This window comes from Hydra vulgaris, chromosome 02, assembly GCF_038396675.1.
Source record: "Hydra vulgaris chromosome 02, alternate assembly HydraT2T_AEP".
NCBI classification, from domain to species: Eukaryota; Metazoa; Cnidaria; class Hydrozoa; order Anthoathecata; family Hydridae; genus Hydra; species Hydra vulgaris.
Window position 1 is genome coordinate 15,493,207 of NC_088921.1, and position 144,179 is coordinate 15,637,385.

The following is a 144,179-nucleotide window of genomic DNA, read 5'->3' on the forward strand; positions in this document are numbered from 1 at the left end:
ACATGTAAAACATTTCTTTAATGAGAATCACATTGTTTATATGTGTGGTTTACGCAATACCTCAAAGTTCTCGATGATAAGACTAATCTCAGTCTTCTACTTTCAAATTTCGATTCAATATGAAAATTGACAGTTGTTTAAATTTATGCATCATCGTAGATTAAACCAATCTTACTTAAGCGGGTAAAACAAAAGAAAATTAGGAAAAAAATCAATTATGCTGCTGATTTAGCGAAATTTCCGAAATTAACTTCATTTTTCCGATGGTCTGTTCCCCCATCATTATCACCAATTTAAAAAATTGATGAAATTGTAAGAATTAATTATTTCTTATTTTTTGTTTCATCAAGTTCTAAACATTTGGAAATGGATATATATAGCAGTGTTACTAAATTTGCATGTTCAATCACAAGCAGATAAAATTGATCATTTTGACAGAAGCGATTCTCCTGCTCATCAAAATCAATCAAACCATCAGTATGACAGTTGTTCGAATGATCTTGAGTAACACATAATTAGATCTGATCCTCTTACTTGTGGAAATTAATCTACTATTGGGAAAGAATGTCGATCAGCTGATCCGGGAATTTGTGGCAATTTTAAAAAGATGACCTCAGTTTTTGAATTAACCGTGGTCCACAAGAGTATAAAAATCATTCTGGACTGTTTGAGTGTTCTCGTAGGTTTTACAATACAGAATCTAAGACACGGTATTGTTCAGAGCACATTTTGTGGGGAAAAGGCAGATGGCGAAAGGTTTTTGCAGCAATGGATTTAATGATTGGCAGAATATTTTTCATCAACGTGAAAATGGATCTCTTCAGAGAGATCATATTCAGATGGATCTCTTCAGAGAATGCATGTTGACATATATTGGGAGAAAACAGAGCTCTGTTGTGTGTGACACCCTTCAATTTCAATTCCAAACGGAGAAAAATTTCTGGAACCTTGAAAGAAATATTGAAACGTCTTAAGTCAGTCATTATATGTCATGGGGTGTCTTAAAATAATACATCGGGAACCAAAAGTTACGCAAATCATTATCAAAAACGCTTTTGGAGGCTCACGCAAATGCCAACAAAGCAGTTCTCAATTCTATTAAAGCAATTTTGACAGCATTAAATGAGATTGCTGAAGATCTCTCTTAAAAAAGTGAAACCAGACACGAAGCTGAGTGTATTGCAAATAAAATGGGAACTTTTAAATTTGTCTTCATGCTCGTATTGTGACGCAATATTTCGATTAGTTTTTGATTGACAATCAAAACTCTTCAGTCAGAACAAATTGATCTCAAAATTTGCGCTTTAATGTTCTCATTGTTAGAAAATATGTTAGACAAAATGAAAGACAATTATGATGAATTTAAAAACAAAGCAAAATCAATCTTGCCAGGTATTGATTATGCGAATGATACAACGCAAGTTTACCTAAAAAGAAAAACTTCTAAAGAACTTCATGCCCCATACTTAAATTGCCCGTCCTTTTAATCAATAACATAATAATTAAAAGGGAGTTAACTATAAAATTTCTAAAAGTGCTTTTAGATGAAAAGTTGTCATGGAAATACCATTGTAAATATAGAAAGTAACATCTCAAAACGTATTTCTATGTTATATTGAACAAAACCGTTTCTTAAAAATCATCTTTAAAGAATATATATTTTTCATTTATACGCAGCTTTCTTTTTTACTATAACGTTGCTGGGGTAGCACTAATCAAACTAAACTCTAAAAAAATTAAAGCAAACAAAAACATGCTTGCAGGATTTAGAGCAAACAGGAATGTCCATTGCGAACCTCTCTTACGTCAGCTTGGAGCTTTAAATATTTATAAGAATAATATTCATCAAGTAATATTATTTATGTTTAAAGCAAAGCGTGGTTTATCTCCAGTAATATTTCAATCTTACTTTAATGAAATCTCTCATAAATATCCTGCTAAATTTTCAGTGAACAACTTTGTCATTTCCATAAACCATCTTAAATTAGGCTCGTTCCAAATTCAATATCGGGGACCTTCTGTTTGGAAAATCTTTCTTCGTATTTTTAATGAAAAACAAGACTTTGTTTTAAACTATAATTGGAAAGTTTTAAGGCTGATTCAAAACGGCATTAACTAAACATGGACTTCGATATACTAGATTTCAAATATCTTTTTTAAAAACAATTTAAAAGTAGCTAATTGTTTTCCTTTTTTTTTTAAAGTTTTTGTTGATAATTGTTATTCAGCCCTAATTACTTATTTATATGGCACAATTTTTAATAAAACTTAAAGCAATTCTTTCTTAATCTCAATTATGTATTATTTTATTTTTTATTTTTTAATTATTCCGCTGGAAAATTGTTAGCAAAAATTTTTATTTTTATTTTATTGCTGAAGTTTTTTAGGTACTGTTTTATTACTTTTTTATCAATTAAAATTTTGCAAACGTTTGAAAACAACAATGTAACGGGGCTTGGTGATAAGGCAAGTCTGTCTTCTTCTTGCTCCGGCCAGGATTTTCTATTATTGTAATTTTTTTTTGTAACTTTTAACAAACGGCAAAATCAAAAAAAAAAAAAAAAAAATTCCTGATATTACCTGCTCGAAATGGTTTTCGTCTCAACGGGTTTATAGTAATTATTGATAGGCTTAAGAAGAGAGAGATTAATGGGCGAAGCAAAGTTTACTTAAAGGTTGCGGAAATGTTTTTTTTTTGGCTAACTTTGAACTTTCGAAAAATGACTATCGACAGGTTTCAAATTTGGTTGATTTTTTTTCTAAGATTTTTATACAGAGTTGAGGCAATATCACACTACGTCAAATTAAAAGTTGCATCAAAAACTCAGTTTTTTTATTCTGAACTTTACGAAACTTTGGTTCATGACAACGTTGCATCTGTTTTTCCGAACGTAGAAATTTTCTCTTTGCATTTTTTTAACACTTATGATTAGAAATTGTTTTGCGGAGCCTCGTTTTCAAAAATAAAACGAAATAAAAATGAGCAGTTTAGACATGCTGAGATTGATGTCTATCAGATAATCTTCGCGAGATTGATTTTGGTGATATAATAAACGATTTTATTGATAAAAGATATAGGAAAAAAGTATTTAAGGGCACATTGAGTAACAGTTTTCCGGGAAATTTTGCTCAAAATTTCCGGAAATTTTAAAAAATTTTTTATAGCAATAAACTTCATAATTATATGGTTTTACAAAATTCATTTCTTTGTTTAAAATGAAACAGAACACAGCGGAAGATTGCATTTGAAAGGAAGTTTACGCCTCCTTCCTTACCTATGTTGTAAAACTTGCCCAGAGGTGGCGGTGAACAACGGATCTCTTGATTCTAAGTCAAGCGCACTAACCGCTGCGCTACGGCTTAAACGCACTTATTTAAAGCGGTGGAATTTATAGCCTCAAAATCATTTGTTTTTTATTTTTTATTGCTAACTTTAATTTTAAATAGTTCAAATTTAGAAAAAAAAATTTCCTTATTTTTTGCCTTTCATTAATCAATAACGTATATAATTTTACAGTTTTCAGTAATTTGAAGGCCAATTTAATAGATATTGTCAAATACGGCAATGAACATCAATATGCATAGTAAATAACAGGATAAAACAGTTTTAGGAAATTTCGAAAACAAATGATCATAGTTGATCATCATAGTTATAATAAAAAAACTTGATACAATGCTAAAAAAAGTGTTTTTCAAAGAGGGCTTTCTAAAATTTGTATGATCTGCTTCACAATATTTTTCCATATAATTGTCCATAAAAACTGCCTAAATAAGACATTTTACCCACTAGTTTTACACAAAATTTTACCCACTAATTATAAAATAACTTATCTTTGAAAATTTCCGGAAATTTTTACCCCTAATAACAAGTGCCAACGTCGTAAATTGTGATATCCTTTATAAATTGTTTTGCAAATGCCCTAATTATAAACATTAAGAATAAATTGTAAAATATATTTAAAAAAAAATATAGTATGTTTAAAAAAATAAATAAATACCAGATTTATCACATAATTTTTTCATTTTTTAGGTGCCCCAAGAAGTCCTTACAGTCTTGTCACAGAACACCGCGGAAGTGCATTTAACCAGGAAGTTCACGCCTCCTTCCTTACCGTGACACGAAAATTTGTCTAGAGCACGTTTCGAAACTGGATCTCCTGCTTATAAAAGCAAGCGCTCTAACCACTGCGCCACGGCCGCACATTAAAGAATGTACGTACTTTATTACTCAATAATCCTACAAAAGTAACCTTTTGAATGCAAAAGTGGGGCCCCAAAAGTTTTTATGCCTAGGGCACTAAAAATTTTAGAATGTTCAAGGTTTATGTGACCGAACTTAAACAATTTTACGGTAAAAGAATGTTCAAGGTTTATGCGACCTAACTTAAACAATTTTACGGTATACAATCATTTCAAAATAAAATTCGAAAATACGCGTTTTCGACATGCTCATTCCTTTTTTACAAAAGACAAAAATCCGCTTTGAACTAAAGACATCCGCTTTATAAGAACCTAAAAGAGGATACTTACTTTTACCGAGCTAAACATGGGGGCGCAGTTATTTACAGAAATGTATTTTGCGCAATTTTTAATTATTTATTTGCGTGAAAAAATATAATGCATTTTGTGTTATATTTTATGTATTATAGTATAAAAATTAAATAATTGATTTGTAAAAACTTATTTTTTATATCTATATTTTATATAAAATTTATTGTCAATAGAAAATTTGTAAATAACAAAAAAAGTAAAAGCAATATTATATCAATAATTATAACTATCAGTAAAAAAAAAATATTATCGGTGCTCGTGGAATATGAAATAATAATAATATTAAAAATTTAAAACTTTAATTTTGAAATAAAATTAAGAACTAAATGAAATTTAAAACTATAAAAGATTTATTATATTAACTATAAAAAAAATCTTAAATTTACAAACATAATATAACTATTATTATATAACATAAACATTTTTATATTTCAGTAATTTTAAAACGAATTAAAAATAAATGTAAAAACATTGTATTACAGTTAAAAAAGCTCTTTATAAAATTTAATCAGCAAAAGTAAAAAAAAATCGTTAACTGCACTCTTCATCTTTTACCACAAACGATCGAAATACTTTCCATATGGTTACGTCCTTTAAGCACAACGTACCACCACCACGAACAAACTGTGTTGGCTAAATAGGTTTCGTAAAAATATGTTACATATATGTTAATATATATATATATATATATATATATATATATATATATATATATATATATATATATATATATATATATATATATATATATATATATATATATATATATATATATATACAGCGACCAAATGTATATATATATATATGCGACCAAATTATTCATACCCTATCATAAAATATGTAGTAGCAATAAAACAAAAACCAAATTGATTAAAATAACTTTAATTGAAATTCAAAAAATGTTTTGTTGTAGCAACTATTAACAATATTAACTAAAATATTTGAAAAATTAAATCTTGCTTTTAAAAAAAGTGAACATTATTTAAAAATTGAGATATTAGGAAGCGTCAAAAGTATTCATACCTCTCAAAGTTTTATTTAGTATATTTGAGTTTTTTGTTTTATTTGTTAATTAATATTTAGTATGAAGTCCTTGGGCATTGGTAACTGCTTGCAAGCGACGAGGAATAATAACAACTGAGTTTTGTAAATAATTTGGAGAAATATTATGTCAAGCTGCCTCCAACGCTAAAAAGAAGTTTTGTTTGTTGATACTGCGCTCATCCCTATTAACTTTGCTAAGGGTTTTGCTTTTCTTTTCCATACATTTGGTCTTTTTTTGGAATTCATTGGCAGAAATAACAGGCTCTCGCTTTACTTCTCGTACAATATGCCTATCTTCTCGAGATGTTGTCTTTGGTGGACGTGCTTTATTTTGCACACTTTTAGTCTTTTTATATTTTTGTATTATTGGTTGTACCGTTGCCTTGCTTTTATTACATTTTTTAGCAATTTTTCTATACCCAAAGCCTTTTTCATGATCATCAACAATCATTTGCCGTACGTCAACACTAATTTCGTTGGTCTTAGGCATTTTGGAAAACTTTTGACATGAAACAGAAGAAGTTATTTAAATATTTAAAATTTTACGTCTGTAGTGTAGACAAACAAAATTAAATAACTTACCAGCAAAAACAATCAAAAAATAAACTTACAGCACTAAATAATTCAATAGGTATGAATACTTATGTCGTATTTAAAATTGCACTTTTTATGTTATATACTAAATATGACCAAACATAATGACTTTACATTTTATATAGATATTTATATATATATATATATATATATATATATATATATATATATATATATAAATATATATATATTTTATATATATATATATATATATATATATATATATATATATAAAGCTATATGTATATATATATATATATAAAGCTATATGTATATATATATATATATATATATAAATATACATATATTTATATATATATATACATATATTTATATAGATATATATATTTATATATGAATATAAATATATATATGAATATAAATATATATATATATATATATATATATATATATATATATATATATATATATATATATAAAGCTATATGTATATATATATATATATATATATATATATATATATATATATATATATAAATATACATATATTTATATATATATATACATATATTTATATATATATATATATATATATATATATATATATATATAAATATATATATATATATATATATATATTTATATATAAATATATATATATATAGATATATATATTTATATATGAATATAAATATATATATATATATATATATATATATATATATATAAAGCTATATGTATATATATATATATAAATATACATATATTTATATATATATATACATATATTTATATATACATATATATATATATATATATATATATATATATATATATATATATATATATATATATATATATATATATATATATATATATAAAGCTTTTTATTACATTTCACGGATATTTACAAATAGTATGAATACTAAATTATTACTGTCTTTAACCGAACCAATTTGAGATTAATTAAAGGAACTTTTTTTAGTGGTATAAAAACTGAAGAATGATGGGATAGGTTTACTTGTTTATGATACCAGACAAATAAACAAATTCATAGATAAACATAATTTGAATATTTTGGATAAAAAGTAAAGAATGTTAGAATTAGAATGATATTGTTTTAATATTGTTTTTAAGCCTTGTTTTATATAATATTTATAGGTTAAATAACCATAAATAAGCGTGAAACATGGAAGCATGAAGAAAAGCATGGCTTTAAAAAAAGCATGACTTTGTTACAAAAACATAAGATGTGATCCAAAAATTGCATAGAATATATTGAGTAGAGTTTCATAATTGATATAATTACGAATTTTGGCTAGTATCCCATTTGATCGAAACAGTATTACTGAATATTTAAGATAAGAGAAAAAGGAATTGATTCAATTTCCATGGCATTTAAAAAAAAAATAATAGCAAAATTATTTGACCACTTAGTCTGAAGTTTAAGTGTTAATAAATTTTAGACTTGTTTTGAAAATTACGAGTTTTACTGGTATTAAGACTTTGTTAGAGCGCCACTATCAAAATAGATTGGATAGAGCACCATAATTAAAGTAGATTGGACAGAGCACTGCCATTAAAGTAAATTAGACAGAGCGCTACCATTAAAGTAGATTAGACAGAGCACCGCCATTAAAGTAGATTGGACAAATCATAACTAATATTATACAAACCAATCGTCTAGACTGTCATTTTATTTCAACAAATGCCAACAAAAGGGACAGCGGCAAAGATAAGTTTTGTCTTCACAATATAATTCTTTTTGAAAAAATGCTTAAATCACTTTGAGCATTATTTCAAAGCTGTTCAAAGCTACCGTTTTCTCCCTTGTTCAAAACTGCTTTCTTCTCCACTGTTCAAAGCTGACTCCTTCTCCCTTACTTTAAAATATAAAAAACTAGAATATAAAATTATTCTTAAATTGCTAAACACTTTAATGTTAGAAAAATCCAATATCCAAAAGAACATCTAAAATGGCTTCACTTCCATTATTTGAATATAAAAAAGAAAATGACTTTACTGAAATCCCATCAAAACAACACCATGGATGTTAAATTATAAAAAGAAATTTTAGGTTCCACAAAAAAATTAGCTGACAAGTAGATTTTAATGTAGTAAAATTATTACAAGATGAAAAAGACTGATGTAGTTCTAGCAATTATAATTTAAATAACTTTAAAAATTAATTGATACTGATTAGTAAACTAAGAAAATAATTAATAAAGTGAAAATAAAGATTCTTCAGATAAAGATATCAAATTATGAATTTTAGAAACAAAGAGACTTTTGATGAAATTAAGAGGTACCCCACAGGTACCCTTGTAGGTACCCTGTAGGTTCCCTGTAGGTACCCTGTAGGCACCCCACAGGTACCCTGAGCATACTAAAAAGAAAAGTGAGTTCATTGAGCATAAAATAAATAGAATTAAAAATAATTTTTCACACAAAATAACAATAAATACATACAGCACGATTAATATCCCCAACACAAACATAGGGGGAATCTTCAGTTTTCCCAACAACATACTTAGAATGATCATCAAAATTGGGAAAAGGAAAATCAAGATCACCCAATTGCACATTTAACTTTATAATATCTTCAACTGTATATTTGATATTGCAAGAAGAATTTAACACATCGCCATGTTGCCAAGTTTCTGTAAGAATATTGCCTTTTAATGACGGAGCAACAAAATCGCGATACAAATCATGATCAAATCCTCCTGATTTTGCAAAGCTTAAAAACTTAACTCCTGCCAAAGATGTCAACTCTACCAAGTTTGTAAATGGTGATTTTTTGATCATGTCACCTTTATTTAAACAAAATAAATTATATAAAAAATATGCAAAAAGGGGTAGTTATATGATTTATATATAATTTTGTGTTCAACACAATGTCTTATAAAAAATATAATGTAAATACTTTTGATTCTTTCAAACGTATTTATGATGTCTTCAAAAATAACACATCCAAAATTTCAAATTAAATTTGACATTTTGAAAAAAAAAACAAAAAATACATAGAAACATAGTTTAGTTTTACCCAGTACAACAGAGAAATTTATTTAAAAATTAATAAATAAACATTGGCATAATAAATTGTATAAAATAACAATAAAAAAATGCTTGCTCGCAACATATTGAATTCAATTTGACAAGCAATAATCCTCAAATTGCACTTAAAATGTTAATGACAGCATTAACATTTCAAGTGCAATAACATATATTAAATATACATAAATAAATATAAGAATTTTATAAATATTTTTATTTTGACAAAAAAAAAAAGATTTATTTGCTATTCCCCTAATATAAAAAAAAAATTAGTCAGAACTGTTTTATTTTTGTTTTAGTAAAACAAATCATTTGTAAATGCAGTTAAGGGGGGGTGATCCATAAAGCACTTCACCCTATATTTGTCAATTCTTAACCCCTTTCCTCCTGTCAAAAATGATCACATATACCTGAACCCACACCCCCACCTAAACTGTGACAGCAGTTTTTACGTCAAAAATATTTAATAAGGTGCATAAACTTAAGTGTAAGTACAAACTTCAACAAACAAAAGATTTTCTTATTTAAATGACTCAAATAAGTATTAATAAAGTTGTATTACTAAAATAACTTTTTAAAATTGCTCTTGGTCTTGCTGAAAAAATGTTTTTGATTCGATAACTTTCATAAATGTTATGAAAAATCACTCAGAAAGAGTGCTAACAGTTACGTTACACTTACCAGTGTAACGTAAGTTAAAAATGGAATTGCCCATATATATATATATATATATATATATATATATATATATATATATATATATATATATATATATAAATATATATATATATATATATATATATATATATATATATATATATATATATATATATATGGTAGTTGTGTAGTGGTAGAGCATTCACCTCATAAGCAAGAAGTTCCAAGTTCAATCCCTACCAAGTTCCTGGTAGTACTGGGCTCAACTTGTTTCTCTGTGCAGCGGCTTAGTTCGCCAGGCTTTTTTTAGAGTTATAGAGTGGAAAGGTTATAATCACAACTAAAGCAGCCTCCTCAGCTGTAGTGGCCTTCATGGCCTTGGCGAAATGAATTGAAATAAAAAATTATATATATATATATATATATATATATATATATATATATATATATATATATATATATATATATATATATATATATATATATATATATATATATATATATATATATATATATATATATATATATATATATATATATATATATATATATATATATATATATATATATATATAAACAATATCCAATTATAAAAATGTCATGTCAAATGTTAAATGTGAAGTGCACATTTTAAAAACTTATATAAAAAAAATTTCATCCATATTATAATATTTTCATCTTTCACAAATTTTGATGAAAAATAGTGCCAGATAAAATATTTAAGAAATAAAAAAAAATTTTTTTTCAGGAAAATTTTTTAACTTTGCATGTAACTTCTTAAATTATTTTTAATGTTGTATATAATTTTTAAATCACAATATATATTCAATTAAAAAAAAAATTTTGACTTCATCATGGAATATGGTTCAAAATTGGGAACAGACAATTTATAGAAACAACTGCCTATTATTAAGTGACTATGACTAATACCAGAAACATACGTACACCATAATGAAGAATATATATATATATATATATATATATATATATATATATATATATATATATATATATATATATATATATATATATATATATATATATATATATATATATTTCTATATATATATATATATATATATATATAGATTTCTGATGAATCTTTGTTGATGAAACACAGTGTTAAATGGAAAAAATTTTTGTTAAGTGATTTTCTACTACTAATATATATATATATATATATATATATATGCTTTCTCTAACAAATTTTATTGTTTTATTTTTTGTAATGTGTATCAAACTCTTTATTAAGTGGTCTGCTGATAAAGTACTCTGATCCAAAAATAATAACTTTTTAAGTTATTATTTTTGGATCTAACTAATAAATTAGAACCACCCACCCTCAATGCCCCATTTCTTATTTTTCCATCAAAAAAATTTAAAAAAATTCTTCTTCTGGGCTTTACATGTTTTTTTCAATTAAGACACACTTCTTGAAAATTGTTAAAAATTTGCGAAACATTCTCTAATTGTTCATATAATATTTTTTGCACAGTTAAATAATATATAACTAAATCTCTAAACCATATATATATATATATATATATATATATATATATATTTATATATTAGGGTGGTCCTTAATTTTCAAAGTTTGATTTTTGTACAGGGCACCCTTGAATTTTGTTTATATGCATGCATAAAAAATTCACAAAAAAAATCAGCTAAATCTGAAAACATTTAAAGGTCCCTACCACATATATAATAGTTAAGTATCATGTGGGGTTCCGTGGCTGCATTTCACTAGTTGTTATGCTGGTGAACTCTTTCACTGCACACTATAACGCCTGCATAATTTATCAATATGATGTTATTTATTTATTGTTAAAATATCCAGAATGCATTTCACCAGCTGTCAGCCATTTGTAATCAGACACTGAAGACACTCACTCAATATAACAATAATATTTAATGAATCTGACCTAGTGGATACTGGATCAAAAGTGAGTGTTTTCTTTGTTTATTTTTGCTTAAATATTAATTTGCCAAATTATATTGATTTAACAATAAATTATTATAAAACCGACAGAATGACCGATCCGCTGTGCTAAATCCATTTTAAATTGTTAATTAATATCAATTGCCTGAGTGCCATAGTATTGAACTTGACTTTTCATTTAAGCACATAATTGTGTATTTTATTTATTGGTTTTAGACCTTGTCAGAGTTTTCATATGTCATTGTTGTTTATTTATATTGCATAACATAAATTTTGTCAGTTAGTTTTCTGAGTTCTATAAGTTTTTGTTAGAAATTACATATAATTTGAATAATTAAATTAGATGGCAACAAATAAAATTTATTATTTTAAGGGAGATGGCCAATGCTTGCTGTAGGACTTCGAAACCAACTACAAGACGAGAAACTGAGTTGTGGCTGATAGGCCAAATGTCTGAAATTCTCAGCTCTACAAAGTTACTGTCAAAGAAGGAAGTCATGGCACTTTTCTTCTATAACAAAGAGGCCACCAAACAGACCGTTCGTGAAGCATCACATTCAACAACTAATGACGTTCTTGAAGTGTGGGCTAAAGCCCGCATCCCGACACGGTTGAAGAAACACGTTGTTGAAAAAGTTGAATGTCTGTTCCATGAATATGACAAACTGAAGAAAAATAAGGAAAATAAAGCAAAGCGCTCAAGCAAAGTCTACTGAAGAAGGAAGAAGAATGGAAGGATGGCTTAGAGAGTCTTTTTGACATTGCTCATGCGGACGCCATGAAGATGATTAGCATGCAGGAGGACAGGGAGTTCCTGTTAGCTTGGCATGAGGCGGGACGACGTGGTTAGATGGGAAGTGTTGACAAAGCCATGGCCAAAAGAGAAAGAGATGTTCACAGTAGAGAAGAAAACTTCAAGAGAAGAAAAAAGAGAGAGAAGAACAGGACAGAGTGGCCAGAGAGGAGAAAGCTATTCTTCAGAATTCCGAAAGCGAACAGGAGTCTGGTAATGATAATGAAGCATTTGGTGAGCCATCATCAAGCACAACTTCAAAGAGAACTAAACGTAAACGTGGCACACACAAAATACTGAATGACAAGTTACTGCAGCACCTCGGTCATGACCCAGCAGAGTTTAATATCAATCGATCGTCCATTCGAAGAGAAAGGATGAATTGTAGGCAGAGAATGGCAGAGAACTTGAAAGCAGAATTCAAGCCAACAGTTCCACTGACAATACACTGGGATGGGAAATTGCTGGAAGATATCAGTAGCAAAAAAATTGTGGACCGGCTCCCAATCCTCGAGTCTGGACTAGAAGTTGACCAACTTCTTTGTGTACCGAAGCTGCCATCTGGAACTGGAGAAGCTGCAGCAACAGCTGTTTATGATGCAACTGTAGCGTGGGGCATAGCTGATAAAGTCAAGTGCCTGTGCTTCGACACTACTTCCGTCAATAGTGGTCCAAGAAATGGTGCTTGCATCCTACTGGAGCAGAAGTTTGACAAAGATTTGCTCTGGTTTGCTTGGCGTCATCACACTTTAGAAATAGTCTTAGAGGCAATGGTTACTCTTTCTCTTGGCCCTTCAAAGGGTCCAGACATCATGATTTTTAAAAGGTTTCAAAGCAGTTGGGAAATCATTGACCGGTCAAACTTTCAGGCATCTAGTTCGAATGACATCGTGCACAGTGCCGTTTCCAGTGTTGCAAATGAAATTATTGCATTTGCTGAAAACCAACTGCAACAGTTTCAGCCTCGTGATGATTATCGCGAACTGCTAGAGCTGACAATAATGTTTCTGGGAGGCGTTCCATCTCAAGGATGCTCATTCAAAGCTCCGGCAGGACTGCATCGAGCCAGATGGATGGCCAAGGCTATTTATTCATTGAAAATATGGATGCTGAGAAGCCAGTTCAAGATGACAAAGAAAGAAGAGAAGGGAATAGCAGACGTGTGTCTTTTCACAGTGACTCTGTATGTCAAGGCCTGGTTTAGAGCGCCGTCAGCGCCATCTTCGCCTCGTGATGATCTCGAGCTTATCAAGGAGATCGACAAATACAAAGCACAGAATCAAACAGTCTCTCAGATCGCAATGAAGAAAATTTTAGGACATTTGTGAACTGATTGCATTGGCTTTCTTTGATGACAAAGTCTCCGATGACACTAAACGTCTGATGGTCAGTGCCCTGCAAGCACCGGGTGCAGAACATTCTTTGAAGAGGATAACTGTTGATCCTACGCTGGTGAGCTCCAAGAACTTGGAAGACTTTGTCACCGAGAGCAGTCGTAGATTCTTCACCATCACTGGTCTACCGTCAACTTTCCTCAACAAAGATGTGAAGCTCTGGTCTGCAGATGCTGACTATCAGTTGTCGAAGAACACTGTCAGTAGTATGAGAGTTGTGAATGACATAGCAGAACATGGAGTTGCCTTAATGGACAAATACAACAAGCTGCACACAAACGATGAGGAGCAGAAACAGTGCCTTCTCTTAATTGTAAAGAAGTACCGGCAGCGATTTCCTGATCGAGCGAAGAACACCCTGGCAATGGACTAACTAGACGGTTTTTGTCACTTTGACAGTCTCAACACAGAAGGACAATAATAATTACAATATGTAACACTGTAACAGTTGTTTATATGTGCTTCAATAAAGCAATGTTGCGCTCTGTGATCATATTTGTCCTAATCATTCATATTGTAAAATACTGAGCATATGAGCCTTCTGTGGGCACTTTTATAGATATAAACTCTGCGGTAGGAACCCCTAAAATGTATTTTTTTCAAATAAAATTTTCAGTACAATTATTTTTTCATAAACGTCAACCATTCAAGGGGGTGCCCCGTCAGAAAACTGAAGAAAATTTTTTTTGTAATGAATAAGGACCACCCTAATATATATATATATATATATATATATATATATATATATATATATATATATATATATATATATATATATATATATATATATATATATATATGTATATATATATACAATGTAAATTTTTGTTACAAAAATTCACATGAGTGAGTCATATGACATCTAAAATCTATTTTATGTGACATAACATATCTAAAAACCTGAACTCAATTATATTAACCTAAATAACTTAACATTATGCTTAAACATAGAGGCATATTGAAACATGGAACATATTGAAACTATAAAAAGGTACAGAATTTATGGAAACCTACAAAAAGTGGATCAGTCATGTGACCTTAGACAACAACAACAACAACAACAACAACAAAAATCAACTTTTTACAAAAATATTTTTAACTAAAGTACAGAATTATAATAAAAAAAAAATTTGAAAATTTATTCAAATTATAACCAAAATCATTCATAAAAGTTCAAAATAATTTAAAAAAATACTCACCATTCAAAGCTTTATTTACATTAGGGAACAAACTTTCCCAAGAAGATGGAAAATTTGAATCATGGATATGTGGATCATTGAATCTCAACTGTAAGCCAATTGTGTCAAACATACTTGCATTGAAGGTAACACACAAAAACATTTGACCATACATGCAACCAGTGCTTGGGTAAGAATAACCTTGGGCTGCAGCATAAGGGTATTTTGGTACGCTTGTTATCATCCAAAACCCTGTTTCTTGATCAAATGCTACAGCTCCCTTAGTGTGACCACAGTCTTTATAAAAAGGTTCTCCTAAAATATTAAACGTTAAAAATGTTAAAAAAAGTAAATCTCTGAAACTACAAGTAACTATGGATACAGGGTGAATCAACCAAACCATTAGGCCCAGGCTCATGATTTACTACAATTCTTGCTATCATTTTAAAATTTAAATACCAAAATTTTCTGGTTGAATTGCACTCTAATTAAAATATTTTAATAACGATTCTTTTAAAAGGATCAATTTCAAGGAGGATTTTTAAGAGGACCTTAAGAGAAAAGAATTTTAGTTAAAATTCAATGTTTACCGTTTGGGTTTTCATCATTGTAAAATATATGTGCTATATCTTCTACAGTGTTGTCATTATTTTTAAATTTTGAGTAGACTTGGTTCAATGTCCTTCCAGCAGCACTGTTTTGATCGCCAATAGAATAAGAAGACAAAGCAAACTTCATGGTTTGTGAATCTAAATACCCATATCCTAGGCCTGAATGAACCAAATCAGGAACGTGGTAAGTCTTGATTCGAGGCAACTTATACAAAATAAACCTTCAAACAAACGAATTGTTAAGAAAAATTTTCTTTTTATACAAATAAAATTCAACCAAAAGCAAAAATGAGTAAAACAACCAGAAAAATAAAAACTAAAGTATTAAAAATCAAATATTTAAGAAAATAACAAATCAACAACATGGCAGAACATAATACTTAACACAATACAAAAAAAACTAAAAACACAAAAATGTCAATTGTAAATTGTTGGCAAACAAAATATTTAAAAAAACTTACATGTCAACAGCATTCCCATTGTCATCAATGCATGACAACTTTCCAGATGCTGTAGTTAGAAAAAAACACAGGAAAGAAAAAATTTGCCACATTTTCATTGAAACAAATCTACTTTCTATCTATAAATAATGTAGCAAATGCCATACTTTATTTAATGTATTTATATTTTCTCTCTCTCTCTCTCTCTCTCTCTCTCTCTCTCTCTCTCTAGATATATATATATACACGTATTTATACATACATACATATATATATATATACAGTATTGGACAAAACATTTGCAACCAACATCGAATAATGCTAAAAAGTGTTCCTAAAAACGAAACAAACTATACTACCACAGCAAACAGGAGTCTGGAGTCATAGCATGCCATGACATGAGCAATCAGCTGACAGGTGACAGCACACAGGCAGAATTTCGTTGACAAGTGCCATTTTGCACCGGACAAAACAAGAGCAACTTTTTTGGTTTGTTTCATTTTCTTAAGTCTGGTCCGTGTCAACGTCACGGAAGTTTTTTAATAATTAAAGGAAGTATCCAGAAGTTTCCAGAAGCATGCAGAAGCTTCCAGAAGTTTCCAGAAGAAGCATCTGGAAGCATCCAGTAGCATCCAGAAATATCCAGAAACATTCAGAAGCATCCAGAAGCTTCCAGAAGCATCGAAAAGAAGCATCTAGAATCTTCCAGAACAGGTTCACACAGGTTCATTTTACTATATAAGAGACATGTAAATCGACATGTAATTCAGTCAGTATATGGAAGTCAATCTGTCAGTATTATCAAGACAGTTTATCGAAGTGAGTTTTATCAAAGTGTTTTATTGAAGAACATCAATACAAGAAGTGAAATACAACAAGTGTTTCATTACATCAATACAGTCCACATCCAACCAAGACGTTGTGTTCCACAGAGCATTATTGTATCATCACAAGGTAAATGTAACACGGTAAGCCTTGAGAAGCATGATTATTTATTTTTATTATTTTTATGACTTCAAGTGCAAAAATGGCTCCCGACAGACTTGGATTGGAACAAAGAAAGAAAATTATTGGCGATTACGTAAGCGGAATGTCACAAAAAAGTATTTGTGATAAATACCGCGTGAAAAAATGGATCGTATCAAGACTATGTTTCAAATATCGTTCTACGGGGAAGTTGGCAGCAGATAACAAAGGTGGAAGACCGCGTTCCACCACTTCTAGAAAGGATTCTATGATCATCAGATCCGTCAAGAAGGATCCCTGGATATCATCAGTCAAGATACAAAAGCAATTAGAGCTGCCTGTATCGGACCGAACAATCAGACGACGTGCTATTGAAGCCGGATTGTTTTCTCGACGCCCTGCAAAGAAACCGCTGATTTCACTAAAAAACCAGAAGAAAAGACTTCCTGTCATGAATCGAAGTTCAACATCATTGGGAGCGATGGCATTTGCCGTGTACGTCAACCGGCCGGAAAACGCCTCGATATACGTTACTGCCATAAGACCGTGAAGCATGGTGGAGGCAATGTAATGGTCTGGGGGGGGGGGGGGTTTTGCTAACGGTCTAGGTCCAATACATCGAAACGATGGAATAATCGACCGTTTCATGTATAAAAATATCCTGAAAGATGTTATGTTACCTCATGTGAATGGAATATGCCAATAAAATGGGTTTTTCAGCAAGACAACGATCCGAAACACACTGCAAAAGTAGTCAAGCTGTGGTTTCAAGACACCCACCTATCGGTGATGGATTGGCCGCCTCAATCTCCGGATCTCAACCCTATCGAGAACCTGTGGGAGATCGTCAACCGCAGAATTAATCGTGAAGGTGTTCGTAATAAGGATCAACTGTTTGAACAAATCCAAAAGGCCTGGGCAGCGATTCCACAAAGTTTCATTGATCACCTGATCGAATCTATGCCTCAAAGATGCAAGGCTGTGATCGACAACAAAGGATTCACCACGAAATATTGATAGCGAAATACAGCTTGGTCAACATTTTGTAGAGTTGCACTTGTTTTGTCCAGAAGGAAATCAACTTTTTTTAATACTTTTGATTAATTTATTAATTTTCGCGTACAAATAATAAACTTTGTGATGAATAAAACTTGAAGAACTTTGTCTCTAAACAGTTACATAGTTATTTCTCTAAATTGAAAAAATGCAGCACTTTTATATAAAGTAACTAAATTAGCATTATTTGGTTGCACTCGTTTTGTCCGATACTGTATATATATATATATATATATATATATATATATATATATATATATATATATATATATATATATATATATATATATATATATATATATATATATATATATATATATATATATATATATATATATATATATATATATATATATATATATATATATATATATATATATATATATATATATATAAAACTATATACTATAATATTCAATACAATATTCATATGCAGATTTGAACAGCATTTTGTGCTGCAGTTGAATGTCAAAAGTAAATTCAAATGATGTTGAATAAATAAATTAAAAATATTTATATAACAACTAAATACTATTTTTTTAAACATGTTATTGATTAAAAATTTGTTAAACATTCATTGAAATTTTAACAACTTATCAAAAAGTTTAGCTCTATTAAATAATTCAGGTATGTACAAGCAACATTAAAAATATATAAATACAAACATACTTATATAGTAAATACACTTATGTTTTCTACTAAAACCTTTGGTTTTAAACAAAAATAGGAAAATAGATCAAAAATTTATAGATATTTAAAAAATCAAAACTTAAAGAAAATATTAGATTGCTTAATTAAATAGTTTGAATTATTTTTTTCTGATTTAAAAAAATTAAAAAAAAAAAAAATTATAATAGAAGTTCTTGTCAAGTCATAAAATTGGACATTTTCAAATGAGTAGCTAGATTTCTTGCAGTGAAATAAGTTGTATCACAGTCATCATCTGGAGTTGGGATAAAAGGAGCTTTTTCATTATGCAGGTTTGCCCAATTTATTTCAGAAAAGCACTGCAAAGTCTTAAGATCAATGGCTTTTGGACGCTGAATAGGATCTTCAGTTAGAATAAAATTTATAGTATCTATACAATCATTTGGCAGTGCCTCGTCTCCTTCAGGCCAAATCATATCATGATCAAGAATATGTTGAAATACTAAGTCAGGGGTATCATCATTAAATGGTGGCACTCCAGTAAGAAACTCATAGAAGCAAACTCCAAGGGCCCACCAATCAACTGGAGCTCCATGAGGTTGACCAAGCAATATTTCTGGAGCAAGGTAATCTGGTGTGCCTATGACTTTATTTTTTCCAAATGATGCAGCAGCACCTCGTATACATGACTTTGGTGTACGAAATGGTGTTTTTTTTGAAGAATGATTTAAAGAGCCACAATCAGGTGTTTTTAAATCCCACAATTCTTGATAGTTATTTCTGCTAAGTATAGGTGAATTACCATCATAAAAACGCAAGTTTTGAACTGGGGTAGTTGCAATAATCGACTTGGTTCTATTGCAAGAAAGTTCAGTAGTGGGTGTTAAGTTATTATAACAAACTTCATTACTAGACTGATAGTATGATTGAGAAACATGAGGGCTCAGGTGACCAGTATCTCCAGAAAAAGAAATACTCATATGACTTGATTCTGTTAACTCTGTAACACCACTTATATTACCAATTGATGAATTTTGTAGTTCATTGGACGAATGATGTAGTTCACTTGCTTTATCACTAAGGTTAGGAAACTGTTTATTACTGTCCAGAAAATGAACATGACCATAATCTGGAAAATGGACATGACATTTTTCATTTGTAAAGTTATTAAATATTTCTGTGTCAAATGGCAAGCTGTGGGATAAAATCCTCACTCTTTTTGGTCGATTCTCTTTCTCATGATCCAAAGAAGAATCCAACTCAATGTAAGTACGTTTACGCTGTAAAGAGTTTAAATCAAGTGAAATAATTTCTGATGTTAAACCTGTAGTTTTGTTGAAGAGAGAACTACCGAACAACATTTTATCTTCTTGAGACACAGTACTTACACTAGGTGTAGACACAGTATCTTCTTGAGACACAGTACTTACACTATTATTTTTAAAGCAACTTTGAGGAGGACTAAAAAAAAATTTTTTTGTTTCAGATTTAATCGATTGAAGAGTACTTAATCTTTTTTTAAATCTTTTATAATTTTTTGTTTTTGGAGCAGAAAATGTAAAGTTACTTGTAAGAGACTGTAACTGACCAGGTGTTCTCCAAAAAACATTTCTTTCTTCAGAACCTATTGTACCAGTTGTGTTAATTAAATCAAGCATGTTTGGCTTTTTGTTCCTAGTTACACAAGATAGACCAAAATCGGTTAGCTTAATATGGCCTTTGCTTGATAGTAACATATTATCAGGTTTAATGTCTCTGTGATATATTGAATGGCAATGTAAATATTCCAAAGCTAATATCACTTCTGCAACATAAATTTTAGCCATTTTGACATCAAAATATCCCAAGTTGTGCAGTAAAGACTTAACATCTCCTCCAATCATATACTCCATCACCAAAAATATTTTATCTTCTGATTGAAATGAATAAAAAAGCTGAACAACATAACAACACTTTGAAGATAAAGCTAAAGCATCACGCTCAGCTACAACCTGGTCCATCATATTTTTGTTTAAAACGTCCTTTTTTTTCATGCACTTAATTGCATACAACTTTTTAGTTTCTTTTTTTTGAGCTAAATATACATGTCCATAAGCTCCTCTGCTGATTGGTTTTAATATTTGAAAATCTTGAACTCCTGGAGCTCGATGAGTTTTGACAGCAGATAAATTATTAAATTCAAATAATCTTTTATGACGCTTTGTAACTTCAGAAAATGCCATTACCTCAACAAAAATTTTACATATATATATATATATATATATATATATATATATATATATATATATATATATATATATATATATATATATATGTATGTATATATATATCATAAGATAATTCTAAACATGATATATAAACAAAATGCCAGAAATGTTTAATATTTCTATTATATTTCCAGAAAGTTTTATATTTCTAATTCATTTATTTGCATAGAACTTTATATTATCATATTTATTCCTATTTATAAAACAATGTGAATTTAGGTTTACATTTATTTGTGTTTTTAAGTGCAGATCTAAATTTTGTAAAGTTAATTTTTCAAGAATTTTATTGGAATAAACAGATTTCAAAAACTTTCAAAATAAAAATTAATTATTATCTTATTTTAAACAAAATAAAATAATATAAAAATTAACTTTAGTTAAATTTTATAATTTTTTAATTTTAATTTTTGAAATATATAAATTTTTTAAATGAATAAATTCTTTTAATTTTTAAAATATAAAAATTTATTTCAGACATTTTTGAAGTATCAGCAGTGCAGACTTGCATTTCTGAAGCATTAGTTAAGTACCACAGAGAAGCATTTCTGGAATATCAGTATTTTTTTAGTATTATACTGTCAATCTCTTACTTTCTACACAGCATAAGGTTACTTAAAAACGTCAGTGATAATGCTGTGTTCAATCCTAAATCCAAAGGTTTAAATACAAAAAAAAAAAATAATAAATAATTAACTTTATTAATTTATTGAACAAAATTTTCAAAATTTCTCTTAAAATTGTAAATAAAAATCTCTTTTTATCTCCTTTAAAATATTTAGTGATACTTTAGAAAGAAAAGAAAAAATTTTGATATACTTTACTTTAATTAAAAATTAAAAAGTAAAAAAAAATTTAAAAAAGAAAACATAAAAAAACTAAAAAAAGTTTTGGAAAAACACCTTTTAGATGTACATTTATATATATATATATATATATATATATATATATATATATATATATATATATATATATATATATATATATATATATATATATATATATATATATATATATATATATATATATATATATATATATATATATATATGTATATATATATATATATATATATATATATATATATATATATATATATATATATATATATATATATATATATATATATATATATATATATATATATATATATATATATATATATATATATATATATATATATATATATATATATATATATATATATATATATATATATATATATATATATATATATATATATATATATATATATATATATATATATATATAGATATATAATACATAATAATAGTCATCTACATATATAACAATAATTAACATATATGGTAATAATTTACATTTTTCTTGTTAAAAATATTCAATAAATAAAAAGTAAAAAAGTTTTATAAATTATCATCTAATTAAAAATTTATATACAAAAGAAAACATAAATATAAATCTATCCATTTGCCATAATATACATTTTTCGGATCAATTGAACATTATTACGTTTTAAAACTTTTATTATTTCGTTTTTCATTGGTTTTAATAACTCAATTTTATTTGAGTAGTTTTGTTGTTTTTGTTTTTTTAAGTAAATGAACTAAGTTTTGATATTCTTTTAAATTCTCATTTTTATGTAAACTCTTCGGTATTAAACTAAAAAACTCTGTTTAATAAACTCTTCAGTAGCTAAAAATATTTAGTAAACTCTTAAAGATAATCCAAATCTAATGCTTGAGGGAAGTTTTGATTGGTTTTTTGTGGCTTCATTTGCAATACTTTCACTGTCATCAATGTTAGTACTGAAATCTTCTGAAGTCATTAAAATTGTATCCTAAAAAAACCGATTGCAACATAAAACCATTTGCATTAATAAAAATTAAATATAAACTTACAAAATCACATACCATTAATAATAAATCATATATCATTTATAAAATAATATAAAACATTTATAAAAAATATAATACCATAAAACATATATAATAACATTGAATATATTTAATTTACTAAAAAATTTATTAAAATTAAATAAAAAACAAACATCTTCCTCATTATCTTGATTCTCTTCATCGACGCCTTTATTTATAAAGTCATTATCTCCACAGTCTTCATCATCTCCGCAGTCTTCATCATCTCCACAGTCTTTTAAAACCTTTTTTACACTTTTTTTACTTTTTATTTCCTTAACACTTTCATTTTCTGCCACACCCCTTTCATTTTCAGTTTCTTCCGAAAACATTTTCTTTTGTAAACGAGACCATTTTGCTTTTAAATCAATCAAACTTTTTTTCTCTGTTTCAAAAAATCAAAACAAAAAAATCACATCTTAAATTTCATTATTGTAATTTTATCAGTAACATTTAACTAGCCTAAAATTATAGTATACTTACCATCTTGGTTTAGAAACCTATTACCACAACTGATGCATATAGTTTGGTTGCGAATTAAGCTGTCCATAGAAAAGATCTATCAAAAAAAAAAACATAGGATAAAGAAAATAAATGTCATTAAAATATTTCTTTTCAAAGTTAAAAACAACAACAACAAAAAAAAAAGAGATTTGTGACACTTTCATTTTAACTTCAATTGAGGAAAATATTTACTATAAAAATGTATTTCAAAAAACAAAAACAATTAGGCTATAATTTTTAGATTAATTTAAATAATAAATACATAATAAAAAAAACTAAATAATAAATACATAATAAAAAACTAAATAATAAATACATAATAAAAAAATAAATAATAAATACATAATAAAAAAATAAATAATAAATATATAATAATAAAACTAAATAATAAGTATCAATAAAAACCAAACTGTCATTTTAGTTGATTTCTCTTTTTTCATTTTATTTTGGTTCTCGGAGTCTATATAACATAACCTGCAATCTACAGACATAAAACCTTACTTTTTTTTTTTATAGGTAAGAATTTTTTTCTCCCACAATCAGCAAATCATATTTATTGGTATAATTTTTCACAAAGCCCAAAAAAATATTCATAATACAATTAAAATAAAATAATATATTTATAGTAGCGCATCAAGGTCTAAAAATCCAAAAGACTTGGCATGGCTATGAACTCTTTTATAAATTACACAAATGTTCTCCGTGCAGCAAACACCAGAGCATATTTAATACTTACGTCAACGTCTTATCATAAAAGACTTACAAAAAATTTTAGATTATTGCTCTCCATTCTAGTCACCACACTGCGCTGAATTAAATGCAATCAAAAAATCAAAAAAAACTTTGGATGAACTTGTTTTACTAAGAAACTAGCAAACTTACATTAAAGTAAACTTGCAAACATAAGTAAAGTTTCAATTGCAAACTTAAGTACATGTCTGGTTATCCTGCTACTGGTAACATGTAACCCAGTACAATCTGTTTGACGTCCTGCTGCCTCGTAGGATACGCATTTTTAGGCAAAGGCTAGGAGATGTCAACTCTGACTTAAAACACCTTGGCTCTTGATTGAGTAAAGGCTAGAGATGGTGTCTCGATAAAAATACTCATCTTGGGCAGATGTTAAATGCATCCGGCTACTGTCTTACAGAAGGCCTCCTAGGCAAAGACTTAAGGGGTAAACAGATTCTATCTGTTGACCAGCCTCGCACCCCTTCTTCATCTATTAGGCTGGTGCAGATGTAATTTTAGTACATTGTTTCAAGTTTAGGATGTTGAATGCTGGATCTTCTTGACTCAATGCACGGGTTTTGCTTGTGTCTCTGTTTTTATGACTAGGCAACTCATTCTATTATCTCCTAATGAGGGTACAGCTCTAAAACTCAGCTTTATGGTTCTGAGGCCGGCTGGTAGTCAGGTTTCCCAAACTCTGTGGTAGCTCTCAGAGAGGCTGATTCCATCAACAGCTGAAAAATATCAAAGTATTAACAGTGCCATGTTGCGCATGGATGGTGTCCCTGTTTGTACTTTTGGTGTGCATTGCGGAGGCCACATTTGGAGCCCTTTGTTACGCTTTAGGGTTTATTAATAAAAATGAGGCAATTGCTTGGGCTATTAAACAGTGTTCTGAGTACTCTCTATGCTTTGAGTCAAGTTCTTCAATCAAATTTAAAAATGAATAAAGTACCAAAAACTATAAAACACAAAAAATCATCATCATCACAAAGTTCCCTAAACCTATCATTCACTAATATTCGTGGTCTTCGAAGTAACTTTTCTTCTGTTGAGTCTTATCTCTTGCAAAGTTTACCAGACCTACTTGCTCTTTGTGAGACTAATTTGAGTTCAGCTGTCTCATCTTGCAATCTTAGTGTTGTTGGTTATCATCCTTTAATTCGTAAAGACTCCAATAGTCACATGCTTGGCCTGGGCATTTACATTATGGGCATACATAAGAATTCACCCATATGTCGTAAAACTAGGTTTGAATCCACAGGCTATTCTTTCATGTGCTTTCGTTTATCACCACTTCACTCTATTGCCTTTCTCTTTGTTCTATATCGCTCTCCTTTATCTCAAGACTGCACTCTTTTTGACGTTATTTCTGATCATATTGACCAAGCCCTCTCTCTGTACCCATCAGCTAATATAGTTATTGTTGGTGACTTTAATGCTCACCACTCTGAATGGCTTGACTCTAGTGTCAGTGACTCTGCAGGCATTAAAGCCCACAACTGTTGCCTTTCTCAATCCCTAACTCAATTAGTCAACTTTCCAACTAGCTTTCCAGACAATCCGAATCAATTACCTTCTCTATTCGACTTATGTCTTGTTTCTGATCCTAGTCAATGCTCAGTTTCTCCATATTCACCCTTAGGTGCTTCTGATCACAGTTTGATCACTCTAAAACTAATATCTCATTCTTCTTCATCACCTGAATCCCCTTATTATCTGTGATTTTCTTTGTGATGGCCCTTGAGTAGAAATCTTTAGTCTTCCTGTTGACAAATGTGCTTCTTACATAACTTTGTGGATTCAGGCTGGCATGGAATCTTTTGTTCCCTCTGGACAATTCCAGGTCAAGCCTCACTCTCCTCCATGGTTTTCCTCACACTGTGCTGCTGCGATTGCCAATCCAAACCATTACTTCTATATTTATCAGCAAAAAAATTCTCCAGAAAACAGACGTCTGTTTATTACTGCTAGAAACAATTGTAAAAAAGTTTTGTCTAACGCCAAATTTTAACGCAATTCTATTCTTTATCTCTATAAATCTCAAATCCGGCCTAGTATAGAATACTGTTGCCATATCTGGGGCGGATCTTTTAATGATGCCCTTTCTCTTTCAGACAAGATGCAAAAACACATTGTAAACATAGTTGGACCTGCTATTGCAGTCAACCTCCAACCATTATCAAGTAATGTTGCTTCTCTTTCTCTTTTCTACAAATACTACAATGGGCATTGCTCTAAAGAGCTAGCGTCTCTTGTGCCATTTAATAAAATTCATTCTCGTGTTACTCGTCATTCAATTAAGTCTCATCCTTTTTCTGTGGCTGTTCCTAAGTGCTCTAAAAACGCTTATTTGTCTAGTTTTTTTCCTCGAACATCAGCTCTTTGGAATTCGCTTTTTTCATTTTGCTTTCCTGATTCATATAATTTGTAATCCTTTAAGTTGTCCGTCAATACGAAGACGAAGATTGTAGAGCAAGATAACTGCTCTACAAACTTCGTCTTTTCTCATCCAGTAACTTCCAACTTTAATTAGTGGTTGCTTGCAGCCTTGTTGGGAGCGAAGATGTTAAAAAAAAAACAACTAAAAATTAAATATTTTAACAGACTTTTAATACTTAATTTGAAACTTGAAATTCGTTGTCTAAATTAAGAGTTAATTTTATGTTATAAATTCTGAACATTAAACTTGTCATGTATTGAATTTCTTTTAAGTTAACAACTGTATATACTCAAGGTCATAAACTTAAGTTACAAAAATTAAAGTGTCAACTTTAATTTGTATAACTTAATGTTAATAAATATTCCTAATGTTAATAAATAAATATTCTTTTTCTCTCAGAGTTGTTAATATTCTGAATAGCTTAAGGTATGATGTTGTAAATGGTAATAAATTTATATTTAATATATCAATTCAATTTATAATACAGCGGATTGGAATAAATATAGAGTCAGTTGATTTTTAATGATTTTTTAAATGTTTTTTATTAAATTTAAAGCAAACAAAAAAGTTAATAATTTAAATTATTTTAAATTTTATTAACAAGTGGTTTTATAAACAAAATAAGAAAAAAATTTTTTGAAAAAAAATTTGATTCGTTGCTGAAAATGACTTTGGCCCAGTCTTCTACAGAGCAGTGAAGTCTTTCTCTACACCACTTTACTCTTTTTAGGCGATATGAGACACGCTAAAGTGGTTTTTGAGCAGCGACATAGCAATCTAAGCCTTTCTTATTTAGGCATCTTTGTACAGTCCGACAAGACCCTAAAATTTCTTACTTCGCAGTAAGAAATTTTAGGGTCTTGTCTAACCTTTTGATAAAGATAACTTTGGTCTCTTGAAGTTAGCTTTAAAGGCCTACCAAGTCTTGGTAAATCTTTGAAATCATTATGTAGCTCATGGTTTTTCAACGTTTGTTTACATTTAAGCAAAACATTGCACATTCAAGCTATTAAATTAATAACTACTCAAGACTGGTTAACCTAGTTCCAATTAAAACCATTCGATAGAGATTCGATAGAGATAACCAAGTTCCAATTAAATACCATTCGATAGAGAAGCAATTAATTAAGACATTTAATACGCTTTTAATCGTATTAATTAGTTGGTTTCAAAGGAAATTGTGAAAAAAACAAAAATTTCATGCAAACAAAGTAGTGACTCTATATTTATTCAACCCACTGTAATAATAATTACAATTAGTACAGTTATATGTGGATTTTTTTTTTTGTTAAAAATATATTTTGATGTTTTTTAGAATATTTTTATTATTATAAACTTTTCTAGCGCAAATAAAATTGAATTTATTGACATAATTTTTTTTTTTAAAGCTTAAAAATAAAAATTAACTCAATTTTGAAAAATGCTTATCGTAACAGTTTTTGTCATTTACTTTTTTTCAGTATTTTATTTCTTAATTTTGTAACTTTTCTAGTATATTTTATTTTATTGTTGTTGGGAACACTGTCAGAGTCCTAATATTACTTTGGACCTGCATGTCCTTTAGAACATGTATTACTATCTAATAAATTTAAATCAATCAACTTGGTTTTAAAAATCATCAGGATAATTTTTAAATTAATTTATCTTTTAAATATTTTTTAAATAACTGGTATTTGTAAATTGTATGATTTTTATACAAATATTGTTATAATTACTGTGATTTTTTACAGAAAAGGTGACCAATGTCCTCCTGTTTAAAGCAAGCGCTAAATTAAATTAGGATTTTTTGGAAACTCCTTTGTAAAAAGAACAACTTGGTCGCCTTATAATATATTTTGAAACTTATTTTTACTTAAACAAAAAAGAATTTTTTTTCTAATTTCATATGTATTTTTATATTTTTCTTATATTTTTCTAATTTCATATGTATTCTTATATTTTTCTTATATTTTTCTAATTTCATATGTGTTCTTATATTTTTCTAATTTCATTTGTATGCCATTTATCGATCTGAGTATTTTTCCTCCTATCGAAATGACGTTTTGATTAATAATTGATTTGGATAAACAACAGTATTTATTAAAAATATTTGACAATTTGTTAAATTTTTTTATAAGAAAATATTGATAATTATCATGGGATTAAAAATTCTTTTTTAATTTTTTATGTATTTCAAGCTTCTTTTCGCTTTATTTCCAATAACAAGTTTACCTCCACTCCTTCTTTGGAAAAGACTCTTCTTGCACAACTTGGAAGATTTAATTTAGTTGTTGCAATAGATAGAAGCTACAAAAAAATATATACATATTTATTAAAATTATTTGGTATTATTAATTTACCGAATACCACCCCATTACTTTTTTATCTCCACTTCTAGCACTGTATGTATATATATATATATGTATATATATATATATATATATATATATATATATATATATATATATATATATATATATATATATGTGTATATATATATATATATATATATATATATATATATATATATATATATATATGTGTATATATATATATATATATATATATATAAACAAATAAATATAAACACAGCTTTCATAATTAAAAAAAATAAATTTGCAATAAATTGCAGATCTTGAACCTTTTTTGGTCAGCATCAGGTCCGCACAAAATTTTTTCGATAACAACAAAGAAATAGGTCAGCATTGCTAAAGGCTGACACTAATTCTGAGGGCTGTATACATGTATTTTAAAATAATCACATATTTAAAAACTTTTACAAAAGTTTCTCTAACATAAAAATATTCCAAGAACAAAAAAATCTTCTGAAATGTTCTAGCAAAAAACTCACCTCCTGAAATGTTCTAGCAAAAACAACATTGGTGACATTAGGATCTTCACCATTCAGAAAAACAAATAATTTTAGTGCTTGGGGCATAGTGTACAAATTTTTGTTAGATTTTTTAAGCAAGTCACTTGTTATATTTCTTTCTTGCAACTTAACATCATTCAAATGCTTCTACAAAAAATGAAAAACAAAAAACAAATATTAAAATAAAATTGAAATTGAATTTAAAAATAAATATTGCTTACTTTCAACTTAAATATTATTTTAAATCTAAAGTAAAAAAATTTACTTGGAGCTGACTGATTGATTGGTCAATTTCTTTTGGTGGTTCTTCAATTGATTTGATGATAACTGGTTTAATGCTTGTTTCTGACGAAAGCTCTAATAATCGACGAGCTAAAACAAGTGATGCATTAATGACTTTAAACTGATGACAATAAAAATAACTGGTGACAATATGACATCAAAAATAACTGATGACAATGCGACAATAAAAATAACCGATGACCATATGACAATAAAAAATAACTAATGACAATAATCAGTTTAAAATTAGTAAAATTGAGTAAGTTCATAAATTAAATAGTATATATTTATATTAATAAATATAATACTATATAAATAGTATATTTAAAAAATTAATCTATTCATAATTATCATTCATACTAATAATATTATTAATTTATATTTTAAATTTGTTATTTTAGACATTATAAGCTTTAAATTTCCTATCAGATGATTCAACAACTAGATAATTACAAAGTCAAAAAAAGAAGAAATATTTTTGTACCTTTACTGTGACGAAGTTTATGTTTTTTAACTTGCAAATCATTAATCATTTGCAACTTTGCTAATTGTTTTGATGTTGATATAAACTTTTCAGACTTTTCAGGGTCTAAAACAGACAAAATAAAGCATTATACATAACTTTAAAAAATCAGCAATTTTCAAAGGAGAAAAAACAAAAACTCATAGCATGAAATAAGACAAAAGCACTTGTTGTTTAAAAGAGTTGATTTAGTATAAATAAAGTTTTTTAAATAAAAAAATAAGTTGTTTTAAATAAAAAAAAGTTGCTTTAAATTAATAAAAAGTTGTTTTGAATAAATAAATAAAAATAATAGTAATAAAAAAATATATATATTATTTGAGGCTTCTGCCCCAATTCAAATACTCTTCAGAGTGAAGAGTCCTATTAGAGTCCTAATTTTTTGATTTAAAATTTTTTATGTTTAAAAATATCATCTTTCTGCTCTTGAAGGTAAATAATAGACGTTGAAGACTTTTAAATACAATTTTTCAAATAAAAATACCCTAAAAATTTCAATTTTTGAAAAGCGTCCATTTCGAGGCTTTTAAAACTCTCTCAATAAAATCATTTTATCGCAGGGTAAAAAGGACTTTAAGATGCCGAACCTAAGGGTGCACATATTTTTTTATTATCATTTTTTTTAGTCATAAACAGTAAAAGTAAAATGTAGCTGGAGTTAAGCTACAAAAAATTATTATAAAATTATTGTAAAACTCTAATGTTTTTTAAATATAACATTTTGAAATTGAAATTTTAAAATGACACCCCTATCACAGAAATAATATGCCCTATTACAGAATTGATACGCCCTATTACAGAGCTAATGTTTAAAACACAATTTTTTTTTGAATTGATCTATGTATCTTTTTAACAAAAGATTTAAACGTTAAATCCGAATTGACTTATAACAAATTAAAATCTTGAGATCTTCTTAAGATCTTCTAAGATCTTCTTAACTATTTTGAAAAAGATTCAATCAATAACTAAAACAACTCATGCATAAAAAGTTTTCATTTAAAAAAAATTACCTTGAAGAGGTATGTAGGATTCTCCAACTGAAACCCAAACATCAACTGGAATTCTAACGTCAAGTCGTTCAATATCATTATTTTCTTCATTCAAAATCTTTAGAAATCAAACATAGTTTTGGAAAAATTGTCTTCAAAGTTGCTTATTATTTTAACTTTAGATTTTTTTTAAACTAAGATATTAGATTGTATTTATCCTTTGTAAAAACTTTGAGCTTATACTGAGTGAACTAGGAAATTCAGAGTTTTAATACCAATTAAATATATAACATTGTAATAAAACCTTTGCATGAATAAAGTAACAAACTTTAAAACCTGAAGAAAGCCTTGCTTAATATAAGTTAGCTCTGGGTAGTATGGCTTCAGAATTTGATTCATATTAGTTACTAATTCACCATTCATAAGAAAGAGAAGACGAGCTGATTGTGAAAGATTTAGCCTGGAAGTGCATTGATCCAATAACTAAAGTTAAATAAACAATGTAGTAAATATATAAAAAAATATAAACATAAAAATATGTAAATATATAAAAATATGTGAATATATATAGTAATATATAAAAATATATGTAGGAATAGCAAACAAAATGTATAAAATATATTAAATATGTATGAAATGTATTATTAACACATAATTAAATATAATAAAATGTTTAATTACAACTTTTTTCTAAAAAAATAATTAAATTTAAAAAAAAAAAAATTTTAATTTTTTCAAATTTTAGCCATCTTTAGAGTAAAGTGAAATCAAATTGATAAAAAAATGTAACAATAACAATAACTAAATTTTTATTGTTAATTAATAAAACAATAATTATTTTATTAATTAACAATAAAAATTGTTAATTAATAAAACAATTATAAATCTAAGAAAATTTTGAGTATTCCTAACAAGTATTATAATATTAAAAAGGGTATAAATCTATTACAAATCTATTAACATGTTTTGTATGAAATATATGAGTTCCCATGCATAAAAAATATGAGTTTTCATGTATGAAATATATGAGTTCTTATTAATGTAATCTAAAACATCTTTCAACATTATACTAAAGCACTTTATATTAGTACCTTCATTGTTTAGTTATATACCAAATCACCTCATGTAAGTAATGCGGGTTGTTGCTATGTGGATGTGATGCTTGTCACGGATACATGACAATGCTTTTCCAAAATTTAACTTGAAAACTTTTTAAAAATTTTTTACAGAGCTCCCCCTTTTTTATCTTCTCCCCCCCCCCCCTTTTTCTATCTTCTCAATAACTCAATTTCTAGCCCAAATAAAAAGTAATAATAGTAATAACTTAGAGTTCATAATTTTGTTGATAATTTATTTCCATAGAAAAAAAAAAAGTTAAAATGTTTAATAAAATTAATGATGATGATACATGATGACGATGGCACATAATGATGATGTTAAGAACAGAATATTATACCCATAATATTACGTTCCTGACATCACTATGATGCTAGTAAAAGTTTTTAATGTTGCTTTTTTGCATTCATTCGGTAGATGGCAAATCCAAAAGAATGCATTAAAAATTTATTTTGTTTGTTTTCGATTTTTTTAAAATTTATATATTAAAGCTTAAACATGGAGTGTTTAAATAAAGAACTTGCAATTTTATTATTTATTTTTTATGTTTGTAAAAGTATTACAGTATTATATACTACCATGTTGCATAGATTTGAAAAAAGTATAAATGCAAAAATTTTTTTTTTTCCTTTTTTCAAAAGAAAACAAAACAAAAAAACTCACTTTAAAGGGGGTTACAAATGGAAAAAACAACAACCTGTTGAATAGGGGGTTACAAATGGAAAAAACAACAACCTGTTGAATAGAATTTCCAATAACTAGAACCCCATCATCATTGCAGCCATTTTTATGAGCAAGAATCCTCACTGCAGGATTACTTGGTATTACTTTATTAACAGTTTTACAAGTACCAGCATCTTGCCGAAGCTCAAGAAGTTTTTCACATAAAAATAATGTTGATTCAAGTTGCGGAGGAGAAAGATCAATTCGATTGTTTAAACATAAAAATGATCCCTTAATTTTTATTTTATTCTTTTTTGCTAAAAATATTAAAAAGAAATTTTTTTAATAAACTCTTTGAATTTAAATAACACTTTTTTTATATTTAAAATTAAGAAACATGAACAGAGAAGAATTAGAGAAACTATTTTCTTAAAATCATTAAAATCAGACTACAAACAAGTATAAATAAGAAAGTTTAATTTTTTTTTAATATATATAAAACTATTACCATTTCCAATAGCACAGGAAAATTCTACAAAACCGTTAATTGCTTCTAACTTCTTGCTTCCACGAACAACAATTCCACAACTCTCGCAAAGCAATATCTTTTTTATAGAACCATCAGGCTTTTGCTTTTTCCAAACAAAACCCTTTCAAATAAAAATACAGTAATTTTGTGCATCAAAGAATTCTATAATCTTAAACACCATTTTATTTTACTATTTTCTTTATTGCAATATTTTTTTAATGTAAAAAACATGTTTTTTTAGGTAAAACTTTAGAAGATCTGTGTTTAAAATTTACACAACAAAAAATGTATAACGTTCTCTTCTGAAATAAAAAATGTCTAATATTGTTTTCTGAAATTGTTTATCACAGAATCAAAATAATTAACAAATAACAGAAACTAAAGCCAAACAAAGTAATAAAAGGTCAACCAATATAAATACTGTTAAAGATCAACTAATAGAAATAATGTTAAAGGTAAACCAATAGAAATAATATTAAAGGTAAAGAAATATTTTGCTAACAAAAGCACCAACACCAAATTTCTTAATAAAATGAATTAAAAAGAATTTTTTCAAGATAGACAGACAACTTAAAAGATTGCAAATTATATGAATCAGGAAAACAAAATGAAGGGAGTAAATTTCAGAAGAACTGATGTTCAAGGAAAAAAACTAGACAAACAAGAATTTTTGGAGCCTTAAGCACAGTCACAGTAAAATAATGAGAATTAATTGAATGATGAGTAACACAAGAATGAATATTTGTAGATGGCACAAGAGATGCTAGCTCTTTAGAGCAGTGCCCATTATAGTATTTATAGAAAAGAGAAAGAGAAGCAACACTACGCCAATGTGACAATGGTTGAAGGCTGCAAGAGCAGGTTCAACTATTTTTACAATGCATTTAACGAATAATAGATACCGCTTTCTAGCAGGATGGAAAACAAGACTCTGCTTAGCATTTGATAAATAGTTTTGAAAGTATATACGATAGTTCTAGAGAACACTTCTGCAATACTATAACAGGTAAGTTGCACAGACCACAAAATGTAGAAGAGTCTAAGCAGGAAATCACTTTAGACACAGATGCTGGAGTAATACGAATATCAAGCAATGAATCAGCCTGTTTGTCGGTATATCAGGTCGAATGTGATTAGTGGAATCAAGAGAAGGTTGATAAAAAGTTCTTAGCCAACAATTCAGCTTTGTCCTTAGGTGAGGTAAATCTGAACCATGCAAGAGAGGAGGAATAACAGATTTGCCATTATTACAGGCACTGTTAAAGATTCTCCAGAAGTCTCTGGAACCTAGTTTTTGAGATGAAATACAAGATTTTGTGGCCTGAGAATGTGAACGCTTTAGCATTAAACAAAACCTTTTTACAATGGTTTTTAGCAATAGTCAACAGACCTGTTTTCTGTAGAATTGTTTTGGTGATGGATATGGAAGTAATCATATGATTGGAAATTGCATCAGCACAGCGTGAGGAAAACCATGGAGGAGTGAGGCTTGACTTGGAATTGTTGAGAGGGAATAAAAGATTCCATGCCAGTCTGAGTCCAAGAAGTTACATAAGAAGCACATTTGTCAACAGAAAAACAAAAAATATTTCTTTCCCAAAGTCAGCTTTAAGGTAGTTGTAATAGCAGGCCTTATTAAGAAGCGTTACACAGCTCACATTTTGCCTGCGAAAAGGCGATTTGCCTATGCGTTCAGCAGTTTTGCGCTACGCAAAAACTTTTATCTTTTATAATATTTAAATTATCTATTGATTCGTTAACGTGACGTTTATTCAGAAGAAATAAAGTCGTAAGTAAAAGCATTTGACCGCAATTGTAAACTAATAGATTTTTTGTTAAAGAAACAGTTTTTTAATAATTTTTTTGTTGTTGTTAAAAATTAGTTAAAAAAAAACAAAGCGTTTTAAGTTTTATCTAAAGGAATTAAATATATAAATTCCTTTTAAATATAAAAATTATTTTTTGTCATAATAGTTTATAAAAATGCACGATTTCTTTTGATGTAAATATTTTAGTTGTTGTTAAAAATTAGTTAAAAAAAATAAAGCGTTTTAAGTTTTATCTTAAGGAATTAAATATATAAATTCCTTTTAAATATAAAAATTATTTTTTGTCATAATAGTTTATAAAAATGCACGATTTCTTTTGATGTAAATATTTTATTAAAAAGATATTTTGTTTATCGTTTTCGTTATGCAGCGAAATCTCGTAACAAGGCCTGTAATAGGTATAATGATAGGGGGATTCTGATGATGAAAAAGAATGAGTATTTAATAAAATAATACCGAATTTTATAAAGTTTTTGCATTAAAAAAATAATAAATACATCATACTCACTGGTTGGATAATTTTGTTTTCACCAAACACCGCAAATGTGCAAACACCTGTTTTATTGGAAGCAGTCACTTCTAAATAAAAACATCATAATGCTAAACTTTATCTTCCTTTTCTTTTTTCTTTTTTTAATGAAATTTTATAATTTATTATTTTTTTATGATTATATAACATTTCTCTAAAATTTTACAAATTTAAGTTTTTATTATTTCTTCTTATTAAATTAGTTTATCATAATTTATAATTAAGAAAAATTTACAAAATAAAAAATAACTTTGCTTAATAAAATTGCTTAAACTAAATGCTAAATAAAAATATTTATATAACTATTAAATAAAATAATTTAACATTGTTAAAATAAATTATAATAAAACAGATTTAACAACAATTTTAATGTTTAATAGATTGTATTATTATTATTATTATAAAAAAATTATTTTAAAAACAAAATTTTTAATTCTGCAATCATCCACGATTACAGAATTAAACTCACTATGCAGAGAAATTTTTAAAAAGCTTGCAAGAAAGATGAGAAACAACAAAAAAAAATGTTGTAAAGCTAGTTGGTGTAACCTATAGAAGTATTGAGTTAATGAAACAAGACACATTCACACATTAAAAAAACTTGTTTGGAACCAAAAAACATCACCTTTATCAAAAAATATTAGTGCAAAAAATCTCCTTTAATAATCTTAACAAGCAATATAGATCTGCACCACCTTAGGAAAAGTGGGATGGAAGGTTCTTACAAATTATAGGAATCATAGATAAATAAAAAAGCATCATGGTAACTGAAGTAATTGATTTAATGACAGTGCAAACTGTAAAATCTAAGTTGTAAAAAGGAAAAGCCCCATAAACAGGACTTTGTTATAAAGCATAAAAAAAAAAAAAAATATGACTCACCAATATTAACTTGATCAGCTGCAAAAGCTTTCATAAATCCTGAAACTTCATCAATCTTAAAAAGTTGATTCGAATTTCCATTAACTAAAATTTTTTTATTAGTAACTATAAGTCGTGCATCTTTGAAAACATTTTTATAATTGTCATTTTTCACTACAGGCATGCACACTGCCATAACTAACTGTGGATTAGCTTTAGAATGAATTGATCTAAAATAATTCCAGTAAAATTTATTTACAAACTTTGTTTATAAACTATTTATATATTTTTATATTAATTTATTTATAAATAATTTATATATTTTCACATTAATTTATTTATAAATATTTATATATTTATGTATAGCTATTACTCACTATGTACTTTTCAAACTTTGAACCTTTTTTGTAAATTCAATGTTTTTTAACAAAAAATAAAAATATTGTTTAAAAAAAAAGTAGATAAAATTACCCATCCATTTCTAAAGTCCATCTTTGAGTAGGGATATCAATCTGACGCTTACAAATAACAAGATCTTCATTTGCAGTAGTCTAAAAAATAAATATTAAGTTTGTATTTTGAGTAAGATCAAATAAACTTTTTACAGACTTGCTTATAATTGACTTGCTTTTGACTTGCTTATAATTGACTTGCTTTTGACTGATTTGCTTATAATTAACTTGCTTTTGACTGATTTGCTTATAATTGACTTGCTTTTGACTTGATTAAAACACTTTTATTACTTAAAAATATGAAGATAAAATTTTGGAGAAAAAGTTTTGAATCAATTTATTGCTCATTTTCTTGGATTATTTCTTAAATAGTTCCCATTAACTATTTACAAAAGTGATGTAAGTGCATATCGGATACTTGTAAGTGCATATCGGATACTTGTAAGTGCATATCGGATACTTGTAAGTGCATATCGGATACTTGTAAGTGCATATCGGATACTTGTAAATGCATATCAGATTCTTATATTGGATACTTGTAAATGCATATTAAATACTTGCAAGTGATATCGGATGCTTTACTGCCTTTAATTATAAAAAATAACTATTTAAAACACCCTTAAAAAAATTTTTTTTAACTTAGAACCTAAATGTGTGGAATTTGCTGCCAAATGAAATCATCACTAATTAGAAATCACTAAAACTGACAATACTTATCATTAGGAATAATAATCAACATATATTTTGTCATATACTTTATAATAATACAAGCAAACACCAAACTTAAAAATTCGTTGACCTAGTATAAATAAAGTTTGCTATGAAAAAAAAGAAGAATTCTTTATTTTTTCACTTTTTTATTTTTATTTTTTTTGTCAGTTATTTAGATGTTCCAAGAAGTCCTAAAAGTCTTATCACAGAGCACAGCAGATTAGGATTTAACCAGAAAGTTCAGACTTCTTTTTTTACCAACAATGCATATATGGGCAGAGCCAACTTCTTACCTCAAACCTCCAATTCTGAAGCCAGAACTCTAACCCATAAAGCCACAATTGCTATACCTATCAAAAGTACCAACCTTTGAAGCTGCGGAATTTGCTTTATAAACAAAGACTTTACTTCCATCAAAAATTTTTATAAAAGAAAAAGCAACCAAAACACAGTAGACCAATAAGAACCAAACTATAAATACTTTTGTAAGATTTTGGATGTTATAATAATTTTGAGCCATTACAAAGATATCAATTTATTTATTTACACATAAAATGTAAATGAATAGACAAATTATGTGGTTAAAGTGGAGGCATCATATTTAGACTAATAGAAAAAAAAAATTATAAAGAGAAAAATGTAAAAATAATAAATAATATTTACATTAAATATTGTACTTTTTAAAATATTATAATGTTACTCTATATGTTATCAGCATTTTAAAAGGTGTTACACTAATATTTATAACTTTTATAGCAACTTTAAATATGCTTAATGTGTTGTATTTTGTTGTATAACTTTTGCTTTTAAATGACTAAATATACTTTTTTTCTTTCTACATCATGCTTTTATACCACTTTTATTTGAATTATTGTTTCTGACTAAAGTTTGTAATTCAGCACAAAAATTTTAATTTACAAAACTAAAAAAAAAAAACATGGGCAAAAACATATAACACGGTCAATAAAAAGGAAGACAATACACTTGTATACTAACTAAATACATTGTATATTAACTTAATTAAAGAACAATATCTGAAGTTTCAGAAAAAAGTTTGTGAGTCAATTCTGAAAATTTATTTCTGCATATAGTAAGAAATGGACTCAAAGTAATCGTACCACTGAAGAGTTTAATAGAAAGAATTAGCTCGGTTTTAATAACCATGTTAATGGAGGAGAATAAAAATAAACAACTGGACAGACCTACATTAGCATTTGAAGATTTATCTATAAAAACAAAGAAAAGAAAAGTTGCAACATTTTCAGCTTCCAATCTGCGTGAGTTATTGTATGCTAGTAGCACACATCTGTGGAAGCATGGATGATGGAAGGATGGTAGAAAAAAAGATGCAAAAAAAGCAAGAAAGCTTTTTAATAACGATACTGAACTATTTTGATAATACATCTGAAGAATCTTTGGTTTGATAATAAGGTGAGCAAATCCCAAATCAGCCCTTGAAATTATTACAATTTAAATCCATCATAAATATATGTGTGTGAGGCAAAAGAGAGGTGTTTGTGTCACCATAAATTATGGATAGCAAAAAATTATTCTGCAGCAGCCAAATTCCAAACATTGGTAGATCAAACTGTACAAAAAGTTACTAAATATTCTTATCAATTTGATAGCTTGATTCTACACTTGAAAGTAGGTTTTGTTTGGTTGACTGGGCAGAACATTTTTACACAATTTTATACTATATTATGTACTAATAATAGAGAAACAGAAGCCTTTTTTTGAAGCAAGTTTATTTTTTATCTGCTTTGTACCACTAGAGTTGAAAAAGTTTTCTGGTGTAGTGGAGAAAATTATTTGGAAAAATTTACATCCATTACTAATGTTGCACTGCAGAATTTCACAATATAGGTGAAGGAGACAACTGATGTGATGAAAGCAGAGCTATCTTGATTAACACTAACTACTCAATACTCATACTCAATACTCATGCTGTGCTTGAGTATTGAGTATGAGTTACAATTATAGATGGAAAGGTAGCCACTGCATTATCTACAGCTATTAATTTAAGTCAGTGTTGTTCCTTTTGTGGTTCAACACGGAGTCAAAGAAAACATCAAAGTCAATTGCAGAGAAAAAAAAAGTTGAAGCTAAAAAAAAAAAGACTTATTCAAGATTCAGAAAATGAAATTATTGATATACCTATGTCTGGTTGCTCTGAATCAACAAGTAATGGTAAGACTGCCTGACATTTATTCAGTAATACGCAATACGCAAGCAATGCAGAACAAACAGCATCAATTATTGTTGGTATGCATTAGATTTTTCAAATATCATAGTGAATTTAGCATTGCCTCAAGCATTGTGTTTCAATAGTATGTTTTTTATGTAGTTGTTGTTGTTCTTTGACCAGTTGTTTTCAATTCTGGACCACTATTCTAGACAATACTTAAAAAAAGGCATTTTATTCTCAATTCATTGAAGTCATTTTATTTTAGTGCTTTTTTATACAATAAACTTCCAATAACGATTCCAATAACAATAAGACAATCAAAATAATATAAAACTTTTAACTGATTATTTGTATAATACTTTTTTTTTTTCTTTTTAACATTTTTTCACAGGACATTGATATAAGATGAAATTATTTTATTTGAAGTTTTACTGTACTGTATATTTTACTTACTGTACTTTATAAGTACTTTAAATAAATAACACCACCCACAACAAAAAAATTTGTTTCTAAATATATCCTTCATAAAAAAGGATTTGTGTAACTAGAAAAAATAAAACAAACAAACAAACAAACAAAAAATAAAATCACCCAAATAATTTTTTAAAATAACAGTAAAAGTAAAAACCTCACATTTTTACTAAATATTTCTCATATAACACAAAAAATAGCAGATTACACCTATTTGCAAAGTTGACATAAAGAACAAGCTGTGCTAACACAATTTTAAGATAATTTATTATTAACACATACTATATTCTGCATATTATATTATAATTAGACAATAGTATAGCAATATTATATTTTCAACTGATTTGGATTTCAAAAACTTAATCTAAAACTTTTGTTTATTTTTAGAAGATTTTATTAGTACATTGGTTGTCCATAGAAATCTTATTTTTTGGAGCTTTTGATTTATTTCAATTTTAGGAAAATTTGCGTCATAAATATTGCGGAATGTTTTAACGAATATGCTATAAGCTAGGTTGCGTTGGAAAATGACCTGTAATATCGCATTTAATGATTCCTTTTTTAAGAGAATGATTAAAAATATTGTTTGTTATGATATTGTGAATTAATGAAGTCATTGATTCAGTAACTCTTGTCGGTTTCATTATTAAACGAAACGCTCCATTTTTTTAATAATGAAACCGACAAGACGTGATACTGTAAACAATTAATTATTAAAAATCAAATAGTTTAATTTCTTTTCCCGCTTACTTTTACATTTTACCATTTTGAAAAATTATCTTCATTTAAAATATCATGATATAGAATATCTATTCCATTAATATAAAAAAAAACCGAATTATTTATTAGTTGAATTTATGAAAAACAAAAATAATGTCAGCGTGAAAAATTAAAACTAACCTGGTTGTTATAAATATTAATAACATAATTTGGATTTTCCTTCAAATGAATGAATTCATCAGCATACACCCATTTGTAAAGACATACGTTATATTGCTTTTCATCTTCCCTAAACAAAAACATTTTTTCTTTTCACCTATTTACTTGACATTTTTTTTTTAATGAAAAAATAGAGGTAAGTTAATAGAGTGAGGTAAAAGTTGTGTAATTGAGATAGTGAGCAAGGTTAAAGTAAATGAAGTAATAAATATTAAAACAACAAATTAAATTTTAATTAAAAAAAATTAGAAAATTACATTTTTTGTAATTCAGCTGTGCTAAAATCTGTTTAGTTTGTGATTATTAGTAAATATTTTGGTTCAAAAATATATAAACTTATAGTTTGGTATTTAACAGTGATTAGACTATTAAGACATAAATACTGAACAGAAGATGAACCTTTGATTGTAAAACATTATGCATATAAAGTGGTTCCACAATACTTTAAACTTAAGTTTAAGAGAAGAAAAAAATTTTTCTCCATATTTTAAACAAACTTAAAATGATAACTTGAACTATAATCTTAAGAAGCTAAAAATAAATTTTTCACTATTATAATAATGATTAAAACAACTGTTTAAAAAAAACAAGCTGTAAAACTGTTGACTAGAAAATTAGACAGATATTATAAATACTGTAAAATATTTACTTATTTTGGAGCTCAACTTTGTTTTCATCTGGTTTCACAGAAGGTTCCTCGATTAAATGCAAACTTGTGTATTTAGACATGTCATTTGGTGCAGATACAATTAAACCTATACAAAAAAATATATTACAAATATTATCTATACATAATATTTATTTCATAAAATCATAAAAAATAATCATAAAAGCATTATACATACTACATTTATATATACATAATATTAATTATTTTACATTAACATGAAGTATAAAAAGAAATATACAACAATAAATAAAAATCTGTAAAAAAATCATAAATATACTATTTGCAATCATCAAGTACAAACTAGTATATATAAAAAAAAACTTTACATTCCCCAGTTATTGTGAATAGCATCACACTAATTGTAGTTAAAAAGTTTTGTTTTCAATACATTATAGCTGTCATAATCGATTGAGCACTTTCTCGAAAGTATGTGTAAAATTTCAAAACATACACACAATTTAAATTTTAAGTATGTGGAAAAATGACATCAAAACACGCACAAAATTTAAATTTTTATACAACATAAAAGAAGAGAATACCATTTTGCTGTCGAAACAATGAAAACTGACGAACTTTGTTAACATCAGAAATTAGACTGGCAAGTGTCATTTCATCTTCATGTGATGGTTTAATCCATACTTCACCACATGAAACATAAACTAAATCATCTTCATTTAAGTTGGACAATGAAAAAATTTCTATGCCCTCAGATGAAAACAATCGTCTTGCTGCAGAAGGTAGATTCAGGACTTCTGTACATCGTTCAAGAAACTATAAAAATTGTATTAAATATTTATCTTTTTATAAATATAAAAAAAATTATATATATATATAAGTAAAAGGATAGCGAGGAAAAAAACCAATAGGATAGTGAGAAAAAACTAATAGGATAGCGAGAAAAAACCAATAGGATTGCGAGAAAAAACCAATGGGATAGCGAGGAAAAAACAAAATAATGTTTAAGATTAATCAGAAGAATAAGATTAAGAAAATTAAGAAATAAAAAAAATATATTATATACATTAGATGTATATATTATTAAGATAGGCCACAGTATCACATAAATTTTTTAAAGAGTCAATTTTACTTGTCTGCATCAAATATTTTTCTTATTACTATAAAAAACATTTTTTGTTTTGAAAGTGTTTACGCAGCATATCTCTAAGTTCATTTTAAGTCTGAATTATTTGAATAATGACATAAACACAAAACTTCCATTACATCAACAATATGCTTATCATAGCTTGTATTTTAACAAATTGTTAAAACTAGATATAACCTATTTAAAATAATATTAATGTTTTTTTTTGTAAGAAAGTTTACAATTTTTAAATAGTTGTTACTGAATAAATTTATAATACTAATTGAAGTATCGTTATAAAAAATGAATTAATTCTACAACTATATTAACTTTTGCATTTGTTTTAAAGTAAAAAATCAATCATCATGTTTAATTGTTAATATCTTTCTATTAGTCATAAAAGTCTTAATTCATTTTAAAAATGGCATCTCTTACACAAAAGAAATATTAATCAACAAAAAACAATTTGGCGGAGTCAATAAAAAAGAAATACACAAAAACATTGAAATTATCAGATAATTTTGTTAGTATAGTAGTGGATACCTGATTAAAGATATTAATAACAATTCTATGCCTACTACTCGTGATGTCTACAATTTTTTAGGTTTATATATTTCTTAAATTTTTTTTGATTTCAATTGGTCTATTAAACACTTTTTTATAAATATGAAAATAATATGCTTTAATTAAATTTCTGCTTTTGTTTGTTAAGGTATCACTTAAAAATGATGAACAATTCATTTCAAGTGTTTTCCAAATATAAAAAAGAATTAATTATTAAAAGCGATATTTCAAAATTAAAGTTAGCTGCTAAATTAACAATAAAAACTGTTAAAGTATTTTGGGATAAAGCTGATATTCTTTGCAAGCAGGAAAAATACATTGTTGAAAGTATTCTAATCCTTTATGATAAAAGCTTGCTATGTCTAAATGTAAAAAATTTTGAAAGAAAGATTTACTTGTTCAAGATTTCAAAAAAATAATAAATGATATTTTTTGATATCATTTCTCCAAATTGGAAATATTATGCTAAAAAAACCAGACCATGTAAAGATGCAGAAGACGATATTGTCTGGTTTGCAGCTCACAAATATTTAGTTAAAACTGAAGATTGGTTTTTTGGGTCTGAGCACTCTGATTTTCAGAGCTCTTTTAAAATTAATCATAAAGTAAATAACTTAAAATCATCTATTGAAATCATGGAAGATGTTGTGTCACAAAATATAAATTTAACTTTACCAAGAAACTTTATTTGTCATCCAATAAAAACAGCAACAGCTGACAGATCTAAATTATCAAATGCACAGCTATTGATGAATATTTCTGCAATCGTGGATCTAGGTTTTTGTTTTGTTTTTGTTTTTAAATTGCTTTTATTTTTGATATAAGAAACTCTAAAATATGTTTTGAGGTGGTGTTAAAGCTAAAGAAGTGGACATTTCAATAAATACGATTAGAAGAGCACATAAGCAAAATAGGCAAATTATGTCAAGAAGTTTCAGAGTTAAAAACAAAAGTTAAATCAGATTATTTAACTCTTCACTGGGATGGATAACTTATGAAGGCTGGTGAAAATCTGGTAAAAAGTTCAATGATTTAACTGTTTTAGTAAATGGTTTTCCAAATCGCTAGGAAGGTAAAATTTTATCTGTTAAACCTAATCAGTTTGGTACAAGAATTTCTATCTGTAGAGGAATTATAGTAGATTTAGAAGAATGGGATCTTAAGAAAAATATTGTTGCCCAAGTTTTTGATACAACAGCTTGTAATACTGTAGTGAGCAACAGAGCGGCAACTCTTCTTGAAACCAAATCTATGAAAACGTTTCTCTGGCTTGCATGTCGCCATCATGTTTTAGAACTGATTCTTGGGTCATTTTGGAATACTTTATTTCAAAAGGAGACAACATCTGATGATAATGTAGAGTTTAAAATTTTTAAAAAGGAATGGTTTAACTCTGAAAAAATTCCTCTCAAAATTTTTAATAGGACCCTTGATCTTGAAAATTTCTTAAAAAAAGCAAACAAAACTCACAATTTTTTAGAGAATGTATTACAATCTAAGCATCGCGCACAAAATGATTATAAAGAAGCTGGAGAATTAGCAATTTTTTTATTAGGTGGAGAGGAACCCAAGAAATGGAAAACATGTGGTACTAGTCATCACGCCAGATGGATGGCGCATTTACTGTATGCACCAAAGATGTTAATCTTTAAAGATAAATTAATGGAATCTGATTTAAGCAACTATTTAAAATATTTTTTATATTCAAAATATTTTTATATGCAAAATATTTTTGACTTTCAGCTCAGCCATTTACATTCAGAGTTATTTGACGACCTAGAAACTCTTAAATCTTTTATGTGGCTGCTGAAAAATCCCAACAAGTTTTAAACAGACACTCTTGGTATCTAGCCGAACAGGCATCTGTATTAAATTTATTTCCAAATAAACTTTCTCTAAATGATAAAGAAAGAATCGTTAAAAAAAAATTGCAAAAAAAATGTTAGATTATGGAAAACCACTTGGTTTCAATTGTGGTAAACCAACTCTTCCATTAATTAAAAAAAATTCTGCAATATTTTCTTAAATTTGAAAAAGTCTTGGTTGATTTTTTTCACAACTTAAAAGATGATGAAAAATGGCTCAAAACTATTTGAGCCATTTTTGGTTGAGAGAGGAATCAAGTTTTGTTCCGATTACCTTCAAACACTTACAAAGGTATACCAGAAAATTAATTAATAATTTAGAAAAAAAATCAACACAAACAAAACAAAACATTTAAAACAGATTGAAATAATGTATTTAAAGATTGAAATATTTCTATTCTTTAGGATGAAGCTGTACAAAATGATGTTTTTAACATGGTCGAAAATCACAGAAAAATTGTTGGCAATATAAATAAGAAGCGGTTATTTGCTGATTTAGTGCAGTTCAATAAATAAACTGCTTTTATAACACTTTTTTTATAGGATAAAATATCCTGCATTAGAAGATAGTTAAGTAATTTAATGAAAAAAATATTGTTTTTATAACAAATATTATTTATAGAAATAAAAACTATTATTGTTCCACTAAGTAAATAAGCACTCAATAATGTTTTTATATAATTTATATCCTTATGTGTTAAGGGTCGTTTTTCTTTGCAGACAAGTGAAATTTTTGTAAAATTTTGTTTTTGGCATACCCTAATATTTATATAAAACAACTTTTTTATGATACTTAAAGTTTTATGCCATTTTCAGCACTCATCAGCCATTTATTTAAATCAAGAAAAAACTATTTAAAATTACAATTAAAAAACCGTTACAAATTTCAAAAAAATTATTTGAAAATCTAATCTAACATATACATATGCTGATAAAACATTCAATCTTTACAATTTACCTAAAATGATTATAACCACTTGTTTAGAAATGCCATCATTTTAAACTACAAATTATCTAACTCAAACATAATAAATAAAGTAAATCTTAGTGACTGCACTTTTAAACCTTATTTCAAACCTTATAATACATTAAAATATTTCCATGCTGATTCAAATCACCTACCAAGTATACTAAAACAAACACCACACTCGGTTGAACTTAGATTGTCTACAAATTCTTCTAACAAAGAAATTCAACATACTATTCCTTTATATTTCTAAATACAAAAATGATAATGAGCTCTCAAAGCAGGTATGGAAGTTAAAAGAAGCTAATTTAGCTCCTATAGTTAAGTGGAAAATTCTCAGGCAATGTAAAGCATATAATAAAGTGAGATTGAAAAAAAGGAGTGTTTCTAAGTGCAGACATAGAAACACTGGCAATTAGAAAAGATGTTTTTCCATACACTCTTAAAAAACTAACGCCAATATAACGAATGATTTAGAAAAAATTAAAGACTATCCGATATCGGAGTTATATTTTTTTGTGTGAGTCATAATTTGTGTATGCTTGATCAATTCCTTACAAATAGTGAAGTCTATCCGTTATATCCATCCGTTATATTTATCCATTATATTATACGCTATATTTTTTTGTTCTTAGGATCTTCTTGTTCCAAACGCTTTTAAAAAATCTCTGAAGTGATAATTATATTAATAAATAAATGCAATAATAAAATTTAATAAACATAAGAATTATATATTTAAAATAAGAAAAATATAAAAGCTTTAAAAGTTACTTATAAAAATTGTAGCAAAATAGTTGTGGCAAAGTCTGATTTGTTTACATTTGTTCAACAAAGTATTTGTGTTGTTATATCAATAACCCATATGTATATATATTATAAATTATAGATACAATTATTATATCTATTACTATAATTTGTAATGAACATACATATGGGTTATATATATATATATATATATATATATATATATATATATATATATATATATATATATATATATATATATATATAATTATACTTTTTAGTTTGTCTAACATTCAAAGCCATTGAAATTATCGGATTTAAATGGCTTGGATGCCCAGTTAATGAAACAAATTTTAATGCATTATTAAACGAACAATCACTTGAGTTTGTAGTCGACATCCAGCAAACATCTTTAACATCCAATCTCCATCTCAATCTTCAGGTTCTCATTCTGATCCTCAATCATCATGCTCCATGTCGTTCAGCTTTCTTAATGAATTACAAAACAACGATATTTTTTCTGAAGATATTTATTGTCGCAAGCAAAGACGCCTCAATGATTCTTTTCCTGTTCCTTTTCCATTAACTCCATCAGTTCAAATCAATTTTGTAACCCCAATTGATGTTACCAATAATCAAACTCAACCATGTTCAACAGCAAATTTATCTTCAAACACCAATCAGTTGACAGACACTTTAAACTCAAAATGAAAAGTTTTTTCATACAAATGTAATTGCTGTATTTTTACAACTTTTAAGTATTGTTTTACAAAGAATCACTTATGAATTCATGGAAACAAAGCTTCTGTTATTTGTGATATATGTTATTCAAAGTTTAAGGCACTCTATTGATTTCAAAAATATACCAAGCAATGTTCAGTACTTTTAGAAAATAGTTTTGATGTTTAAATAATTGAAGAAATAGAACAATGTCAAGTAACTGACGATTACTTAGGAGCATTAGCTTTGCATCTTCAAGGTAAGCACAGTTGTGCTCAAAACATTTTAGATTTAACTTTTCTGCATCTAAAGGAAATGCTGTCAGTGCCAGATATTAATGTTTCTAAACTAAAATTTTGCTGTGAAATTTTATAATTTCAAAATTTTTGTGAGAAGTATTTTGTGATAATATTCAAAATGCCAACAGTTACATCTGTTGAACTGAAGAAACAAGGTTGTATTGTACCATTTTTAAACACATTTTTTTTCTAACTTTAATCTCCTGAGATTGCTAAATTTATTGATTATAAAATTAGTATAGCTATTTACTGTGATAATCTCGGCATCACAAATCCAATTGGTAAAGGACGATCTGCTTCCCAGCTATTAAAGTTCTATTTATTTATTAGTGGCAGCATTATAAATCTTTTAAATCTTTCCAAAATATTTGTAAAAAACCAATTAAATGATTTTATATTATACACTGTTTTATGATGTGTTCTTAGATTGTGACAACTTTTTTTTCCAATAATAATCTCACTGATTATATCTTTTTAAAATTATTATAAATCACATACATTTTGAAGATAATTCTGTGCTTGTTATCTTTTTTATTTTGTAGTCTTTAATGACATCTGGTAGCAATGGTAAGGTTAATATCTTTTCAAAATAGTTATAAATGAAATCATAAATAAAATGATATAAACAAGTATGAGAATTTTTTTAAGAATAATTTGTAATCTTAAGTGCCAACAGCATTTAGTACACGAGGTAAAACTACATGTATCTTTTCTACACAAGTTTATATTCCATAAACTATTAAGGTGTCATTTGCTTATTAGATCTTTTATTTTATATTCTTTAGTGGCATTAACACTTAGTAGCCATGGTAATGTTATATTTTTAAAAAATTATTATAAACAACTATTCAAATTAATATATATTATACATATTTTTAATTTGTGTCATTTAGTGGCTGCAACATTTATTACCGATGACATCAACATCTGGTATCAGTAGTAAAGTCAAAAGTATCTTTTCACTGTAAGTATATAATTGACATATTTTGATGGGGTTGTCTGCCTGTTTTCATTTTTCTTTATTTTTTTTATTTATGAGTGATATCAATTGCAATTGCTACATCAATAGCAATAGTAAAGTTTTATTTTTTCGAAATATTTGTAAATAACCAATTAAATGTTTATGATTTTATGTTATACCCAATTTTATGTGTTTTTTCAATGGTAATCTTATTGATGAAGTCTTTTTAAAATCATTATAAATGACATTTTGAAGATGTTTTTTTGCTTGTTTTCTTTTGTATTTTGCAGTCTTTAATGTCATTGGCATCTGTTAGCAATGATAAGGTTGTATCTTTTCAAAATGATTATAAATGACTTAGTAAAAGAAGATGCCTTTTTAAATTATTGTTCATTTTATTTTGTAACCTTAAGATGCAACAGCATTTAGTAGCATTGGTAAAGCTACATGTATCTTTTCAATACGAGTTTATATTCCATAAATTATTAATTTGCAAATTGTGTCATTTGCTTATTATTCTTTTAATTTTATTTTTTTAGTGGCATTGACACTTATAAGCTATCATAATGTTATATCTTTAAAAAATAATTATAAACAACTGTTCAAACTTATATATATTATACCCTTTTTAATTTGTGTTATTTAGTGACATCAAAACCAAATAACAATGATAAGGTTATAGCTTTTTAAAACACTTATAAATGAACTTATAAATGAACAGTTTAGAAAACACACATGATTTAAATTGGTTATCTTATTTTGTTTTGTAATTTTGAGTGGTGTCAACATCTTGTATCCAATTTTAAGGTTATACAAAACAACAATATATATATATATATATATATATATATATATATATATATATATATATATATATATATAATATATATATATATATATTAGGGTGTTGACTTTTTGGTAAATTTTTGGTATCTCCAGTTTTCTATATAATGAACAGATGAACTTTGGTTTGAAAGTAATTGAAAAGTCATTGGTTTTATTTAATTTTTGATAAAGGTCACCCACCATGACCCTTGATTACACATTGGCTCCCATATATCCGTGAATTTTTTTTTCTTCAAAAGTATACCAAAAAGTCAACACCCTAATATATATATATATATATATATATATATATATATATATATATATATATATATATATATATATATATATATATATATATACACACATACACCCAAAAGAAAATTGTTAAGGTGTATTTATGCATACTTCAAATATCGGTTTCTGATGCCTTGTAATGAGTTTATACAGATAAGTATATAAAGTTTTTTATAAACCATTTTACTACCTAATTAATTTATTACTAATAAATTTTCAGATTTTCTTTGAAATTTTCTTATTTTACAAAACGCTGTCTTAGTTTGCATAATTTTTTCATTAATTTGCACAACTACTTAAGTTAAAAATAAACAACAGTTGCATTATGTTAAAAATTAGCAAGTGTTGGATTATGTTAAAAATAAGCAACCATTGCATTATGCTAAAAATAAGCAACAGCGACAAAATATTGCCAGATATATTGTTCGAATTTCATTTAATTAACAAATAGAATAATAAAACTAGTTAGTTAAATTAATAAAACATATTAATTTTATTTTTTAAATTAATTTTATTGTTGTAAATATTTGAATAGTTAGAAAATTTTTTAACTTGAAAAAAGAACTTAAAAAAGTTTTTCTTTTTTTATTAAAAATAATAATTACAAACTACTTTTGCTCAAATAATACACAACGTACCACAAATAATACACAACATACCACAAACAATACACAACGTACCACAAATAATACACAACGTACCACAAATAATACACAACGTACCACAAATAATACACAACGTACCACAAATAATACACAACGTACCACAAATAATACACAACGTACCACAAATAATACACAACGTACCACAAGTAATACACAACGTACCACAAATAATACACAATGTACCACAAATAATACACAACGTACCACAAATAATACACAACCTACCACAAATAATACACAACGTACCACAAATATAGAAACAATGATTGCATACTGAAAAAAAAAGGTAATTTTAAAAGTTCATCAAATTTATTTTGGTACTGAACGAATGTTTTGCTCTATACTGTGCTATTGACAAATGAAAATTCACACTAGACATTGCTTTAACACATCTTTAAGACACACTTTCAAATAGTCTTGCATCTTAAGATCTATTGACAAGACACACTTTCAAATAGTCTTGCATCTTAAGATCTATTGACAAGACACACTTTCAAATAGTCTTGCATCTTAAGATCTATTGACAAGACACACTTTCAAATAGTCTTGCATCTTAAGATCTATTGACAAGACACACTTTCAAATAGCATCTTAAGATCTATTGACAAGATCATTAACTATATGTAGTTTAGAATTCACTCTTTGTTAATTTAAGATTCTCAAAAACTAAGCAGTTCATACCTCCTTCAAATGATGCCAGATTAGCATTTGCATCTTTGTATTGCTCTGGAACTTTTGGCTTCCCAATATATCTCTGAGAGTCAGAAATAAATTTTTATCAACACTTTCTCTAACTTCAGACAACAGTTCCTCTAGTTAGTTCCTCTGCTAGCTATGGAGAACTGTTCACTAGTTATGGTACTAAATATGTCCTTTCATAAAAGTTTTTTATTTTTTATCAAGTTTTTTATATTTTTAGTTTTCCATATGTTGTTTGTAAAAAGATATGAGCTGGAGTCTAAGAAAGCAAAGTACAGGATTATAAATTACTTAAGTAAAAAATCTTGGAAGATGATGAAAGTCAAAAGATGGCAGAAGGCAAAAACAATGCATTTAAATCCAATAAAAAATCTGCCTAAATGCCTAAAGTAAATTACTGTCAGCTGGCCAAGACATTTATAGTTACCTTTGAGAAATGTGTTTTTTTATAAAGAATTTATTGACCTGTAAAATTAATTGAATTTGTGTTCATATTAAAAAAACATATTGCATTTCCTCTGCTACAAAGATGTTGTTCAAATTCTTATAGTTTTTTCCTTTAGAAAGCGTTAACATGTTTGCCCAGATATTGGATGAGGTTTTAAAGAATTTGTAGACTCTTTTGTATCTAGTGCCAGTTTTAGTCTAGTTGCCTTTTTTTCTGTCTATTTTCTAGTTACTTTTTTTTTCTATTTAGATTTTTTAGAATTCTTTAACATGTGCTTACATGCAACTCCCCTTTTTAACATGGTGTCTTCGTGCAATTCCTTTTTTTACATGGTGTCTACATGTAATTCCCTTTTTGTTAGCAACTTATTTCAAGTAAGATAAAATAATTTAAATTAGTAAATTAAGTAAATTAAGATTTAAATCAAAACTCTGCATGAATCTTGTATAAATGGTAAATTACTAACAAACTTTTTTTTTTAACAATATTTTAATCATGTGACATTTTTTAAGTATTTTATGTTTTATTTTAAGTAGTCTACTATAAATTAAAATATACAGTAAAAAATATATTTTAAAAAAATTGTAAAATGTAAAAAAAACATTTCACAAAATTAAGGGTTGCACAAAACAAAGAATTTAAAAATTGTATATAAGGCAGAAGACATAGTGAAGATTAAAATTTCAAAACATGGTGAAGAAAACATCTCTAAGAGAATGAAAACTTTAATATAAAATGACTTAAATATTGCTATGGAAAAGTTCATAATCTTAAGATAGTTATCTTTCTAGTAATATTGTCAAAACAAAAAATCTCAATCATGTTCTGTAAAACAAATTAACATAAAAAAAACACATCTAGATAGATGTAAAAATTTGTTTCAAACCAGAGTTACTAACTCTGGCAACTTTGGCAAGGCCAAAGCCAAAGCCAAGGCCAAAGACTAACAACTCCGCTTTAAACATTCTATAATTTAATTTTCATTAAATAATTAATATCATGACTGTCTTCACAAAAATGTGAGAAAAAAAAATGTTTTTAAAAATTTGTTTTTGTTTCAACACTCTCTATAGAAAAGATTTAACTGGCCAAAATGACTTGATTTTTTACAGTTACCAATATTATAATCATTGATGGCACTAAGATATACTCATATGATTTAAATTTGACCACTGCCTAATAATAATATCACAACTTTGATAAAATAAAACTAAAAATTTTTTATATAAGCAATACCTTGGTAAAACCAATATTTAAAATTCCTGAAAATCCATTTCTAAAAATATAAAATCACAGTTCAAATAATAAAAACTTATCAAAAAAATTAAAAAAATAAAAAAGGAAAAAATATAACATACCCTTTCTGGAACGACTGATTTGACTTACCCTGTTAAAAGAGAAAAAAATAGATAAAAGAAATATTAAAAAGTATAATAAACAATAAATGCCTTCTAGGGATGTGTATAATTATTGCATATATATTATATATATAAATATTGGAACAAAAAAATCGCTAATCTAAGTGTGCATTAATGTGTGTGTTAGTGTGTATGTGTTTATATATAAGTTGTGTGTAATATACAATATTTCGGCGCCAAATTTTGAAATTGAGGAGCTTTTTTTTTTTTTTAAACAGCAAATAACAATGTCTTGACAATTTGCATTTATGAAGTAAATGATTGGTGGAAATACAAACACATAAAAAATTTAATAGATTTTGATAATTTTGGTATTCAATAGTATACTGAATGGCTGCATCTTGTGAATTTATAATAGTAGTTTAGTGATGACATGTCATTGAAGACCATTTTTTGTTAAACTAAACAATTATGCACCTGCTATGTTACAATGACCTCCTTTTTGTTTTAATTTTATAAAAAGTTTTTTTCGATTTGATAATAGCTTTTACGATAGTACCCAAAATATTACAGTAAAAAAATAAATATATAACCAAAAATGATGTAACTTCTTATCATTTAAATATAAATAATATATATATATATATATATATATATATATAATATATATATATATATATATATATATATATATATATATATGTATATATATTTATATAAATATATATATATATATATAAATACATACACACACATATGTGTGTGTATATATATATATATATATGTGTGTGTGTGTGTGTGTGTGTGTGAGTGTGTATATATATATGTGTATATATATATATGTGTATATATATGTGTGTGTGTGTATATATATATATATATATATATATATATATATATATATATATATATATATATATATATATATATATATATATATATATATATATATAATATACTTACAATTCTGGCTTCAGGACAAAAAACAGATACTGCTTGAGATTTTTCTTCACCGTTCCGCAACAACTGAATTTTTATAGGTTTCACTTAATAAAATATAAAAACTAATAATAATTAATTTTAATATTTTACCTGATACAGAACTTTTGAATAAAATGAAACTATACTATTATTAAGCACACATGATAATATACATACATATAATAATGCATAATAATGCACACATAAATACATATAAATATATATATATATATATATATATATATATATATATATATATATATATATATATATATATATATATATATATATATATATATATATATATATACATATATATATATATATATATATATATATATATATATACATATATATATATATATATATATATATATATATATATATATATATATATATATATATATATATAATACTACGCCTACGCGATTTAAAAAATTCATTTTTTTCTGCTATTTAAATTAAAAGAGAAAAAAAGAATGCTTTAAATAAATACTAGATAAAATAATTTAAAAAAAAGGTTTTTTTCATAAAAGTTGAACAAATGAACAAAAAAAATTATTTGTTGCAATTTATAACATAACGCTTTTATATTTTTGGCAAGCACTTGCCAAGTTTTTGCAGGCATGTGAGCAAGCGCGAAGACTTAATCGCGAAAGCGCTGGCTAAACGAAGAAGACATATTGTGTGTATATATATATACATATATATATATATATATATATATATATATATATATATATATATATATATATATATATATATATATATATATATATATATATATTACTTATAAGTGTACTTTATGTTAAAATTAAATTAAAAACACAGAAATATTAAGTTTAAGATTTTTTACAAACCAGTTCGAGTTGCAACCCTGAACAGATCACTCTTTTTCTCAAAACTCTTCCATCGAAGTTGTGGAACATCATACACAAGGAAACCTTCTAATATATCCTGTATGTACACACATATATTTACATTTACATAGAAACATATATATACAACCCTCAAAATTAGAAAAAATGAGATTGGCATTAAATTGGCGACCTCAAATTGTTAGTTGTCAGCATTAGGTCAGAAAAAAAAATTAGTAAATTTTTAGTAATTTTAGTAAAACAGTTTAAACTAGTACAATTTTTTTTTCTCTGAATTTTGATCACTTTGAGGCTCAAGTGCCTCAATGGTCTTTAAATTTCTTTATTCTTTTTAAGCCCATTCTTAGCACAATTGGGCTATATCTCAAAAATAATGCAATTTTTTTTATCTAGAGTTAGTTCTCAGCTGGAAGAAACAAATCAAAATGTATGGTAATGTAATTAATTAAAATATGTAAATAGTTTTATGTAAAACTTAAAAAAAAAAAATTTTTTTAATTAAAAATATATGTGATTTTAAAAATTTTAAATATAAGTGATTTTTTCTGATTTCTATGCACTTTGCAAAAAATAAGTGCTTATTATATGTGAAAACAAGAAAAATAGAAAACATAGGTTGACCTGCTTGCTGATTTGTCTAGAATGACCCCGTAAATATTTATGAGCTATTATAAGTTATAAAAACTTAACAATAACTGCCAGTTAGAAAAATAACAATAATAAAAATAATATTCATATTATAAATATTTAAATATTTGTAGAAAAATTTCTATATAAAAATTATTTTTGATTTTGCTAAAATGACCCCCAAATAATTGTCAAAGTAATACAAATTTAAAATAATTAAATAATATAAAATTGAAAAATTCTGTAATTTTTCAAAAAACTTTTAAGCAAAGGCAATTTTAAATTTTATATAAAATGTGAGAAATAAATAATGTTAATTTAAGTAAAACTTTTAATTGTAATTTAATTTTAAAATTTTGTGCAAAGCAAATTTATATATAGACTAATTCTAAACAGTACACTAGATGTGTACAATTCAGGACTATATTTAACAAAAGAAAAATATGTTAAATAAATTTAATTTTTATATTAAACTAAGTTTGTCACTAACATTGTTATTATAACTTAAAAATGATTGTGTTAACCAGATTCAGATTTTAATAAAGATCCATGACCTGGAAATTAAAAAACAAACAAACAAGACAAAAAAAATTTTTTCAGAGGTCAAAAGAATGAGGAAGTTTTTAACTCAGGTAAAAAGGATCTTTTGGATTACTCTAGGTGCAATCATTAAAGCTGATACGAAAAGAAGTAATTAAATCTTATAATAAAACTTTTAGTAATTATTAATATTTTAAAAGTTTTAAAAATTCCTCAAAATAGTTAAGTAATTTTTTTTATTTAGTTTAAATTTTTAACTAAAAAAATTTTTTTAATAATCTTTTTTTAAATTCAAACCCCCTTATTCACCCAACACCTCCTTATTCACCTAACACCTACTTATTCAAACCCAACACCTCCTTATTTATCAAACTCCTCCTTATTCACCTAACACCTCATTATTCACCAGCCACCACCTCAGATATTACCTTTCTCAAATTGGTCACCAACAAAAATTTTCAAATCACAAAATATGTAAAACTTAAGCTTGATGACAAATTGGTTTTTGAGAATTAAAAATTATTGTGTTGTTTTTTTTAACAATTATTGTACAAGATAAAAAAAAAATCAACAAGAGGTAATCCACTGTTATTCAGGGTGGTAGCCCTCTAATCAAGAGAGTAGACAATATCAGTTAAGGAATGAATTTAGATTTTCTTAAACAGGACAATTGGCCAATATTGGGTGCTGGCTCACACTCTCAAACAACTAAAGACATTCATAATTGGTGTAGACAGCTTTCTAATGCTTTTTTGGAACTCTTTGAACGCGTGATAAAACTAGAAACTACAAAAACTGAAAATGACGAAAACATTAAAAATCTGAAGACAGAAATAAAGCAGCTGAGTCAAGCAAGTCGATCAGTGACTGGTCGCTTATTGTCAAACAGGGTATATAAAAAAAAAAAGCCTACAGAGCAGCTGATGGTAACAAATGTAGCTATTAATGAGTTAGACGAAAGAAAAAGAAGAGTAAAAAATGTCATTATTTATGGAGTGGCCAAATCAACTAAAGAAAGCATAGAAATGAAATCAAAAGAAGACACGTCAAAAGTAAATGAAATTTTTAAGCTCATAAATCAAGAGAATGTAATAACAAAATTTGTTAGATGGCTGAGATCTAAAACTAATAAACCAGGTCCAACTCTTGTTGAATTAGCTGAGGATATTCTTGGCAACACAATATTAGCATCAGCTAAAAAATTGAGAAGTATTGTCCCACATAAAGATATTTATCTTTATGTGCGACATTACTTCTCCAGATTTGACTGAGGCTCAGAGACTCCAAGATTTTAACCTCAGAACTGAAAGAAATAAAATGAATCAAGCAAGACCGGACAATGACCCCTTTTGGTATGGCATCTGTGGCAATAAAATCATCAAATTCAAAAAGAAATCAGATCAATAATTTTATACATAATTCAGTGTCAGATTGCAATGAAATTAAAAAGCTGTCATGTTTATACCTAAATGCTACCTCTATTGATAACAAGTTAAATGAGTTTAAAGTGGTAATTGAACAATACAAACCAAATGTAATTTCTGTGACTGAGACATGGTTTAAAAGTGATTCAGTTGTAAACATTGAAGGTTACCATCTGTACAGAAAAAACAGATCAGACGGACGAAAAGGCAGTGGTGTTTGTTTATATATAGACAACTCATTAGACTTCTATCAACTAAATGATGCTGTTCTAAATCCCTGTAAACTAGAAAAAGTGTGGGCAGTTGTTTATTTTGATAATGACAAGTATTTACTTGGATGTATCTACAGGCCAAATAATTTTTTGGATATAGCAGATTTTGATGTGGTTTTTGGCCTGGCACGCAAATATATAGACAAAAATAAGTTCAAAGACTTACTTATCATGGGCGACTTCAATTTCCCATCAATCAACTGGTCAAATGGCTGTGTTGATATAATTTCAAATGAGAATGGAAATATAAATTTACAGATATTTTAAATGATAATTTTCTTTATCAGCATATTAACATACCAACTTTCCAGCTGTCAGGTGAACAACTTGGGAGTACCTTAGATTTAATCTTTACAACTCAGTCAGCGAGTGTTAACGAAATAGATTCAAAATGTGTTCTAGGAAATATAACCAGAGGCCATCTTATAATATGTTTCAGTTTCATCTTGTCTGATAAAGCAATCCGTGACAATAAAAGTAAGCAAAGATTTATGTTTGCTAATTCCAATTTTGAACTAATATCTGATCTAATTTCAAATGTTGAACAATCAACAAGCAGTCAAAGATACTATAAAAGCATTAAAGGTAGAAAATGGTATAACCACTCAAAATTCAAAAGATATTGCCGATATCTTAAACAATAATTTTCAAGTTGCATTTGTGAAAGAAGATGATGGTCCACTGCATTCTTTTAATTTAAGAACTACTGAAACATTCATTATGACAAATGAAGATTTTACATATGAAGATGTCTATCTAAGATTAAAAAACTTAAAAGATAACAAATCAAATGGTGTTGATAATTTACATTCAGCTATTTTAAAGAATTGTGCATCAGCCTTTGCTATTCCACTTAGATATATTTTTATTAAATAAATTATTATTATTAGATAAATTTATTTTAAGTTAAGTACTTTAAGTGTGTATTTTAATTTAAAGTATGTGAATTTAAGTGCATGATAAAAATTTTTCTGATCAAATAAAAGTACATACCGCAATATATTCTTCTGATTCATTAACTGGCCAACAAAGATTTTGACGTTCCCACTTTTTACTTAATTTCCCCAATTCTTGAGTTTGTTCATTCTTTATAGCCCATCTATAAAAACACATATTCTGACAATTATCTATAAATGTGAAACTAAAAATATAAAAAAGTATATATATAGGTATATAAATATATATAAAAGATTTTACTGTATATTTTTTTGAAAACTAACCAATTGGTAAACATAAAGTACCCTAAAACAGATTGGCAAAAAATATCCAATAATTATCAATTGGATATATTTGTAAAAATTTTTAAAAAAATTGTATGCATGGTTATATAAAGATTGCAATCGCATGCATCTATATGTACTATAATATATATATAGATGTGTGCGGTTGCATGCCTTTTATGACCAAAGTTTCAATTTTATTTTTGAAAACTTAGCCTTAGCTTCTTCATTGTTTTAAGTTAGCACATTTAAAAAATGCTCTGAATAAACAAATTTAAACTTAAACTAAAATTAAAAATGAACAAACTATAAACTGGAAAGAGATATGAAAACAAAAAAAAAAAAAATCCTAACGAATGATAAAATGAATAAAAAATTAAACTAGAAAAAATAAAATATCTACAAAGCAAATAAAACAAATAAATTGTATGTGTGGTCATATAAGGAGTGCGATTGCACACGTCTCCTGAGAAGGCCTAACATTTTATTTATTAATTTTCATTAAGTTTTGAAATTTGAAATTATATTTTATTATAATTTGATATATAATTATATTATCAGGCCTTGTTAAGCTCGCATTTGCTTAAGCGTTCAACAGTTTTGTGCTACACAAAAACTTTTATCTTTTAGAATATTTTAAATTATCTTTTGATGTCATTAACGTGACGTTTATTCAGAAGAAATAAAGTCGTAGGTAAAAGCATTTAACCGCAATTGTAAACTAATAGATTTTTTGTTAAAGAAACAGTTTGTTTAATAATTTTTTTTGTTGTTGTTAAAAATTAGCTAAAATAAATAAATTGTTTTAAGTTTTATCTTAAGGAATTAAATATATAAATTCCTTTTAAATATAAAATTATTTTTTGTCATAATAGTTTAAAAATTGCATGATTTATTTGATGTAAATATTTTATTAATAAGATATTTTGTTTATTGATAATTCAATAACGTAAAGTTTTAATGATGTTCGTTTAATTTATGAAAATAAATTATGATCCCCAATATGTAATCGGTAACTGATAAATAATAAAAAAAAACTCTTTATTGTTTAAAAATATTATTAAAAAGAGTCCACAAAATAAATAAGAAAAAATTTATTAACAGTTAATAAAATAACCAAACTGTAAAATTATAAGAAAATAATTTTTTCAAAATAAAATTTAGTTTTTATTTGAAAAAAATAATAAAACTGATTTTTCAAATACGAACGATTTTATTTGTAACTTTTGTTATAGTGAGAGAAAAAAAACTGTTTGTATGATTTTTAACGCGTTAACAAAATAACTTTAATTACAATGCGGTACTTGAAAAGACGCGAGTGACGCAATATAACTTCTAACAAAAAAGTTAAGTTACTTAGATATGCGTTACGTGTTTTCGTTACACAGCGAAATCTCGTAACAAGGCCTGTATTATTATAAAATAGGTTGTCCCAAAAAATTTTTTATTAAATTGCTGATGCAGTCCCTCCTAAAAGTTTTTTTATGGTCCCATAATAACACCAAATTTTTTTAAATCTCATTTAAATAATACTTAGGGGTTCCCCAAGGGTCATGAAGTTCTAAAATATCGCAGTAAATTGTGTTCTACATCTCCAATTTGGACAAATTTGGATAAATTTTTAGAGATCAGCCTTTAATCCTATGATAATTTGTTTATCTAATCTAGAAAGTTTTTTATTTGTAGAATCTAGAAATATATAACTTTTGTGTACATAGAAATTTGCTTTCAAGGACAAACAATGTCAAAATCAAGCAAAATCATGAATTTTTAAATTCTATGTTGTATTTTATGATGCTAATAAATTTACATAATATGTATTGTATGTACAATTGTACATTATTTCAATAATAATGATATTTTGTGACACCATTGGTTAACGAGTTCTGTTAATAATAAAAGTGAAGAGCTGGTAAATAATATTAAACGCTAAATCATTCCTAGAATATTTTTTGTTGGTCATGTGACATGTATGCAGTCTGCTGTTGGCAGTAAACATTTTTTTTGAAATGTGAAAAATTTGTCTATTTATTTTTCCAAATCATATGATAACTATAATTATCAACTTGGACAAACTTGTTAAAATCAAACAGAGTAAGTTAAAAAATAGATTTTTCTGTATATTAATAGATTATTACTAGTTTTGTTGATGAAAAGACAATATCAATTTACTAGGGTTGTAAAAATCTCAGGAAGTATCTAGTGACAATCAATATTATTAGCCTATTAGGTCTGTAAAATTTTTATTTTTCTGATCTAGTAAACTCAGTGTTCACAAAAGAAGTCACACATGATAACATTGTATGTTGTCTAATAAGACAATTTATGATACAGTTATATAATAATATATAACATATATATAACAGATAACTGAATAATACTGACCTCGACTTGAAGTAGTGATATAATTTAGCTGATTGGACATCCCTGTGACAAGATAACAGGGGCACGCCTACCTTCTGGTTGTGATGTTATGAGAAACTTTGTATTCTATCACTAGAAGCAAAAATTAACAGCGGCTGAAAGTGCACAGAAAGTATATGATCAAGTGTTGCCACTCTGAATGAAATCTAGACTTCCGATAAGACATAAACCAGATATAGTTCAGAAAATTAAAGATTTGAATAACTAGCATGTTGGATTAATGAAACACAGGTCAAAAAACAATGCAAAAGATCTCCAAAATCAAAAAGAATATAGCAAGAAACTTGACAATTTGTTTGATATTAGTCATGCTAATTCGAATGAAGAAGACTGTCAAATCGCATTTCTCAAATTGCAGCAAGAGTCGAGAATCGGATGCATTGGGCTTGTTGACAAAAAAACTTTTTACCATGAAAAACCATCAGCTGAGTACAGTGCGGGGATTACTCAAGCAAACAGCAGCTTCATCAGTTCAGCAGTTTCTAAATGCAGCTGCAGCTGAAGAATGTGATGATTAAAATGTCAATATAATGGAATCAGCCAAATCACTTCAGTCAGGCTAGTCAAGTGCCAGTTTCTCTGATGAAGAGCAACAAGAATCTGCTGATGAATTCATTTTCAAGTCTAAAACTCTAAGAACAAGTAGCAATAAAAAGTCTAAATTGTCTGTGCTGAATCCAAAAGTATCAGCAGTATTAAAAAGGACAAACACAAGCATTCACACATCAACAATGGTCAAGGCATCTCTGCTCAATGAAATAGGGGGCTCGACATCTTCCACAGTTCTTTTAAAAAGTACCATTCACTGTCAAAACAGCTGTTTTGCCAAGAAACTTCAGAACAGATCAAGGAACACTTTCGAGCCAGCAAATCTGTTGTGCACTGGGATGGCAAGCGTCTGCCTGATATCGCTGGAGTAGACACAGAACGAGTGGATAGATTGCCAGTTTTGATATCTTTTCTCTTGTTGATGGAAGCATCAAACTTCTGGGTGTGCCAAAGATGTCTTTTGGGTCAGGAAAGGCAGCAATGGAGGCAGTTTTGGAACTTTTGAAGTCATGGCAGATAGATTCACTAGTGATCGGAGTGTGCTTTGATACAATGGCCTCAAATACAGGTCAACTTGATGGGGCCAGCACACTTTTGAAGTCAGCCATTGATCGAAACTTGCTATGGTTGGCTTGTCGCCATCAAATATTCGAGGTGTTACTGTCAGATGCATATGGAGTGTATCTTGGTCCATTCACTGGACTGGAAATTTGGATATTTAATAAATTTAAAGAAAACTACTTCACTGTCAACTAAAGCTTCGGTAATCCTCGAGATTGACTACAAAGAATTTCTTCAACTTGCGGCTTCCATGATTGGTTTGAACAATTTTACAGTAGCAGCTGTTCGAATTCGAAAACCTGGTGCCCTTAATAGAGAATGTTGGATGGCAAAGGAAATTTACACAATGAAGATCGAATTGCTCTTTGATGGTAACGAATATCTAATAAAGCTAACAGCTCCAGAATTGCAAGGTATACAACGATTCAACAGATTTGTAGTCTTAATATAACTTCAGTCTTGGTTTTCATGTTGAATGTTTGCTGATGAACCAGTCAATGACATTCTTCTGATTCATAGGCTCCATGAGTATGACAACCTTGATTTGCAGACAGAAGGTCTGAAAATGATGGTCCGGCATTCTTGGTACTTGAGCCAAGAGCTTGCAACACTCTCTGTGTTTTCTCAACATCTATCCTGTGAAGAAAAAGCAAAACTTGTATCAGAAATCAAAGATGATCAAGGATTGCATTTGGTCAAGTCACTTCCTCATTCAATATCGGAATTAACCATTTCTAGAAGTTTCTTCAAAACTGACGCAATTTGACGATAGTTTTCTTGTCTTGCCTGTAAAAGAATGGAATAAAAGCCAATCTTATCAGATCGCATGTGAGATAAAAAAAACTTGGCCTGTGTCAGTGACTGTGCCAAACATGGTGTTGCCCTCATACAAAATTTCAATGCCACTATAACAAAAGATGAACAACAAAAAACAATATCTTCTGCAAGTTGTCGAGAAGCACAGACATGACTTTAAAGTGCAATCGTGACAATTTTTTGGACAAGACTAAAGAATTATGGAAACAAAATTAAAACATTTTACAACTAAGAACTGATGCCAATGTATTTTCTATATTTCAATTTATTAGTAGGTATCATAAAATATACCTAGTACCTAGTCTGACCGAAGAAGTTAAAAATTCATAATTTTTGTTTGATTTTGGCATTATTTGTCCTTGAAAGCAAATTTCCATGTACACAAAAGTTATATATTTCTAGATTCTACATATAAAGAACTTTCTAGATTTGATAAACAAATTATCGTAGGATCAAAGACTGATCTCTAAAAATTTATCCAAACTTGTCCAAATTAGAGACGTAGAACGCACTTAGGACCCCTAAATATTATTTAAATAATCTAAAAAAAATTAGGTGTTATAATGGGACCATAAAGAAACTTTTAGGAGTGACTGTATCAGCAATTTAAAAAAAGAAATTTTCATGAGTGTTTTGGGACACCCTATTATAAAATAACTATTCCTATAATTTATACTATATTTAAAATACCGCATTGAATAAATCATATGCATCATATTTTATCATCTCCATAACCATGTACTAATAAAGTCTAATAATATTTTAATTTAAATTTTGTAATTAAAATCACAACATTTTAAGAATATCAAATAAACATTTGACATTTTCCATACCTTTGTTTAGAAGCAAGAAAATGATGAACAGGAAATCTAGGCAAAACAACAAGAGTGATCTTTTCTCCATCATATCTTTCGCTTATAATCATTGTTTTATTCATCTCCATTTTATCATCTCCATCATAATGGTCAGGAAGTTCATCTGTAGAATTATTTAGATTACTCTTCTGAAGATTGTTTTTTTCCATTACTACTATATTTTGATTGTAGTTATTAATTTCCCAACTTATAACAGGATTTGATTGGTCACTATCACATGAGTTTTGTTCCAATTCAAAACCATTGACTGCAGTTAAAACATAACCCGGATTTTCTAAATAATTTTAAAGTTAAATAATTACTATAAAAGAAACTATTCTATAAAAGATCAGAAGGTTTATTCTTTGTGCTTAAAGGATATATATATAAAATGCAGACCCAAAAATTGGATGTAGCCATCTTTTGTAAATGTCCATTTCATGTGCATATTACTAGATTTTTCAAATAACATAACAGCGGCTCCATCTAACATTTCTGAGTCTTCTTTATCATTTAACAAAAAACGAATACTGTTATCTGAGATTCCTAACAAAAGGTTTGAAAAACTTCTGTTACAAATGTGCCCATCCTGAAAATAAAGTAAGCTTGAGCAATATCTGTAAAGTAATATCTTGAACAATATATAAAGATGGTATTATATGTAGATAGTATAAGAACATTACGCATTCAAGTAAAAAATACTTGTATATATTTATAACGGCAATTTTTGTCTAGTTTTTTTTTCATTACACTCTTTTTTGTCTGAAAAACCTGGATTATAAAAGCTGTGTTTTCATTGGCTGCTCTAGGTTGAACTAAATATTGCTTTGATACTTCTTGTTATGTAACTTATTTGTGTAACTAAAGTATGACTTATTTAAGTTTTTAAAATTTTTTTTATATAATTTTTTATATAAGCCATACTAAAGTATGGCTTATTTTTTTAACTAAAGTATGGCTTATTTTTTTTAACTAAAGTATGGCTTATTTTTTTAACTAAAGTATGGCTTATTTTTTTTAACTAAAGTATGGCTTATTTTTTTTTAACTAAAGTATGGCTTATTTTTTTTTAACTAAAGTATGGCTCATTTTTTTAAACTAAAGTATGGCTTATTTTTTTAACTAAAGCATGGCTTTTTTTTTCATTATTTATAGTTTTTTAATTAGTTTATTTAATCTTTTTAGTATGTTGTATAATTGAAATGCCTATAAAAGAGTGCAGTGAACTGTTGTTTTTATAAACTATGGTTAATAATTAATTTGTATATTATCTGAAGGTATTTAATAATTATTTTGTCTATTATCTGAAAATATTTAAGCTTGATCATTGTAACTGTTTCTTTATTACTATAAAACATTTTATGTATATAAAATATTTATAATATATAGTTTCTTTTAACTATAATTTTTTTTATATGAAAGTATTTTTTGAGGTTCAAAATCTGAAACATAAATTATTTTTATCTAAACAATAAACAAGTTGAAACTCCCAGTAACTTGAACCTCCCATAACTTGAACCTCCCATAACTTGAACCTCTCATAACTTGAACCTCCCATAACTTGAACCTCCTATAACTTGAACCTCCCAGTAACTTGAACCTCCCATAACTTGAACATCCCAGTAACTTGAACCTCCCAGTAACTTGAACCTCCCATAACTTGAACTACTTTTGAATTCCTGCTCAACTTTCAATAATAATTGAAAGCTCGATAAAAAAAACCTTTTCATTGAGTCTTATAGAAAAGAATACAGCAAAATTTAGGAATGGCACTAGCGTGATAAAATTATTGTTATTTTATGTCATAGGCAAATCAAAAATCACTTTGCTGTTTCAATGTAGTACACTTACCTTGCAGATATATATAGATACAGTTTACAAAAGAGTAGAAAGCTTTATCATAGATAACTGCTCATAAATATTGTCATAACTTCAAAGCTGAGACAGATTGACATTAGAACATTTTTTATTAATGCTTTTAGTTTAACTGAATTGTATTTTTTTACACACACATATTATACACACACCTATAGCATCAAGAGATTGAAATTTATTTTCTCTTTAGTAAAGAAGCACTGAGCAACTCTTTATGAAAACTTTATAATTTTATCTTTTTATTTATTGTTTTTCATTGTTCTAAATTTATAATTTTGTTAAACAAACACAAAAAAACTTTTAAATTTTTTAGTTTATTAAATGTAATTAAATTTCATAGTTAATATATAGCAAGGTCAGCTGCAACAATAGCAGCAGCAACTACAATATAATGAAGACCACGTGCAACAACATGTGAAACAACACGTGCAATAACATAAGCAACAAGATAAGCAACAGCTTTAGCAACAACAACAACTTTAGTGGTAATTACAACCTTTTTTTTTTTAATTATTCACATCCCTCATTAAACTTTGTAGTAATTTAAAATTTACAGTAACAAATCTAGACCTAGACAAAACTCAAAGTCCACAGTCTAAGACAAAACTAAAACACAAAACATAACAAAACTAAAACACAAACCACGAAAAAACTAAAACACAGACCAAGATATGAAAAAGTATCTATAAGTCGAAAATATCTTGAGACATGACAACAACTGATTAATATGTGTGTATGTGTGTGTAAGTGTGTTTGTGCATGTGTGTGTGTATGTGTGTGTTTGTGCATGTGTGAGCTATTTTAACTGTTTTTAAAATTTGTCATAATAAAGAAAAGAAACCTTTGTTATCAACCATTGGTCAATTTTTTCTCCCCACATATTGATTTCATGGTTTAAACCTTTAACCAATAATTTTAATTGTGGATATAAAACCAATGATGAATCTTTTTTAAATTGTAAGAATGTATTTACTTCCCTAATTCTAGTTTCATATGATTTTTTCAAAAAAGCTAATTTTTCATCGAATGAAGAAAGTTCGACATCCTCAATTTGACATTGGTCAGGGATTGATGATAAAACTTGCCAAAATTTAGGTTTTGTAAAACTATTTCCTGTCCAATCTTCTTTTTGAAGTATTTTATTCATTCCCCATAGGTTTTTAAAAATCACTTTTTCAGGGGATATTGATAGTATCGAATCTAAAACAATATTAAATCATTATTCATATTATTGTTGGTCAATAAAAAAGCATCTACTAAACTACATTAAAAAAGTGGAATGATAAATGAAAGAGAAAAAAAATTTCTTATAAAAATTATTTAAAGCATATATAATACATTACTTACTGTATATATAAGTATATATAAGAAAATTATTTGCAGGATGCATTTAAATACAAAAAATATGTTTGAAATAGTAAACGACCGGAGCTATGGCCGGGGCCAGGTTTGATAACACATAGCTGCGACCGGGGATGAGTTTACGATCAGTGCTGCATTAATATTGATAGATCCTATAAAAATGTTATTTTTAATTGAAATTTATGATATGAGTTATAATTAAAAACAATACTTTTATAGGATCTATCAATATAAATGCAACCCCGGTCATAAACCTGGCCGGGGCTGCATTAAAATTGATGGATCCTATAAAATGTTGTTTTTAAATAAAATTCATATCATAAATTTTAATTAAAGATAACATTTTTATAGGATCTATCAATATTAATGCAGCCCTGATCATAAACCTGGCCCTGGTAATGGCTATGTATTATCAAACCTAGCCCCAGCCCTGGCCCCGGTCGCTTACTAGTTTGAAATGTACACAAACCTTTTAATTATAATTAATTTCATAATATTCTAAAAAAATATAATTAAACATCTTCCCTTATTCCCAACAAGGCCCAGATATGGCAACAGTATCCAAGGACATCCATACAAGGACTGATTTGAGATTTATAGAGATGAAGAATAGAATCCTGAGTGAGAAAGAGGCAAGCACAATAAAGAGATGCAACCTTAGCAGATGCTAATTTTGCAATCAATTTGATTTATGGTTTCCAAGAAAGATCGAAAGTAATAGTTAATCCTAAAAGATGAAGTGTAGATGACTCATCAAGTTGGCATTTTAGGCAATTTTTATCAATTTATTTAACTTTTCTATACTATGTAAAATGTGTCTGAAATATTTCTTTCAACTATATTATGTTATATGAATACATATAATATCTATGATATATAATAATATACAATGCCTATGCATAATTTATGTACCACTATTATATGTATAAACTTAATAATGAGTTAAACTTCAGTTAGTTTGATGATTGTCAAAGATTTTGATCTTTTGAGTAGAAGTGATACAATGAAGTTTAGAACAATGATGTTTAGAATGTTTATGAAGTATTAAAATCATATATTTAGTGTTAATTTGTAAACTATTCAGTTTGTACCACACATACCATATGTAAATTTTTAGCCATATTACATATAAATTATCTATTTTGATTATTTACCTAATTATTATATTTCTATTGTATTTATCACAGAAAGATTATTTTTTATTCTTATCTCTTTGAAGTTTTTCTTTTTGAAATAAACCAGATGATGTGAGCTCAGAGACCACCTAGATTATAAAACAATAAAAATGCTGTCCCTTAAGTTTGCTTGGTATGTTTAATTGGTGTGAAGTTTTATTTTATAGTAATAAGAAAATAAGGCAAAATTTTTTTGTCTATTTACTCTTTATAATTAGTGGATGAAACAGCAACAGACATTTTGCACCCTATCGCTGCCTAATTTGTACAGTTTACCTCAAGCTTATAAATTTAGATAAACCATAAAATCAAGTAGAAAATCTAACAAGAATAATCAAGGAACCAGGTAAAGATCTCTTGCAAGCTATTACCTCAGCATGTAAAGACCATTTAGAGGAACACATTTTATACAGCTAATAGCAAAAACCCTTCCCTCGTTCTCTCCTCATTATTTAAGTTCTACCCAATTCTTTCAGATGCTTTAACTGCACCAATCAATATTTTACAAAGACTCTGTAGGTTATTGAAATATCCTACCAACATAATATTATCATACCTTTAAAGACTAGAATAAATAAAAGATTGGGAAATGAGAATAGAAAATAATTATTTGGTAAATGCAATTGATATGAAAAATGTGTTAAAAATTAAAGTTAAGAACAAGATTTAAAAATAGTTAATAATACTCAAATTTTTATAAATTATTAGTTTTATAAATGATACACTTCCGTCATACATTCAATGAGATTCCAATAGATGCCAAGACATGTTGTATTTTTATGTTAAATAAACATTAGAAGAAGTTTTAACAAAAAGATATTAAAAAAAAACTACTAACGCCATATTGCTTTTTGTCCTATTTAAATAAAATAAGATTAAATAAAAAACAAACAATAAAAAAAAAAAAATAAGGTTTCTTTACTTATAAATATTTTTATGTTTGTCTTTTACAACAAAATTTAGTAAACAAACTTATTATTTCTAATTTTTGCCCTATGACACTGAACTCTACTTCACTTATGCAAAAAGTAGGATGTTGGCCTTATTAATAAAAAAGTAGGATGTTGGCCTTATTAATAAAAAGTAGGGTATTGGATTTATTTATATAATTCTATAAATCTATGATAAAAATTATAGGATTATTAAGTAATGCTTTTAAGTTCTTATTTACATTTATTTCATTTTAAAAGCAAAACTTTTATATGTATTATAAAAAATTATTAAAAAAAAAGTATTATACCTAATATAATGAAGAACTGATCAAACCTAAATAAACTTAAAAATTATCCAGAAATTTGTTAAAAATGATTTGCTCTTATAAAATTTAGAAAGTGTTTTATTGTAATATATTAAAAAAGACTTACACTGGATTGGTATAAAATCTTCTCCCAAAGTTAACCAAACTTTTGCATCTTGTGATAACATACTCAAAGATGTAATTTCTTCTCCACCAATGAGAAAAGCCCGCTTCACTGACACCATACGAATGTCCATTTCAAACATTTTTATAACATTTGAGTTGCTGTTAACAAAATCGAAAAATCGCTGCATTTCTTCAACTTTTGTCTTGGTACCTTTTAATAATTCGCGAATATTTACTACTAGTTTTTCTTCGCACTTTTGACCATTAGGATAAATAAATATTCTGAAACATTGCAAACCATTTATTAAACGGTTATCTGAACTTATTTCAGAAATGTGCTGAAATTTGTGAGCTGATGGAGAAACCTCACTTTCTTCTGCATGCAGAGTTTTTATTGTGGCTAATATTTGTAGTAACATTTGAAGAACTCTCTCTAACTCTTCAACAACTTCAACTTCCTGTTATAAAATATGAAATTAATTTTTAGAAATATAAATTAAATAAGTTAAATAATATTAAACAAACATGATAAACAAATACGATAAATATTAAATTTGGATTTTGTTCTTGTTGTGGGTAAAGGCAGTTTCAAATTTTGTAAGGATGTAGAGAAGTCAGTTAAGCTATTAATTTTTTTTTTTTTTTTAAAGTACATGCTACTACTATTGCTATTCATAGGATATCAGTCAAACCTCTATAAGTCAAACAAACCTCAATCTGTCAAACAAACCTCTTTGAGTTGTTTTTCAACTTCTTGATTTACAAATCCACGACAACACTCATCATGTAGAATTTCAGCACACTTTTATTGGTACAATAAAAAAAAAAAAATTTAATAATTAATATGTGTGTGTGTGTGTGTGTGTGTGTGTGTGTGTGTGTGTGTGTGTGTGTGTGTGTGTGTGTGTGTGTGTGTGTGTGTGTGTTTATGATATTACATATACTTTGATTATTCTAAAAAGGTTATTGAACTTACATTTTTCATTTATTTTAAGTAAATGATAAACAAATAAATAATGAGTACTCTTTATTTATTATTACTTAAATAATAAATGTAAGTTAATTATAAATAATACAATAATAAAGTATTTGAACTGTACTTATTTGTTTACATTAAGAATATTGTAATTGTACTGTATTTACTTTGATAATTTATATATAAGATGCATTAAAAAACATCAACAAAAATAACATGTAGAAAATAAAAATACATAACCCCAAAAAAGTTAAATCAAACAAAAATATGAAAAATAAAAAATGAAAATTATACATCTTCCATTAATCCTTTTGATAACGATAGCCTTTCTCTTGTATTTGCTACCATTAAAGACATAAAATCAAGGGGGCCTTTTGCACTAAACATTTCACCTTTAGTCACCCATATAGGTCCTAAAACTATTCCTGATGTTGGTTGCAATATTTTTGGTAAAGATGGAACTAAAAAACAGTATTAATATATAAAAAAAAATCAATCATTTGGTAATCATTAGTAACTAAGAATAGCAACTCCTCCCTCCCCGGCATCCAAACAAATTGTTGGTTCTAAAAACCCAACATTTAGTTTCTAAATATTTTTTGAGGTTTTGAGATTGTTAAAAAAATATATATAAAAATAAGAAAACAAATATTTATAATATGTATTATTTAATAAATATTATACAGGACAACCCATGCAACAACATATGCAACATTAAAAATGAAAAAAAAAAACATTTCTATAAATTTCATAATTATAGACAAAATATCATCCTTCATCATCCTTTTATTTTAAATCATTTTTAGAAAGATCAAAGAAGATTCAGATAAACATCACAAAGCAATAAATAGAAATATAATATATATATATATATATATATATATATATATATATATATATATATATATATATATATATATATATATATATATATATATATATATATATATAAAATAAATTAGTAAAAAACACTTATCTAACTTTTATCTTCTACTTGAAGTTTTACCATTGTTGGATCATCAGGAAGAGTTCAAAATAAAACTCTAGATAAAACTAAAAATAGAACTCTTCCTGATGATCCAGCAATGGTGAAACTTCAAGTAGAAGATAAAAGTCAGATAAGTGTTTTTTACTAATTTATTATTGCTCTGTTCTTTAAGAACATTGAACACTCTATTTGTAAAATACACTAACATAATTTACATATATATAAATATATATATATATATATATATATATATATATATATATATATATATATATATATATATATATATATATATATATATAACTTCAAATTGATTATCAGCTTTCAATTTTAAATTAAATTTTAAATCACAAAAAATTCTTAAAATTTATTTTAAGTATTTATTTTAAATTTTAATTTTTATTTATGTTTTTTAACTTTTATTTATAATTCTAATTTGATTTTAACTATTTATAAATAAGCAACCTTGTGATAAATCTTCAACTATTTCTCCATTCCAATTAAATAAGTATCTTGCACCAGAAGTCAATCCCAACCTTGTAGTACACATATCTAAAAACTAAAAAAAGCTTATTAAAAAATATATATTTTTTAAAAGTTCTCTCTAAAAGTTTTCTTCTTTCTACGCAAATGATTTATGTTCAATTGATGGAGATGATTTTTGTTCGTTTTTTTATGTTCAGAGAAGAAGAAAAATAAAACTGTTGACAGAGCAAAAGATAATTGGTGATATTGGCGCTGATCCGACGTGCATTGTGGAGCTTCCGAATGAACGTGTGCGTGAGTGTTAGCGTAGCCATTAGGTTATTGAGCGCCATAACAACATCCAGCGGGATAGCCTAATGTCCGTTTTGTCGTTGTAGTGTACATTGGAAGAAGTCGGGGCTCACCAGCCACAAAGAATAAATTAGTTTGTTTATGCGACATAATGGTCGCAAAAAGTGACCAACGGAGCCGTCCAGTCACATAGATCTGGGAGATGTGAAAATAGAAGTAGATTGTAGATGATGTCATTGGGTGAGAATCATAAATGAATGTAAAGACTATTTTGTAGGAGGATGAAAATTTTAGGACTCAGGGATTAGGTGAACAGTAACTCACGCTCTAGTCATACTAAACAAATGATAAAACAATGGTCTATGAGTAAACAAGTCAATATCAATCCGCTTTTTCATTAAAGGCAACCATGGCTAAAATTATCGCACCATACAAAAACAATAAAATAAGTAGATAACAAAATATAAAGTAAAATGATAAAAAATATAAGTACGAGCAATATAAAAAGAAAAAATAGGCTAGTAAGATAATATGATAAATATAAATAAAATTTCAAATACATTTATGCATTGTGAAGTCAAAAAAAGACAATGTGGAGCCATGTAAAATGTGGAACAAATTATCAAGATATTTATTTACTATATGAACAGTTTGTAAGCAATCAATTCTCAAAAGAATATTGGTTATGAATATATAAATTTTTGTTGAATACAGAGAAGTTAACTGTGAACTGTCAAAAGAGGCATTAAAATAAAGAGTAAGGTATGAACTTAAAAAATTATTTTTGAGTGTTTTTTTTATATTATTTTTATTTTTCTGGGATATATAATATACTTATAATCTGGGGTATAAAATATGTTCTACTTTTTTGAAGAATTATTGAGCCATAACACAGTAACTCATGCATTAAACTAATTTTGCAAAACTTAAAATGTTAAAATGATTTTTCAAGTTACTGTGTTTTTGGCTACATAGGTGATGAAACTTGATTTTATTCATGTGTCTTGAAAGAACAGTGAAGATGTGTTGAATATCATTGTGTGGTATAAAACTCTAAAAAATAAAAGAAGGAAAGAAAAGACAACAAAAACTATAGACATAGAGAATAGCGAGCGAGACAAAGGTAGCGAGAATAGCGTGGTTCATTAGGGAAAATTAAGGTGGTTTTGGAAAATTAAGCATGTAGAGCATAAAGATACAAATGATTGGGTAGCAGTATGTAGAGAGTTGTTTCAGGAGGTAAAAATAGAAGTAGTAAAAGAACTCAGAGAGTGTACATTACAGATAACACAAAAAAGCTTTAGTTAAGCCTAGAAATTGTGTCGTACCTCTAATAAATGCAAAAGTGGCTATGATGTTTTTCAGACAGGATAAACTATTTATTGTTGCTGAGCCTCTTTGAAATGCCAGAAATAATAGATGCAATTCTGAGAAGTTTATTATCTACCACTCTACAAGTTATGTTTTATACAAAAACATGTTTTTTTATTTTCTTACATCCCATGCCAAAAAAAATGTAGATGATTGAGCAGTTTTTGGAGAAAAAAGAAAAAGTAGGTAAACTTAGAGAGTAGTACAGATCATATTACGTATAATATTATTAAATAATATAAGAAATAATATTATAGATGAAATGGAAAAGCTGCAGCAAAGAAAAATAGTTGCCCAAGATAGTATATATATAAAGTATATAGAAATGGTATTATGAGTAAGTCTCGCCAGCGCAAAAGCATAATTAAAGACACTAAAATAATAATGATGATGATGATGATAACGATGATGATAATGATGATGATGATGAGGATGATAATGAGGATGATGAGGATGATGATGATGATGATGATGAAGCTAACAGTGCTGATACGTAATACAAATTAGTGATGTGCCATCGGCTAATGCCGATTGTGGCTAATAATAGGTTTAATGTATTTATTTAAGGGTATTATAATAATATTAAGGATTTAAACTACATATTTTACATGTTCCTATTCATCAGAAGTGATTCAACCTACTAACCTATGCTATTGGTAACCAGCAATCGATTAATCGGCTAAACCATTGGCCGATTAATTGGCCGATGGCATCGGTTGATTAATCCGCATTGGCCGATGCATCGGTATTGACTATTAAGCCAAACTAAACAGGTGCATAGGCACACCTTATATATGCAAGTTACATACCTAATATTAAGATATTACCTTTATATACATACATTAAACTCTATAATAAGCCTTAATCGGCTTTTGCTGATGGCACATCACTAATACAAATATATTAAAGAATAACAAATTTAATATTTCTCAATTTCTCAATTTCTCAATATTAGTAGTTGTTGGAAAGAAGAATAACAAGTCAAGTAATTAACCATGATTAACCCTGATGATTAACCCTGAGATAAAGACTGAGACAAAGAGAACAAACAAACAAACAAAAAAAAAACAAAAAAAAAAAAGGAGAGAAAAAAAAAGAACAAAAGATTTAAGTTTAAAAATAAAAAAATAAAATAAATAAATAAATAATAAATAAATAAAAATGACAAAAAAAAAATCAATATTGAACATTTTAAAACTATTTCAAAACAAAATATTTTATTATTTTTATTATAAGTTATTCAAAACACTTACATCATCCATAGTATTTGCAACTATTTCAGCACCATTTGAACTTAATCCATTTTTAAAAACTAAAACTCTTCGTTTTTGGAAGTCGGCAATATCTTTCATCCGTGCTGATAGTGATGTGTGTTTTGTTTTATTATTAATTGAAGAATTAGGAAGAAAGATGCCATTAACTGTCCAAAAAGATGCCTTTCTAAGCTTTTCCCGTTCTAAAAAAAGTAAAAGATTTTTTGTGAGTGAAAAATATTTTTAAGCTTCAAATTAATTATAAGACTTTTTAAATGGCAGACTTTTTTCATAACAAAAATTTTATAATAAAAAAATAAATAGATAATTTTAAAAATAAACGATAATTTGAAAAAGAAAATGAAAAGATGGATAATATTAATTAAAAGTACTTGAAAGTAAAAACATTAAATTTTAAAAAGTAACTAAAAAATAAATTTTTTGCAAATTTTTATCATTTTTCCTGGAAGTTGATGAGATGATAAAATTTATAACTGTAAATGTTCTTATTATTATCATTGAGTGTGTCACTTAGTAACTGTTTACTTAATATAAGTAACTATTTGTAAACAACCTTGAAATGTATGAACTGGATAGCAACAAACAATATCATGATTTGAGTTTGTAATTGAAAATTGGTTTGGGAAAATTGGTTTTTCAAAATATAAATTCTAATATCCTAAATAGGTGGAAACATCTTCAAGATTCTAAAATTTATTGAAAAATAATATTTTGTTTAGAAACTATGCCTAATTTAAATTTAAAGCCCCCTCGTTTTGAGGGTTGAAAACTTTGAACAGTTGTAACTTTTAAATATTAAAAAGTTATCAAGTAATTGAACTATAATGTTATGCAAAAATTAGTTGCTAACATGTTCTATCTTTTTTTTTTTTGAAAGCTTGCCAAAAGTTTACTTATGACTAAGTATATGTTATTTAAAACACATTAAAAATGACAAAAAATTTGGACTCTAAATGTTAAAATATATTTCTTTTATCATTTGCATTTTTAAGTACCTACTTAAACTTTATTAATTTCTGTTGTAAGTTTTATGAAGTTAACATTTTATGGTAATCTAATTTCCTATGAGGTTAACAGTCTTATATATTAAGACTTTGATAACTTGAGAACTTAATAAGTGGAACTAATGCCTTAGCGATATAAACTTGTATTTATAATATTAATGGTCAATGAATTGTACAACAGAATGTTAATAACTTTAGCATAAGCATTTTTAATTTATAAGTCGAGGTTTTCTTAATTAATATAACATAAATAATTAACAGACACAAATTTGTTTCCAATTTTACATAAGTGTATTTTATCAGTAAACATTTTATGAGTGTTTAAAATTGTTTTTTGCTTTTCATTCTCTTAACCAAGATCTGCTGTGGAAAAAAATCAAAGAAAGATTTATGATTTATGAATGATTTATGTATATCATTAAAGTAGCTGGTTTCAAACTAAGGAAAATTGTTTTCCAAAAATCAATATATAAGTCAAAGTAACCATACATTATACTCAATTATTTTATTTCCATCCTAAAACAGCTTTCTTCTATTACTTTTAGTAAAATTGATTCCATCAGCTTAAAATACTAGTTTGGTGAAATCTATACTTGATTACTTTAATAGAATTAATTTTAAACTACCTTGAAATAGCAGAGTTGTCTTATTTATCATTTTATCATGGCTGAAATAAATTACAACAAAAAAAGTTTAAAACACTTATGTAAATGTTTGACCTATATTGAGTTCAAAAATGGGGAGTCTTCAAAAGGATTCCGGATTTGAAAGTCACAAAATGATTTTGACTTTTTGGTATTTAGGATCTCTAAAAATGTTAAAAGGTTTATGTACTACTTTTAGAAAAAAATTTATAGGATAGAGAAAAAATCAATTTTAAACTTGGAGTCCTTATGTAAAAGGCACAAGGACTCCAGAGAACAGAACTTCGAGCAAAAGACATAAGGTTCTAAGTCATTAGATGTCAATTTTTTTTACTGCATTTTTTGAGGCAAGTGGCATAAGGGGAAAATACTTAACTTTAATATATAATTATTTGCTAAGTATTCAACCAACCAGTGTATAATCAGAGAGAGCTTTTTCGGTAGCTGGCTTAATCTGCACCAGAATTTGGTCAAAGATGGGAGATAATTCGCTTAACAACCTATGTTTTCTGAGATCTTATATCAACAACCAACTGCAGAAAAAGTAGAACCTTAAAAATTTATGTTTTCTTCCTTTTCTTATGATTACTATATAACTAACATTTTACTGGATTTTGTTTTTCTTTTTTACCTTTTTGCCACCTTTTTACCTTTTACCTTTTTACCACATTTTTAGAGCTCCTGGATACCAGAGACCAGGAAAAAATAGTGATTTAAAGCAGAAGTCTTTTTGGGCCTCATGGCATTCCTGATTGAGTTATTTGATATCATTTTGATTGCAAGCTCGTTAAAGTTCTATTTTATGCTTAAAACAGGATTAAGACAGTCAGTAAATAAATGAAAAAAATTTTTTTTTTAATATCACTTAAAATATAAAACAAGCTTTAAAAATTAGTTTTAAATCTAGATACATCAGTAGTAACATTTTAAATCTAGAAACATTTTATAGCAATACATTAAAATAGTGAAATAGAAACAAAATAATTTATTTGAATTCTGTTCTAAACAGTTTTAATCTTAAATCTAAAAGTTTTTAATTTCACATTTAAATTTAAAATTATGAATTTGAATAATACTACACAAAATTTATTAACTTTATCAAAAAAACATATATTTATTAAATAAACTTTTAAACATACTGAATGAACTAGAATCAAGATCTAGAAAGCTGGAATTAAATGTTATACAACTACACTGATTTTACAACACTGGTTTTTCTGAAAATTAATATTATTGATTGAGTGACATAAACAAAGCAATTAGTTAAAGGGATCCCAAAGTTCTAAGACAAGTTGTGTTTACTTTAAAGAGAATGATAAAAAAAAATGTTCGGGCAAAATTTTTTTAAGTAAAACAAAATAATAAATGTATACCAACAAAAACAAACTTTGTTGTTTTAATGGAAGTTCCCTGTCTCCACAGTAGCAATTCTCTCGGAGTCTTAAAAATATATGCCACAATCTACAGACTTTATATTTATTCAAGCGCGTTCCAAAGAGTTCAAAAATTCAAAAATTTCAAAGAGTTTTAGTAAATGACATCATTGTAGAATTTCAATAAGAAATCTTAAAAATTTTTTGTTAGCAAATTATAGATTTTTTTTTCATTATAGATTATTTAAGAATTAATTTAGTTATTTCAAATTATTATTTTTTTGTTATTTTTACGAAGCTCGCATTAAAAATAATAATAAAATATTTCAGACATTTTAAGCTTGTTTATTGCTGTAAATTAATTTTGTTTTATATTTATTGTAATTAAATTATTATTATCCGTATAAAGGTTCTGTTAAAAAAATTATTTTGTATTTTTTAACCTTATAAAAGTTTAATTAACAGCATTTAGGTATTGTTCTTAAAGATTGTACCCTTGGGTGGGGGAGAGGGGGTCTGCAAAGAGTGTTTAAGAGATGGAGGGCAGGGGGTCAATTAAAAAAGTACGGAGACACTAATGTAAAAAAAATATCATAAAATATTGGGTAGGTAGGTTAAGAGCGTAGATAGTTTTAGGGAGATGGAGAGTACCCAAAAAAACTATAGCAAAATGTGGAATGGCGGGGGAGAAGGGTCAAAATTCAGGCCTATGTACATTATAGACGACCCCTAATTTGCTAAACTTTTCATCGAGTTACATATATTCACGAAATACTTAATTAATCAAGCGAGATATATTTAATAAAATTTATTCTATAAAACATGTATTGCTCATTTTATTTTATTTTTAAAGTTAAACTGTCAAAGATTGCAAAAAAAAAACTTTTTGTTAGGGTCATGGCACCACCTACCGCGACTTTAAGAAAACTTTTAACTTCAAAACTTCTTAACTCCAAAACCATAATAGATTTTTATTTAGGGTTTTCGAATTAATATTTTATGCTCAATTATTAACTAAATTATATAATTCGAAATTGAGTAAAGTTATTTTTTTAATGTTATTTTTAATTTTTTGTAAGATCTAATACGATTCTTCACCTACCGCGATAAAGCACCACCTACCGTAATCGATTCTCCACCTACCGCGTATGAAAAAAATCGTATATTTTAATTTTACTTTTATATATTTAAATTGAGAAACAAATACATAAATTTAATATGATTACAAAACAAAGAAGACATTGGTTATAAAATTATTCACCAAAGCTTTTTTCTGAATTTAAACTTTTTTTCTTTTTAAATTTTTTTTTTTTTATGTTGTTTTTTTTTGTCTTTTATTTTTATTTTCTTTTGTTACAGCTTGTTTTCTTTTAGATTTTTCTTGTTTTTCTTTTTCTTTCAATTCTTTTTTTCAGCAGCTTTATTTTTACGTTCAATTTTTTTGATATCTTCTTTTCCTTTGCATTTTCTCTAGTTATCTGAATCTCTAACCATTTGGATGAAGTTACAACGCTCGGTAATCGTTCAACTTGTTTCAGTATTTTTTTCGTGATTGGTTGTTTTGGCCATAAAAGAAAGTCGTGTAATGGGTTTACATCTTTTATTATTTGTTCATTTGAATCTGGTGGATCTGCTGCTTATTTACTTTTACCGGATTCATCAATTATTACGTTTTTTCCAAATTCGCTAACATTACTAGATACGATTTCATTTTGCATACTGCTAATATCTAAATACGATTCTTTATTGATTTTATTGTTCAATACATTATAGTTGGCTTCTATTAAATTTATGGTTTGTTTGGAGCTATCGCTAAATTTAATTTTTTTCCAAAAATTAAATAATTCTCTGAAGTCACTTTTCCCTCCCCATTCTTTATTTCCAGTTTTTTCAAACTGTAGAAATACTTGAGGTGCAACGTTGTTTTCAAATATGTTTCCCGCGTTATTATGGCTTGGAAGATTTGTTTGATTATTATCAATTGTGGAATTCAATTTAACACATTGAATTACTTTTTTATAATCAACATTGTTCGTATTAAATGGGAACATTCCTGTCAACCTAATTCCGTTAATAATTTTTTTTTTCATATTTGGACCCATAACAAAATTATTCAACAACATTGGTATATTTTCTTTGCGAATTTCATTAAAATCGTTATCCAATTTAAATTGCCGACAAATGTTCTGCCACTTTTTTTTCATTGGTCTAACACATCTAATGGTTGTAAAATGTGTGTAACATTAGGAAACAATAAAATCAAATGAATTCTTTCCGAAGAGCAATACATGCTGAGCTCTTTAGACAGATGCGAGCGATATCCATCCATGAACATATATATAGGTAATTGTGTATTAATAGATTTCATATATGGTACTAACACATTTGTGAAGTACTCATAAAAGCATTCGGTGGTCATCCAGCCACTGTCACTTTTACCGAGTCCCCAACCTGGTGGTGCAGCAGCAGCAATAGTTTTTGGCATTCGAGCATACTTGTATAATGTTAATGATGGTGCAAATTCACCATTTGCATTTAAGCAAAATAGAGTTGTAAGGTTTTCCTTATCGCTGTTGTTGCAGTCTTCATAAACACTTCTTCCTCTAATGCCAATTTCTTTTACAGCTTTTTGGTGCTAACTCAAAACCAGTTTCGTCTAAATTAAAAACACGAGATGGATTATTAAGGTAATGCGCATCATCGCCTAATAATTCATACACTTCATTAAACCATTTTCTTATCGATGCTTCAGTTATAAGAGCTCTAGCTCGACTAATATGCTTTGCTCGTTTTTGCGATAATTCCTTATGACGACGCATAAATTTATAAAACCAGTTTTTACTTGGGATATCATCTTTAAATGGTGTTTTTATACCTTGCCCTATAACTATTTTTTGTACTATCTTAATAACTTTTTTGTTATCGCAAAACCCATGTTAGCGCACTGCATTAACAAAGCAACCAATTCATTCTCTATTTCTTCTCCAAGATATGATTTAAAGCCAGAGTTTTGCCGTTTGGGTTGGCTTTTACCAGATAATTTGTCGCGTAAGGTACTTTCATGAACATTAAACTTTTTGCTGACACATAAAATTTTTTCACCTTTATTTAAAGCTCTAAGTGTTACATGCAGTTGTTCTTCTGAATACAAAAGCTTTTCTCGAATATATATATATATTTTTTTGAACCTTGCATCTTTGTAATCGGATTCATTTTACATAATAAATAAAGTATAAAAAACATATCAAATAAATACTCCCTAGGGTTAAATTACCTTTAATTGGTAATTGAGTTGAACTGAAATGGTTTTTTAGAGAGAAAATTTCACAAAATAAAACACGTCAGAAAAAATATTTTTATAAACGGTAAGTGCTAACTATTATAATTTTCGTAATCACCTACCACGTAAAAGATTAAACAATGTTATACAAAAAATACTAATTTTGTTTAATAAAATTTAAAATATTCAATGTTTTTACAACTATTTTAAACTTTTATCAAAAAAATTATATAAGTTTTAAGCCGTAAAAAAACTAGACAAACTTTTTTTTACTGCTAAAGATTTTCTTAAGAAAGCAATAAAAAATCATTTGCGGGTAAAAAAAACATCTCAAATCTTTAAAAATATATATATTTTTTAATTGTTTATTGTGAAATAAGTTAGTTTTGTATAAAACAATACTAAAAAGATAAATTTAAAAAAAAAACATAAAAAATTTATTAATTTTTTCAAAAACCACGGTAGGTGCTTCTTCACGGTAGGGGGTGCCATGACCCAACTTTACTTTACATTGCACAAAAAAGTTAATGTTTTAAACTACTATTAATAATGTTTGTTATTATTACTATTATTAATACTGCGCACATCAGTTTATATTTCAAAGAATGTTACTTAATTTGTAATACCTGAGGCGATATTTATTTCCTTCATTTCAACGCAACAAAGACATTCTTTTTCAAGTGGCATAATTTTACAATATCCATATTTACACCATTGTTCGGCACCAACACTTAAACGGCTTAACTTTGACGTTTTAGCAATATCAAAATTCAAATTTTCATAGTTGATATGATTTTCAACTATTTCGTTTCTATTACCCATGCAGGTTTTTTTTGTCATTTTTTAAAGAGGTTCAAAACGTTATGGAGTTGCCAACATTTTAATTGTTCAGTTATCAAAATCCAAATGCAAAATACAAAATTACCTTAATGTTTATATGCAAATCATCAAAATTTATCAATTTCCACTAAATTGACATACTTAATAATATTTTCTAACTGTAAATCAAAGAATTAGGCTATTATCTCCAATAAATGACGTTGTTTACCAAAATTATTTATTAATTAAAAATTTAAAAATTTTTAAAATGTCATTTTGATAGGAGAACAAAAACGTAATAGCAATAAACGGCTTAGAATAACTAAAAAAAAGTTTCATTTACTTACATAAAAAGAAAAAAAGATTCAGAATATATAAGGTGATCAACGACTTTTTTATATATTTATCTTATTTAAGAGTGTATTTGGTTCTCGCGGTCTATAAAAAAATAATCTTATGTTCAGCATCCTATAAAATTTATAGGAAAGTCATACGATTGATAATAAACGCTATTTTAAAAAACAAATAAAACAACAACGAATAATATTTATTAAAAAAAAAAAATTCTACAATGACGTCATTTACTAAAACTCTTTGGAATTAAACGCGCTTTAAGAAAAAGTCTGTAGATTACGGAACATATTTTAAAGACTCCGAGAGAATTACTACTGCGGAGATGGCGAGCTTTCAGTAAAACAACAAAGTTTGTTTTTGTTGGCATACATTTATTATTTTGCTTTACTTAAAAAAATTCTGCCCAAACATTTTTTTTTTATCATTATCTTTAAAATAAACACAACTTGTCTCGGCACTTTGGAATCTCTTTAATCACTTGATTTTAATTTAAAGCTGATAAAAAAGAATACTATGGTAGATATTATGTAAAACATGTCATGTAATAGTAAAAACAAAATGTTTTATAAAACATTTTTGCACTTAAACCTACATAACCCCACTATCTGCACAGGTTTTTTATTGTTTTTACCCTAACCCACAAAACAAGAAGCAATGCAGGCAAGGGGGAAAGAGCAATTAGAAAATAACAAAAAGTTTTTGCAATTCGTTATGTTTGTTATTTAATTCTGGATTATTTTCATTATTTAAGCCTGTAAAAATTTTGGCATTTAAAAATTTATAGATATAATCCTTGAGATTAATATAAATATCACACCTTATCTTTTGTTACTTGTTAATTGTTCCCCTTTATAAAATTACTTTTCTCTTTATTTATTAAAACATCTTGCTGTTTAATATAAATACTATATATATTATATATGTTTATAAATATAATATATGTTTTATAATATATATGTTTATCTAAACATAAATACAAACCTTGTAGACTTAAATACAAATCTTTAAAAGGTTCTCCAGTTGAAACAAAAACTTCGCAATCTTTTGTTAACTGACTTTCATGAACAACAAGAGTTCCATCTGATAAAAAAAGTTTACGAGCAGAAGATGGCAAACATAGTTTACGAGTGCACTCCATAAATAACTAAAATTAAAAGAGATATTAAAGATTACAATAGTGCAAAAATTAAATTTAATTAATAACAGTGCCATATTCCTATTTTAACAATGGTAAATCAGACAACTAAATTTCAGTTTCTCATGGTTTTAAAAATAAATAAAATTTCTATTATAACTTAGACATTAATTAGCCAAAAACAAATGAGCTATTTTTTGAATGATGCACAATAATTTTAAAAAAAGAAGAATATGTCGTTTTTGAATACTACACATTAGTTAACCATCATAAAAAAGTCATAATGTTATATAACTTTTTATTATGTATACTTATTATATATTTTATATTATATATTTTGGCTTTTGATACATATTTTCATTTATGAGTATTTTAGCTGTAATGAACCTAATAGCATCTTATAGAAAATGAACAGTGCTTAAGTTATATAATCTACTTTACCTGACCATAAAGGACACTCATCTCTAAATCTGTTATGTATGGAGACCTCCCCCTCTCACTCACACACATATACACACACAGTATTCCTAATCCTTTAGTATACACATACCAACATTAAAAATTTAGAAAAAATGTTCAAGACTTTTCCATTATAAAATTGCCCGTGAGTGCAACCATGTAGGGATAAACATATCTTTTATACCTTTGATACAAAATCCATGGAATAAGAACTTTGTTTTCACCAAAGTGCTATTTGGGGTATGAGACCATATGCCTATTACCTAATCTTAACAATCTTAATGATCCAATAAGTTTTAAACATTTTCTTCCTTTGAAGACGAACTTTGAACTGCACCTAACAGGTGGTTATCAATTTGTATCACTATCTAGTGATGATACACTAATGGTAATTTTTTCACATGTTTAGATAACATTTGATCTACAAACTTACTTTTAAAATGAATCTACTTGAATCGTTTTTCATTGAGTGATGTTCTTGGCAGTGGAACATTTTTAAGATCTACGCTGCTAGCTTTGGAAACAGAACTAAGCATAGTTAAATGCATTCTGACACCAATATCAAACCCTGTGGTAGGGATACAATAAATTATTTTTTCCACACTCACTTTTTCCACAATTTAACTAATATTCTCTCAGATCATCATTATTAAATTATATGGTTTTTAAGACATCTCTCCCTGGGTTTTTTAATTCCAATTTCTTAAAGCTGGTAATCTTGATCTCCATTCCACTTAGATTCAGAAGAGTGACTTGTTCCCTGTTCTTCATCATCATTATTTTCACCTGTTTTCAAAAGGTGTTTATTATAATTTGCTTATTTTTGCAAAAATTAAATAAGAAAAAAATAACAAAAAATAGAAGGAAAAAAAAACTAATATTTCATAAATAGTAAAGTATAAAATATTTTTTTATAAAGTACAGTACCTCTGCTTAATATTAACTGCTTAAACACTTGAATTTTATAAAGTACAATCTTTCCATTTTGGTTTCTTTAAGTTATTTTAAGGATTCCTTTCCATCTGCCTCCAAAGCAATGAAGCCAACTCATTCAGATTTTCGATTGTTATAAAAGCCAGCACTGCTTTTTCTTTTATCATTAATGATATCAATTTTCAAAATTTTTGGTTGAGTTATCAAAGAGCTTGGGGGAAGGAGGGGGAACAGCTTAATATATGTGAGAAGATTAATAAAGGAAAAATCTGTAGGAGGAGGAGGTGGTGGGGGGAAAAAGGATCTTTACAGATTTAGAGAGCTGAATATCCATTATGGACAAGTAAAGTAGAGTATACAAATTTAGCTCCGTTTGTTTTCTATGGGAAGTTGTAAGGTTCAATATGCCTAACTATACTTAAAAATGAATTTAATAAATAAACTTAAAAATCAAAATTTAAAATCAACCATCAAAAAAAAAAAAAAATTTTTCGGACCAATGGGCCCTAAAAAAATGGGATCACCCTCACAGCCTAATTTTTTTTTAAAAAGTTGATTTTCAGGACACCCTAATATATAATACTAACTTTCTGGGCTGTAAAATATGGGTCATGGTAAGTCTATTCCACACCACCCATTTCAATACTCATTCATTATATGGTTATTTTATTTCGATAATTTTTAGTAAAGAGTAGAAAAATAAAATCTATAAAATCATTGTTTTGAGTTACCGATTAATGTTCAATACTTTATATCTTCTTATTGTAAAATTGTAAACTTTTATAAAAAAAAAAACTTTTTTTTTTTTCTTTATTAATTTTTTATTAAATTTTTTCAGACCATCCTCAGCTTATTAGGTTTGCCGCCCAACTAATTTTGACAAAAATAAATGTTTGAATGTAAAATCTTTTTTCTTATCATGAAATATGTGAAACAAGTTTTTTTTAGGTTTTTTTACAAAATTCTCTCCTTTTTGTTTCTTATATTATCTAATATCTTTATAAATGTTATGTATATAATATCTTTAAAACTTAAAAAATGTTTTATTTTGTATTTTAGAAAAAAATAGAAAAAACTAAAAAAAAAACTTAATGTAAGCAAAGGGATTTGAACCCCTGTGATGCTGTCAGAAGCACAGTGAGCTAACATTTTTGGCCACTATGACATACTAAAATTTTAAATATTTAATAAACAAAATACTTTATAAAACTTTATAAAACAGCAATTAAGTGCTACAAACCAAAATTAAGGAGATATAACTGCATGTATTTACACATGTGTATACATATATATATACACACGCATTGTGTGTGTGTGTGTAAATATATGCATACTCACACACAAACACACACACAAATATATATAATATATGTAGAAAGTAAAACTATGTAATTTTCACAACCTTAGGTTTTATGCTATTGCAATATCGTTATTTTTTGAATATCTATATATATCTTTATATATTTTTATTTATATTTATATATTTTCTACTTTAAAAATGAAATTGACTATAAGTATTTAATATTATGGGTGTACCGGATTGGAAATAAGGAATTCCAGCCGGAACCAGATTTGCTGGAATTGTTAATAAAATTCTGGCCCAAACAAAAATTATATTTATATAATTTTTTACCTTTAAGATTAAAAGTAAAAGCCTGCACCTCAGCATTGTGGCTACATAATATATATTTATAACCTATAATATATATATATATATATATATATATATATATATATATATATATATATATATATATATATATATATAAAACCTATTTCATAAATTTGATTCTTGTTTCATTAAAATCTAATGTCCTTCTTTACAGAATTTTTTTTTGTCGGATTTGTTTTTTCTGTCGGCTTTCATTGAACAATCTAGTTTATAGATTTCATGCACCAAATATATAACAAAACAATATTTACTATTATATTTTAACTATTTATTTATCATATAAACTTGATGTTTTGGTAAAAAAATAAATTTCTTGATGTTTTGGTAAAAAAACTTTCTTGATGTTTTGGTAAAAAAAACTTTCTTGATGTTTTGATAAAAAAAACTTTCTTGATGTTTTGGTAAAAAAACGTTCTTGATGTTTTGGTAAAAAAACTTTCTTGATGTTTTGGTAAAAAAACGTTTTTGATGTTTTGGTAAAAAAATTAAATAAAAAACTCATAGGACTCTTGAAAGTGGTTTTGTTGTTGCTGTTAAAAAAAAATTTTAAATTTTTTGGGGGTTTACTTGTTACTAAATATAATAACAAATTATATTATATAATTAAATTGTATAAATTATAGTTTAAAATAAAATCCAAATATAAAAAATGATACTAAAAAATACTTTTGATAAATTGGGAGCAGTGACTCTAAAAAACTTCTGAGAACCATTAACTGCAGCTTGGACGCACAGAGTTGGCCTTGGTCGTTTATATAAAGGTGTTTTGAGCAATGAAGACACATTTGAGTTCATCGACGCTGAAAAAAAAAGTTTTGTAGATAATGTGATACAAATGATCAACTGATACATTACATCGGCAAACCATTTTGTTTTAAGCTTTAAAGATGGTAGACAAAATAGACAGTAGTGCTATAGGAGTAGAGTGCTTGCTTTATAAGCAAGAAGTTTGGAGTTCAAACCTCAATGAGTTCCTGGTAGTACCAGACTCAACTTGTTTTTTTGCACAGCAACCTTATTTGTTCATGTTTTAGAATTAAAAGGTTGAGAGAGTATTGTAACAACAAATAAAAATAAAAAATAAAGAATAGCCTCTTTGACTGAAGTACCTTGACTTGGCCTTTAATAGATAAATACATTTAAAAAAATTTTTTCTAAGCAGTTATATAGAATTTAAAAAAAACAATCAAAAAGTTTTTGAATTTGTGCATAAGAAAAAAATATTGAAAAAAGAAATTACGTATTATGTGCATTCAGTTGCATAATGGAATTTAAATGCTTTTTTAACTATATACTAAAAATATCAATAAATCTACCAAATAAAAAGTATGTATTTTGCAACAAAGTATAATAAAAAAATTTACAGGTAACAATAATAAAACATATAACATAACCTTTTTTGAAACTATTTCTTGCTTTTCATTCTTTTGAGAATGAGGTTTTTTAATAATTTTAAATTTTTTTGAAGCAAAAAAATTAAAAATTAAATCAAGAAAATAACCATCAAATCTATTTATCACAACGGAAAAATTTAATTGCTAATTTTTTTCTAAAAAAGCAATGTGTAACCTCCGTAAAGATGGAAACAATCTAGTCCAATGAAATAGTGTTTTTTCATTAATTGTATCAAAATATAAAAATAACTCTGTAGTTAAAATATTCTACAAAGAAGTGGAAGAAATTGCTTCATAAATATTTTTAAAAACTTAGTTGTTTTTTTCTTTAAATTTCATGATTATTTTTATTTCTTGATTTTTATTATTATTATTTTTTTATTTCATAACTTTTATTTTATAATTTTTTTTTTAAACTCAAATTAAACTTCAACAAAATGAAAATTTCAAAATTGATTTAGAACTGAGAGTTTTAGGAACGTTTTTACTGCAAAAAAGTTGTTCAATCATAAAGAACAATTTTTCTTTGTGGATGAGAAATAAAAACAATTATCTGATATATTTTTTTTAAACTTCAATTCACCTTCCCAAGGTCATGAAGACCATTACAGTTGAGGAGGCTACTTTAGTTGTGGTTACAACTCTCTCTTAACTCTATAACTCCAAAACACGAACCTTGACGAACAAGGTCGCTGAGCGGAGAAACAAGTTGAGCACGGTACTCCCAGAAACGTGGTGGGGATCTTCTACTTGGTAATTCTTGCTTATAAGGTGCTAAATATCGCTAATAGTTAAAATTAAAAAGGAGCTGCAATGGTAAATTTAGCTCAGCGATTGAATAAGACATTTTTTTAAACAATTTCTTAACATTTGTTCTACTCTACATTTTTGCAACCAAAAAACTTGGTTATATGTTATATGTTTTGTTATTTCAACAATACAAACTTTTTCGGTTTTTAATATATGCATTGGGGACCCTTGGAAACTATAAGAACTGGTCTACACATTTTTAAAAAGTCAATTTTTTTTATCAATAATAAAAGAATAGAAACTTTTTTTTTTCTTTCTGCTTTGTATCAGATGCTACATGATAAAGTTTGTTAAATAAAAATAGCATATTATACATTATAAATTTTTTACATAACTCCCTTAACTATTTTAACAAGTGCTTAAATGAATCTTTTTTTCCTATCTTCTGGAAAATGACATCCATGGTTCCTTATTTCCTGACAGTTAGTTCTAAAAATTTTATTGGACCATTTTGTGAAGTTTGTCGTTTGTTTTAACGTTTTAACAATTTAAACAATAAAAAAATTGCTATGTGAAAAACGTTATGAATAACTTTTAATCGTTGATCTAAAGTTTTTATTTTTTATTCTGATTCACTCCCAACCAGGCTGCAAGCAACCGCTATTAAGTTGGGAGTTACTAGAAAAAAAGAATAGAAGTACAGAGCATGGAAATAGTTGGCAGAAGACTTAAAAAGTTAAAGGTTGTATGAGTCAGGAAAACACAAAGATGGGAGAGAGTTCCAAAGGGTTCGAGTGCGGGAAAAAAAATAAACAAATAAAACTTTTTGGAGCATCCAGAGACATACAGTAAAACAATGAGACTTAGATAAATGACAAGTAAACCGAGAATAAGTTTTGGTTGATGGAACTAAAGATGAAAGCTCCTTTGAGCAGTGGCCATAATAGTATTTGTAGAAAAGAGAAAGAGTTTTAAATGAAGGCATTAAATAAAATAAAAAACTAATTTTAATGATTGTTTAAAATAAACGCATTTTTTATTGTAAATTAAATGTTATATTTAAATATATTTAGTAGGCATGTATTTTTAATGATAAATTTAAACTATTTTTCAATGTCTTTCTAAAAATCTTTTAAAAGATTATTTTTTTAAGTTATTTTAAATTATAAATAAGTTGAATTAAAATCTTCCTCTTGCAATGAAATGATTTAATTACTTTATTTTTTCGTTTTTATTTTTACAAAGAATTGTTTAAATGCTTTTTTTTTAAAACTTAACTTACTAATGGAATGATTAAAAATAATTATTTTAAAAAAAGACTACGTTATTATTATAATTTTTTTTGTTTAGTGCAACTTTTTGGAAAAAATGTTTACCTTAAAATTTGCCTAAGCTTGGTCACTGAAGCTTTGAGCATTTATTTATTACATATAAATAGAAAATTTTCAATTCTTTTTCCTGAAACATATAGAAAATTATATTGATAATTGATATTGTAAAAATAAAAAAAATAAAAAAAACAAACTATTACTCAATATTTAGTTTAAAATGAGAACATCTACTTTAACCGAACTTTCAATACCATCTCATAAGTTCGGCTGCTATATAAATACTAATAACGTATCACAAACTTAATGTCACAAATAATGAAAACTAATTTTTAAATGTTGCTTTATTGTAAAATTATAATATAAATTCAGGTAATACCAGTAACTAAGGAGGGCCTCGCCCCGAGCTCAAAAAAAAAGTTTTTTGGGGCACCAAAGAAAACAAAAAAGAGGTACATAAAAAAAAAGGCCTTTTTAAATATAAGTTGTAGTATTTTTAATTTTTATTGTAGTTAGTCAACTTTTTTATTACTTTGACCATTATCACATTTGCTACGCCACTGGTTAATAAAATTGAAAAAATATATTTTACAATTAATTTAAAAAGGTTTTTTCAATTAAGAAAAAAAACACTAATTTGCTTTAAATGAGCTTTGTATGTTTATTGGCAATTCTTGTACGTATCATTGACCATAGTAGAACACCAAGATCCACACAACAGGATTCACAACGACAATCCATAATTGTCTTTGAGCTGTAGTTTTTATCTCAAAAAAAAATGTCAAAAGCTTGATATTTTTTAGAACTCAAAGAACAGTCAGTTATTTTTGAAACTATGAACAAATTTTTTATTCAAATAAAATACCATGGTGTGTATCCATTATAAAAATGTGAAAATTTACTGGTAAATTTGCAGGTAAAGTTACCAATAAAGCTTAATTTCGTAACACTTATCAACACTTCACAATATTACTGCTAATTATCTCCTTCGTTGTTTATCTGTGAATGACTAAAGCTAGCGTATTTCAAAATTTCGCTAATTTTTTTAAAAAAACTAGTTGACTTTCAAAAATTAGTAATTTTTTTTTGTAAATATAATTAATTTGGTGATTCTTGATAAAACTAAGATTAAATATAATCATTTATATTAATAATTTGCTTATTTTTATAACTTGCTGATTTTAATAGTATGCATTTTTTCAAATTGTTGTTTTGCTAAAGAATTATTTCAGCAGGTTGCATTTAAACATTTTTTTTTTTTTATAGATTCATATTTACGAACTAATTACAAATACTATTAGAGAAAAAAAAAATTGTAAAATTTGAGTTTAGCATAGTTTTTTTATATTTTTTCTTAAATGACCGAAATTACATGGTAACCAAACTCAGGCGATTTTATGGTATACAATCTAAAAATATTATATTTTTTTCTTATCAATAATTTAATTTCACTTTTCAATAATATAAATAAAATTTGTTCATTTATTAAACAACCATTAGAAGTACTTTGTAAAATGCATTTTGCGTTACTTTAATAAAACATTTCAAATGATAAGTTTTAAAGTAACTTATTTCCAACGCAACATAAAAGCATAACTAGAAGTAATTTTTGCTTCGAGTTAAAATTTTTTTCCTAGTTTAACTTTAGCTTAGAGTTTCTTTTTCAATGCAATTCTGAAATTATAAATCATCAAAACATTTCGTGGTCAACAGTCGTGGTCAAGTTGTCAACAAAAAAAAAAATCATTGGTGTGGTCAGCAATAGTGTTCAATCGCATGCCATTCCTGTCCAAGCTTGATTTTATACCCTGACAAAAAGTAACCACTTTTTGATTGCTTAAAACAATCAGCCGCTATGGAATCTAATCGATCTTCTGTGACAGTTTGGGGCTTGCAGTGGTTGGTGAACTTTAGTTCAAACAAAATTCAGTTACTGCTAATAATTGTCTCAGTATTGCTTTTTTTTTAAATATGCATGAAATATATGTATATATTTCTAATTATGTATGCAGTAATTATATATGGCAACACTTTTACAGAGTCTTCTCTGATTATCATTCACAATTGACATCATACATACTGAAACAATCTATTGCAAAGTTAACATCTGCTAAAGTTGTCTTTCTTTATCATGCTTTTATTTTTTTTACTTACATTTACATCATAGTTACATTTTCTACCTCTATTAATCTCTCTCACCCAAATGAATGTTTTCATATTTAGGCTGGTTCTTCTAGTTAGACCTTCTCTATTTTAGAAAAAATCCAAAAATCAATTTTAAATGTTGCTAGAGGGTAATTCCCAGTGTCAAATGACCCAGGTCATGTCACCATACATCTCAGATTTTGCTGATTTTTATACAGCTGAGAGAGCTTAGTAAAATAAGAACTCCTTGAAAATTTTAGCCTCTGGCTCCTGATAAATCCTGAATCGTGATCGTTTTGCTTTTAGCAGATATTGCCTAGTTCCCTCTTGTCTAATTAGATTTGCAACATTTATTTTAAAATTTTAAGTCACATAACTTTAAAAGTATTTTATTTTTTTACTTAAAAGTTATAACTAGCTACAGTTGGGGTTGTCAAATGAATTGATCAGAAGTGTAAAAAAATTAATACTAAATACCTGTAATAATCAATTTAAATAAATTTAGGCAATTTTTTTATATTCCTGTTTTTAATACTCAAGAAATCCATGTGGCCTTGATGATATCAACAAAATATATATTTCACATTATTATATATTCATTGATCTTTCAATAAATATAAAAATTTTGATCCGCAAGTATATGGCGCACAACCTCCACCTTTTTGTAGCAGAATATTGCAATTGATTATCCATTATCTTCCAAACTAGCTGGAGCTCTGAAATTTTTGGCCTTTCTGTAGTGTCAATGAATGTGCATGTTAAAATAGTTTTCAGGGCCCCAAGACATTAGGGGGGACTGGGGCAAGTGCCACACTTTTTTGTAGTGGAATCTATTTTGATAGACAATTTTCAGACTATTTTGGAGCCCAACACTCAACTGCTCTAGATGACAAGAAAAGTTTGTTAAAAGGACCATGCAGGTGCATAAATGTTACCATAACATCTTGCTCAATATTGTCAATTTCATTTATCATACTAATCCAATAAAACGTATCATATTTACACATAATAAATTAACCAAATTTCAATGCATTGATGTTAATTAGCTGATTAGGTTGAATACTTTGAATACCAGAAAAAGAAAACATGCCTGTTTTATTAAAACTTCACTTGTTGGTTTAAAGCTAACAGAATCTATAGATCCGGGGTTAAATTGATAGCTACTAGTTCCAGGAATTGTTCTACTTAGCTGAGAACGCTTTTTCAAAGTGGTGTGCAATTCTAACAGTCTTTTATTAATAATTAAAAAATAAATGGACATGCATTTGCTGTTAATCATTTTACAGCGCCACCAATACCATCACATGGTGACTTGTCATGTCTTGTGGCAAAAAAAATTTCCACTCTGCATCAATGTCAAAATTATCTTTATGGAAACAGATATTATAAACTTTTTTTAAGTTTTTATACTGTGCAGCACAACCATCTAAAAAATAAAGAATCTTAGAAATCATAGGATGATTTTCTTTTATATAATTGTGTCTGAACTTCGTACACAAAACCAATGTCATTCTCTATAACTTCTGACATAAAGCAAAATGATTTTTTTTTAGGCTGGTCATTTTTGTTTAATAAATAAAGGACAATGGGGTGAAACTTGCATTGACTTTAGAACCAATGCTAACTTTGAATTTCATCTTGAATCACAAATATATAGTTTTCTGCAAAATCAACTTAGACAATACAGTCTTTTATCAACTTTTCTTTTTGTTTTTTAAGGCATCTTGCTTGGCATTTTGCAATGTAGGAATGAGCTGTTAATTATTTTATTGCCTTTGATAAGATCTTGAATTGTATACTTCAATTGTTGTTCTTTGACAGATCATTGTTGTTCTGTCTAATTTCTTTTCAATTCAAAAAGATTTAAATTACAAATTATGTTAAAACCATGATATTTGATGGATGAATGATTTTAATCCATATACTTGCAAATCAAAAATATTATAGACATATAGATAAGAAAGATCATTGAATACAAAATATTCAAAAACCAAATGAAACAATTATATACTAAAAAATTTTTTTGAAAACAATTTTTTCAAAGTAACCTTTACTTTATTGAAAATGCAAAAAAAAAATTTTTTATGAGAAAAGTGGGGCATTTCCCCCAGTGTCCTGGCCCTCTGGTCATCTGCCAGAGGGCCAGAACACTGGGGTCATTGATCTTTTTTGAAAGATCAATGAAAATAGAATGAGGTGTAATAATTTCACATATTTTACTAAGTACTCTCAACTGTGTAAAAATCAGCAAAAAGATATAGGGTGACATTTTTAAAAATTTCTGGGTAATTTGACATGGAATTAGCAAAGTACATTGACATGGAAATTAGCAAAGCTCAAGCTTTTGCTTTATTGTTACAAAATTCTCTTTATCACAAATATTACCATGTTTGATGCTCAACCAAGCTATTGTTTATTGTAACATTCCAACTAAAATTCGGTCACGTGCAAATTTCATCAAGCTAAGTCTAACTGTTTCTTCAAAAAACTTTTGTTTATGTAGTTTTTTTTCTTGAATGTTTGTGATTTGGATTTTTATTTTTTTTGAACGTTTGTGATTTGGATTCTTTTTTTTTTGAATGTTTGTGATTTGGATTCTTTTTTTTTTGAAATCCTGTATTCAATTAATTTACAATTTTTCTTGCTGCCTTGTTGGAATTGAATTTCTTTAAAAAAAAGAAGTTCTAAGTATTTCTGAACTTATTTATATTTTTATTAATTATTGATATTTCTAAACTTCAATAAATAAAACTTTAAGATTGATAAGTGTATATAATTTTAAGAGTAAATTTTATTCATCGGGTAACCATAACAACTATTGATCTATCATAAAATTCGATCCCTATCACGTCCCTGGTAGTACCGCGCTCAACTTGTTTCTCCGCACAGCGACCTTGTTCGTCAAGGTTCGTGTTTTGAAGTTATAGAGTTGAGAGAGGGTTATAACCACTATTAAGTAGCCTCCTCATCTGTAGTGGCTTTATCAGCCTTGAGGAGGTGAATAACAAAAAAAAAAAAGTCTAAAACTAGTAAAGTTGTTATGAATCTCATCAAGTAGTCAGAAAGTCACAGTCAGAAAGTCACAAAATTTATTTTAACGTTTTTAATTAGTTTAAAACATTTTAAAAATTGATTTATGCTACTAAAGGATTATTCATAAATTACATAATGCAAAATTAAATTTATAGACAAAAGACAAAGATTAAAAGTTTTCCAGCGCAGAGTCTTTAATACAACCAAGTATATAACAACCTTTTAAGTCCAGCAAAAACCGCAACGCAAAAAAGCAAAATGATCTCCAACTTATATTTTTTAAATAAGTTTTGTGTTACGTAATTTATGGATGATCCATTAGGAACACATTTAAAATATATTTTTTTAATAATTTAAAAAAATTTTTAAATAAATTTAAAAAAACCCTCACAAGCCATTGAAGAAGGACTATCATCAAATGCATTCCAATTTACAGTTCTAAAAAAAAACTTATTAAATAAAAAGCTATAATTAATTATAAATAGTAATAATAATAACATCAACAAGAACAATAATAACTATAAAAAAACTTATTAAATAAAAAACTATAATTAATTATAAATAGTAATAATAATAACATTAACAAGAACAATAATAACTAAAAAAACTTATTAAATAAACTCTTTATAACTCTTAAATGAATGATTTTTAAAAATACAAAATGAGCAATTTTGTATTTTTAAATGCGCTAACTTAAATTAAAAATTTAAGTAGCTTAAAAAAATACAATAATGGCTACAAAAAAAACTAATAATAACAAATAACATAAAAAAAGCTTTTAAGCTTTAAAAAGTTACAAATTAAAATTACAAATAAAAAAGTTATTAATAAAGTAAATAAAACAAATAAAAAGGTTATTAACAAAGTGCACTTTCATTCGCAAATTGCTTTTTTTAATGAAATAATATTTAAAGCAGTACATAAAAACAAAATTGTTCCAAATCATGTTTTAAAAATAAACTTCTCCATATTTTAATTAAAATGTAATTTAAAATAAAATAAACCAACAAGATTGAAAGACTTATTTTATAAATTAAATAGTAAAAAATAATAATTGTGTTTTGATGTACAGGTGTGTTATATAAGTGTGAAATCATTAAACTAACGGTGTTGCATTCAAGGTGTTGCATTCAGTGTTAAACTTACCCAATTTTATAAACTGGTGCAGATATAGGTCTTCCTTTCTTTGGTGGATTCGGTGCATATTTTTTGTTGACTTTAAAAAGTTCATTGTCTGTATGAGATGGAGCAGCATAAGGAGAATTCATAAATAACACAGATCTTAAATAGATTAAAATAATACACTTAAAAATACATGTATAAATTGAAAAAATTAAAAAATACTGATTAAATATTTAAGCTAAAATTGAACATATTTTTAATATTAAAATATATTATTAATAGTTATATATATATATAAATAAAATATATTAAATATATATTTTATATTTATAAAAATATATATATTTTTTTTAATATTAAAAAATACAATTACTTATCATTGTTTGTTTTTTTATCACTTTTTCCTTTTTTTGCAAATTCTTCAAGATATCGGGCAATAACAGCATCTTGATTGATTGCCTGTCTGAAGTTACTGATATAGGGTTTGCTACTAGCTGGTCTACGAGGTAGGGTAGACCCTACTGAAGTGTTCATTTTCTGATTTTAATTAACATTTTATTGTTAATTTACTAGCATATGGATGAAAAAAATACATATTCATTGTTACATAATAGTAAATCATTTTGTTAAAAAAATTTAAAATATATTTGAAAAATACTTAACTCGTGGTAGCAAATTCAATTTTTCAAAAGATAATTTTGAAAAATTTAATTTTCAAAAAATTCAAAAACACATAACTAAAAGATTGCTAAAATTTTCTGAAAAACTAAAATTTTCATCCATAAAATTTATTTAAAATTAAAGAAAATTCTAGTACTAAATAATTATAGAAGATTCTATATAAAGTTTTAAAGAAAATGAAATTTTTTTTTTTTTTCGGTAAAATAAAAGTGAATTAATTGAATAAAATATTACTCAGACCACAAACGAAAGTATTTTGTTGCCAAGCAAACAAACACATGTTTTGTAAAGAATTTTAATTTAAATATGTAACTTTTTTTTTTTTTTTTTTTTTGCCAAATACTATAATTCCAAACTACATTCCATAATTTCCAACAACTAAATAAACTTTTACCAAAATCTTTCTCAATCAGTTTGAATCTTTATAGACAACTGTGTTGCAAAGATCTGAAACATATATCTCTGAAATTCTTTAACTCATCATTCTTCTATTTAGCAATTTTTATAATATTATTAACCTTTTTTTATTATTTAATATACTATAAATTAAATAATATATACTATATATTATGTAATATACTATAATTTTATTATTTAAAATCTCATACAATATAAATATAAAAAACTTTATTTAGGCTATCAAATGTTTGATAAAAACATTGATTGTTTGGTACTGTCAGAAACTAACTGCCACAATGTTTAAACAATTTAACATTGTTGCAGTTTAGATAAAACTACTGTACGTTACTTCAAACTCATTTGTTATTATTTTATCTGTAACATAATGATAGTTGCTAATGTAAAACTAGATTAATTATTTGTACTCTACATTAATTAATATTCATCTTCTTCAAAACATTTAATAAAAAAAAATGCTTTTTTAAACTTTAAATATTATAATACTCTTGGTTTTTATTCTTTTATCTTGTATTTTACCTTTGCTCACTATTGCTACTATCAAGGCATTATTATTGCCATTATCACTATTATGGCATTATCATTGTTATGGCATCTAGTGTTATCACTATAACGGCATCTTGTTAATATTAAAAAAATATAAAACCTTAAGATTTAATAATCAACATGCACATCAAGTAATATTTTAAATACAGTTTGTCTTTTTGCATTATTTTGTTTTTTTTTATAATTTCACAGCAATTGGTTTCTAAGTTGCTTAATAACTTGGTTTCTAAGTTGCCTGAATAACTTGGTTATTAAGTTGCCTGAATATTACATTGAATAATACAATGAAATTTTGATTTTAGCACACCAACACAAAAAAAAAATTTTTAAACACCATGTATGAGTAAATTTCTATAAACCAAGAACTAAAGATTTTAAATATTTTGACTTAATTTTTTAAATGTAAACAACAAAAATAATACTACAGTCATAATACCACAAAATATTTACAAACACACACACACACACACACACACACACACACACACACACACACACACACACACACACACACACACACAAACACACACATGTATATATATATATGCACACACACAAACACACACACACACACACATATATATATATATATATGCACACACATATATATATACATATATATATATACACACATATATATATACACACACATATATATATGCACACACGCAAACACACACACACACACACACACATACGTACGCATTATTGCACACACAAATGCACACACATTTATAAAGCACTTTGTTAAACTAAAAATAAAATAAAACTGCTATTTCAATTATTTTGAAATACTAAATTGAACTAAGAGTATTTTATTCTCAAAAGTTTCATCTAATAATAAATTTTATCTTGTGATTAAACAAGTAGATAACAAGAGTTACAGTGCAATACTGAATTAAAAAATGTTAGACCAGCATTTTGTATGTTTCTAAAAAATGGTTTTTGTTTTATTTCAATATCGTGAATATTACGTAACAATCATATATACATTTCCAACAATTTTATTTGTTAAGACTTTCTTAACTTATTTTAAAATACCTGAAAAGCTGTTTTAACCAGCTTGTTGCTAATCTACATTAAAATATAAATATAAATATGCATTGATTTAATAACAAAAATATTCATAATTAAAAGCAATTGTTAAAGATTTATGAATTATACATTAGGATATTTATTCTCGTAACATTCACAAAATCATAAACGCATTATTGCTATAAACTTTAAAAATTTCAATCGATATTTACAGTTTTTTTAACATTAAAACAAAAATTTCCAAAAATAATACTATTTTACTTGAACATAAAAAAAAAACATTTAATTTTAGTCCGGATTAGTAAAAATAGCAATAGCGTAATTCATAATTCTTGTAAAGTTGAGGGGGGTGTTTTTACTTAATTCTATTGATCATCGGAAAGTAATCGTTTTTCGTGTAACCACGAAAATGGCACAAACAGGTATAAAAACAAAAACAACCATAGTATTGTGATGATTTTTAGCACTATTATGCTGTTTATATTTCTTTTAGTTGTTTTAGTTAATAAAAAGTTTAAAAGTCCTACCTTCACTATCTATGATTTAAATTTATAACAATTTTTTTTTTTTCAGCATCTTCGAACAAGGCTTTCAACAGCTTCCAACAAGGCTGCCAGCAACTACTATTAAAGTTAGAAGCTACAGGAAGAAAAAAGATAAATTTTGTAGAGCAAGATAACGTCCTGCTCAGTTTAAAACACCTCTAATCAAATCTCCAATCAATTAAATCATTGATTAATCAAGAAAATATGAATTGATTTAGAACTTTTGATTACTTATTAGATTAGGGTATGGAAAATCAATACCAGTAATTCGGTATTGTAGTAATATTGTACCGGAATACCTGAAATAAACCGGGATTCTGCACAGCATCTTCTTTTAATTTACATCAATAGCTCAAATGTAAATTGAGGTTCAATCTTAAATGGAAAAGATAGATACTTTGAAGCAACACCAGGGTGGGGATTTTCAACCCCTTCGTTGAGGGGCAACTCTTGATTACTCAAAAGTTAAAATCAGGTCCCCTGAGAGTTTGATAGTCAATTGTAGCTCATTTATTATAAATAGCTTTTTTTACATTTTAAATTAATTTCTCGTTTTTAATTAATTTATCAAAAGTTACTATTTCATCGAATTAACTTTATCTTAAAGTAAAGAATTTCCGGGGATCGTACCTTAACAGCTATGCTTTGAAAACAAACTTTTTTCTGGTTTACAATAACCAACAGAGAGTTGAGATTACGTGAAAAATTAAAAGTTTTTGTTTCTAATATCATGATCTAGAGTTTTAAACAGATAATAAATAAAATTGGAAAGTTCCGTTTTTCTTGCAATAATATGTTCTTTTAATGTACTAAGAAGTTCTTTGCTCAGTGATGACTTTTACTTAGTCTGTCCAACATAATTTTAGTTGTCGAATCTAAAGAAAATATGTTGGCATTTTTCGACAAGGTGGCTCAAAAATTTTACCAGAAAATGAGCTGATATAGTAGCTAAAACTGTTTTAAAGTTTTAAAGAGTCTGTAAAATGTAAGCAAAATTCGAGTTTGTAAAATGTAAGCAAAATTCAAATCAATTTTAAAGCTCCTAAAATATATCTATTTTATGTTATCAAAAATACAAGTTTCTTTTTTTTTGCTGCATTTTTTTGCTGTGTGTTCAAAAAATGTTTGATTATAATGAATAAAAAATGCAAAAAGAGTCTTTAAAGTTTATACTTAGTTTTAAATCTATATCTGATTGTTGAATACATGATTTGAACGTGCTACCATTTCAACTTTGAAATTTTACATAATTTTATAAAACCTAATTTTTAAGTGGTAAACGTTTAAATATTTTCTCAAGCTTTTCCTACTTTTGCACAATGGAACCAAGCCGACTAAGTGTTACGTCATCTTGTCCATGTATTTCGTAATCCTGAACTAATTTCTTGAATATTTAGTTTTGATCTATTATTATTTTTTTATTTTTTTATTTTAGATTATTTTGTATATTTTTTGATATTTTGGTTACTTTTTTTGGTTACTTGTAGAGTAACTTGATGTTATTTCGCCCATCACTTTATCTAGCCTCTAATTTTTTATTGCTTATAAGTCAGAGAACTCACCAACAAAAAGACATTCAGAGAGTGTCTTTTTGTTGGTGTGTTCACTGACGAAAAAGTCTTAATTAGGGCTGTTTCAAGTAACTTAAGTACTTAAGTAATTGTTTAAGCTAATCAAGTACTTAAGTAAATTTGTATTACTTAAGTAAAATCAATAAATTTTTTTCTGAATTAAATCAACAAAAAATTGAGATTTTAAAAAAATTGGTATAAAGTTGTCCGATTTTCAATTTTGTACCCTAAAATTAATGTGTAATAATTTTTTAGTTTACATTTTAATGATTTTTGGCTTTACCATATTTCTGAAAAGGGATTATAGTTTAGACTATCAATAAAAAATTTAAGTTATAAATCATAATTTTTATTAAGAGAGCATTACGTGAGCTGGAATGGAACAAGATGTATTTTGTTTCTGTATTTAAAGATTTAAGTTCTGTATTTAAATTTTAAAAAAAATTGTTACAAAAAGATGCTTTAGTGCTCTAGACTTTTTTTTTTATTTTGTTACAAATTTGAGTACATTTTTGAGTGATAAATGGATAGAAACTTTATGTTTTTAGCGTTCTATTTTGAAAGTTTATTTAGGTTATGATTTGTTATACCTACATAGTACCTATATCACACAAAAAAGTAATATTTGATGTAATAAATTCATTGTTTGGAAAAAAACTAAAATTACTTAAAATTACTTAAGTTACTTAAGTAATTTTAAAAAAATTATTTAAACTACTTAAGTAATTTTTTTTCCATTACTTTAACACCCCTAGTCTTAATCAAAATAAACATGATCTCAAAGAAATTGTAATTAAAGAAATATATGTCAATTAAATTTTGTTAGTTTTTGGTAAGTTTTTTGCTGTCTATTTCAAACTAGCTTATCTAACTCAACCTAGTAAATATGTTGTTGTGCATTTTAAGATATAGCTTTATTTGGTTGTCCATAGTTGACTTTTTCAATATAAAGTTTAATTTGTTTGAAATGGTAGATTAAGCTGAAAGTTGTTTTCTGCCCAAACTTCCCAAAGTTACTCAATTGCGGCCACAGCATGCACCTTGCCCGGGTGGGCGAGAATAGGTTAAGCATGTTATATAAACTAATATTGAATAGATTTACCTAAAATTTACTTTGAATCATTCACGAACACTTTTTACTTAACAACTTCCAGACTCTAGAGATTACCCCCGTACGTACGTTCCAAAGTGTCTCGAGGAAGGGGACGGAGGGGTGTGTAAAATAGATATATTGATTATGATTTTATAATCTGGCCAAAACATCTTGACATCTGAAAATTTGATATTTCCCTTACTGAATTTATTGATTCAATTAGTTTACAACCGATTTTGGCAAAGAAAATTACAAAAAAATTCAAACAGACATTTAATATAAAGAAACTAACACTTATGACTACTTAAACTATAACATTCATCATCCATTTCACATCAAAAAGAATGTTCCTCATAATTTAGCTAAAAAAATAATTGTTTTTACATCTAATTACGAAATTGAAAAATTTCGTTTAACAGAACTAAAGTCATGGTTGAAAGATTGTAATTATCCTGATGAAATTATAGATAAAGTATTTTATAATGCAAAACTACAATGACTAGCACCACAAAAAAAGTCTATAGAAATATTTCCTTTGGTGACAATATTCTATTGCAATCTCAATTGTCAACCTTTTATTTTAGAAGCTAACCTTTTACTCAAAGTATCTCATAATGAAAAAGTCAAAAATATTTTTCTAATATTCATCAGGTATTAGCTTTTAAACAACCTCCTAATTTACTTTGAAGACTTACTTCTTCAAAAGTAGAAGCAACTAATAAGAAGACTGGCATATTCAAATGCAAAGATATTCGGTGTAAAATATGCATACTCTATCTTCAAGAAGTAGATAAGTTTGAAACATCTAATGAAAAATAAAAAGTCACATCACATGCAACAGCAAAAATGTAATTTAATACCTTTAACGTTTGTCATCCAAAAAACAAGCCACATATACTAGTAAAACAAACAATTTAAGATTACGATTAAACGGACATATTTCTAGCTGAAGAAATGGCCTATCAACTAATAGATTTGACAACCATGTTTATACCTGTCAACGTTCCCACCAAAGTGTAATTGAACCTTTTTTCCAACTTTTTGTTTTTCTTGAGCTTAACAATGAAAGTTTTTTGTTATCATATGAAAAGCATTTGCACAAACAAAAACATGATACTTTTAATTGATACTTCTTGTGTATTATTAGAATTTAATCCATCACAAGAGTTACTCAAAGCAACAATATGCAATTTAAATTATTTTTGTTTTTAATACAAAAATCTTGTAACAATACCAAAACAGCACAACTGATGATTTTTTGAAAGGCCTATAGTGCTTAAAGTTTAATCAATTACATTAATATAAAAATACTTGGTATTAGTGTGTTTTTTGAAAATTTAAAAATATTTTTAATAATAAATATTTTGTAAAAAATAGATTTACTTTTGTTTACTAGTTTGACTATCTTTTACTTTATATATATTTATATATATATATATATATGTATATACATATATATATATATATATATATACATATATATATATATATGTACATGTAAATATATATATATATACATGTATATAATATATATATATATACATGTATATGATATGTATATGATATATATATATATATATATATATATATATATATATATATATATATATGTATATGATATATGTATATGACATGTATATGATATATGTATATATATGTATACATGTATATGATAAATATATATATGATAAATATGATGTATATATATATATATATATATATATATACATGTATATGATAAATATATATATATATAGATATGTATATATATATATATATATATATATATATATATATATATATATATATATATATATATATATATATATATATATATAAATTAGTAAAAAACACTTATCTAACTTTTATCTTCGACTTGAAGTTTCACCATTGTTGGATCATCAGGAAGAGTTACTAAATCTCAAAAAAAATTCAATTTATAGAAAAAAATATTTTACAGGAAGTTATAAATTATTATAAAAAATTTTTAATTACTATTTTTAGAGATCGGGAAAAAAAATACAAAAAAAATAAAAAAAAATTTTTTTATAATAATTTATAACTTCCTGTAAAATATTTTTTTCTATAAATTGAATTTTTTTTGAGATTTAGTAACTCTTCCTGATGATCCAACAATGGTGAAACTTCAAGTCGAAGATAAAAGTTAGATAAGTGTTTTTTACTAATTTATTATTGCTCTGTTCTTTAAGAACATTGAGCACTCTATTTGTAAAATACACTAACATAATTTACATATATATATATATATATATATATATATATATATATATATATATATATATATATATATATATATATATATATATATATATATATATATATATATATATATATATATATATATATATAAATTCTGTTACTGTATTTTACAAATAGAGTGCTCAACGTTCTTAAAAAACAGAGCAATAAATTATAAAAAACACTTATCTAACTTTTTCTTCTACTTGAAGTTTCACCATTGCTGGGTCATCAGGAAGAGTTCTCTCTTCCTAATGATCCTGCAATGGTGAAACTTCAAGTAGAAGAAAAAGTTAGATAAGTGTTTTTTACTAATATATATATATATATATATATATATATATATATATATATATATATATATATATATATATATATATATATATATATATATATATATATATATATATATATATATATATATATATCATGGGCGCCCGCAGAAAATTTCTGGGGAGGCAAAACATTTTCAGTATTTTTTTTCTTTTTTTTCCCGCAGTTCAATACGTTAAAATTAAGAAAGATTACAATAAAGAAAAAAAATTAAAATATTTTTGTAGAACAATGAGAAAGTACAAATTTGTCACGGACAACGTAATGATGAGTACAAATTTGTAACGGCGTACTATAGCAGCAATATTTTCATTGATTGTATGAGCTTTTTTATTGAATGTATATAGTAAACTTAGTAGACACAAAAAGCTTACAACATTTATTTAAAATTTTATTTACCAGCAATTTTATCTATAAAGTCTTTTTGTTGCAGTTAATTTTTTCTCTGTGTACTTTGAGGTTGTTTTTATGATTTCAATCATATGCGCGAGTTGTACTACAAAAATATCCCTGAAACAGTTGAAGAAATTGCTGTTGGACTTCGTGAAGATCAATTTAATCACTTTGAAGAGCCTGACTAGTTTGAGTATGACTGCGAAATAATATGCACTGAACAATAAAGCTGATATGCATTTTTCGTGTGGTTCCATTTACATGCAACGAAAGTTGCATGTAAATGATAAATATCTTTAAATTTCCTACGAAAAGTTTGAATACTATTATACTTTCTTGTCCATCTTGTCTCTCATAATAGAGGAATATTTGTAAAAAAAGATCTCCGTTTTGGACTTTTATGAAAAAATGAAATAATTGCTTTAATAGTGCCATTAGTATTTGTACCACCGCAACATCATTTAGATCATTACCTACAAGATTAAGTCTATGAGACAGTAATTGCAAACAGTTTTTAGTCCAATTTATCATTGATCTATAGTATGACACACAACACAAATACAATTCTTTTTACCTTATAATATTCGTATTTGTATATCACAAATTGCATTTTTACAAAAACTATAATTTTGATGTCAAAGTTTTTTAACAAATAAGTTAAACAAAGCATATCAATTAAAGTACTTTTAAACACGTGAGATAATATTAGAGCAGCCGTGGTGTGTTGATTAGAGTTTTGGTTTCAGAAATGGAGGTCCGTGGTTCAAAGCTCAAGCCATACATGCAACGTTGGTAAGTAAGACTGTAAAAAGACCATACGGACTTCATGTAGCACCTAAATATTACATAAAATGGATTTACATATCCCAAAGGTTAGTACTTTACGGGTAATAAAACGTTTACTAACTACGCAGTTAGCACTGCAAAAATGTCGGTTAAATGTCGGCTTATTTTGTAAAATTATTTCATAAAAAGACGCTAACAATTATAACTCGCATAAAATTTCAGTAATTGGCGGCACCTCTGATCTATAACAATGTGTTAAGGCACCATCTATTTATAAATTCTTGTCCTTGGACAGATATATCAGTAGTTTTAGATGGTTATTATGGAAACTTGGTTGCTATAGATGACAAGATTGTTCATTAGTTTTAAAACTCCTAAAATTTTTAATAAAGTCATTTTATATTTTTTATATAACTTTCATAAAATTTATACACATAATTTATAGAAAAGTTAACACATTACTGTACATACACATGTATTGATATTACGGGTTTCCAGGCGATGAAAAATTAAACAGCTAACCTTTCCCAGCAAACATTCTGTAGTGGAATTTCAGTGGACCTATATAGGCATTTTCAGCGGACCGCTGTAGTTTTGCTCATCGATTACTTAGTGAACCACTAGTGGCAGTCGCCAAAAGTAGCTAGCCGGAAGCTAAAGTAGTTATCGGAAAGTTATTGAAAGTACTTGTCATTTATAGTGGCTGCCATTAATGGTCCATTAATTAACCGATGAGCAAAACTCCAACGAACCGCTAAAAAGTACCTATTTAGGTTCACTGCAAATCCACTAAAACAATGTTTGCTGGGTTGTGTTTTTTGCTCAACCTACGAAAGTAAAAATAACCAGTTAAAGCTAAGTCTAAAGAATACGGGCTTAGGGTTACGTAAGGTAGTTTCTCTCAGTCAAGTTTTAATATATTTTTTTTCCATTTAGCTTTTTAACATGCAATTAAGCGTTTATACGGAGAAAGCTAATTTTGTGTTGGTCTGAACAAAGTGTTAAAAGTTTTTGCTTTAACTTTTAAGGTTGAGCAAAGAAGACTGCAGAGGCAGTCACAGTTGTAGAAAGCAATTCCTAAAATGCAATACCGTGTTTGTCTAATCACACTTTTTATAACAAAATTCAGATTTCGAAGTTGTTTTTTGGTTTTCTTTGGAGTGATTAACTTAGATTATTCACTTTTAATTATTTTTAATAAAAATGTCTAGCCAACTCGTAGCATGCTTTTTTAATAGGGAAAAAATTCAAATAGTCTACACAATGATTTTGCTCATTTAGAATTAAATTATGAGGATTCTAAACACCTAGCTTTGAATAATAAACAAGCCAGTCCAGATGACGTGAAATAGTGGTATGGCAATACCAAAGAGTATATGCTGTGTAGCGTGATTTGCTGTTGATTGCTCTCATATATTTCGTCCAAATGCGGTTATAAATTAGTGGTAGAGCACTTGCTCTGTAAAGGTTTTTTCCAGTAAAAAGATTAAAAATTGTTTATGCTAGTTGTGGAGAATTTTAGCTGTATTTCGATGCAAATTAAATAACTTTTTCGTTAGTTTTCTAATTTATACATCTAACAACTTTCTTTAGTTGTTACTCTGACGTCATATTGAAATAGGGAGCTGCTAGAAGCATCAGTTCACACATTGACTCACAAATTAGGAAGAACATGCAAGGGAATCGTAGATTTGCTTAAAGTTCTGAAGATTGAGTTGAGTAGCACTTTTCTGGAGAATTGAAACTGGGGGTTTTTTATATATTGCTTCAGTAAGTTTATTTTGCAAAAGCCTATCCTAGCATTTTAAATTTTTTCACAGGTACCACTCATTATTTTGATTTCTTGAAGTTTCGTAGAAAACTATGAAGCTTTTTTTTACAGTCAACTTGGATTAAAGGTTGTTTTAAAAAATTCTCTTTAACTTTGTTGGACATTTATATTTGTAATAAATTTATATGTATAATAACTACTACTAAAACAACCTATTAAAGGCTACCATTATTAAAGGCTACCACTATTAAAGGCTACCATTATTAAAGATGACGACACTCTGTGTAACTCGACGTTATCAACTCTTAAAAAAAAACAGACTTCCAAATAATCAAGAAGAACTTAGAAATTTCCCTGAAACTACATTGGGAATATAATATACAACACTATTTCGGAAAAGTAATTACAAAAAACTGAATCTTCATGCCAAACCTCTACTATGATACTGGAAATGAAAATGATTACAAGCCTATTAGAGATAAACATTTGCTTGAAATGCTCGAAGACGTGGAGGTAATTACTATGCTTTATTTATGGCAGTAGATATCCAAGTATATAGTATATATAGAGAAAAAAAATATTTATATTACTCAAAATTAAACATAAATATTTAAAGCTGGATAAAATAAATAATGATTTAAAATAAATGCACTGGATTTTTTAACTGTTAATCACAATGTCAAAGTAAATTTCAGTTAAGTTGTCTAAAATATAGAAAAATCATTTAATTTATTAAATTTTGAACTACATGGGTAGGCTATCCATTTTAATTTCGCTCCAATAATTACTTAAACAGCTACAACCATAAATAAAATAAAGAGTTTCCTCCGCATCAATTGCTCGTATCGCATTCCAACATTTGTGAAATTAAAATGCTGAAACACTTTCAACATTTTAGCTTCACAAATATCCGTTTAAATTATTATTGTTTTAACAGTCATTACTCTAATCACCTATTGTTTTTAAAACCTGTTACCCAACTTAAAGCAAAAGTTACCTCTATAAGGCAATATATGCAAAATAAAATGAAAAGTATATGCAAAGTAATTTTTGTACTCATAATTACACAGGTGTTGTAGCATATGCTGATAACATTATATTTCTTTGCACCATCCTCTCTTAGTTCCATCCTTTCTGGCTTTCAAAAACTTATTAAAACTTGTAATATATATACACAAAAAAACTGCATAAAACTGAATACTGAGAAAATTGAGTTCTTGCTTACCGGAAAAAATCAAATAAAAAACTGTACAATAAAAACCAACAAATAAAACTACATCGTAAACTTTGTGATTTAGGCTTTACATGGGATACTTTGCCTTTTGCTTCATTTAACCGTTTAAGCATGATCACAAGATGCCAAATTTAGGACAGTCATCCAAAATCTTATTCAATCCGGAATTCGTTTTTGAAGTGATGATATATTTGATATATTTAGAAGTTACTCATAAACGTTTTAAAACATAGAAAAATTTATTCTTTTTACCTAGTAAGCTTACCTAGTTATCGCAGTTTTACCTAGTAAGCTTACCTAGTTACCAAGTCATATATTTAAACTATGAATAAAGTAATACCGCAGTATTACTTTATTCATAGTTTCATTACAGTGGTCATACTTTAATCTTTGTTAAAATATTCTCTAACCTCAGCTTTTTCTCAAGTTTTAATGATTGCTACTGTTAAATTCAAAAACAAAAGCTCAAAAAGTCCCTGGATAACGAAGGGATTAAAAAAATCGTCAAAAATTAAACAGAAGTTATATATTAAATATCTAAAAACAAAAACACTTATTAGCAAAAAAATATATAAAATCTACAAATATCTATTTAAAAAAAATACGTAAAAGCCTAAAAAAACAAACTCAAAACTAATTAATAAATGTAAAAACGATTTGAAACGCACATGGCAAATTATGAAAAAAATTACTGGAAAACAAAAATCATGCTTAGGTTTTCTGCCGCAGATGATTAAAGTTGATGACATAAGTTTATATGACCCAAGCCATACCCCATGAATTTAATAATTTTTTTATTGGGATAAGTCCTTCCCTATCAAATAAGATTCCAAATACGACGGCTTCTTTTAATGATTTCTTCGTACCTATGGATAATTGCATTTGTTCTGATGGTTAACCTCTGAATTATCTTTTGAGGAATTTGATGTAGCTTTGAATTCTTTGAAAAGAAACAAAGCAACAGGAGCAGTTGAAATTAATGGAAATGTAATTATAGACTACTTCGGTATATTAAAACATGTTCTTTTTAAAGTTTTTAAAGCTTCTATTAATCAAGGAATGTTTTCAGAACAATTAAAAGTTGATAAATTTACTCCTATCTTTAAAGAGGGTGACAGATCAAATATTAGCAACTATCGTCCCATCTCTGTTCTTTCGGTATTTTCAAAAATTTTAGAAAGAATAATGTCTAATAGAATTTACAAATATTTCAACAAAAATAACTTACTCTATAACAAACAACTCGGCTTTTAAAAAAAATCTTAATTATACAAATCAAGAAAAATCGCTTCATTTCTGGCTGAGCAAGCTGAAAAGAATTATGGAATCAAATTATCCCATCAGACAATCAGAAATCGTATCCGAAACCAGGCGACGAATTGAAAGATTCGTCGCTCCACAATGATCTTTTTCCAATTCCAAAAAATGACCAATCAACGGAGATTGGTCATTTTCCAAAAATGATAACCTCAAAGTGGCTATTGAAGAAGCCTGGGAAAAGATTCAACCATAAGAAACAAAATTTTTAGTTGAATAAATGCTAGACTTCTAGAAGCTGTAATCCAAGCAAAGGGAGGCCCAACAAAGTATTAAAATAATTGTTTTGTTATATAATAATTTATTATGAAACAAATGTGTTTCGCCAAATATTTTTTTGACAATAAAAAACAACCTAAGTTCCTTTATTTTAAGACTAAAAACTTTATGATTCATATTTTACATTAAAATAAATAAAATTTATTTAAAAACATGTTCTTTTATTTTTATTAATCTTGAGTTTACCAAAAAAATTTAAATTTACGAAAATACAGCACTTTTTTTAGGAAAAATGTTTAAAAAAATGTTTGGTCGGATAATTTTTTGAGACACTGTATATATGAACTCTTTACCACTATTCCTTTCGTATGCAAAAAAGCGATTTTTACCAACAAACTTGCCGCAATTTTATATAGACGAAATTGAAATAAAAAATGATTCCGTTACAAAATTCTTAGGCGTTTATCAAGATAAAAACATCTCCTGGAATCAACACATTAATTATATATCTGCTAAAATTTCAAAAAACATTGGGATTCTATATAAACTTGTAACTACCTTAATATAAATTGCTTATGTCAACTTTATTACTTTTTTATCCACAGTTCTTTATTACTCTTTTATCCACACAACTTCTTTATCGTCGTCAAAAACATGCGATCCACATAATTAACTATGCTGATCGTTTTACACATACAAAACCTATTTTTACTGAAATGAGATTATTAAATTTATTTGAACTCAATGTTTTTAAAGTTTTATGTTTTGTATATTTATGGAGAAATAATTTATCCAATACCGCTTTTAATAATATTTTCAAACTCAAACCTAAAACAAATACGACATGAGAAATATACATTTTTTAAATGAGCCGTTTTGTCACACAAAATCTAATCAATTTTGCATTGCTTCTCGTGGACCCCACCTATGGAATAATATTGTCTTGCGGAATTTCGATCAACCAACTTCCTTTTATCTTTTCAAGCTCAATTTTAAAAAATGTATTTTTTCACTTAATAATATACTCAGATACTTCTAATATTTTGAAAATTGTTATTTAACTTGGATTTTATTATTTATTATTTTACTATTGGATTTATTTTTTTTATGTTATACTTGTCTTTATTTTGCTTGCTTATATTTTATAAGGTTCTGACGACAAGATCCTGTAATCTTCTTTCAGATCCTAGCTTATGTTTAATTGTTATATATGTGCGCATCTATACATGTGTAAGTGTATAAATGCTTATATTTATATATGTGAGTGTTTTTCTTATTTTAATTATGCTGATATTGGAATTTTTTTAATTGTAACACCATATATACGGCATATAATTGTACTGTGACATTTTAATGTAAGCGAAATTTAAAAAAAAACAACCAATAATTAGAGGTTTGTCATTATTGGCTTGACGATCTTAGAAAAGGATTGTGCCACTTGTTATTGCTTAAACTTTTCTCTTTTTTTCTATTCTTTTTTTTTTTTTTTTAAATATATATAAAAATATGGTTTATAAGAATTATTCACATATTTCAAGGTATATGCTGGTGTAAAAGGAAAGCTTCAGGATTATGCGTATTTGCTTGGATGCTTTTTAGTAATATAGTTTCTTTGTACTAATTCTTTTTTTTTTCTTTTTTTTAAATTATTTTTAACCAATACAAAAACAAAAAGTTAAAATAGGACTTTAGGACCGATGATTTTTATTTTATTAAGTCTTTATAAAAATGTTTTATATTATATAGTGTTACGTTTTTTAATTTTTGTTGTTTTATATTTACGGTATAGACTAAGGGGCTTGGTGATAAGTCCAATTATGTCTTCTTGCCTCTGCTATTTGTATTTATATTATGGTTTATGACTTGAATAAATTTATATGGCAATTAACGATAAAAAAAACAACCTCAGTTTTACAGAAGCATTTTATTTTAAACATGTTTTTTAAACAAAATATTTTTATTGAATTTTGTTTCAGACAAGAAAATAATTTATTTCAGGTAAAATGTATCGAATAAGCTTTATCTGTTTATTAAAGTATTTAATATATACAAATTAAAACCAACACAAATCAAAACTAAACTTAAAAATAATTTTAATAAGGAAGGAAAACAAATTTCATTTTTAAACCACCCACAGAAAATAAAACGAAAGGAAACAACTGTTGTAATGAAAACGCTGGGTGTAAACAAACAGAGGAAGAAAGTTTTACTTTTGATTAAGCTTATCAATAAATCGCTGAAAACATTAAAAAGTTTTAAGAAGGCGTTACGCGTTTAACGTCAACGTTAGTAAGAAGACACAAGTCGGTAACTTGGTGAAAAGTCAAATCACAAATAAGATAAAAATTGATAATAATAAGAAGTTACAAAAAGGCGTATACGTAACATAACGTTTGAGCAGGTGTGTAGAACTTAATAATGCATATAACGAAATATCGGATTTACGAAAAAGTTGATAACGCATAAAACGCAATATCGCGTGTAAGGAGACTACAATTATTATCTCATAATTATTAACTCAAACTTGGTGGTGAAAAGAAATTTTAAAGAGAATGGGCGATAACATTGAAGAGACGCTTGAAAAATACTTTACACAAATCTTTTGTTTTCGTTTGAACTTTAATGGTAAATTTTATTCGATAAAGATGCAATAGAAACAATATTTTTATTAAGTTAGAACAGAAAAATACTTCGATTAAGTAAAAACAGAAAAATACTCCGATTTTTTAGTTCTAAATATTGATGCTTGTTGTTTTAAATAAATAAATACAGAAAAATACTTTGATTATCAAAAGTTTCAGCTTTTAGTTATTTTTTTATTTTTTTATTTTTTATTTTTGATTTTTTGCAGTTGTTACTAGTTTTCATCACAATTTCTGAGTTTTTATTATTTTGAATTTATTATTAAATTTGTAAAAACTAAACGATGTACAAACTACTTGGTCCAGTAAATTATTGGATCAGTTTATCACCAAATCTCTCAGTTAATCACTAGATCTAACAGTTCCTACAGATTTATTTGAAAGGGTATCAAATAAAAAGCAAACAATTTGTCTTTTTTAAATTTATATCTATAAAGTTTAGGATTTAAAACAACAAGCAACAATATTTAGAACTAAAAAATATTGACGAATAAAACTTAGGACCTAACCTAGTAACCAGAATATCATAGATATGACGTAACTGATTGAGAATATCATAGACATGACCGAATTGACGGAGATCCTAAGACTTTTTTTAAAAAAGAGTTTTAAAACCGATTTGATTAGGCGGAAAGAGCACCCTCAACTTATTTTTGTAAAAATTTCAAATGACATTTCGTATTTAAATTATATTTAAAATTTTTTATATATTACTATGTTTAATAGTAATAGGGTAGATTAGGGTAATATGAGCACCTTGGTTAAATGAGCATACTTAAAGATTTATTAGGTGTAAGCAGTGAAGTTAAAGTTGCTATGTATTTTTTGAATCAACTTTATGTGGTGATTACAGGAATCTGTACAATTAGCGTAAGTCTATATGCAGTAATTAGCGGGTATCATCTAATTAAAACGCTGTTAAATTTTTTACGTTTTTAAAATAATATCATCACGCATGAATAAATCTGTGGCGCGAAATTTTGGTGCTAAAATAATGAAACGAATTTTTTCATAAATAAAAATCCAATCCTTTTTGGCTTGAAAAACAATGCATAGAACTATTTAGTTTTGACTTTATTTAAAGATGCCATTTTTGTGTAATATGAGCATGCTCAAATTACCCAATGATTTTCATTGAAATTACCTAGCTTAAAGTCCTAAAAAAGCAGTGGTTTTAATTGGTTTTTTGAATAAAAATAAAATATAGTAAAACTTTTTAATATTTTAACAATACTAAATATTTTTCTGTAATTTAAATTTAAAAAAATGGAATTTTTATCGTTCAAAGGTTTGATTTGATAAAATTGAAAAAATAACGAACTAATTTTTTTTTTTTTCTTGCGGAAAACATAGTAGTATTGTTTCAACAAAAAGTGGCTCAAAATTTGATCTTTTAATGATAAGTTTTGTTAATAACGAATCATTATATTCCAAAAATTAGTTCTAATTGCCAGGTCGGTATTTTTTTTACAAAATTAATGTTTTTTTGAGAGCTAATTTAAAGTCCTCATATTACCAAGTGGTCTGGGTAATATGAGCATTTTTGTGACTTTTTTAAAACCTCTGTGTTTTTAAGAAAAAATTTCGGGTGCCCAAATATCTAAGTGGATCATGAGAAGGGATCCCTAAATATTGTTTATTCGCAAAAATTTTGGATCCAGCTTAATTATTTTTGAAATTATTCCAATTTTTGCTTAAGTTGCTCATATTACCCTAATCTACCCTACATAAAAACTTTTTATGTAAAATTAATAAAATTGATAACATTATAAATATTAGATTAACTTATTTATTATATTTTTAAAATAATGTATACTTATTATTTTGTTATATATTCGGTATTCCCAACCTTTTTTAATTAAGACTAAACTTAAATAGCTTCAAAACTTAAAACTAAAAAAAAAATTCATTTAATAAACCTTAAAAAATAAAGGGTGAAAAAAAAACAACGAACAATTTTATTAATGTAAAGAACCTGTTCTAAACGGGGCGGGGCTTCAATTAAAAAGGCTTGACTCAATTTATATCCCTTATTTTTACTTTAAAAATAGGTTCTATCAAAGTTAAATGACGGTTATTTTATAATTTAGATTTACACTTTTATCGTTGATATCAAAAAGTTGCAATGCATTTGATCATGCAATATCACTGTAAGGTTGCAATGCGTTTAACGAAGCAATATTTCAACAACAGTCACAAAACATAGTAAATACTGTCAGAAAACGTTTTTTTATTTGTTTACCATCTGTTTTTTTTTATTTGAAAAATTTGCAGTTGCACATTTGTTGCGCAATTCATATTTTTCAATACAAATTAAAAAAGTGAATAGATCATATAATTTTATAAAAAAAATTTCTTTTTTGCCCTAAGACAGATAACAGTTGATCAACAATAACCAATTATGTATGGTAAGATGGCGCACATTGGATTGAGTTTCTTCATCTTTTAAATTGAATAAAAGTTAACAATTAATATTTAAACATATTCTTGGAATTTTTAAACAGGTTTTTGTCATTTTTAAGAAATGATAACTGTTATATACTAGCTTACACAACGTATTATGGAGAGTCGGAGTGATTTACGTTGTACTTTTAATTAAAACCCTTGACACCCTTGACACCCTTATATTGGTAATATTGAACTACATTCTGGTTAGTGAATTCTGCAGTGAATAAATTAAGATAATTTAGAATAATAAATAAAAAATACTAAAATTTAACATTGCAGTTGAACAATATTAATAAAAATCTAGAGGATTGACAATTAGACGCCAATCACATTTTTACTTAGTACTAAAGTGTATTTTAACAATAAAGACGCCAGAAGCACTAATGAAGACACCTGTAAGCACCAATGAAGACACCTGTTTAAATGAACCATCAACGTATAAAGTTTTGCTCATTGTGTTTTGATCATTTTGTTCAAATTGACTCAACTAGTTATTGTGTTCCGTATTGTGTAAGTTCTGTTGTTAAAACAAGCTTTATACAAGCACGTTTTAAAAGAGACTTTGAACTGTGTGACATTGGACTGTGTTTAGGTTATGAAAGTTCCATTTAATAATTGTTTATTAATTTCTTTGGGTTAGTCTTTTGTAAGTATTTTTTTCAACCTTGTTGATCATTTGCATCTTCTTTGCCTCGCTAAATAATAAAAGTATTTGTTAAAAAAATTATATTATATTAATATTAAATGCATATTATACAAACGTTGCCAGAGTAACTATAAAAATTATTAAAATTATTAATAGTTAGGAATATAAGTAACACCAACAAAGCAAAATTAGACAAAATAAAGTCCAACAGAAAAGTAATATTAGTTATATTTATTTAAAGAAAGATATTACTGTTAGCGGGCATAAAAACAATATACAGATATATAATAGAAAATAGAAGGGGAGAGTGGGGAGAGGTGGAGCATTGAAAAATATTTTTTAGAATAAATTTAATATCTTTTTTCATATAATGTATGTACTGTACCAAACAAGTTTTTACAAATAATAGATCATTTCAGGCACTGATTCCATCCCCTAAGATTGACAGCATGTTATAACAATATATATACTTTTGATTTTAGAAACGGGAAAGTTATGGGGTTAAGATGGACAAGTTATGAGGTAAAGATGGACAAGTTATGGGATGAAGATAAACAAGTAATTAACAAAGATATTAGCAAAAGTTAAAACTATTAAAATCGTTAACCGTAATATTCATCATCAAAATATTCAAAAGCTCCAAAAAAGTGAAAAAGTAGAGAAATAGGAGCATAGGAGAACAAATAATTTTCTTGGTCTCCTACCCCTCAAAAAAAAGTTTTTTTCTTTCAAAAATATGGATTTCACCACACACAGGAAGAAAAAGCGATGTCTGCTAAATAGAAGGAAAGAAATCTCATTGCTTAAATTAGATAAGTTAAGTTTTTTGAATTTTTGAGGTTTGTTTAGTAACCTTTAGAAAAGCCAACTAGTTTCAATTGCAATGACTTTGCTTAGCCGCTTCTAGCGTCCGTGTTAAAGCAAAACTATCAATTGATCCAACAAAACTAAGCTAACATTAGTAATGAAAATATATTATTGCAAATTAATAAATTGAATATTATACTGAATTGATAAAGGCTATTCTGACTATTAAACTGTCTATTGTCTTTAGCAAATTTGTTCAACATTTCCTAAAATTAATTTTTCAAACATTAAAATCCTATGAAAAAACTTAAAAAGTAAAATAAAAGAATTCTTTTAATTATTGATGCTCTTTACATAAAGACCTGTTTTCTAATTGAATGTTGTCTAATTGAACGTTGTCTAACTGAACGTTGCTAAACGTTTGTTTGTTACTGTTGTTGAACGTTGCTAAATCAATTTTTTATGTTTATTGCAAAAAATTAGTCTTGCCTCAATCAACAGGTTAAAATCGGTTTAAAGTTTGCGAAAATTTATGTAAATATATGTCAAAAGCTCGTTCAAATAAAAAATAAAGATGTACCTGATATAATTTTGTATTTTTCAAGATTAGAATTATCTATATCATCGCCATCTTTTAAAACATTTAAGTTATTGATTGTGTTATTTATCTCAGAATGTTTTTTTTATTGAAACTTGAGTTGTAAAGAAAAAGTTTGCATAAAAAATATAAATAATAAAAAAAATTTTTACGCCGTTTTATTTTTGAAAATAGATTTTTGTCAAAAAGGTGGAGGTAATTCAACTATAATGTCTAATATGAACGGATGTATATGCCCGGATGCTATAGCACTTTATTTTAATGATACACCCACTGATTAATAATAGCAAGTGTGAACACGATTTTATCTTCACTCAAAGATAAATATTTTCAAAATGTTCATGTACATTTTTTTTTTTTCACAATTAAGGTATTAAGGTTCTTTTTAAAATATTAATATATAATTTTTTTTTTTCATATTTTGAATAAGAAACACAACTTTGAAAAATGATTTATAAGTTTAAAAGTAAAAAATTTAGAGTCATCATAAAATCATCATTAGATTTCTTTAATTCTTGCTGCTAAAATTTGTTTATTGAAAAATCTTAAATACTTTTTTTAATTTATTGTTTATAATAAAATTCGATTTTTAGTTGATTTACAACTATCGCAGTTCACACAACTTTGTTGTGTTTTTATTTTTGCTTTAGTTTATTTTACATTTCTCATTTAATTCCACGGAAACATTAAATGCTGAAAATTTTTTTGTAAGGATAATAGCGTATTCTATTCATATACGCTGTAAGGGATGGTGTACAATTCAGTATTGCTTTGAGGGAATTAAAAACCACGTGTGCTTCCCCTCTTTTAAGAGCCATATATGTTGCAGCAATAAAATACTTTTTATTATTAGTTTTTAGGTTAATTATTAAAATATTTATGGCAGCATTGTATATAAAATAAACAGCTCAAGATTGGGTTTTTAGACCAATTTTGGTCTATTTAGGTATTTCTTAATTAATTTAGGTATTATCATCTTGAGTTACTTTTTCCACTATTTAGTATATGCTTTTAGGAGGAGTAAAAAATAAAGCAATAAATGATGTGATGCGCATTTTCAAATTTTTGTATAAAAGCTTTCATTTTTCCGTCGATCGAATCTTGCTGTGCATTAGAAGTATTCAAAAGTCTTTAAATAAATGAATGAACGTTTTGTTGGTATAACGCAATGAAACAACTTGCAAACGGGTGTCTAAATTAACTTTTAAAAATAAATAAACTCTGTGCTCTAGTTTTTTAAGTTCCATTTTTTTATTTCAAACTTTAAAATAATCATATTATTGTGATAAAAAGTTTAAACTCGCATAAATACTACTTTATCGCTAAATACTACTTTATAAACTACCAAATAAATTTAAAAAAATATTATTTAAGAATAATCATGCCCGCCGGATGTATTATTTATTTCGAGTATAAAAACTTCTATTTATGATTTCCTGTATACTTCTAATATAGAGTTCATAAAAAAAATAGTTTATAGCGAACTATTTGCGCTGAATCACTTTTTTTACGAAAAACTAAAACAATCCTTTGAAAATAAAAAGTATTTACGTCATATCAGTGAAATTTCCATAATTGATTTGTCAAGGTTGGACAATAAGAAATAAACTACAAACATTTATAACAAAATAGTTTCAAAAGTTGAATTATTTGATAGTTTTAGCCGGCAAACTAACTTTATGAATTAAAGAGATTACAAATATCACTCTGCGCAAACAGATCAGCTTTCAAAAAACCATAATAATACAGCCAAACGTATTAAAGAATAAATAATTGGTCACGGTTGGATTCAACGCGGTTGATTAAAATAAATAACGACGCGAATAAAATGACGTCATCAAGTCAAAAATTGCTTCGATAAAATATGGCACAACGAAAATCATCGAATCAAAAAATTCAAAAGAAAAAAAGGAAAAAATTCGTTAAGCTATTTTTTACTGAGTATATTTTGATGTATCATTTTTGATGGATCATTTTTAAAGATACTGTTTTTTAAACTTCGAGCTATTGCTTTGAGTTTGTCATACGTATTATAAAAACCTTGCATTTTAAATTTAATGAACGTGAAAGTTCTATTCTTTACTTTAAATTAAAATTCAAAAAGAGCTAACAGAATTTTTTCTAATATGTTTTTAGGATCCGTGACGTAGGTAAGATGGCTATGGAAACAAAAGATCTCTGTTCAATGACAGCTCTGGGTGGTTTAATGACCGCAAAGAGATTTCTCATTAAATACTGTTGCGGATATTAGCGACCTTTTTTTTTTTGAGTATTTTAAAACCATACATATGCACAAAGAAAGCTCCATTGCATTTATAATGTATAAAGCTAAATACAGGACTTACGGTGCTTTAAAATTCTTATTTAACAAATATGCCAATGCAAGCGCCAAAATCTTTGCATTGGCGATGTCCACAACATCGCCACTGCAAAGATGAGCGCCCTACGTTATATTTAAGTTGTTGTTATTGATTAAACTAAATTCATAAGGAATGTTAAGTATATTTAAATAAAATATAACGTGAGAAACAAATAAATTAATCTTGACCATCTTTTAGAAAGTTAAAATTAAATAAACAATCTAAAAAGATTCTTTAAATTGTTACCCACAAAAAATTTTTAAATATAGATTTTACAATAAAAATTCAAATTGTTTATTTACGTTTGACAGTGTTTTACCAAGTTGGCTTTTTTAATTCTAGCCATGTTTTTATACACAAAAGCGGTGCTTTTTGTTTCTTACTTAAAAACTTGTGTTGATGTTTACAACAACTTCAATTATATTTACTTTACAATTAAACAATGTAAATTGGCTTAGTTTAGTGTGTGGGAGATGGCGGATTAATTTACCTTTGTTACTTTGACATATTGACGGGAGGTAAACTTTGATTGCTTTGAGGTATTTTGAAACAGAGGCGAATCTTTATCAAACTAGACTATGCCAGTGTAAATACTTAAAGTTTATACTCTTGAGAGAGAAAACTTTGCGATGTTATAAAGAAAATTTAGGTCTTATTTTTAAAGAAGACTGGTGTAAGTTTTTTAATGTCTATTTTTATAGTGTTCCAATTTTTAAACATTTTAGCAAAGTAACATATGTATTACTACTTTCTTTTTTTCTCTTACAGCAAAATATACAAGAAAACTAAACAACCTATTGTTAAAAACTCAGGATAACATTTTTATCAAACTATTTATTAGCTTAATAAAAAATGTTGAGAAAAATTTTTAACAATAAGCTGAAATTACGTGCAAACTCATCAAGTTTTAAATACTTTAAAATAAAAAACAAACAAACAGTGGAAGCTATATCAATATCTAATTTATTTTTATGTAACGGGATTTCGCACTTTTCATAATATGTCGTTAAGAATCGTGAAATCTTAATGAAGTCGAGATTATACGGGATTGAAACATAATGAGATCGAGACTTAATGAGATTGAATTCATTGAAAAATATCAGCAACATTGCTTGTATAAATAATTTTTTTCAGACTATAGAAAGTTTTTGGTTCATTAATGCTACAAAAAATACCAAAACACATGACATATGGATATTATAAAAAGAGATGTAAATAACACATTTTAACTTTATAATAGCTGGTCTCAGTTATATCATAATAGTTGTTCTCAGTTATTTTTCGGACTCTGTTTTATGGTTAATATAAAGTTGACAAATTTTTCATTGTTCTATTGTTTCAGATCAAACAGTTTTTCAGTTTATTTTTATAGAGGATTTGCTAGTTTTCTTTAAACGCTATTTTTATCCATACAGAAAAAAGTTGAAAAATATATTCATATTTTTAGACATAATAAAAAGTTAAATAAAGTATCAATCTTTAAATATGCATTTGTATCGGAATAACATTGTTGTATCTTTGTAACATTAGTGTATACATATGTAGGTTATATGTTACGTATGACATATGTAAGTTGCATCGTTGTGTATGTTAGTTGTTTAATTGAATCTATAATTTAATTCAGTTTATAAGCAAATTTTATTCAATGTATAAATAAATTTAATTTAATTAATTAAACAACTTTAATTTAATTAATAAATATACTTTATTTAGTTATTAAATAACTTTAATATAATTTGTAAGTATGTTTTATTTGATTAATATATAATTTTAATTAAATTTATAAATATGTTTTATTTAATAATTAATTAATTTTAATTTAGTTTATGAATAAACTGTATTTAATTATCAAATATATTGTTTGAAATTATATATATATATATATATATATATATATATATATATATATATATATATATATATATATATATATATATATATATATATATATATATATATATATATATACATATATATAATTTAACTTACCTATATAAGATATATGTGTATAATTCTATATATAATTTAATTCATTTTATTTTGGTATCTTTATTATTTTCACCGTTGGAACCATAATATCTTTTTTATCATTGTCATTTCAAAAAGAATCAATTAAAGGTTGTAAATTTTATGTTTTCTGAAATATTCAAAATATAAAAATCTCCCATTACAATTTTTTGAAATCTGTCTGTTGAACTTAGCCGATCTATTCGCGTTTTTTTTTTTAAATATTTTTAACTCTATTAAGTTTTTTTAAAAATATTTTTAACTCCATTAGGTTTTTTTAAAAATATTTTTAACTCTATTAAGTTTGTTTAAAAATATTTTTAACTCCATTAAGTTTTTTTAAAAATATTTTTAACTCTATTAAGTTTTTTTATTAAGTTTTTTTTTTAATAACGAGTAGTTGTAAATTTCCTTGTTAAATTCAAAATAATAAATATCTAATAAGTTCTAATTTTGTTTTAAGTCGGTAAAAGTTTATCAAGTGCCCTACGGGATTTATCATTTCCGACATTTAAATAGGAATTTTCTTTAGTTTATATTTTAAAACTATTTTTGGTTTTAAATGTTTGTTGTTGTGTTTTTTCTTAAGAAAACCTTGATATAAGGTTTATAAAGAACACCCATGCCAAGTTTTATAAAACATAAGAAGGAGGTCTTATCACATGTAAACAGCATGCGCTTGAAGCAGCTGAAAGATAAGTTTATTTTTATTATGTGTTTAAAAGGTTGGGGGGTAGGAAGGTTTATTTCAAAATGTTAAAAAGAATCTGGCGAATAAGTAGGTAATTAAATACGTTACAAAGTGGCCTTTAGAAGAACATTTATTATACAATTTTGTTAAGAAATATAATAAAGTTTAATATAAGAAGTAAGTTTATTAAAAACATTTTTTACGTTTAACAATCGTAATTCATTATTATATATATTATCATCGTATTGTATTATCATTGTATTTATAAGTTGTCATCGACAATTTTTGCTATAGCAGAAAGTCGCCAGGTTATATTTAAAAAAATAAATACAATTTTTATTTTTACTTAAAACAGCTGATTATTTCGATAGTGAATTTTTTAATATAATTTTTCGTTTTCTATCGTGCGTTTTTTTCTTTTTTAAAGATATGTTGTCTTGTGGTGCCTGGTTAAGGTGCCCAGCCCAACGTGGTGCCCAACGTTTTTATCAAAAATAAAAAAAGAAAGGAAAATTGATCACAAAAAAAAGTTTTTCTAAAATAATAATTTGAATATATATTATTAAAACAAAAATGAATAAAATTCATAATAGAATTTCTATTAATTTAATCACAGAATAACAAAGGAGATGCATAAAAAATTCATAAAATCGTTTTTGCATCAACATAAACATCAATTCCTTCTTATGATAAAACGAAATGTAAAAAAAAATTTTTTTTTTAGGATTTAATTAAGAATGAACGAAACAACGCATCCACTATCGGAAGGCGAAAAGTACTTCAATTCAGTATTTTTAACATTTGCTGCATTGGTAGCTATTCTCGGAAATACTGTAGCTCTGCATGCATTTTTTGTATCACCCCAACTTAAGAAAATGACTTATTACTTTATAGCAAGTCTCTGCTTTTCGGACCTGATGGTGGCTATTATTAGCATTCCTATTTGGGTTGTAGATACTCAGTCAGGTTGGGAGTATACCATGAAGTATAAAAATTTAAAACATTTCCACAGTTTTTTGGACATCTTTTGTAGTACGTGGTCTATAATGAGTTTAGCAATGATTAGCATTGAAAGATTTGTTTGTATTAACTATTGCTTACGATACCACAGCATCATGACTCCAAGAAGAGGAATATTTATGATTTTATTGACTTTGGTCTACAGTCTTGTTGCTGCTGGTATAAACTACCTTAGTTTAGATTTTTATGATAACAAAAATTGGTTTGTAATATTGCAGTGGGTAATTATTTTCATGTCGTATTTATTACCAGTACTTATAAAGTTATTTACTTACACCAAGATTTACATCGAAGCAAAAAGACAAAGTTCTCTAATTAAAGAACAATACAGTACTATCAGCAGTAATAAAACAAAAAGCAATGAAGAGCTTGAGAGTATTGACATTGATAACATGCATTTCAATAAAAACAAAAGAACGTCATTTGGTAGTCGAGCTTCATGGAGTGTTTTATCAACAGCAGGTCTTAAATTTTTAAGAAAAAAAGAAAAAGCTTATAACGCCTCTATTAAACGAGAAAAAAACTATAATGCTTTGCTTAGCCACGAAAATTCATCAGATGAAGCTGATTTTGATGATTTTTGTTCAATTAAAAAACTTTTTAAAAAACGAAGTCAACCAATAAATAAATACGATGTCAATCAAAATGGCGTTCACCAATATGAGCTTGAAAGTTCAATATCTAACTCTTCTGATTTGAACACTTCGAATAGTAATAACTCGAACAACTTAAGAGAAAAAATGATGCTTAGTATTCCAGAGGAAATGCTCGATACTATTACCTATCCTGATTTGATTAACACACCTGAACCCACAACTCCCGAGTTAACCAATCAGCACGAGGAAACTACACTTGAAAATCATATTTATTGCGAAATTAGTACAAGAGATCGTGCTGCATCTTTTCCTATAAAATTTATAAAAAAATCCGGACCATGTTTAGAACCCGACGATAATACTTCATATATTTCAAAGACAAATGCGTCAATTTTTTTTAATAAAATGAGATATTCCATGAGATCAAGTCCAGCCAACAGTCCTATAATGCGCCAAGAAAATACTCACTCTACTAAAATTAAACGAGAAAAAAAAATCAGAGAATTCAAAAGAGAAATGCGTGCAACAAAAGTTATTGGTTTGATAATGGGCACATTCCTTTTTTGTTGGACACCATTTATGGCTGTTATAATTCTTTCAACAATAGCACCCAAAAGTTCATATTTAACGTCTTATATTATGTTTACTAAGGATTTACATTATCTAAACTGCGCGATAAATCCTATACTTTACGTAATTCTTAATCGTGTTTACAGAAGCGCAGTTCTCAAAACATTTAAGCAAATTAAGTTAAAACTCTTTTGTTTGAGTAAAACTTTTTGATTGTGCTTACTAATTAAGCTGAAAATTATATTAATTTATCAAGCTGAAAACTATGTTAGTATATATTATATAATATTCAAGTTTTATTTTCTTTAACAAAAAAAAAAGCAAATTTGATCTTTTTTAAACAAAGGACTAATATTATTATTTTAAAAATGTTTTGTATATTTTATATATTTATTTTGAAACATTGTAATTTTTATGCACAACTAAACTAAAGCAACTGACCCTTATAATGACAAAACCTGTTACAACATCTGAGTAGTTTCCATATTCTGTGTATATATGTAAATATCAACGCTACCAGTACCTACACATGTGGTGTAGGTACACTACCAATACCTACACATGTGGTGCAGGTATTGGCGATGGTGGTAGTTGGATAAAATTAGAAGAAAATTTAAATATTTTTTATCAACTTTTGTCACTACTAAGAACTTGAGATTGGTGATAATTAAAAAAAAACTGTGATGACGTAATTGTGATGACGTGTTTTTATTTTACATGACTTCGATTAGATATCGGATGTACTTATATTGCAGGTTAAACAAAAAAAATCCTTGTCTTACTTTTAGGTTAGGTGAAGTAAATACTTGAAGAACATTGAAGAGACAGCAGCAATGCTTTTTTAGTATAATGACAATATAGTATTGACAATATGAAGTTATAATTTATTATTATTGTTTAGCGTCTCACACTGAATTTCCGACCTGTCAAACGTTTTTTCAGCGTTTCAAGAAATATTTTTAAAACAATTGTTATTAAGAAACTAGTTTTCGTCGAATGGTCAACTTTTCTAAAGTTTATTCCTGTGAAAGTTTAAAAAGTAGGTATTTTTACAAATTTTATTATGGAATAGTCTATTTTTGATAATAAATATTTCTATATAAATGTTATGTCATGTCAAACTTAGAATGACTCGTTATCTTCAATGTTTGACTTGAGTCTCTTCAAAATAAAAGTAAATAAGATAAATTCTATTAACAGTTTCTCTTCCTTATACTTCTGTCAGAATTTGTTTTATAAAAGTTTATCAATTTATAAAATCTTTCCTGGTTTTTGGTTGGTTTTCAAATTTTTTTTCATATTTCATATTTTTGAAACGGTTTAATTATTATATTTTCTGCCATAGAGCAGGGTTAACTTTTTTTTGTATGTTGTTGACTATAGTTTTGTAGAGCAGGGTTAACTTTTAGGCGTTGAATTGGACGAAAATTTAAGATGGAAATTTCATATAAAGAGTCTTGAAAAAAAAATTTCTAGAAATATAGGAATGATTTAAAGAGCTAAACCATTTCTTAATTTTAAATCATTAAAAGGTTTATACTATGCTTTTATCTAAAGTTACCTAACATACTGTAATATCGCATGGGCAAGTACCAATTATACAAAATTAAAAAAGCTTTATAGTAAACAAAAACATGCATGTCGAATTATATTTGGAGCAATTAGAGCAGAACCCTGTGAACCTTTATTGTGTTTACTTGGAGCTTTAAATATTAATAAAAAAATTTTCATGAAGGTTTAGTTTTTATGTGTAGAACTAACCTAGGAATGTTGCCAAAAATATTTGAATCCTATTTTAGTGACATCTGTCATAAATATAGCACAAGATTCTCAATCAATAACTTTGCTGTCCCAAGATATAGTTTAAAATTGTGTTCATACTCAATTAAGTATCGTGGCCCATATTACAAATAAAAAAAAAAACCGCTCTTAATCAATTTAAAAAAGAATCCAAACGGTTGTTCTTATTTATGGATCTCGCTATTTGTATGTTATTGATAGGGGTGAGAGTTAAGGTTAGTTTTAGTCTAACTAAATTTAGTTGACTAGCTTTTTAGCGTAAATAAATTAGTCGACTAACTTTTTAGTCTAACTGAATTTAGTCGACTAACTTTTTAGTCTAACTAAATTTAGTCGACCAACTTTTTAGCGAACTAAATTTAGTCGACTAACTTTTTAGTCTAACAAAATTTAGTCGACTAACTTTTTAGTCTAACTAAAACTAGTCGACTAACTTTTTAGCGTAAATAAATTAGTCGACTAATTTTTTAGTCTAACTAAATTTAGTGGACTAACTTTTTAGTTTAACTAAATTTAGTCGACTAACTTTTAAGCGTAACTAAAATTAGTCGATTAAAACAAGATTTAGTACTAAAAACTGAATAACCTATGCCATGAAATTTTCACACACGATGACACATTATTGTGGCGGTTGAATGTCCCATTTATGGTTCATAAGGGCCAGTCAAATCAAATTCGTAACGTATTAAATCAAATTTGATTATTAGAATTTTTTCTGAGACAACGCGGTTGTTGCAACTGTTTATAAACACCAAATGGGCACGGAATCTAAAAAAGGCACCCTTTAAACGTTTAATTAACATTCTGCAGTTTAATTTAACGTCTAATTCGGGGTTGGGAAAGCGAACTTGTTGGGGTATTTTTGTTCTCACGCCCCAATCACCGCAATTTTTTTGAGAAACATTTTCATTTGACTTAACAACATTCTTAAGTTATGAGTTCGGACGATGCCTAAAAGTGTCATATCTGAAACATCAAAAAAATCCTGCCCACGCCGCTGGTAAAGCAATATACGAAAAATAAAAATTTCGCAAGAATCACAAGCGAAAATAAACTTGCTAATCGATTTATTTCGAAAGAAGATTTTTGGAACCTACCGAAAGGACTCAGTTAAAAAATAATATGAGTTTTTTACTTCATAAAAATTTGCATGCGCGATAATTGACACTTATGAGCAATGAGCATTTAATTACTTAGTTCATTGAACGGATTTTTTTAAATGGAACATTTCAATCTTGTTTTTATGACGAATTTCAAGTTTTCTTCCGTATGTGACCGTTCTTCAAGTGGATTTATCGAAAATTTTCCTTTCGAAATAGATTTTTTGATCATTATTTGAAAAAACAAACTAGTAAAAATTTAATATGTTGTTATACTGAAGATAAAGTTTCATTACAAACAGTTTGATATATACAGATATTTTATTTTCACATTTCTTGCAGTTAGGCGAATAAACTTCCTTTATAGATTTCGAAACGTAGTTATCGAAAGCGCTCATTTCTCAAGTGCTACTTCCGAAAGTGAAACTTTTGGAAGTTTTGGAAGAACATTATTTGAAATAGCAACTTGCGAAAGTCTAATTTTCAGAAGTATTATTTGCGAAAGTTACTTTGAAAGATTTTTTTCCAGAAATCTTTGAAATCTTTCGGTTAACAACCCTATTCCAAAGGCTTAAAATAGCAACATAGGAAAAACTATCCCAGATAAGTAACATTCATAAAACTGGATTTTATTATACATTGCCTATAAATTTTCATTTTCATATTAGTGATATATAGTATTGAAGCCAGCGAGAAGGGAAGGTGGTGTTAGAGTATGACACTCACTATCTATTACAATGGAACTATAAGAGATGGACGTGCAGCCTATTGTTTTACATCAAAGAGGCCGCAGAAATCAGCGAGTCATGCGAGTTTCCGACAAACTCTAAATTTTCACCCGTCAACAAAAAAATCTATTAAAATGGCTGCCCTTAGTTTTTAAACAGAAACTCTGATCACGTGGTATTAGTTTAAACTTTTATAGCATTTGTTTAATAAGACTGTTCAGGATAAGTAACTACTTCACGTGTTGACAAATTACTAAACAAATTACACCAAGGAAAAGGAAATCAGTTGTCGGCACGAACAGATTTTCATCATTTTTTCAAGATAAACATTTGCAAATTTGGGAACTTTTTTCGTGTAAACAAAGTTCCATCAATAATAAAATAGATCTGTAAGGATAATTTTAAAATGACTAAAAAAAGTTAAGCGAAAAGTAAAAATGCTTAAATAAAATTTTTAGTCAAGGTCTGGTTTCATGCTACTCCTTGGTCCTTCATTCACCAGCCTTAGTTTTGTGTATTTTTTGAGTATTATTTCCGATATGTCGCCATTTTTTGCCTCGACTACTCTATAAGCTCCATAATATATATTCCACTGAGCATTGTTTTTTAGTAGGTGTATTTTCTAATGGCTCGTTTGATAACGCAAAACCTTTTAAAAAGTTATTCAAGTTTATAATCATCTTGCAAAATGTAGCCAGATATTTCATGTTTTTGTTTTTCATATTTCATATACTATTTCATTTGTCATAAAAGGCACATAATAACCCATTTGTTTTTGTCAAATAAAAATTAGTTTATATATAGCTGGTAAATCATGCTATGTTAATATTAAATACTTAGTTATTCTTGCGGTTTGCCAAAAATTGGCTTTGCTAAATTCTTTAAAACTGGGACAAATTATTTTTTTCTTTATTGTATTTACATTCATTTTATGTATGAGTTATTTATCCTTAACTGTATATATTTCTGTTGCTAAACATAAAAATAGAAAATTCTATAATATTCATAAACAATAAGTCTACAGTAATATAGTAGATGGTGTAGTTCCCTGGACATGAAACCAATATTCTCTAAGTAGCTACAAAACTAGTTGATATTTTGTATTATTTGCTATATCTCTAGTTATACATGTACTAAAGCAGTTAAGTAAATGATCTCAATTTCTATATTATTACAGTGTTATTTCTTAAAATATTAAGAATATCTAGCTATATAAAATTAAGCTTAAAACCTGATTCTATTGTAGCCATTCCAGACGATTTTTTTATAATTCAAATAAACATATGTAACTTATATCATTGTATAGAGCTTGACTTGACTTAAAAAATAGGAGGTCATTCGGCCTTTGAAGTTAAGCGGATCTAAAGTTATTGAATTTTTTGTAGTGCAATAATTGATAATTTTTTCACGAAAGGAATAGGGCTTAAGTATGGAAAATTTGCATTGTTATGGCACCAAGAATTTGCATTATGTCACGCAAAATCAAAACAAAAAACGTCATAAAATATGCGAAGGAATATAGTTATATATATATATACATAATATCTATATACAAATACTTAGAACCTATTATTCAAGAAAACATAAATAAATACTTGTTATAAAAAGAGGAAAGAGTAAACTTGCAATTTCCACCTGGACACTTTTTTTATCAATAAAAATAAACCTTGAAGTTTTGAAACGCTAAGAACTAAAAATTTAGGTATAAAAGTTAAAAAGTGTCCACATTCCATTAGGTTTGTCTTTTTTAATATATACGCTCCAAAAGCTTTGTTTTAAAAAAACGTTCCCGCTTCGAGCTTTTTTCTTAAAAGTGGTCTTAAGATATGGATAAAATTTAAATGAAGCCATATAAACCATAGTACTTTCTATATGAATCAATGTATACAAAAATGTTCTAAGCCATTTTTTTTAATATTTGACTTTTTGATGAAAACTTGTTCTTTGAAGACAGTTTCACCATTGTATAGTAAAACATTCTAAATCAGACCTCTCCGTACACGTTAAATAGAGAGCTGAAATATTGTCTGTAAACTAAAAGGTTCAAGGTCAGTGACTTAGAAGGTTTTTGTTTGCAGCACTCAGAAAACTAGCTGTGTTCTGCTGGTAGCTTTCAGATGTTTTTAATCCAATCTTTGTTTTGTTTTGGTTACGAGTTTGAGGTTATTTGGGCTTATTTTATTATTCATGTAGTTTTCTCGCAGTGAACACAATGTCTCGATTTCAGATCTTTTTTATTCATTAAAAAAACTGCCTCTACAAAAATTCCTCGTTCAACTTATACTCTAAAAAACACCTCAAATATGCTCATAAAAAAACCGTTTAGACTATACTTATATTTCCACAAGGAAACTACGTCAGTCAAATCCGCCGTACAGGGTTTCTCCCAAGCAATTTAATAATTAAATTGCGTTATGAATTGTAATCATTACAATTCATCTCGTTGTTTTAATGAAAAAGACTTATAATGGATGAAGAATCTAGTACTAGCAGTGGAAGAAAGGTTAAAAATGAGGCTATGTGGAAAAGGAATGTTGTTAAAGCAGCTAGAGTAAAAGGTAAAGAGTACATTGACTACAAAGGAAGAGCTGTACCTGCTACTACTGTTGGAACTGATTGCATGTGAGATTTGTATTGCAATTTCGATACCCAATTAGCCTTTTAATAATTTGTTTACGTAGGGAGTTTTGTCACGTGACATTTTATCGCGGAAAAAAATCGTTAATATATTTTTGAAAAACTTTGTCCAAAAAACGCCAGAAATGATTTTATGTAGGTGTTGAAGAATAAAAACCCACCCATGAAAATAAATAGTATATACGTACATGTAGATGCTATTTTTTTTAGAAAAGGTTGTACTACAATAATTTGTTTGGGGACGACGTTTTGGTTTAGAATTGATAAAGTTATTTAGTTTTAAATCTTTCAGTTTTGTTAAAATACAAGTAAGTTAAAATAATTCTTTCGTCCCCACGTAAAAACAAATTCTGCAACTATTTATTTATTAAGTGAATAAGTTTTTTTTTTTTTTTTTTTGTAGTCTTATAGGGTGGGTTTTTTGTTTTCTAAGTAAAGATTATTATAATTTCCCCCGTCTTTAGATATTTTTGGTAAATTTGCCGTTTCTTCTTTTACTTGACTAAAGATTTTTGCACACGTTGAATTCAATATTTTATATAGCTGAGATTTTATTATAAATTTTTACTAAAGGTATTCTAAAGTGAGTTTGTTTTGTGTTGTTAATGTGGTTTTTGCTAACCATTTGGTAATTGAATCACAGCAGTTTATCAGTAAGTCTTATTTGTAATTTACAATTTTCTTTTTATACAATTTACTTAGTTTTTAAGTTTATATATATATATATATATATATATATATATATATATATATATATATATATATATATATATATATATATATATATATATATATATATATATATATATATATATATATATATATATATATATATATATATATATATATATATGAACACACACACACACATATATCAGTGGCGGATTAAGACTTTTCGGGGCCCGGGGCTATTTAAAAGTAGGAGGCCCCGTTCCATTAACAACGACAAAAATGAGTAAAACAAAGATTTTCTTGAAAACGCTATCACTGATATTTATTTATATACAAATTTTATATTTATTTTATTGAATTAAGTTGAGTGATTTTTTTCTGCTTTTCTTGCCCGCAAACTCTGCAATCACATCGCTGAAATCCAAAGTTTCTAATAATTTTGACTCAATAGTTAATCTTGCTATATTACTTAAACGACTATGGACCATTGTTGATCGGTGCATGTTCTTAACTCTTTTAAGAGTAGAGAATGATCTCTCAGCCTCGCAATTTGTTATGGGAATAGTTAGAAACAAGCGATATGCTATATAAACATTTGGAAATACATCAATAATATCGGTTTCAACAATCCAATTTAAAACATGCAGAGGAATCAATGTGTTTTCATTCTCAGATTCATCACTTTTTGAAAATATTTAACTGAATAATATCTGTACTGGATTTTGAACATCCGCTTCGAAGATTCGAAATTAGAGTCTTAATTTTAAAAAAAAGCATACCCCTTGCTTAAATACTTCATTCGTTCATTTTCCTTTAATTGTAATGGCCATAAAGCAGGGTGTTCACGTAGAATGGTATCTAGGAAAAAAAATCATAATAAATAAGCCTAATAAAAAAATAATAAGTGACAATTTATAGAATAAAAATATTAACTGCCTAAAAAGTAAATTGTTTGTTTAGCAGATGTTAGAGGTGTCATTAAAGATAGTAAAAATTGGAGTACCTGAGTCAAGCTCATTGTTATGCATTGTGGATTCAACACTTTCAACTTCTTGAATTTCATTTGAAGGACCTTGGCAGGCTACCTCATTTTTCGTGTTATTGTTTTCATCTTTTCTTTCATTGTTTTATTATTATCTACAGTTTGTGGAAATTGCATTATAGTTTGGTTTGATGAAAAAAAAGTTTGTCATTTTTGGAAGTTTAGCTACCATTTCCTCTCTCTCTTTCTTCAATCTTCTTTTACAAGCTCCACTTTCATATTTTCTTAGCATTTTAATTATAACTGTATCACCTGACAAGTCTAAAACTGTTCTTTTTTTCTCTTTCACGAATTTAGCGCTTCAGCAATTAAATGCATTCACACAAGAACTCTTTTGTGCGGAAGTACAAAAGAATTGTAGAATTGCAATCGTTAATGCGTTTTCAATAACAATATAATTATTCAAGTCATTAATAATTTTCCGAAAGAAATTGTTTTTGTAGCAATTTGTACAAATGTTACATTCAATTATTGCTATAAGGCGCTGCTACCAAACTAGTAATTTTTTTTTTGTAGAAGTAGTTGCGCTCCATCGTTGTCAAAGACCGGAAAAAATATATAATGCAACGTTTTTGTTGACAGTTATTTTATTTTTGTGCTTTTGTTTTCAGACAATTTATAAATTTAACTTTGGCTCTTTTAAGTTAATAAAAGATTTAATTTTCAGAGTTAATAAAAAATTATTTACTTTGAATCGGGGCCCCTAAAATTGTGGGGCCCGGGGCTATAGTCCCCCCTAGCCCCCCTTGATCCGCCACTGATATATATATATATATATATATATATATATATATATATATATATATATATATATATATATATATATATATATATATATATAAAATAAGTAAAAGACTTAAAATAATATATTTATATGTTTATATATTTTTTCGAATTGATAACTGGAAAATCTTTATTTATTTAGATAAAATGATAAATGAAAGTATTTATGAATGGTACTTGGCTTTAAAAGATACATCTTATGATGCGATATTGTGTGGAAAGTTGAACTGTTCTGCTGCAAGAAAGCTTTAGCCAAAAAGATAAATAGATTAGTTGACACCATCAGAAAATTAAAGAAACAACGAAAAAATAAAAAATTAGCATTGCTATTAGGTAAAGCCTTTTTTCCACCTGTGGCAAATTTTTCTGATAATATAGGTATGTGGTAAAAAAAAATCAAAATTCTGTGGTATTAAAATCAAAGATATCATTAGAAGTAGTTTTTAATAACTAAAAAATGATACCAAATTTTTTATTTTTTGATGTCATTTAAGAAAGTTATGAGTTTTTTAGGCACAAAAATTTTTATAGGGAAAGTTGAATAATGTTGTGACCGCAATTCGTAATTATCAACTTAAATTAATCATAACTTCCGTAAAAATGATCCAATTTACATAAATTTGGTATCAATTGAAAGCTGCAAAAAATAAGAAACATTTTGTTAGTAGTTGCAGTAAATACAAATGATCGGGGGTGCGCGGGGGGGTGTGTGGATGAGTTTTTTGTAATTAACAACATAAGTCAATGAGATTCAAAATTTATTTGTTGATAAATAAGTGATCAATAGAAAGTTAAAGAAAAAATCAATTGTCTCTGGGTAGCAAAGATTAATGGGTATATTCAAGGATGTATATAGGTGGTAGGAGGGTTGGTGTGTGGTAGGTAGTTAAGGTTGGTGGTGTAAGTAAATAATTTTCAAAAGTTTATGTTTTTAGGTAAAACAAAATATGTAGTAAAAGAAATGCAGTAAATGAAAAAAAAAGGGGTCAACACAAACTAATAGTTATATTCATTTATTTCATAAAAGTTAAAACTACAAAAACTTCAAAGCCGCATAATGTTTTTAAAAGATATGTGGCTATGAAAATAGCTTTTTTTAAATATTAACCAACGCTTAGTTTTCAGGATAACATAAGGTCTCCATAGATTATATCAGCAGCAAGTTCGTATTTTGAAATGTCATAATCCACTGCATCATTATCATAGGATTCATTATCTTTCCAGTATGCTACAACATAAACTCTCTCTTTTTTCTGGCTTTATTTATTGCCCAGTAAACAACTTTCATTTTCTCATCTTTATCTACTTGGTCAATGTAATCACTTACATTATTTTTTATTGCTCTTAATTTTGATGACAAAAAACATAAAGTAGAGTTAGGAGCACGATGTTTAGCAGCACTGAACATACCCATGACTTCTTCTGCATCAATATTATGAAGCCTGGCTGTCTGCGTCTCTTTTATAAGTTGTTCTGATACCTCCAAATTAAAATATCTTTTATACTGTCTTTCTAAAACAGCAATAATATTTGATAAACAGGATACAATCATTTGTTCATTTTCTTTGTATTTTGGGCACACCAAAGCAATTTCTTCAAAGATCTTATCATTTTCAATTATATTTCCGAACAAATCTTTTGTGCTAAATAACAATATAGGATTGTCTTTTACATGATAAAGATTTTTTAAAACATTTTCAACCAATTTTATCCCTTTAATATGACTTAAACTTCCTGTAGCTGACTGATAAAATAATGTCATCCATGGTCCTGTTAAAGTCTTTCCCAATAGCCCTAAGACGCACATTTCTTTTTTAGCTGTTTCATTAATAAAGTCTATTCTTAAACTACTTTGTAGCCCTCCACATGAAACTGTACTGGTACTTAAAAATTTAATAAATAAGTTGTAGTGCTGGATTAATATACCACATATATGAATCAAAATATGCAATCTGTTCCCTCTGTAAAGGGGAATGAGTCCTTTGGGAAGTTTCATCTCATCTAAAAAGATTTTAAAACCTTTAGGATCTCCTTTACCATCTTTGTATTGCATCTTATTCAATTGTAAAACTATATTACCAGCGATACAATCTTTCCCAAACAGCACTCCATTATGTGTTTCAATCATTTTTAATGCAGACCTGCAAGAGCTGGATATTGTTTCAAGAGGGTGTAAGTGACAATTAAGTTCATTTAAAACTTTTCCCCATGAAGAATTTATTAGCTGAACAGTTGCATGATTAGTGGCAACACGGTCAGTCATAGAGTTTGTAATGTTTTGAATAATTTTTGAGCGGCTCTTTTGATAGTCACAATTATGGAAATCAGAATACAAAAAGGCAAGTTGATCTATTGAAGATACAACATGAGTTTGATAATTGTGAGCAGTACCACCTGACAACTGATCTATTGCTATAACATGACACTGTGTTTTGGTTGTAAAATGAATAGAGTTTATATGTACTCCTTCTTGGGTTGTTGAATCAAAACCAAGGGTAAGATTGGCTGTAGAAATCGCAACTTCAGCAGCACGAAGGTCACTGATTATACCTAATTCACGAACCATCTCTTCAACTGTGCTACGATGTGGGAAATTTTCTATATGTGCAATGCCTAAATGTTTAAAAATTTTTGGAAACAAAATTGGAATACTTTTTGTTGGTACCTGGTTAACAATGGCATCATAAATCATTAATCGTAGCTGCCATGTAAATGTTTTTTTATCTTTTTTGAATGGCAAATGTTCAGCAGAATCCTCTAACTTATCCAATTTGTATAGCAAGTTCATATTTTCATGTTCTAGACCCTTTATCCGGTTATCTTTAATCAAATTAGTATAACTCCAGTCATTTTGTTTTTCTTTCTTTTTAAGCTTTATTATCTTTATATGTTTTTTTAAACATTTATTTTCTTTTAGTATCAAACTTTTTGCTGAAACTTCGGCTAATTTATGCCTTAAAATTGAAATAGTTAAGTTTTTCCTTTTAATAGTTTGATTTAATTTTTTAATTACATAAGGATCTGCTTTAATTCTTGCTTTTAGGTTAGTTAGTTTATCTTTATGATCGGATTTCATTTTTGCATTATATTTATACATAAAAAATAATCTCTTTTTTAACAATTGATTTCTAGAAGTAATGTTACAATCCAGTTCTTTAATTGGTTTTTGATACACAAAAGAAGTAGAAGGTTCATGCAGTTTTGCTTGAATAGGTGCTAAAAGTAAATTAGATGATTCACAAAAACTACTTTTTGCCACTGTTGATGGCTCATTACTTTTAAAAACGATTTTGCACAACTCTTCAAGTTTTCTTTTGTTAGATGACTTAAGGTTGTACACTTTTTTGTATTTCTTGACCAAATTATATATCTGGCTATGAGTTGGATAAAAAGCAAAATTTTTATAAATGCTTTTGGCAGTTTTTAAAGTCGACTTGGATTGTTGCATATACAATAACAAAACATGTCCATTGTAACATTTGTTTTCATTATTATCTGGGGCAAATGTAAAATTGTCTATTAAATACTGCTTTGCAAGCCCAGTTTTAAAAAACGTAACAGGAAAACTTTTTTCTGAATTCATATGAACTGCAATGCTATAAAATATATTAATTATAAATAATATTTATTTTGCTAAACCAATACAGATTTAAAAAAGTCCAATTAAAAACTAGTTCAATTGTCACGTGACATCAGAATCAAAACATTTCACGGCATAATTACTACTACTTTTTTTCAGAAAAAGTCAATCTACTACCAAAATTGCCAGCGATTTTAGCATATATTCCAATCTATAAAATTTCCTTAAATTTTTAGTATTAAAAGAAAAATACTTTTTCTTGTTGAAGTTTTAAAAATTGTCGAGAACAAACTTTTACTTCGATGATAACTTTGTTTTCCTTTTTTATCAACTTTTTCAGCTTGTCGTAAATGTCATTTATTTGTAAATACTTAAATGTATTTTATACTGAAATTATTAATTGAAATATGAAGATTATAAAAAACAACTATATCTATTCTTAAACCATCAACAAGTTTAGTAATATTGTTAAGGCAGAGGATGACTTTGACGCTTCATGAAAAATTTGGAAACACTTTTTTAAGCATATTTCGGCTAACGTAAAATTGAAATTCACGCATCCCTAGATAATACAGTGAATGCATCTGAAATTCTTAAAGAAACAATACTGAAAAGCGAAAACAAAATGCTTAAAAAAGAAAATAAAATTTTAAAAAGGAAAATGGAATCTATGATGGATTTACAAATGGATTATTTTACACATCTAAAAGATTTTGAAGATATGTCAAACAATCTAAAAATACTTATTTTAAAAAACTCTAATAGAAGCTGAATTAAACTTTATTAAAAAGTGTTATTGTGAAAAAGAAGAAAAGCTTAATAATATCGAAAACAAATTAGAGCTATTAAAGTCAAAAAAAGAATCATTTAATGTTAGAAATTTGAATAAAAAAATAAAATATCGTGATACTCAGCTGGAAATAAAAAAGAATAAAATAAATTCGTTAAAAAATGAAGAAAAAAAATATTGCAATTAAAAAATAAAATAACAGATATTAATTCAATTCTTGAAAACTCAGACATAAACATTTCTGAATTAAAAAACGAAAAAAAAAACTGCAAAAAAAAGTGAGTAATTTAAAAGTTATATTGCAAAATAAAACCAACTATATTAATGACAACAATATGAAAGATGTTATAAGTTTAGAGAAGGAAGTTGTTTCGTTATATAGTAAGACAAACATTTTAAAAGAGGAGAATCTAGAACTTCAAAAATTGGTTTCTTTGCTGGATGATGACGAAGTAATAACATTTGAAGATGGCAGATACAGTGATGACATTCGAGAAACAATAATGAAAGTTCTTTCAATGAACGTGAGTATGAATAGTGTCAACGAAGTCATAAAAGTAGTTTTAAACAAACTAGCCAAAAAGAACATATCTAGACTGCCATCAGCCGCTGTAAAGTGTAGGTTAATGCAGGAAGCTTCAATTTTAGGTCAATTTCAAGTTGCGGAAGCAATGCTTGAAAATAATTTGATAAATAAAAACTCTAATATAGGCAATTGTTTGCATGGTGATGGTACTCAGATATACCATAAGCATTATCAAAACTTTCAAATTACTACAACTAGTGGGAAAACTTTATCTTTTGGTCTGTCAGAAGTGGTTGGCAAAGATGCAGCAACTGTTTTGCAAAACTTTACTAATATAGTAGATGACATTTGTGACGTTGTTAGCTACTGAAAAAGAAATTAATTTTGCTAAACTAATAACATCAATAAAATCAACAATGTCTGATCTTTCTTCGGTTAATCCTCTTTTTAACTCACAGTTAAAAACATTAAGGGAAAAACTTTTGCCTATTGCAATTAGTAACTGGGATTTTCTTTCCTCAAACGTCAAAGACAATATGAAGGACATGAGTAATTTTTTCTGTAAACTTCATTTGCTTGCTAATTTTGCTTCTGAAACTGATAAAGTTTTAAATTCTTTTGAAAAAATTCTGCTTCAAAATGATTTTGAAACTGTTTTTGCTTTTAGTGGTAAAGAATGTGGTGCTGTACGGTTAGTTCGTGCTACATATAAGGCATTTCATTCAAGGGGTAGTGAGGAAGCTGGTGTTGCATCATGGTTTAATTCTTTTCTTTCCTCTCGTAACGATAAATCTTATTTTGTTCCATTTATTGGAAATCGATTTAATATTTTGTATTACAATGCAGCTGCCCTATACTATCATAAAGATTCTATAACAGAATTTCTTAATGCTTGGCCTAACCCTAATTTTTTATTAAAAGCAATTAAGGAAGATATCACAAATTTTGTATTCATTGCTGATGTCTGTGCATTAGGTATTATTGACAAACTACTTACTGGTCCAATGTGGAGAATTATCGAATCACTTGATAGTATATTATTTTTAAACCCCTACCTACTTCGCTTGAAAGTTTGACTTTCATCTCTTTGTATCGATGCATCTTCTTTATTGTTTGCTAATGGAAAATTTTTTGAGGATACCAATCTTCATCAAGATGTGGTTTACACCAAGCTGTTTGAATGCACTCAAAATGATGAGTTTGATTCTTTAACTGTTCAATCACTTGAAATTATTTTCCACTCAATTCTTGTTATTTTGGAACGTCAGTGTGCTGATCAATTACCAGGTGGTAAATATTGGAATCCATCTAATTCTGTTTCTGAAGCTTCTTCTAATGTCCCTGTCACTAATAAAGCATCAGAAAGCAACTTTGCCATTTTGGATTTAATGGTATGCACAAAACCGAATGCAAATGTTCAAACTATCCAGGCTTTGACAATGTGGTCTCAGAACCAAACATTAAAATGGCCTAATAGTAAATCAGATGAAGAAAGAAAACAATTGCTTGAATATTCAAGAACTAAAGTAACATTAATGAAAAGCAAATATGATGAAAGAAAAGAAGCTCTTAAAAAAGATAAAGCTATGCACCTTCTAGCAAAGCAAGAAGAAAAAAATCGAGAAGAAATTAAACTACAACATAAAAAGGTTGCAGCTTGTAATGATTTGATAAATTTAAATGTAAGGGCATGGATATCATTAGAGGAAGCAGAGAAAACAGTTTCTAATATAGAAGAGCCATTGAAATCAAAAGTACTCCTTGCTCAACCTAATTTTTATCGCAAATTCTTATCTGTTGAATGTGACAAAAAACATTTTTGTAAAACAAAAGTAGAAGGAAGCAAAAGAATAAACTTGTCTTCAGAGGAATTATATCAAAATCTTCTTATTGTTATTCAAGCAAATTTAACACCAAACAAACAATCTTTAAGTAATAATATAAGTAATAATTTAAAGCCTCGTACAATACGTGATGCAGCTGTTGAAAACAAAAAAAAAGAATTAATGGAAAAAATTCAGGATGCAAGACTAAACAAACTAATAGAGCAACAAAAAAAGCACTCCTTATCAAAATTTATTAACAATCCATCTGATTTTGTAGGTTTTTTTATACAACATCGTGTTAGAGAAGAAGATGCTCTTAAAGTATCTTGGGAACGTGCGCAAGTGGTTCAAATTGATCAATTAAACGGTAGAAGAACTACATACCTTGTTAAGTATGATAATGAACCTGATGAAGTATGGTCATTTCCTTTATTGATTGATTTTGAAAAAAGTGATCTTATTCTTTGTAGCTAGGGTTGCGAGGTAATTTTATTTAATGTAAATTTAGAATTATGTTACAGTATATATTAATCTTATTTCTTTTATTGTTATGTTGCAATAGTTTGTTTTTACTGCATTTGAGTTCAGTGGTTTTTATCTTTACAAATAGTATGAATCATATCTGATATGTTTATCTGTACCAATTTTGTTTATTTGTTGTTGTTTATTTGCAGCTTAACTGCACATTTTTATTATTAAAAAAAAAAAAAAAAAAGCTTATGCAAAAATACTATTACTTTTACATGAACTGCCTATCAAGTAAAGGAAAGAATCCAGAAATGGAGGGCTAACCTTAGGGTAATTTACTATTACTTTTACATGAACTGCCTATCAAGTAAAGTAAAGAATCCAGAAATGGAGGGCTAACCTTAGGCAACATGACAGCTCACGGATGGAGTGCAAAGTCCTATGACTTACCTTCTCGTTGGTGCACTTCGTTAAGTAAGTTAGACAATTTTGTCTAATTTATGAACGGAATAGCCAAGGCAAATTATGTATAAAATTGTTTGTTAACAAACACACACAGCCTACTCTGAAGTTTGAATTGAAATTCGATAATTAAAATATTTTTTCTGAGTTCAAATAATTTGCAACATTTATTTCAAAGACAAAACGATTTAAAACATCTATTAAAAAGTTTAAGACAAATAGATAGATAAGATAATCCGTATAAGTATTTCCATGTGTCTGTTAATCTATGTAATCTCAATTTCTTAATACAAGAGGGGGGTAATAAAAGTGGATGGGAGGTTTAGTCAAGATTTAATGAACCGGGGGAGGGGAGGGTCAGAGTTTACACTGAAAGTTTTATTACTTATCAGTAACTAGTATGTATTTTTTGATTTTTAAAGCTGATTTTCACTGATTTTTTTTTAGTTTTTGGATATAATTTTTTTGTTAAAACAAGTAAAAATTAATAAACGGGAGGGGGTCTTAATAAGCTTAGTGTGGGTGGCAAAGTTTCCCAAAAATAATAAACGCCCCCCCCCCCCCCCTTTGAGTTAAGGACTCGAGAGTACACAATCAAATAAAGCCAAACACAATGAAATAGAACAATTCAACGAGTTTTTCATTCATTGTTTTCAAAATTTTTAAAAAGTTAAAAACCCTAACCCCATTAAAAAATATAACATTTTTTTCATTATGATAGGTGCTGAAAACAAGAAATTAGTCGAATCAGTAGACTATAAGTGGTTAAATCTTTTTTTGAATCTATAACAATACTGAAATTTTTAACAAGTCTTTGACTAATTTCTTTTTTTGTTTGTGTAAAAATAAATTTTAGATTTATTTTTATTTTGTACGTATTTTGACGTTTTCGGCGTGTTTTATTTGGGTCCACGTTGTTCAATTGATAATTTATTGAAGAAAAATAAAATTAATTTAAGTTAATATTTATCATCAAAGTTTTGTTACGCTCAACGTATTATAAATTAAAACATTTGAAAATTTATTTTGTGTCAAAAAGGTTTAAAACATATTCAAACATATTATACAGTTATTTGACTACTTCATGGTACGTCAGCGTTAACCCTCCAAAAAATTTTACTTATGAATTGTTCAAATAATTTAGATTTACAATTTATTTTCTTAAAAATTTTATTATAAGTTAGTTTACGCTACTTTTTACGCAAAAAAAAAAAAAGATAAAAAAGTTTTTTTTTTCGGTGCCAAAAATTGAACGAGATACTTTAAGAAGATATTTCATAAAAAGTCTATGAATTGAAAATATTAAAACACGTATATCTTTGGAACTAAATAAGCTACAGAGGTGGTTGAAACCATTTTGAAAAGGAAATATATTAAGGAATATAATGCATTTAATATAAAAAATATTTACATTTGCTATAAATATTGCCTAAACCCCCTAGTTTAGGCCTATCATAGCATACCATGCAACATGTTTTCATAAAAACGTCTTAGACAAAACTAATACAACACGTTCCATATCGTTCCATTTAATTGTCTGTAGGCCACTCATTGATGGGCTGATGGTCCAAACTTACAAGATGTCAAGTCGTCGATCGCATCGTC

At 26.9% G+C, this 144,179-nt stretch overlaps 4 protein-coding genes and 1 long non-coding RNA gene across 8 annotated transcripts; 2 read left to right on the forward strand and 3 right to left on the reverse strand.

The window, feature by feature from the left end:
- Positions 1-4,883: 4,883 nt before the first annotated feature.
- Positions 4,884-16,384, reverse strand: LOC100214979 (plancitoxin-1). The gene is made up of 5 exons (XM_065790193.1): positions 16,241-16,384; positions 15,759-16,000; positions 15,190-15,483; positions 8,620-8,963; positions 4,884-5,184 (listed from the first exon to the last, which is right to left on the reverse strand). The coding sequence occupies exons 1-5, from the start codon at positions 16,336-16,338 to the stop codon at positions 5,083-5,085; spliced, it is 1,080 nt and encodes a 359-aa protein (XP_065646265.1). The 5' UTR covers positions 16,339-16,384; the 3' UTR covers positions 4,884-5,082.
- A 2,453-nt stretch (positions 16,385-18,837) lies between these two features.
- Positions 18,838-21,143, reverse strand: LOC100199468 (serine/threonine-protein kinase greatwall). The gene has a single exon (XM_065790197.1). It carries the CDS (start codon positions 21,109-21,111, stop codon positions 19,108-19,110), a length of 2,004 nt encoding a protein of 667 aa, XP_065646269.1. The 5' UTR covers positions 21,112-21,143; the 3' UTR covers positions 18,838-19,107.
- Positions 21,144-22,767: 1,624 nt separating this feature from the next.
- On the reverse strand, positions 22,768-98,797 carry LOC101238783 (doublecortin domain-containing protein 1). 2 transcript variants are annotated; one of them, XM_065790196.1, is made up of 35 exons: positions 97,949-98,797; positions 97,600-97,734; positions 96,845-96,891; positions 88,470-88,603; positions 84,586-84,748; positions 76,110-76,312; positions 73,174-73,260; positions 72,015-72,181; positions 71,475-71,546; positions 70,746-71,202; positions 67,686-68,044; positions 65,369-65,558; positions 64,949-65,264; positions 59,539-59,644; positions 55,665-55,761; positions 54,787-54,869; positions 53,824-53,852; positions 53,702-53,741; positions 42,870-43,101; positions 42,310-42,415; positions 41,622-41,730; positions 37,371-37,450; positions 36,921-37,129; positions 36,018-36,088; positions 33,660-33,801; positions 33,224-33,468; positions 31,709-31,855; positions 31,394-31,490; positions 30,345-30,449; positions 29,844-29,950; positions 29,558-29,725; positions 28,939-29,013; positions 23,532-23,607; positions 23,183-23,433; positions 22,768-22,972 (listed from the first exon to the last, which is right to left on the reverse strand). In XM_065790196.1, the coding sequence occupies exons 7-35, from the start codon at positions 73,256-73,258 to the stop codon at positions 22,838-22,840; spliced, it is 4,356 nt and encodes a 1,451-aa protein (XP_065646268.1). In that variant the 5' UTR covers positions 73,259-73,260; positions 76,110-76,312; positions 84,586-84,748; positions 88,470-88,603; positions 96,845-96,891; positions 97,600-97,734; positions 97,949-98,797; the 3' UTR covers positions 22,768-22,837. The 2 variants fall into 2 exon arrangements, with proteins under 2 accessions (XP_065646268.1, XP_065646267.1); XM_065790195.1 differs by having other exon boundaries at positions 73,174-73,267.
- Positions 98,798-104,634: 5,837 nt separating this feature from the next.
- Positions 104,635-107,319, forward strand: LOC136076761 (uncharacterized). Its single transcript, XR_010636564.1, has 2 exons — positions 104,635-104,777; positions 106,283-107,319. It is a non-coding gene; the product is annotated as an uncharacterized LOC136076761 (long non-coding RNA).
- Positions 107,320-114,014: 6,695 nt separating this feature from the next.
- Positions 114,015-126,634, forward strand: LOC105845427 (muscarinic acetylcholine receptor M3). 3 transcript variants are annotated; one of them, XM_065790200.1, is made up of 2 exons: positions 114,015-114,400; positions 124,699-126,634. In XM_065790200.1, the coding sequence occupies exon 2, from the start codon at positions 124,712-124,714 to the stop codon at positions 126,371-126,373; it is 1,662 nt and encodes a 553-aa protein (XP_065646272.1). In that variant the 5' UTR covers positions 114,015-114,400; positions 124,699-124,711; the 3' UTR covers positions 126,374-126,634. The 3 variants fall into 3 exon arrangements, with proteins under 3 accessions (XP_065646272.1, XP_065646271.1, XP_065646273.1); XM_065790199.1 differs by lacking the exon at positions 114,015-114,400 and adding an exon at positions 121,686-121,949; XM_065790201.1 differs by lacking the exon at positions 114,015-114,400 and adding an exon at positions 123,876-124,151.
- The last annotated feature ends 17,545 nt before the right edge of the window (positions 126,635-144,179 follow it).

Coding starts and splice junctions, on each gene's coding strand:
- LOC100199468 (XM_065790197.1), bottom strand. CDS start 21,111: ATGGCATTTTCTGAAGTTACAAAGCGTCATAAAAGATTATTTGAATTT.
- LOC101238783 (XM_065790195.1), bottom strand. CDS start 98,109: ATGAACACTTCAGTAGGGTCTACCCTACCTCGTAGACCAGCTAGTAGC. Junction 88,604..96,844: donor TAGTCCTTCTTCAATGGCTT/GTGAGGGTTTTT, acceptor TTTTTTTTTCAG/CGTCGATGAACTCAAATGTG. Junction 29,951..30,344: donor TAAACTTCGTCACAGTAAAG/GTACAAAAATAT, acceptor CACTTGTTTTAG/CTCGTCGATTATTAGAGCTT.
- LOC100214979 (XM_065790193.1), bottom strand. CDS start 16,338: ATGAAAATGTGGCAAATTTTTTCTTTCCTGTGTTTTTTTCTAACTACA. Junction 8,964..15,189: donor TGTAAATAAAGCTTTGAATG/GTGAGTATTTTT, acceptor GTTTAAATAAAG/GTGACATGATCAAAAAATCA. Junction 5,185..8,619: donor TTGGGGATATTAATCGTGCT/GTATGTATTTAT, acceptor AAACCTATTTAG/CCAACACAGTTTGTTCGTGG.
- LOC105845427 (XM_065790200.1), top strand. CDS start 124,712: ATGAACGAAACAACGCATCCACTATCGGAAGGCGAAAAGTACTTCAAT.